The sequence below is a fragment of the Micrasema longulum genome, unplaced genomic scaffold (genome assembly GCF_059751315.1).
Source record: "Micrasema longulum isolate JH-2025_06_02 unplaced genomic scaffold, ASM5975131v1 h1tg001457l, whole genome shotgun sequence".
Taxonomy (NCBI): Eukaryota; Metazoa; Arthropoda; class Insecta; order Trichoptera; family Brachycentridae; genus Micrasema; species Micrasema longulum.
In genome coordinates, this window is record NW_028278643.1 from 51707 (window position 1) to 174861 (window position 123155).

At 31.2% G+C, this 123155-nt stretch overlaps 2 protein-coding genes across 5 annotated transcripts; both read left to right on the forward strand.

Moving 5' to 3' along the window:
- Positions 1 to 20019: 20019 nt before the first annotated feature.
- On the forward strand, positions 20020 to 86943 carry LOC148275334 (putative inorganic phosphate cotransporter). 4 transcript variants are annotated; one of them, XM_088235836.1, is made up of 12 exons: positions 20020 to 20106; positions 20385 to 20549; positions 68754 to 68890; positions 70181 to 70360; positions 70453 to 70591; positions 73379 to 73599; positions 75768 to 75917; positions 76011 to 76143; positions 77708 to 77829; positions 78954 to 79073; positions 83681 to 83825; positions 86542 to 86943. In XM_088235836.1, exons 2-12 carry the CDS (start codon positions 20492 to 20494, stop codon positions 86595 to 86597), a joined length of 1461 nt encoding a protein of 486 aa, XP_088091962.1. In that variant the 5' UTR covers positions 20020 to 20106; positions 20385 to 20491; the 3' UTR covers positions 86598 to 86943. The 4 variants fall into 4 exon arrangements, with proteins under 4 accessions (XP_088091962.1, XP_088091964.1, XP_088091961.1 ...); XM_088235838.1 differs by having other exon boundaries at positions 20474 to 20549; XM_088235835.1 differs by having other exon boundaries at positions 20020 to 20079.
- Positions 86944 to 99811: 12868 nt separating this feature from the next.
- On the forward strand, positions 99812 to 122181 carry LOC148275335 (putative inorganic phosphate cotransporter; the record flags this gene model as incomplete). Its single annotated transcript, XM_088235840.1, has 9 exons — positions 99812 to 100221; positions 111883 to 112019; positions 114328 to 114507; positions 117083 to 117221; positions 118478 to 118698; positions 119610 to 119759; positions 120006 to 120138; positions 120414 to 120535; positions 122062 to 122181. Coding segments are annotated over exons 1-9 (1269 nt in total), but the record flags the coding sequence as incomplete, so codon positions are not given.
- Between the last annotated feature and the right edge of the window lie 974 nt (positions 122182 to 123155).

Consider the following 123155-nt stretch of genomic DNA (forward strand, 5'->3'; position numbering starts at 1 on the left):
AAGGTAGTATATTTTTTCATACACAGTAAACTAAGTAGTATTAAATAATAAAATATACAAAAACAGCGTCTTTTAATAAATTTTTACCATATTTTATACATGGAACCCAAAAAATGTCCCAACCTACCATTGTCTGATTATATTTAAAGTGAAATTATACATTATAAAGGCGAATAATTTATTGCCTGATTTTAAACAGTTTTATGACATTTTACATTGAAAATTTCAACAGACCATACGGTTAATAAAATATTTTGATTACTTAAACTTTAGTAATGTGTAGGAAAAACGTATGTAATTAATGATGTAATAACTTATATTTACATATATGTTATTAATTTAAAAACTACTTGGTACACTTCCACTTATTTATTTTGACCAATTAGCGCTTTCACCCTCTAATAGGCATCAAAGCAAAGCAAGCAAAAAACATAAAAATTTTACATGTAGGACATAAAGGTCAATAGTTAGATAGATTAGAAATTTTAGAAATAAATAGGATAAAAAATAATAGCGATAGAATTTTAATAAATCAGCAGATAGAATCTAAAAACTCACCTTTATTAGCCCCCTTAGTTAGACCCTGTACATTGTAATTTTTTTTTATTTTTTATAGTTAATAGAATATTTTCTTAAAGTACACCGCCGCCAACACATGTTTCAATAATTTGTCTCACTCTGTTCCATTGCAATATTGCGTATTGTATCTTTTTCAACTTATTTTAAAATGTACCTACACTTAAGATATTATTTAGTTTTATATAAATTATCCTTACACTGTATAATATTCACCAGTCTGAAGATGTCCTTTAGAGGGTGAAAGCGCTAATTGGTCAAAATATATAAGTGGAAGTGTACCAAGTATTTTTAAAATTAATAACTTATTTGTAAATATAAGTTATTACATCATTACAATGGAATTCCATCACGAATTGTCAATAAATAATTTAAATGTATGTAATTAATGTTGTTTGAGATCTCACTGAATTACACAATTATAAATTACTTTTTGAAAAGGCAACAGTTAAAGTACTTTTATTGCTTATTTATTACTACACGAATAATACGTGTACCAATGTATTTATGTGTTTTGAATCCAACGTTCATACGTTTCAATCATTGAATGTATTAACTTTATGCATAATAAGTTTTTGAGGTTAGCTTTTGTATTGTAAAGCATTTCACTAGCTATCTGTAAAATATTTTTAATAAAGCTAGTCTTTCATAATAAATTACAGGATTTTTATTTATTTCTACTCAACAAATATCTGTCCAAATTGTTTTATCATGTTTTGCTCCAACATACAAAGATAATATTTAAAAATTAAACTGAAAATATTTTGTAAAATTATTTATTAAGAGAATGCGTGGTGTCAGACAGTTGCCTAACGGAAATTCTAATATTTCCTCATTATCTGAAAAAAAAAAATATATTCATAGAAATTTATAGAAATTAATCATTTTTATTGTTTTGAATGTAATATTTTTAATACATAAATAGCCGAAACGCGAAAGTTTTTTCAGATAATAAGAAAAGATTCCTATTTCAGTCATGCGATTTTGTTTTTTTTTGAGAAAGAGTATGAGAATCAAAATTTCAGCGTCGGTATTTGTTTTTTTTTAAAAAATTCATTCATTATATTTGTAGACCATACGCCTGAAGATGGTAGATAAATTTAAGTGATTTTATAAGTTTTGGATGGTCGTAGTTTTCATGAGAAACAATTTATTAAAAAAGCGAAACTTTATTAATTTATTTAAAGCTTCAAGTTAAAAGAATAAATACTTTGGTGGACTTATTGCTAAAAACAATATCTTCTAGCCACCAAAAAAAAAATGGTCAAAAGAAGAGTTGGTCAAAAATTTGTACTAAAAAACTATAAATATAGATCAAAAGAAATATACATAAAAAAACCTAATTACTTAAAAATAACAGCTGGTTTTTTATTGGGAGATAATGCTTGCCCGTATTGACTTTTTTTTAAAGTACATTATGTTATACATATTAAATAATGAGGAATGTGGAATCAGATAATGAGTTTGGGAAAGAGAAAGAAAAAGGGGAAAAAAAATATTAAAAAAAAAAAAACAGTGAAATTCTGGGTTTTCAGGAGTTTGAGGATATATTGTGATGAAGTGTCAAGCGTTTCTTGAAGGTGACTAGAGAATGTGCATTTTTTAAATAAAGAGGTAGTTTATTCCAAAGTCTAGCAGTTTGCACGGAAAATGAAAGCTGAAAAAAGATGTGCTATGTCGAGGAGGAATGATTCACAATTATAGGAGCGAAAATTCATTTACCTTTTCTTGTATACCCACGAACAGGCCATGCCTTTCTAGGATTTTTTGTTTACTTTTTTTACTATTAATATGTATTTCATTGCTATGTTATTATCCTTTATTTTTTTAATACTCTGTTTAACCTCTTATGTATATATTGTAAAAAAAAAAAAACTAAAAATATTAACCTAAAAAAAAAGAAGTGTTCTCTCTTGAGAAGAGCGAAGCGAAAGACCATGATCAGAAAGGTAAATGAAATTCTCAGTGAGATATTTTGGAGCGGAAGGGTTGTGAAGAATATTATAAAGAAAAGAGATAGATTGAAAGTTTATGCGAGGATAAAAACGAAGCCACTTACATTCAGAGCGAAAGAGTGATATATGGTACTATTGAGATTAAAAATAAAGCGGATGCATTGGTTCTGCAAACGCTCCAGACAATATATGAGTTCCATATTGGCGTCAAAATACAAAATATTTGCATAGCATACAGAAGACAATACAATAGATTGGGATAGATTTTTTTTGGTTGTGGTTGGAAGAAAATTCTGCAGTATTTTTAGTGCGATAAAACTTTTTCCCAACCTCAGTAATTGGTTCTTGCCACGTTAAGTCTTGATCCATAATTATGTCAAGGTTTTTTACTGTTTTTGTGAAAGGAATCCTATTTTGGTCGATTACTAAGATATGAAAGGCTGAGAAATTTAGAAAGGAGATTTGTCTGAGGGGAGATTCTTAAGCCCACCATCCACCCGCAGCTGTTAAAGAGTCCCGGGGGACTCTTTGTCAGCTGCGCATAGAGGAAAGTTATTACAAATATTTTTAAGGAATACAAACTCTATGCAGATTAAGGAGGGGGGAGGAGGACGTATGGACAGAGGCCAACACGTCGTCCCCCCCCCTCAGGATCCCCTCAATGCCTCTGTTTTTTTTTATTAAAAAAATATGTTTTTACAAAAACCATTTACATTAATTAACGTATCCAAATATATAAAAACAATTTCTTAAAACTATAGTTACACAACATAACTTACACAACAAAGATAAGTAAAAACACGGCTTTGAATAAAAAAGGACTCCTTGGGTGGTCAGAGAATTTTAAAGAAGGTCAAAGGAGATTTGTCTATGGCTACCAATTATAATCCCCTGGGATTTTTTCGGATTGATCAGGAAGCCGTTATCTTTGGACCTTTGGATCTTTAGGGACACGCCAACAATAGTAAATATCTGTAAGGAAATCTCTTCCGAGTGGCAGAATCCAGGGAGAAAATATGGAATACGTTTGTATCAAGAAAGGTCAGATCGCGTTGCCCCTTAAAACGCAAAATGGATTTTTCCCGTTTTACAATTTATATAATGGCTCTAAGAATGAAATAGAGCGAACACCGTGGACGAGTTTTTTTTTTTTACTTTTGACTTCTCTCCTGTAAACAATATGAAAAATGAGATCCAGTCTATCATGATTGAAATACGGGTCAGATGACACTAAGTGACATTAAGTGACATTAAGTAGTATTATTTTAAAGCGTGGTTTTAAATGGTTAAATTTTACTGTCTCTATACTGGTACCTGAAGTACAATACTGATTTTCTTAAATTCATAAAACAAATAACCGAGATATTTTACAATTACCGAATGCTATACCTAATAGAGTGCCCTATGCACCTCTAGGTGCAAAAAAGTGAATGATGACGATGGTGATGGGTAAATTTGTACAATGTTCGTGTTAACGGAATTAATTATGTAGGAAACCCGCGCACAAGCTACACATTTGACCAGTTCAGTTCATATCTTAATGAAAGAGAATATGCAGTTGTGTTCCAGGGTAATAGCTCATCCAACTTTAAGGTGTCTACTAGAGTACCCCAAGGATCAGTACTCGGGCCACTCCTCTATCTCCTGTACACCAAAGATATAGATAATATTATCAAAGAATGTGGATTGTGGTCTCACTGCTATGCAGATGATACTCAGATTTATTTTTATTGTAAACCGAGCGAGAGAAATGTGCTAGTTGATTTGATTAATGGATGCATTGAGAAAATAGGAAACTGGATGGCTGAAAATAGACTAACACTAAATCCATCTAAAACGGAACAACTTTGGATGGCTTCAGCCAGACGACAGAATTTGATTCAGGATACGGCACTACCCGATGTAAGAAGTATCGTTTTACCCACCGTTAAACTACTGGGAGTCATCTTTAATTCTGACCTTTCTCTTGACGCTCAAATTAGTAGAACGATAAGTTCATGCTTTTACCAACTGAGACAGATTAAATGCATACGCAAAAATTTGTCAGTTGATGCCGCCCGTCAATTAATAAATGCCGCAGCGAGACTTATTTTTGGAATCTCTAAATTCAGTCATATCACTCTACTACTTCGGAAATTGCACTGGCTACGTTTTCCTCAGAGGGTGGAATACAAACTCTGTTGGCGCATGTATAAGTCACTGCACAACTCTACTCCAGAATATTTAAGGGAACTCTGCATTCCAGATGAACTAGCTGACAGACGTCTTACGCTTAGATCAGCTACATCTAAGTCGAAAGGAAAAGTTATTATACGTCTACGCAAACAGCGCACTAAATTCGGCGAACGTGCATTTGCGGTCGCAGGCCCTACGGCATGGAATGCTCTCCCAGCAGAAATCCGAAACTGTGAGAGTGAAGTGATGTTTCGGAAGAAACTTAAAACCCACTTGTTCTCTAAATCATTTGAATAGTGGAAAAGTAATATGAAAAAGTACATTATTGTTCTTAAATTAAAATGTTAAAATTAAATTTATATCTTTATATAATCACTTGTAAAGCACCCTTGGGGTATTATATTACGAAAATGGCACTATATAAGTTATCCATAATAATAATTATTATTATTAAATGTTTTTTTTTTCTTATTCTGATTCCTGTTTTTTTTCTTGTTTTATAATATTTATTACTTTAACCTATGTATGAGAAAAATGTTTCAATAAACAAAATACAGACATACGTACTTTAAGAGTAAATTATATTGGAAACTACAAAAACTCACTTTAATTTTGAAATTGGTACAAATGTGATGAAGTTTGTTAACCAACTACAGAATGTAATATTTGTAATAGTTTTTGAACAATTTTTAGAAGTTTAAGAACGTCCACTGTTAATGCCAATATTAACGTATTAATGCCCGTTGCAAAGAAGTTCATTGTCTCCGTTAACGGAGATCTTAAGATCAGATATTGCAAATATTATGCTAGAGTATGTTGCTTAAATTTGTTTTTGTCCAACATACCATTTTTAACGAAATTGAGTACAAAAGTTCTAAAAAAGTCTTTATGTATAAAATTAGAATGAAAATAAAATATTTTTAAATTGTTTAAGGGGATGGTTTTCAACGAATTTTGTCTTAAGTTATGGTCATTATTTATTATGTCATTATTTATTATGGCCTATTTGGTAAAAAAACTTTAATGTTATATTTCTGCAGATTTGTGTTTTGGTCTTTTGGACAAAAAATAACTGAAAAACGAGAAGGAAAACAGTCATTCTCTTTACGCATTTGGAAAGACTATAAATATAATTGATATCTATTTAAAAATTATATCAAATTATCTATCTACGTTTCAAACAAAAAAATATTTAATCTAATTTACGATTGATCAAATTATAAAGTGCAGAAGCACTAAAAAAATATGAATTTCTCAATCAGATTGATCAAACGATAAGAGAGAAAAATATTTGTGAAAATTATATTTGTCATGTTGCATCATATGACGTAATACCTGCCTTGTGATGGAGTGATTAACAGATTTGACAATCATTCCGGCTCGGAAACGAGTATGGAGAAACTTATATTTTTTGTTTTCCATTGTCGGTTTTTAAAGCAAAAATTTTTACGGCAATAAAATCGTAAAAAATTACATTATTTGAACGCTATAAAAATCTTTTTGACGTTTTCAAGTTTGCTTGCCTACACCTATAGTGGACTTATTTAATTATTTTTTTCAGAATAACGTCATTCGGTAAAAAAAATATTATAACCTAAGTATTAACTTTCTATGGGTACCGTAAAACTCCTTTATTTAGGTTTTATACTTCTCGTGCAAGAGCCCTCTGGGCGTATATAGATAATATATAAAATTATAAATATATATAAATATAAATGTATGTGTATTGTTAGGGTTTCAGGTTCGATTCATAAAGAGTTTTACATAACATTTAAAAAAAAAGTTCATTTACTTTTGTGTTCGTGTACTTTTGTGTGAGACTGGCGATGGCGTAGCAACATATTATGTATCTTATATCCAAGTTCTGCTAACAAGGAACTTCAGCCCCACGGGAAATTGTATAAAAAATGTTTTCTTGCGCACGGTAAAAATTAGAGCATTAAATTATAACGCAGTTTCTTGAAAATACACGAGAAAATCATAAAAACGCACTACTTTGAACGTCACTGGTTCATAAATACCAAACAATGATATGGGAGCTGTGAAGAATATCCTGTTTGTTTATCGTAAACGAACCAATCGGGAGAACTGACAGAGAAGAACCTCTGACGTCACACGCGAAGTAATTTCAGAAATACAAAACCTTAAAAAATCATAGCGCTGATAATACAATACATGAAAATTTTTTTTTTTGCCTTAGTTTAATAGTCTATTAACAAATAAAAAAACACTCAACTTCCTAATGAGGAATTACAATTGTACAAAAATTGATCTAATCGAAAGTTACAAAATGTTGTATTATAATAAATCATTATAATCCGTAAACTCTCTTTGGATTCAAGTTTACCTAAAACATAAATAAAAATAACTAATCTGGTGTAAAAAAAACAATTCCTACATTAAAAATATTCTCGTGTCCGGGCAGCATGAATAATACAGTTTTGATTGTTAAATAGGACCAAAACCCTGGAGGAGCGTTTTCGACTCGATGACTACTGCTTAAAAAGAAAAATAATAACAAGTAATAAAGCATTCTGCTCTCTTAAGTCTAGAAGTATCCATAGAAAGGCAAAAATCACCCGACCGACTACCAATTAAACTGTGGTTTCGTACGATAGCCGCTGACACTAACAGCATCGGACATCTTTATGAGGAGAGTGCTTATGAGGAGTCTTTATGAGGATCCCGCGAATGATGGAGAAACCTGGAGACGAGATGTAACGTTAAGCTATACAATATCTTTAAAGCCCCCAAGCTCTCTGTACACATCAGGGCCTCGATTATGATGGGAAAATAAAGACGTCATACCTTCACCTTGAAGGTATAGTTGAAGATAAATTCCCTCCAGCGATTATAAAGATATACCACCAACCCTTAAATTTTTGGGTAGGTACATCGATATGAATCAAGGGGAAGCGTACGTCACGGTACAAATATCTACGCTCTAAAATGACATAGCTTCAGTATGACGTCATAGTTGAAGATAAAAGTCTCCTGACCGACTACAAAAGTATAATGTCACCCCCACCACCAAGTTTTGATGTAAGTACATCATTTTATACCGACGAGTTTAGAACTCCTCGATACGTTTATCTACGCATAAAAAGTGTCAACATTTTTGTTCCGCCGAGCAATTTTTCCTTGAATTGTGATTTATTTAAATTTTTAATCGTTTTGAGGTTGGCACTTTTTTTCTTAACAGCCTATTAAAAATTTGAGATAGAAATAAGTAAGTTTTAAAGTCGAATTGAATTCCGACATAACTGTCACTTTAATAAAACGAACGCTTTGATGTGGAAATAATGCCGCTAGGTTCTCTTCTATTAACAAATTAGAGTGTCTGGGCATCAGCCACAGATTATATGCGTCAGAAAGTTACCACTCTAAAAAAATAATTTAGTTATTAATTTTTCTCCATCTGTTTTACTATCTTTCCGAGTGTATGCATCCAGACGTTATAAGAGCCGGCTTTGTAGTCGATCGGTACTCGGTACAGATCGGTAGATACATACAGACGATTTGAGAAGTGTACCGTTTAGGTAATTTCCAAAAGTCATGCAAAATTCATGTTCAAGAAAGCATTTTTTGCTTGAATTGGGATTTATTGGAGTTTATAATCGCTTTGAAGAGAGCATTTTTTATTACGGAAGCCTATTTAAAATAAAAATGAGAAATATTTTAAATGTTAATGACGTAAAGAACGCGGACTAATTGTTTGCAGTCATTCCATTGGCTTGTTTCGACCATATGATGTCAATATGACATACCGAGGTAAGATACAGATAGTACAGAAGTAAAGTATACCGTCTCGATGTATACAGATGAAGATAGCGTTCATAATCGAGGCACAGATTCAATGGACTTAGATCTGCTGGACATGTACAGGGAATGGCATCATCGCGGGTACAGTGCTCTAACAGATGGCAGAAGGAGTTGGAGGAGAAAGCTAATGGAGGCCGAGGCTTGACATGGGCTGTGGTGCCATTGAAGAAAAACAAGGCTACCCCCGGTAAAAATCTTACGGTATACTAGTTCGAACGTTAGTCAACCATATCCGAGGTGCAGGGCTCGATCCATGACAATTTCGACGTAAAAACGATATGCAGATAGGAATATGATGGTGACGATGACAAAATTAAGCAATGCCCCGTGAAGTAGCAGATTCAATAAGTATGTTGATCGCATTCAAAACATTTGTAAATATTACGTTTGAAAAAAATATAACGTGCGCGGCAGGATATGCAGTTAGACGTCGTTTAAAATACGAGTATTTATGCACGCTCTAATGACTGACATGAAAGAGTTTAATACAAGCCCCGCATTCTTTTATAGTATGTACCGATTCACACGCATACATTACAATGTCAGATTTACTACAAAAAGCGACCGTCAGTGACATTGACATTCATGGAATAAAGCTGTGCACTATTACTGCACTTAGAAGGTATTTCGTAAGAAAAATGCGGCTTTACCGCTGGGTTCACACGAGTGAAATACGATGCGAAGGACAATATTGTCCTGTCAACAGCATCTGCCGATTGTGGAGGACAAGACAATGGGATAATAAAAGTAGCATGGATGATTGGCCGCGAGAGGAGAGACTACACTTACGGAGAAACGGAGTCAATGTTAAAAATCTCAAGTCTACAAAAACGTAGTAATAACATTGACTCTGATATTTATGTTTAATTTGCTGAATGGCTTAATTGATGTACCATCGTTACTGGAACAGGTGGCATTCAATGTTCCGATCCGCCGGTTGCGAAATAATAATGTGCTGTTCCTCGATCAACACAGCACAAACTATGGCTTGCATGCACCAATGTCCCGATTGTGTCGTATTGTAAACTCGAGACAAGATCTGGACTTTTTTGGTGTAAGTCTTTATAGTTTTAAAAATTCACTAAGGTAAACCGGATCTTGTCTTGAGGTAGTAATTTTTTTTTGTCCTAGCTTTAATTTTATTTAGTTGTATTTTATTTTATTTGTGCCTGTATTAATTTTAAAAAAAGTATGTACCATCGTTAGAATGGACTGCATAAGTCCGTCAAATAAATAAATAAATAATACAAAAATGTTTGATTTTAGTACACACGCAAAGACCCGTGCTCGGGCAGACTAAAATATAAGCTTATTCATATATCTCCAAATACATACACACGCACGTGTTTTTACATATAAACATACATGCACGTACACACATATACATGCATATATACATAATACATATATATTATATTAGAATTGTTAAAGGATTAACTAAATAATATTTAAAAAATGAGTGAAACCCAGTATTTCTACAGCAGCTATAATAGCCTCTGCAGCGCACAGTGTTCGAGTTGCTGTTGTTAGGAGCGCACCAAAGCCAAAAACGCCATATCTTAGATTTCAAATAAAACAAGTGAATATGTAAGGTAGATAGTTGGTGAGACCAAACGCCAATTATGGGAAAATATCGTTTATGGATGAGGTACTAATCACTCTGATAAAGAGGAGCTATCAAGTATGGTAATTCTATTTCATTTATGTACCTTTATAGAGATATTATGCTGTAGTCGCAAAACTCAAAGAAAGTTTATATTTGAAGCACTAACTTTGTGGTTATGTTATTCGTTATAATAAAATAAATAAAACAACTTTGTTTTTAACCACTAATTTTTATTTTTCACCGACCGGTTTCAAAGCAAACAAGCTTCTTTGTCAAGATTTACGTAACTAATGAATTGATTCCTTTTTATTTTATTTCTATCATGTTCACTAAATACTACACGTGGACTTAATTAATCAAGTGGTTATTTCTTACACGGGTGGTAATTTGATATCATTATTTTCGAAGTAAGCCAGGAGAGGACTAAAAGAAATATTGTTTATTTGGTTATTAATTATTGTTTTCTTATTATGAATCGCTTTTTTAATTTCTAAGATTTATAAGTTGTCTAATTTTAATATTTTATTTTCAACATGAAGTACTTTTAATCCAGTGTCTTTATTGAAGTTATGATTATTTTCTATCAGATGATTTGCGAATTCAGAAAACTTATTATTATTTAAGCATCTTAAGTGTTCTTTTACTCTAATATTAAAGTTGCTTTTAGTTTTTCCAATGTAGATTGAATCGCAATCATTACAATTTAATTCTTATATTCCAGATTTATTATATTTATGGACTTTGTCTTTGTGATTTTTTAACGATGTTCCTATATTATTCGTTGTGTAGAAAGCCGGTTTAATGTTTGATGATACGGAATTTGATAATAGTTTTGAAAAAATGTCATTTATAAAAAGAATCCGCCTCCATTGTTTACGTGGGTTTGCTTTATTTACTGTGGGAGTCGAATATAAATATTTGTTTATAAGTTTGCGTTTTTGTTTTTGATTTGATATTTTATTCATCCTTTCAACTCATTGATATACTGAAAGATATGGAAGTTCCAAATAATACAAAACTAATATCATTCGACGTAGTTAACCTTTTCACTAATATTCCAATTACAGATACAAAAAAAATAATCTCGCAATTACTTAACAATTCAGATTTGGATAAAAAATTTATTTCGGATTTATGTAGATTTTGTAATATTTGTTGAGATTAAAACTATTGCAATGTGGCAGTGGTAATCTATCAGCAACACTACCAATAGTCCTACTCCTTAGCGACCAAAAGTGCCATTGCGGTTAGGGAAAGGATGAATGGCGTGTGTCCGGCCCCATGAAACTGGACCTCTGCAGCTAAGGGCAGGTAACCCCGATAGAAAATTTCATAAAATTGGAAACCACTTGGATTTTTTTTTAGGATATTACTAGAAGAACTTTCTTTCAAGTGTTTTTCAACGTTTGGGTGACCATAACAAGTGAAAAAGAAAACATAAGGCAAAAAATGAAATATGCTGCCAAATTGCGACTCTCAAATATCAAGACCTGGTCAGTAATATAAATATATTAAATGAAAAGACCAAAAAACATATTAACGCGTAGTCTGCATTCATTCAATTATAATTTGTAAATTAAAAATGTTTCTAATTTCAAAAGTATACAGGATGAATGTTTTTAACCCTAAATTAATTAAACAATAGTTTGAAAGACTACATTCTCCCGGTGGGCCTTGGTACCATTCGGCTCAGTACCTTTATAAGGTATCAAACTAGTATAATTTATGTATGTCACATAGTGCAGCAACGACAAAAGCCTTTGGAATGGAAAATGTTTGTGCCTTAGGCTTATTCCTCCACATACCATGGCTGCGGGAATGTTTTAATACTGTAACTTTGAGGACGGACATTTTTTCCTTCATTTTGGTGTAGGTCGTGTGACCTGTTTGTGGCGTGGGCTGCTCTGGGATGATGATGTCTAGCTGTCCTTTCATCTTTTTGGCGCCCTTTTTGGTAATACTTTGCTAATAGGGTGTTCAGTATTTGTAATTTTAGCAAGTTTCGTATCTCCTATGCGGTCACCGTGATCTCTCCAAACGGGACTTTCGCTTTTTCCCCACCTCACGAAGTCTTCACTCAATCTTTCACTTCTATCACTACAGACAGATCTTATCGTCTCATTTCAGATCCGATATCTAAAAGTTTTGTCTGCGATTGAGTAAAGGCTTCTCATTTCCACCACTCTGAGAAGGCTTTTTGTGCTGTTAATATCGGCCTTTACTTCTATCCCAAAATCAGATTTCAAAATTGAAATCCTTCCAATATAAATTTAAAGCACTTCGTCACCGCGAAACAATTCTGTCCATACCAAATCACAGGATGATCCATTGGTCGTGTAATTTTTGATTCTAAGTCATTTGAAGTGAATACACAGTTTCAGTTTGCAATGAAAGCAAATAATTACTTTTCAGGTAAATTTAACTACGTGGTGTCTAAATTATTTAATGTAAGACACGTTTTCACTAGTAAAAATGTTACATACAAAAATATTACAATTTCATTTCCTTAGTCTTTTAGATTAAGATAAACAAACTACAACAGGGATGGAGAATACCTTACAAAAGTGAATATGTAAGTCTAGGCATTTACAGGACTTATTACCGTAATTGGCTAGTTTAAGTGGCCAATTTATACACTGTGTAACATTCACCATTTTGCCTATGTTTAAACATCCATATTTCTTCATTTCTTCCATTTGTTGATTTTAGTGAAGTTAAAGAGCTGAAACTTTTATTCTTGTGAAAAGATCTATCTGACTGAATAATTTCACATACTAGGCAACGCCTGAAAACGATTTTCCACTTTTTAAACTTCCTCTTGGACCAGTTGGTTTTGTTACAATATTTGAGTTTGTCCAAATGTTTGTAGACAAAAGACTGGATTTCACCCCTTCGGGAGTCTATAGTTAATGACTCCCGTGGGGGTCAAATCCAGTCTTTCAGATTGAGGTTTGACAATACTCACTTGAAAATACGTTTAGTGATGTAGGGTTAATTAAGATTGAAATTAATTTCATATGCTTTAATAATCATCATTATTAGTGGTGCTACAGCCCGTTGTGGACGCAGTCCTCCATCAGAAATTCTTTCTTGAACCCCGTGGCTCTTCTCCAGTTTGTCAGACCAATCGCTTTAATGCCACTTTCCACATCATCCAGGCATCTTAATTTTAATCTGCCTCTGTTTCGTAAGCCTTCCGGAGAAAGCAAGAGTTTTTTTGGGAGTGCGATCATTATTGATTATGTGGACATGGCCCAACCACTCTAATTGCTTCTAATTTCTGATTAAATTGTCTTCTTCACACTCTATTTTGGTTGACAGCACCAAATATCTTCCTTAATGCGATGTTTTGCAAAATCTGGCTTGTGTTCATACTTGCCTATAAGGTATTGCTTTTGTGAATACAAAAAATAATATTTGTACTTAAGTATGTAACTAACTAACTAACTAACCATCACGCCATTTCCCCAGAGGGGTAGGCAGAGAGGATAGAACGCCACACCACTCTGTCCTGGCACACTTCCTTTGCTTCCTTCACATTCATACATCTTCTCATGCACGCACGTCGATTATTCCGACTTTTCACATGACCACTTTCAAGAATTTGTTGTACTTGATCATGCCATGTCTTTCTCGGCCTTCCTCGACTTCTACAACCAGACACATTCGCATCATAAATCTTTTTAGCCGTTCTTTCATCATTCATTCGCTCCACATGACCGAACCATTGCAAAAGACCTTTCTTAATTTTGTCGATAATGCTTAACTCAGCCTTGCATTCTGCTCTAATTTCGACATTAGGGCACCTATCATACATTGTTTTTCCGCACATTCGCCTGAGGGATCGCATTTCAACAGCATTCAGTCTACTTTCGTCCCTTTTTTTCCAACTCCATGCTTCGCTTCCATACATTAGGGTTGGTACCAGAACTCCATTATGAACTGCTAATTTAGCCTCTTGCGATAGACACTTATTTGCTACGACAGACTTTAAGGCACCATTAACTCTGTTACCGGCACTAACCCTCCTTTCAATATCCTTGTCCATATTTCCATCTCTAGTAAACATACTACCCAGATATACAAATTCTTCGACCTGTTTCAAACTATCTCCATTTACTACAATCTTACATTCAGTCATAGTTACATTTCTTTCAAAGACCATGACGTTCGACTTTTGCACATTCATTAGCAAATCACTCTCCTTGCACACTTCGTAAACCTTAAGTATATACATATAATTATTATAAATATAAGTTATCCGTTTTCTATAAATGAATTACAAATAATTAATAGATCGTAAAAAGTAAAATGTAACACAGCTTCAATTAGCATATTATGAAGAACATGACCAAAATAGGTACGCCATTAAAATATTATATTGAATTTGTCAACCTTCATTATCAGAGGGCCATTTTTTGATCTGTTGTTTAACAAACTGATTCACAATAAACGCAAAAAGTTTTCCTTGACTTTCGGTGATCTGAATAGAAATAAGATATACCCAAATGTTTTTCTGAGAAATAATTATTACATGCACGATGGCCACAAGAAAAACAAAAACATATTCAATTGGTTTTTATAATGGTTTTTGTATTATTAGATAATTAATGTTCATTCAATTGAATATCAACTTTAGTTCTCAATTTTGCTGCCGGTAAAAAAACATAAGTTCATACTTATTTCATATTAATAAATTAAGTTTTTCTACTGACATTTCTTGGTGGAACTGCATTAGTAATTATAATAATAAAAATACGTATATACTTTTATTCCACTTTTATTTATACATTTTTACCAGTGACTAGGTTTCGTCGTAACCGACATCGTCAGCCTGGTGGGAGACTAAACTAATTTCTATGTTATATACAAGTGCAGCAGGAGTCGTAAATTATGATTTCGATACTTTCGATGGAACTACCAATCAGCGGCCCCTGTTATAGTTTGAATAAAATTTAAATACATATAATTCAAACACATTTTAATTATGTTATATACAAGTGAAAGCAGGGGCTATAAATCATGATTTTATATAATTATGGAAATAAATATAAGTAAGGTATGAGGTAATAAAAATTATATAATTATAAGTTTTGTTTGAATGTATATAATAAAAATTTGTGTAAATTTTATAATTTTATGAAGTTTTATTGTGAAAATGTATTTGAATTATATGTTTTTAAATTTAAATAAAACTGTGGTAAACTGCCTGCCCCTGATATAGTTATAATTAAATTAAAATACATATAATTAAAATATATTTTCATTATAAAACTTCATAAAGTTTTATAATGTTTACTTTTCCTTTACTCTCTGCGTAATATCCACCACTCTTCTTATGTTTGAACATCTACATTTCCTTAACTCTTCCGTCTGTTAACTTTTTATTTTTCTCGTTATAAATATCAATCTTGATAACTTCCTAGGGGGTGGAATCCAATCTTGCCTAGAGTTGGACAGGAGGCTCAAGTACAGCTGTGAATTACAGGACAGAACACCCGCGCATCTACATGAGGAAAATCATATTTGATTTTAGCGTTCTCAGCGGAAATTGAATCTCGATTCCTCCGTGCATAAGGAAAGGGTCATATTTTTTTTCGTTAATAAAAAAATTATCTCCAATTATAATCGCGGGGTTATTACTGCGCTTAGGGAACGTAAAAATCAGGATTTTCGAGTTAACCACTATAACACATACCTACTTGTTTTTACTCCTTGAATGCTACAAATAAACAAGTCGCGATGCATTAAAATAATATTGTCTAAATTTATTGCAACGCAGAAGGAAAACACTTTTTTTTATTTTTTAAAAGGAATAACCCGCTGAGCCTCTATTTCGAGGCTTGTCATTAGGTGGGATAGAAGGGATATGGAAGGAGGCAATGAAAAATACACCACAACACCCAGACTAATTGAGAAAAAAATATTTCTTGCATTTTTTAAGCAACTGGCGGGAATCGAACCCGCGACGCCAGATTCACAGTTGGCCGTCTAATAGAGGCTTAGCGGGCAATTCCTTTAAAAAAAAGAAAAAAAAAGTAAAATACTTCAATAATATCAACTGACATTTAAAACATTTTTTAAAAATATAATTCATGTCATGTAATAATGTGCACCCATGTTCGCGAAAAGAGCCGAGTTTGACATTTGAAAAAATAATTCTTATTTGTAAATGAATTATTTCATGTTTTGGAATTCAACCATAAACAAGTACCTAAGTATCTACTTAAATTCAATATTTTAATAGTAATAATTTTTAACTTTGGAATTCATTTCATAAACAAGTACCTAGGTACCTGATTATCAATGAAAAGTAATTTTCCCATGTAAAAGCAGGCAATAAAACGTTTGGGCAGAACATCGTCTATCGGGTCCGCTAGTTTATAATATAATTGTATCTTATAAATTTAAAAATGTCTGTTGACTCTGCAATGAAATAAAGTTTAAAAAAAAAATATCTCTCGAAAAAAGCTTAGATTAATAGTCCGTTAACAAATGAAAAAACTTTTAAAAATCACTGAACTTCTTCATTATTAGTCTAAGGTCCGGTTGTTCGATTGTTCGCAAAATTAGAGTTTACTATAGTTTAATTTACCATCGATTTCGATTTTACTATCTTTTTACTACCAGTGAGTTGTTTCACCCGCGTTTTTACTTTAGTAAAATGTAACCACCGATTTTTCGATTCCAAAGCTCAAAAATGGAATTTTTTATTTTTTACACATGGTTACACTGTGGAATGTGACTTTGCAAACGTCAAAACAACAAATAAAACCACGTGACAACATGGCATTGGTAAATGCAAAAAAATAACATCTAAAAATAATAATATAAAAAAAACATATTAATTTAATAAAAACCGAGTTACAATAACAATATTATAATATCTTATTTGAAAACAAGAATGATAAAAAAAAAAATGACAACTAAAATATTGTCAATCCCGCAAGTTACCAAATTTTAGCTCTGGACTATTATAATTTAGACATAGAATTAAGAATAGTCCAGAAGGAGCTTAGAATCATATTTGAATACATCGGACTGTGTCCAATAATTTCCCCACTATGCCTCACCGTCGTCGCGGGCATTCGTAATGGCGCCGCGTAATGTTGCACGATGGGAATAAAGATAATTATAACACAAATGTAAGGTTAAAAAAAAGCAATCTGTTAATTTCTCTAAAATTTTATTGTGAACGCGGAAATATTGATTGACACAACAGAGTAGATAAGTTAAGGGTCATTTAATAAGAGTAATTGAATTAATGAACTTTAAACTTAAAATATAAAACAAGTTTTATTTTACATAAAACGGATATTTTATATCATGTTAAGTAATATTTGATGTTTTAAAGATAATGTCGGTCAAATGTCCACCACAGAGTTGTTTAATCCAAGGTCCAATTTTCATTAGTTCTCTCATTAGATGAGCTAAGTAGGGTAAAAAATTTACTACCCTGGCAACACTAACGAAATTTTTATTTTGTTTCTTTGACAATCTGACAGACGGAAAAATAATTTAAGTAATGCATTTGTTATATACATATTCATTTGCTAATTACACATAAATTCCTAGCAGTATTTCTACAATTACAAAGGACACAACACGGCATAGTTGAATTCAAATCATGAGTTGTGTACTGAGCGACGTCTACGACGAAACTAATGGGTCAAAACGTAAACCTACTCATTTATGAGTAGTTTAGTCGCCTTCTGTTTGATGTGCGTATGCGATTTCTGGACTATTATTAATTCTATGAATGTAGATATATAATAATATAATATTTATTATATTCTTTGTTTATGCCATTATGTATATTTCATATTAATATCCAAAATATGATTTAAAACTTTAACCGAATTATTTTGAAAAAGAAGAACAGATTAGACTGCCACGAAATTGTCCGTTAGAGGTTTGGTGGAATAATTCTGCAAAATCGTTTTCAAAATGTCTTTGTTTTCTTGACATTTAAAAAATGTCATCATTGAAAGAACCCTCTGATTTATTTAGATAAAAATAAGCGGAATCCATTCCGTATTCGTAAATAAAAGCAACACTAAGAGCCGTTAGTAATTAACGACCACCGGTAAATGTCAAAAAATTAAACAATGTTTTGAGTATGTCCAAATGCTTGCAGACTGGCTAGATTTTCTCCCTAGGGAGTTGTTCATATTTTTTGCAACAGAGAGGGAAAACATTTTTGAGAAGGGAATATGAGAGTCTAGGCATTTACAGGACTTATGACCTGTTATCGGCTGGTTTAAGTTCACTTTTACTTCACAAAAGTCAACAGATGGAATAGTTGACTAAATGTGGATGTTCAAACATAGGCAGAATGGTGAACGTTACACAGTGTGTAAAGTGGCCACTGAAACCAGCCGTTGACAGGTCATAAGCTCTGTAAATGTCTAGACTCTCATATCCCCTTCTCAAAAATGTTTTCCCTCTCTGTTGCAACAAATTTAAATATGAACAACTCCCTAGGGAGAAAATCCAGCCAGTCTGTAAGCATTTGGACATGCTCAAAACATTGTTGAATTAACTACCCGGTAAAATAAGAAGTATACAAATTTGGAAAATGGTTTTCAGGCGTTGCCTTGTAGGTGAATTGGTTGAGCCGGGTGAATTTCACCCGTATGATAAAGGTTTTAGCTCTTACTTCACAAAAGTCATCATTGAGGGGAGGTCCTTAAGCCCACCATCCACCCGCAGCTGTTATAAAGTCCTGGGGGACTCTCTGTCAGCCGCGCATAGAGAAAAGTTATTATAAATATTCCTAAGGAATACAATATCTATGCAGATTAAGGAGGGGGAAGGAGGACGTATGGACAGAGGCTAACACGTCATCCCCACCTTTCAGGATCCCCTCAATGCCTCTGTTTTTTTTTCAAAAAGTATGTATGTACACAAACAATTTACATAAATAAACGTATCCAAATATACAAAAACAATTTCTTAAAACTATAGTAACACAACGAACATAAGTAAAAACACGGATATTTACAATAAAAGACCGGCTTTGAATAAAGAAGGACTCCCCGGGTGGTCAGAGGCAGAGGATCCGAATACCACCCCCGTAAGGGGAGGACAGGAAAATTCAACAGATGGAAGAGTTGAGGAAATGTGGATGTTCAAACATAGGCAGAATGGAAAATGTTACACAGTGTGTAAAGTGGCCACTTAAACCAGCCAATGACAGGTCATGAGCACTGTAAATAAATGCCTAGACTCCCATATTCCGTTCTCGAAAATATTTTCCCTCTCTGTTGCAACAAATTTAAATAAGTCAAAAAATGACGCCATCTTTATTATTCTACTTGGCGAGTTAAATTTTATCATCATCATAATCGTTCACTTTCCGCACCTAAAGGTGCATAGGGCACTGCATTGGTACTCCAATCGCAGCGTATCTTGATCATTTTTGTTACATGAAGGTAAGATGATCAGTCTTACACTTTAGGTACCAGTCCAGGGACTATGAAATATTCTAGTGTAAAAACACCAATTTAAATAAATATTTTACATCATCTATGTCGGGAATCGAACCCGAGACCTCTTGCATGACAGGCTAACGCGCTGACCATTACACCACGAGGCCGACATTATTATTTTTTTTTACTAAAGGTTAAATATTTAACTATTACTACAGATTTTTTACTACTACTAACGATCAAACAACCAAGAGTTATATATATTTCGTACGCATAGTAAAACGGCGTTTATCGGACAAGTATATTTTTAAATCTGATAAGTTGACAATGTGCACTTTCTGATTGGTGGGTCGTGGGTCCAATTATTTTTAGGCCCGCGATGTTCTAGGAACAACCTGTATTGTATACAATATGTAGCCAAGAACGGTGCATTACTCTTCAGCGTTCAGTATTCAGTATTCGACAGACTGCCAAACCGGGCGCACCGGCATTATGATTTGTCACGGCGGAACAGGTGTCAATAAATAAAACAATTGATATCGTAAACAAATGGTTTCATATACAAATGCAACAATCGCTTATTTATAAAAGAATGAGCAGTGAAAAATATCACAGAATACAATCTTATCGCGTTCCATATATTATTTACTTACATTTAATTTTTTTTCACATTTCTCAATATTTTTTTTTTTAAGAAACATATTCACTAATATTTCGGATTTGCAATATCGAAAAAAAATCAAATAAATAAACTTGCTTCATACGCAGTCATTGCTTATTTTGTTTTGTTTACTTTTTGTGATAATAATGGGATTCTAGCGACTCCATGATACTTTGTTTACTGTTGTTTTTGAAAACGTTTTTTTGTGAATAACTTGCAATTGAAATCATCAATTTTGTTATACAAGTGAGCAATATTTATCACGATGAAAATTGAAGAACCCGTCACGGAAGAAAAGGTGCCGGACCTTCCTCCGAAACCAGGTGAGTGAATCCACTAAAACCCTTTTTATTATTCGGATAAAATTATAAACAGCATCGTTATTTAAAAAAAAAAAACATCCGCGCTATTGAGTTGAACCAATATTTATTTAATTATTTTAGCATTTTATAAAATACATCATTTTGTGAAAAAACTTTTTCCATATACCCGAAATCGTTTTAAAGACCGTGGGTCTTCCTATCACTCGTTAAAAAAAGGAAGGTTTTTATGTGAATAAATGAGTTACTATTTTAAATTGATTAATTTCATACATAGTGATTTGAATTTAATTTAACGTCTAAAAACTTTTCGGTGGGCCACATTTTTTTTTATGACAGGTTTATTTAACATTATTTTATTTATATTATACAGATTTATTTATAAACAGGCACTATAAAGTATTAAGAAGATATTTCTTCAGTTCTTTATTTATTTATTTATTTTTATTTGTTTTTTTTATTTTAAAAGCCAATCAACAGGCTTAAGTAAGCCCTAATAAATTGGTATTAATGAGTCATACTTAATCGAAACATTCTTAAGATCTACTTAAATTAACAAAGTGTATAATTAACAAAAGGTATACACTCGTATATAGCATAATCTCTGTGGAAATGGCAAGTGTGACATCGCGAGTCAGGAGAGACAACACCGCTTGCTTCTTAAATGCCTGCCGTTGCTGTAGAAACACATCGACATTACCGTTTAGTGAGATTTCGTTCACTGTTCTGAGGATCCTTGGTAGAGGGGAAAATAATCCGATGTTGGTTTTATAATTTCCTACTGCAAAGACATGATTGGTACGCAAGTCACGGCGAGGTACATTAAGGTTTATCTGAGCAAGGATATCATGGGCATTTATACAGTTAGATACTAATTTGTGCAAGATTATCAAACCAGCCAAAATCCTTCTGAATTCTAAACTAAAGATATAAAAGTACTCTAGACGATCGAAATAGTTGATTATGAAAGTATTTGATCCGATTCTAAATATTAACGATTTTAAAAATTTATGTTGCACCGATTCAATCCGGGTTATATGAATATTATATTTATGTCCTATAATTATTTGAAGATCTTTTGTGTTATTATTGTTTTGCGGGAGACCATTGAACAACCTTGGAATAACGCAATTTAATGTTCGCTGTCCGAAGTAATTTGTAACTCGGGGAACGATCAGGGAGTCCTTAGTTTTTAATCTCGTGTTGTGAGTGTGGGAAACTCTTTTTTATATTCCAAATCAACAAAGTAATCTTCTATCAATTTGTGATCACAAAGTTGTTTTACCGGCAGGACATTACAGAATTTAAACTTGTTAAAGAGGTGAGATGCGGTACAAGCTTTTTATGCCCTCTTCGAAGAACGCTCCCAAGAGCGCTTTGGTGGCTAAGGCTGTGTGAGAACGGGCTCATTTGGTAAGGATGTTTTGAACCACCCCCCGTGTTTCCCGACTTGGCGCCTTCAGATTATTATCTTTTCACTTCCCTAAAGTTGACTTTCGCACATGGGTGGAATTAAATTTTCAACTGACGTGCAGATGCAGAAAGAGGTTCTGCAGTGGAGGATGGAGCTGGGGGGAAAGTCCTTCGAGGAGGGCATAAAAAAGTCACAACAATCACAAAGCAAAATATCTAAAACAAAAAATGTGCTTTCAAATGTAAATCAATTCTTCTATATGAGAACTGTTGATAGGTAAAATACACTTTTAACACGACGATATATTTGCAAAGTTATATAAAAGGACTATCATTTAAACGAAAAATAAACAAACAAACCATCACGCCGCTTCGCCATAAGAGTAGGCAGAGAGAATATAACGCCAGATCACTATATCTTTGCATACAGATCTCGCTTCCTCTACATTCATACATCTTCTCATGAACGCGCGCTGACTATTCCGACTTTTAACATGTCCATCTTCAAGTATTTGTTGGATTTGGTCATGCTTTGTCTTTCTCGGTCTTCTTCTGTTTCTACATCCATTAACATTCGCATCGTAAATATTTTTTGCCGTTCTTTCGCTGTCCATTCGCTCTACATGTCCAAACCAACGCAGAGTTTATTTCTTAATTTTGTCGATAAACGGATCTCAACATTTGTGCATCAATCGTACATAGTTTTACCACACATACGCTTGAGAAATCGCATTTCGAGAGCATTCAGCCTACTTTCATCCCGGTTTTTCCAAGCCCATACTTCGCTCCCATACATCTGGGTTGGGAACTGCTAATTTGAAAAATAAAAATAAATAATTGTATAATACATAAAAATATTTCAGAAAGAACATAATCTATACATGTAAAATATTTCAAAAAAATACATTTAACTTCTCGCAAAAGTAAACTCACATGTTATATACTTAATACAAATATTTTTTTCTATATATTCCTGTCACAGAATATAGATCGTTTTTGTGGAAATTCGGAAAGTTTGGATTTATATAATGAATAATTCTACTTATAACATGAAAAATATCTATAAACCCGTATTATTGTTTTTGTTAAAATCTTAGTATTATTTTTTCACACATAAAAATATTTTTTCCCGAAAGTTTGACTTTTTGTAGATATTTTGCTTTGTGAAAACGGTCCTAATTTCGGTATCTATATGACAAACAGACCTGTATTATTTATCCGCCTGCACAAGATATATAATAATATCGTAATAATGATAATTTAAGAGCTAGTTGGGCCATAAAAAGTAAATTAAAAAAGCTTGCGTTTTCGTCTAAATAGGCAAAAAAAAGTTTTTTTTAATATAAACTTGGTCGGGGGTGATCTGACATCACCCCCGCCCAGAGTGTCACAAGAGTAAATGCGACCAATTGAGAAAAACGGCTTTGAAGACATTAGCATTTTTCGATCACGGATAAAAATGTTTGTTTATTGTGATTATTTTGTAGGATAACAATAACAACAATTACTTTGATTGGTAATTTGACACTTTATAAGTATGTTATTAATTTATTTATTATAAATGAGGCTTAAGTCAATTACAACAGTTACATGAAGAAACATATACAAAAACTGAAAAAAAAAACTATCTAGCAAAGACAAACAGGGGAAATAAAATAATGGTAAACAATATATTCATAAACACGATGAACATATATGACTTTGAGCTAAACCAAGCCAATCCATTTTTATTCAACACTTTTTTAGTGGCGAAGATATCACCATATCTTTACTCTTGACTAATTATAAAATTTTATAGATATATATCTGGTTATAGCGCCCCATAATACTTTTTATTCACTCCGTGGGCGTTAATAATGAACTTTTTAGTTATGGCGATTTGGCACATTCCACTATTTTCAAAATTCAATTAAATATTAATTTGATTTAAAACATCTCTCCATCTCCGCTCCCTAGTTCGAGCATATGGTGTCCACGAAGATGCTCCAGGCACCTCCGTCGGCTGCCAGCTCCTATAAATCATCATTAGCCAGGTTCGCGTCCCGTAGTTCTGACATGAACTGCCGACGAACAGTCAGCAGTGGACGTCCAGGACGTCAAAAACCTGATGTCTTGTAAAGTAGGCGTGCGTGGTTAAGGTTTTCAGGAGGCATGCGCGGTACATGGCCAAGCCAACCGTATTGCCTCCGCTTGATGATAGTTGTCACCGGAGTTTGCTGCGTCCGTTCTCTTATTACTTCATTTCACACAAGTCAAACCACCGCACACCCAAGATTCCTCTGAAACACCTATTGTCAAAATTCAGTATTTTTTTTATTGTTTTGGATAACCAACAGCTATGATTATCTTATATATATAACAAAACAAATAACAAAAAGTATATTACAGGTTTTCACAAGTAGCATCACAGTAAGTTAAAAAAGATTCTTGAACATAAAATGAATAGTAATTTAATGTAAATCCAAAAGAAAAGAAAAATACTACGAATTATTTCGAAACTTCTTAACACTAAATGCCAAGAAATGCAATATAATACATTTCGAAACACAAAAGAAGAACCATAACATGAACATAAAAATAAACAACAAAACTCTTAAAGAACTAGAACATTTGACTTACCTAGGACTCACAATGGACAGACAATTAAAATGGACAAAACACATATACGGACTCACTAAAGTAATGGCATCACTACATAGCCTCTTCTACAAAATTAAAGATTTTATACCAAGAAAGGAAAAAGTTATGATGTACGAAGCCTATGTCAAAAGTAAATTGAGTTACATGATCGCCTTCTGGGGAACTGGTAACAAGACAGACATAACAATAATACAAAGACAACAAAATAAAATTCTTAAACTAACATACAACCTACCTTACCTGACCTCTACGACTGAACTGTACAAAAAAACACACCAGTTTGACATAAACTACTTGACTAAAATTGAGACCTTAAAAATTGTGCACAAAATAACACTGGGAAACATACAAGACGACGACATAATATTAGTCAAAAATGCTGACATACACAAATATAACACCAGACAACAACAACACTATCATATTATAAAAGCAAAGACAAACACATGACAGTCAAAAATACTACATAATGGACTTAAACACTTCAACGACTTACCTTTTTTTTTTTTTTTTCAAAAAAGAAATATTTGCGTTCTTATGATTTACCCAAATATTTAATTTTGAGGGCCATTTTTAACGAGTTGTAAATAACTCACTATTAGAAAATGGAATCGAGTTGGGGTAGAGTGGGATTCGAACCATGGACCTTTGGTCCGTGAGTCCGAGACACTAGCCACAAGACCACAACCCGATTAGCACAAGACCTTACTAATTGAAAACTTTTACTGGAGACAAATTTAAAATCAATCTGAAATAGCACATGATGGCTGAACTAACTAGACTAGAAGAGAAATAAAATGACTAGACAATATAAAATTTCTAATGTAACCCTAACGGGTTTTTTAAAATTGTAAATAAATAATTTTAAAAAAAAGCAATCGCCGTACGTCATTAAGATTATTTGCAAATAAATCTATGTTTAATGATTTATTTATTACATTAAAATTATAAAAAGTTCTCCATAAATATGAATTTTGCCTATAATTAGATGAAACAAGAGGTGTTTTAAGAAGAAGGTTATTTCCTAGAACTTTGGAAGGAACATGGATAGAATAGAAAGTTTGCATAGTTCAGGACAGTCGATTGAACCAGAGGCAATTTTTAGTAAATAAATAAAAAAACTGTTTTCGGCCCAAGTGAGGTGCAAAAATTTGCACCCGTAAACACGTGTTATTATGGCGTTATATAGGTGGCATTTAGTTTTCACTGAGTAAATATTCGATCACCAGACACCCTTAGTACTGTTGAATGTGGCGCCTGCCAGTTCTATTTTGAAGCTCTATTCTTATTATTGCGCGATTTTTATAAAAATGGCAAAATCGTACGATTTACTCATTTTCGTGCATTTTACCGTTTTGCCTTAAGAATAATTCAATGAATGTACAAAAAATAAGCGTTGCGCGGAGTAGTAAGTTCGTCAAGATTTTAATGTTCACGATAAGAATATAATACGTAAAAGTAATTTCCTTTATTTCTTTGGAGATATTTTCATCACATTTAAATCAGATGAACTGACTTTGCACTTTCATTGTAAAAGATTACAATTATTTTATGAAATCATTTTGTTTTAATAAATTTAATCTGTAATGATTATGAATTACGCAATTCCAATATTGGCTCTTTATTTGGATGATTAAAGCTAAGCCGATAATGTACAATGAGGATAATAAATAACAATATCTAATTTTTTAATTTTTTTTTTCATAAGAAAATTTTATTATTAACCCTTAAAAATTTTACAAAAGGAATAATTTTTTTTTATTGTTTTTTTTTGTTTTATTGTTGATAATAATATTTTTTACTTCTTTTGAAAAGTTTGTATCAGTCTTTTGTTTAGTTGTGTCTGGTAGTTTATTGTATAATTTCAGCCCCTGGTTTATTAGTCTCGACTGTCCTTGTCTATATTATATTTTATTTATGTTTTTTAAAGATTAAGTTCCTCGTCTACAATTATATCAGTGGGTAATTTATGAATAGATCTTAAGAATTCTATTTTAAAAAGTTCAGTTTGATTTAATTGCTTAGTTCGTTTAAATATTTTTTTTATGTGCTATGAGATAAAGAAGGTCATATACTAACTTTAATATTTTATTTTGCTATCTTAGTAGTTTGTTTATATCAATTTGATTTCTTGTTTTTCGTGGTAGTTGCATTGAAACTGGTAACTGGATATTCCAAATTTGTGGATTAAAGTATCACTCATCTTTTATTTCTATAATAAATAAGATTCTCTTTTAATAAATACATAATATGTCATGAAGCGCGACCGTTACTTACTGTTACAACTAGATTTAATTACTATTTAATCAATTTAATTACTAAATTGTGAAAATTATTGAACTATTCGACTGGCAAAACTGGTTATAATATATAGCAATACTTGCTATTTTACTCTTGTAAATTTCATAAATATATTATTTATTTTCATAACTCAAGATAAATAGTATACTTGCATATCAAGTAACGTGACGCGAGACTATAATTAAAAAAAAAAAAAAATAATGCATTTAAATTTTTTGTTTGACATTGACCTATTTTTTTTTGTTGGAAGACCGTGTATCGTCGTTATAGCCATTGTCTAACTGTCATAAGTAAAAAAATTCATGACGCTCACTTAAACGGTTAGTTTTTAAATAAACCCAGTTATGAAGTACGACGACAATTTTTTTTTTTTAAACTTTAAAACACCATTTTGGTACGTTCAAAATAAACAAAAAGCGTTTTTGCTCATCCGGTTATTTACTATTTTATCACAATTTTCTTATTTTTCATTTAAATTATTTTTTCCTTATTGCGTTTTTTACTGCTTTATAAGATTTATTATTTACTGATTATTTATTGGTAAAAAAAATAATAAAATCCATTTTTTTGCTATTTTATTACCGTTTTTTAAACAATTATTGCTAATGCTGTTTTTTGCTATTTTTTGTGTACTGTATTTTATAAACTATTTTCATTCTGTTATGCACGTACTTTAAAATATTTTTTTATCCGTTTAGTGATTAAATATATTAACATATTACAAAAGAGATGAAGAACATTTTAAAGAAGATAATATGAAAATAATTTTGAAAATCATATGAAAATCACAAATATAAAATAAAAAAAGTCCAAAATAAATTAATTAAATGTATGTCATACATAAATACCAGTTTAATAATTATAATGAAGCGAGAGTTCATTTTAAAAAAAAATGGATAATAGACGACAGATTGCTGACTTAATGTTTCTATTTAAGGTTTTAAATGGTATTGCTGACTGCCCCAATTAACTAAGTTTAATAAATTTCCATGTACCTTTTAAACGTACCCGTAAATTATTTTACTGCGCCGATGTAAACACTAATGCAGCAAAAAATTCGTGCATTTATAGAATATGCAACTTATTTAATAATATTATTGGAGCCAATGCGAGTGACATCTTCAACTTGAATAATAATAAATTCAAAAGGGAAATCAGCGACAGCATACAGGCATTGTCAACGTAGGCGTGGGTGAGTAGTGTCGAGTAAATGCAAAATTATTTTTCCATTATATTATATATTTACAATGGTAAATATGTACAAACATTTTATTTATGGTTTTCCAAATTAAATTCTTGTGTAATATGAATTTATTTATGCCACATTACGTATATTGATAATTATAAGTTTGAGATCAATTTTAGTCTAGTTTTAAGTACCTATTATATTAAAACCTTATCATTGTATATGGCTGCACGTTTCAATTAATAAATAACAACAAAATATATTTTTTTAAATTAAGAAGGGAATAATAATAAGTTTTGAGTGGCCACTTTCCCCACTGTGTAACATTCACCATTTTGCCCATATTTGAACATCTACATTCCTTCGGCTCTTATGTCTATTGACAAGTTGAAGAGCTGAAACCTTTATTGTTGCAAATCAGATTCATTAGAATATCTTGTACCCGACATAACAAGACCTCGAACCACATTCAATATTTGCCAATACCCAAAACAAATTCGAGAACTAATGTTTTTTTTCTAAAGAGCATGTCATTATTGTTAATATAATATTTTTTTTAGTTTCTTCAGATAAAAAATAAAAGTATTAAATATTATAACTAATTACCTTTTTACATGAATTTAATACATGCATTTACAATAACTTTTCCCATGACGTAAAGGAAAAAAAACATGATTCTGTAAATAATGGGGAGTGACATCTTACAATAGTTTGCTTATTTTAAAAACAAACAAACGCCATATAACGCGATAGAACGCCACATCACTCTGTCTTTGCCTACAGACCTCGCTTTCACTACATTCATACATCTTCTCATGCACGCACTCCGATTATTCCTACTCCTGATATGTCCATCTGCAAGTAATTGATGGACTTGATCGTGCCATGTCTTTCTCCGTCTTTCTCGTTTTCTGCATTCGTCAACATTCGCGTCGTACATCATTTTAGCGTTCTTTCGTTGTCCATTTGCTCTACATGTCCTAACCTACGCAAAGCTCATTTCTTGATTCTGTCGATAATGCACGTCTCAGCCTTACACAGTTCACAAATCTCAGAATTTGTGCACCTATCATGCATCGTTTTACCACACATTCACCCGAGAGATCGCATCTCGACAGCATTTAACCTCATTCATCATTATTTTTCCAATTCTATACTTTGCTTCCATACATTAGAGTTGGCACTATTACTCCATTGTAAACTCCTAGTTTTACCTCCTGCGATAAACATTTGTTTGCCAAAGTAGATTTCAGTGCACCGTTCACCCTGTTCCCGGCACTTACCTTCCATTCCATCCCTAATAAACATACTTCCCAGATACACAAATTCTACTACCTGATACAGAATATTCTCACAGGAACAGAAGAATTAAATATATAAAGATGAGTGAGTTAACACAGTTTTTTTTATTAATAAATTTCATAAAAGTACATGTTTTTGTAAAATTCTAAACATATCGACTTTTACACACATAGTAAATGTTATCACCGTAACTCTCCATAAAAAGAGACTAACTCTTGTGCTTGGAGAGTGACTGTTTTAGTTGTTTATTTATAAGAGTTTACATAGTTTTAAATACGAGTACATGAGAAAGAAAAATAAAAACAAAGGATATATAAAGAAAAAACATAAAACAATAATAAATTCATACTAATTTAAATTCAATGTTGTTTTTACACGTGTTCAAAAATTTTTTTTGGATTTACTTTAAATTTATTTATTGATATATTATTTTAAATAGTTTTTAGTTCATAGGGAAGATTATTAATTTTTTTTACACCTTTGGAGACAAAGCTATTTTGACCATAACTTGTATGGAATTTATTAACAATATTTTGAGTTTGGATAAATTCAACTTGTAACTGAAACCCCAAAACTTTAATCCTAAAGTAATACAAGGGAGTTATTAATATTAACACATTACAACAGAGATTTACAGAGCCACATGCTTTGGTCATATCAGTTCCGCGTCTTCCTCTCCTTTTAGATTTTTTGTCGAGATGCATTCACAAATACAGCAGTCCACGTTTTATAACACCAACTCATATGCAGAAGACTTGGCACGTGGCCAAAACAGTTTTAGTCCTATGACATCTAACCAGATTAGTGCGTCTATTTTTATTTCTGAACCCCTTCAAATAGCCTACTGAATATCATTGCAAATGTTGCTACAGAAATACAATTGAAAACAACATTTTGATTAGAATTTATTTATCTATTTATTTTCTAATAAACACGGCACGCAATGCCTTTTACCTTACAAAAAATACGTAACTGAGGGAAAAATAATTTAAATACTAAGTAAATTGATAAAAAAATTAACACGTACATATGTTTTACCACAGCAGTTTCTAAACCGATAAGTGTTTATAAAAAAGAAAAAGTTAGAACAATAAAATATAAAAAAACAAACCAGAAGCATATTATTAAACATGCATTTAAGTAGATTAAACTAAAAATGTACCAAATATAATGAAACCAATTTTTTTTTTCAAACACAAAAAAAGGTGAAAGGTAAACATTAAACGCAATATAAAATTCATGTTCACAAAAATTACCTGAAAAATCATAAATAATTCGACATGCTTCCAAGAAAAATATAAAATATATAATTTTTTACAAATTTCCCATACGAAAAACTAAAAATAAATGGTTGTGAATTAATAAAAAAGCAATGAGGCTAAATTTTCCAATATAAATATATTTACGAAGAAATAAAAATGTATGAAGTTTATGAAAACCTGAAGTTATAAAAAACGAAATAAAATGTTGATATTTTTGAAATGTTATGTAAAAAAAAATCAATATTAGGTTTGAATTTTGTAAATTCATTCACAAGTTAAAGCTAGTAAAATAATAGTGTTAAGATAGGAGACGGTTTATGTAACATAAAATATAATAAATGCGATGTAAATGTAAGTTTATGTTTGTAAAGTATAATACAAAAAAATAATATTATGGTTAAAAAAAGATTTAAGGTATGCTTAATCATTATATAGTATACAAATAGTGGATTAAACCATACAGGGCTGCTTTTCTAAACGCTTTTATAGCGCGTATTATTTACGTACTAAATACGCGCTCTACCGCGTTGTAAAAGCGTTCAGAATAGCAGCTCTGGGAGATAATTTAATTTACTTTCACCATCATCATCATCATCATATTCCCCATCCACACCCAGTTGTGCATTGAATTGGTTCTTCAATTACAGCGCATCCTGATTATTTTTGTTACATGTTAGGTAAGGTAATCAGTCATACGCTTCAGGTGTCAGTCCGGTAATGATGAAATTTTTTAATTAAAAAACACCTCAAAAACTATAGATTTTTCTGACGAAGGTTTTTTCCTGAGAGTTGCCATCGAGTCGAAAATACTCGTTCAGGGTTCCGGTTTTATTTCACGCACAGAATAGTTTTCTTCATCCCCCCGGATAAGGAGAATTATAAAATTACGGATTATGTAATAATCTTCAATGCAGTTAAAGGCAGATTTGTTTGACCTAAGACATCTCAGTCTGCTTTTTGTTTTATTATTAATGTCAAACGCGATAACATCGTTAATAATTATCCTTAACATAATACTCTTTAGTAAAATATTGCGAAACATGTTTACATATAAGCACTATTGAATTATCTCCATTATATCAAATAATATATATTGTAATGTTTATTATTACAACATTATTTGAGATGCCATTTCGCTTTATTGCATACTGCATAGAACCAAAGCATTGTAAATTTTTAGTTTAATTTTTGGTTATACAACAGACGAGTTACAGACAGTTTTGTCACTGCGCTTACTATTTTTTTTAAATTTACTATTTTTTTTTTTACATTTAAATTAATTTTTTTTAATTCCACTGTAAATTTACTTTTTTTTTGCACCACAACAGACCCAAAACACCCACGCTTGAGAAAAATCGCATTAATCGAATCGAACCCGGAACCTTCCGTGTGTGAGTCAAGCGTCGTGACCACTGCACCACGGAGGTCTTACAATTCTCGACCTGAGTACCTACGCCCCATTATTTTGCTTTAAACTATTAACTGCGTGATTGATTATCCTAGAATATTTTTTGTCCGCATGGGCGGCTCTATGGCGGTAGCGGGTTATTTCTGAGATTGTACTCGTAATTTCACCATAATCTAGATAGGTGATAGGTGCGGTGCGGTGCATCTTCACAAATTTTGTTACTTTGAAGGTTAGGTGATCAGTCTTACGCTTCATTATACTTACATATAAAAGGCGTATTAAACAAAAATACCCATAACATTTTACGTGATGGGGTAAGGAACGCTCAGGAATAGAGACAGGAAGAGTATTTAGATAAAACAGAAATAAAGTTATTCGAAATTAGCGTTCAAAGTCATACGGTTCTAAGAAATCGGGATTAAAAAATATTTGGCTTCCATGAAATAAGAGTTCCAAGAAATAATATTTCCCAAAAACTAGGGTTCTAAAAATTAGGGAAATTTCGCTAGCGAATGTTTAAAAAGTAATGAAAAGGATTTTGGAAGTAGCCGGAAGTAACGTAAAATTGCTTCATTCGTGCATACTAGTTCTGATTTCCGTATTCCTACACCACTTTTTGTTAGATGGTTTCCTATTGTTTTTGGTAGGTCAAATTTTTTATAAAATAAAATGTAAAGTTTTACAAGCTGTGTCCTCGATTGGGATATCCCAGTAAGGACACATTATTCATTATTGGTTTATACGTATATTTAAAAATAAAATGTAAAATGATAATATCATACAGTTTTTCATTAGATTTTTTCAAATATTTTTTTTGTATGTAGTTCTTCCTATACTAGATAACTTTTCTTTATATCCTTAACGCCTGTAAGTTAAGATCTGACCCAGTTGCACAAAAAAATAAATGATAAATAATTTTTAATGCTAAGTAATTTTTTCGTTTTTATCAAACTGAACAAAATTGATGGCATAAAAAAATAAAGCTAGAACAATTCTCCTTTCCCGTTTTTTATATTTTTATTTATTTATTGAAATCTACAGTCATGTACAATATTAAGATGATAATATAATAGGTACTTAAAACTTTACTAAAATTGATCTCAAACTTATAATTATCAATATACGTAATGTGACAAAAATACATTTATATTACACAAGAGTAGAATTTGGAAAACCATAAATAAAATGTTTGTGCAACCATTGTAAATTTAAAATGAAATGAAAAAATAATATTGAATCTATTCATCACTACTCACCCACGGTGACAATGCCTGCATGCTGTCGCTGAATTCCCTTTTGAATTTATTATTATTCAAATTACGGGTACGTTTAAAAGGTACATGGAAATTAATTAAACTTAGGAATTTGGGGCAGTCAGTAATGCCATTTAAAAGCTTAAATAGAAACATTAAGTCAGCAATCTGTCGTCTATTATCCAAAGAGTTTATTTTGAAATAAACTCTTCATTATAATTATTGAATTAGTAATTATTTATGTATGATAGACATTAAATTAATTTATTTTTGACTTTTTCTTATTAGTATTTTCTTGTAATTTATTATTATTCAAGTTGAAGATATCACTCGCATTGGGCCCAATAATAATATCATACAAGTTGCATATTCTATAAATGCACGTTTTTTTTGCTGCATTAGTGTTTACATCGGTGTAGTAAAATAATTTTAACGAAAACAAAAATATTGTTTAGCTTTTTGTAGTACAACTGGCATTTACTCGTTGAAATGTGGACGCCACGTCGCGTCGTCATCGTCAGTAGCGACATTGAAAATGAACCACAAAATTTTGGGTCTTTTCTTAATTTTTGCTTTTATACTTTTTTTAAAAAGTGCATCTAAAAATTTGTTTTCACTTGATTTTTGAAATTGACAATAAGCTTTATTTTAGTTTAAAAAAAACATGAATTGTAAATTTCATGATTTTTAAGTTATAGCTCTTCAAAGAAGAGTAATATTTTTTGAAAAAGAGAAAAGTCAGATCTTTTGTCTAATTACTTCCCATGAGTTTCTTAATTTACGGTTCTTTGGTAACAATAAACATCACGTTTGAAAGTATATTAAATTTTCCTTAATTTGATCACAGTTACGTTTTGCTACACTGAACAGATCACAAGAAATACCTTTGACACTTCGTGTTATGTCTAGTGCCTCTTATTAACAAATATTTTGGTTGGTTGAAAGCCATATTGGTTGAAAGATATTTAAAGTGAGGCGTCCATAAAGGTTTATGCATATTTGTACAGCGGTGTATAAAATAAATAAAATTCAACCAATCTGACTTTTTGTTCCAAATTTTTCATGGAGTTTATGAATACACTGTTTGATAGTCAACAATATTTTGAGTTTGTCCAGATTTTTGTAGACAAGAACTGGATTTGACTTCCTGGGGAGCTATTATCATATTACAACAGAGATTAAGAACATTTTAGAGAATGTCATTGTAGATGCCTAGCCTTCTATATTCATCATCTATATTGTCTTCTTAAAAATGTTCTACATCTTTGTTGTAATATGTTAATATTAACAGCACCTTAAGGAATTGAATCCAGTCCTTGTCTACAATATTTTTTAACAAACTCAAAATATTGTTGATAAATCCACCTGGTCTATGAATAAGTATAGAAATTTAAAAAAAAACATTTTTCAGGCGTTGCCTAGTATATTTCAATTAGATGAATCTCACCCGCATAAATAAATGTTTCAACTCTTAAGCTTCACAAACATCAACGATGAAAAAAATGAAGGAATATAGATGTTTAAATATGGGCAGAATGATGAATGTTACACAGTGTGTAAAGTGGCCACTTAAACAGGCCAATGACATGTCATAAGCCCTGTAGATGCTTAGACTTCTATTTTACCTTCTCTAAAATGTTCGTCATCTCTGTTGTAATATGTTACTGTTAAATAACACATTTAACATGAGATCTACGATTATTATCGGCGTACAATACGACACATCAAAATTAGAAAATACGTATGAGTTTAATATTAATACAATATAAGATGCTACTGATAATTGATTTAATCTGATTAGTTAAATGTGATTTTATTTGATTTGATCGAAGGAAAATCTAATTAATCACTAGAAAACCCGTTGATTATAAATGGAAAAGTCCATTCTTGTACAATAAATACACTTATTGTATGTATGTGTGTGTGTGTGTGTGTGTGTGTGTGTGTTCTGAGTTAATGAGGGCTTCCATTCGAGATTTGAGACTCTCGAAATTTCGAGTCTCGAGACATTTTCAATATCAAGACTCTCGGAATGATGATTTCGAAACTAGCTGTATAGTTCGAAACGCCCTCTAGGGAGTAAAAACCACGTAAGCACGTAATTTACATACTAATTTAAAAATATAACAATGGCAATACCATATTAAAATTAAAATAAAGGTGGAATTTTACAATTTTACTGCTAGCGTAAGCAACACTATGAATCCAAAGCAAAAAAAACACTCCCCAGGTAAAACCTCCCTTTTTTATTTATTTATCCGACGAACTTATGCAGTCCATTCTAACGAAGGTAAATACAATTTCCTATAATAAATACAGTCACAAAAAAAAAAATACAACTAAATAAAATTAAAGCTAACAAAAAAATAAAAATTACTACCTCAAGACAAGATCCGGTCTGTTTTAGTGATTTTTTAAATCTATAAAGACTTACACCAAAAAAAGTCTAGATCTTGTCTCGCAATCGGCGGATCGGAACATTGAATGCCACTTGTTCCCGTAACAATGGTGCATCAATTAAGTCATTCAGTAAATTAAACATTAAAATGGAGTCAATGTTATTTTTACGTTTTTGTAGACTTGAGATTTTAACATTGACTCCATTTCTCCGTAAGTGTAGTCTCCCTTATCGGGGCCAATCATCCATGCTACTTTTCTTAGCAAACGATGTTGCACCGATTTAATATTATTTATCCGGCCTACATAGAAGGGAGATCAGATCACGGATGCCTATTCTAAAAGAGGAGGAACAAATAAGCAATATGGTGTTTTAACCGTGAACATATAAGTAAAGTCACTAGATGTCCTGCTAACAAAACCCAAGAGTTTCAGTGACTTGTTAATCATAGTTTCAATGTGTTCATTAAAGGCTAGTTTAAAGTCCATGATAACTCCGAGGTCCTTAATAGACTTGATTACATCTAAATTAATATTTTCTGTTTTGTAATCAAAGAAGATAGGTTTTTCATTCTTTAAAAATATATTATTTTACATTTTTTAATATTCAATTCTAGGTAGCTGGCTTTGCACCACATATTAAAAAATCGATATCTGACTGAAGCAGCAAACAGTCATTTGTATTTTGAATTAGATTTTTAAAATTGTATTGAGGATGAATCATTGTGAAACTGCTAGAATGTATGCTAAAGCTGCTCATATTTTCTCTAAGCTCTGTCTGGAGCATCGTGGCTGCTTATTGCTAGCTGACTCCACCCCTTGTTTACTTAAGACATTTGTTATGTTTTAGTTAGTTGGAATGTTTTGTCTTAATTTAGGTTTAGAGAAGGTAATATGGTCGAGGACACAAGTTTGAGTCTCGAGACTAAAATGAGAGTCGAAAACCACGTCTTGAATCCGTGACTTTGAGGCTATTCGATACAATCGACAATTCATATAAAAAAATATCATCATCATCATTATTCGATGTCTGCTCCCTAGTTGGAGCACATGGTGTCCAAAAAGATCCTCAAATCATCTCCGTCTGCTGCCAGCTAGAAACATATACACAAAAAAACTCTACAAAAATAATATTAAACTATCTAGCAAAAACAAACAAGGGCAATAAAATAATGGTATACAATATATTCATAAACACGATGAACATATAAGACTTCGAGCTAAACCTAGCCAATCCATTTTTATCCAACACTGTTTTAGTGACGAATATATCACCATATCTTCACCTTTCTTATGAGGGAAGTCTTTATTCTTGACGAATTGTAAAATAGTATAGATAAATATCTGGTTAAAGCGCCATAATATCCATTAATAATTAACTTTTTAGTTATGGCAATTTGGCACATTCATCGGTAGTCAGTAAGTGGGAGCAAGTTCCATAGGCATGAGTATTCCTTATGCGTCACTGTCCCCATGTAACTGGAACATCTGTGTGTTGCAAATTTTAGATGTTCGTATTTCTTTATTGATTTTGTAAAGAAATATTTGCGTTCATCGGATTAATCTAAATATTTGTATTTTGCGGGCATTTTCAACTAGTCATAAGCAACTGATAGAATATGGGAAGATGTTTTTAAATTGACTTAAATTTATTTTCTAATTTAAAGATTTTTTAAAGAATCGTCTCATTGTTTCTTTGAATCCCTTAAAATATGTTTGCGTTTATTTATGTTATTCGTTTTTAAAAAAAATATTGTTATTATTTTATTTTATTTTTACATCTGAGCATGTTTTTCATTCTTTATTTTAATTCTTAACTTTTTAATTACTTTTACAAATTCGACATCTGAGCATGTTTTTCATTCTTTATTTTAATTCTTAACTTTTCAATTACTTTTACAAATTTTCTTCATTTTTTTTACTTTAATTTTAATTTTTAAACAACTTCTATTTATGTTTTTTTTTCCATCTCTTTTTGTACTTTTATTAATAACCTTACATATAATTACTTTATAATATGGAAACTTCACTGGTCCATTAGATTTAAGTCTAACTGTATAAAATATAAAACTTTGTAACTGTACTGTATGTTTCCTAAATAAAAGAAAACAAAAAATAAAAAAAATAAAATAAAAGTTCGAATATCGAACCCCTAATTTGTGCGTCAGTGAAACTACCACAATACTATAACTCCGTTTACCTGTATACTTTTTTAATCATCCGGAGCCATTATTTGCGTAATTAATATATTTGTCTAGTGAAAAGTTCGGCACTCTTCACATGTATATTTATATACATACATAGTTCTTTAAAATATCATCCTAAAATGTTTTAACAACGACTTTCCAATAATGTATATACTGCTCAAAACGTCACCTGACCAGATACAAAGAAAGTTTAGTCAAAAAAAGTATCAACAATATTTTGAGTTTGTCCAAATTTTTGTACATAAGGACTCGATTCAAATCCCTGAGGAGCTGTTTATATAAACATATTACAACAGAGATGAAGAACATTTAAAAGAAGGTAATATAAAAGTCTAGTCCACCTGGTCCATGAAGAAGTATAGAAATTGAAAAAATAATATTTTCAGACGTTGCCTAGTATGTAGGTGAAATAATTCAATCAAATGAATCTCACCCACAGAAATAAAGGTTTCAGCTCTTTAACTTCACAAACGTCGACGAATGAAAGAAATGAAGGAATCCAGATGTTCAAATATGGCAAAATGGTGAATGTTACACAGTATGTAAAGTGGCCACTTGAACCAGCCATTGACATGTCATAAGCCCTGTAGATGCCTAGACTTTTATATTACCTTCTCTTAAATGTTCTTCATCTCTGTTGTAATATATTAAAAGCAGCATCATTTATGGGCTAAAAATTACCCAATTGAATAACGTTATCGAATCTGATGATCAACAAATTACAACAGCGATGGAGAACACCTTAAAGAAGGAAATATGGTAGTTAAAGCATTTACAGGGCTTATGACCTGTCAATGGCTGGTTTGAGTGGCCACTTTACGCACTGTGTAACATTCACCATTTTGCCCATGTTTGAACATCCATATTTCTTAAATTCGTCCATGTGTTGATTTTAGTGAAGTTAAAGAGCTGAAACTTCTATTGTTGTGAAGAGATTCATCTGACTGAAATATTTCACTTACTAGGCAACGCCTGAAAACAATTTCCCAATTTTTAAACATCTTTTTGGACCAGTTGTTTTATTACAATATTTCTGAAGATGTTATTTTTTGTAACTCATAATTGATTTATAAATAGAAACATTGAATGCATTAAAATTTATTGAACTATTATTTGCCAAACCAGTTTTATTAATACCAATCGAAATAAGGAAAAATTTGGTTCAATATCACAACTTTAAATATCATTGGAAAAAAAAAATATTGATTTGATATTTTTATAATTACATTGGAATAATATTAAAAGTGTATTTTGTATTATCTATAATTCGTTTATTAATTAAATTAATTATCTTTTTTTTTTACTCCGCAGTACAAATATTTATTTGTTTTATATGTATAAAACCACTATGGTGAAATAGTCACCCTCGTAGTATAGTGGAAATCGCTTTTTCCTACCAAACAAGAGGTGTCGAGTCCGATTCCCGACATGGTTGAGATGAAATTTTTATTTAAAGAGGTGTTTTTACACTAGAATATTTCAAAGTCCCTGGACTGGCACCTGAACCATAAGACTGATCATCGTACCTTCATGAAACAAAAATGATCAAGATTGCTACGATTGATGTACCAATGCAGTGCCCTATGCACCACTAGGTGCGGAAAGAGAATGATGATAATGATGATGATGCGGAAATAGTATAGAGAGATTCTAATGTTAGTGTAATATTGATGTCCTGAAAAAGAAAAGGGTATGGTTTCGAAACCGGTAGATATTGGAAAGTCGGTAAAGTGGTTACAATAAATGTTTATTATTTTTTTATAAATCATTAAAGTCTCGCAATTTATTTTTATGATTTTTTTTTAATTAAATGGAGAAAAATGCTCGTGTTTAAGTACAAACATTTTTGTAAAAAAATAATTTAAAGAACATTTACCAAATTATCTATGAGTACTCGTATAATCAATTTGAAAAATCGATCAATACAGTATGGAAATAAGAATGGAGTGGGTTTTACATGATTCTTTACTAATAATAAAAAAAATAAAGATCATTAAATTAACGCTATCAATATTATTATATCTGTAACATAATCGTACGTCAGACATATTAAATAGGTTATCAGTTAATATATTAAATGAGTAGTATTGTGTAACGTTATATTAAAACTAGAAATAATGGGTTATGCATTTATAATATTAACACCAAATATGGCACATAATTTATTTACTAGTTTATCATTTTGAAGCTTGTTTATATTTTGTCTGATAGTAATAATTTGGATTTGGATAATTTTCTCGAGGTCACAAGTTCAACTCCCAGTAAGGTCGGCATGATTCGTAATAATTGTAATACATTATATTTGAACTGATATTTCATGGCAGTATTTGAAATTATTTAATACACATTAATGGTCAGCGCATTAGCCTACCATGCAAGACGGATTGATTCCCGAGAGAAATGTTTTTTTTTTTTTTAAGTGTGTTTTTACACTAGAATATTTCATAGTCACTGGATTGGAACCTGAAGCGTAAGACTAATCATCTCAACCTCATGTTACTAAAATGATCAATATACGTTGCTGTTGGTTTATTAATGCAGTGCCCCAAGCAACATTACATACGGAAAGTCAATAATGAGTTTATGAATTTTAGGTTCTTTTATAGGTTTCCGGTTAAAAAGCTTTAACGATTTTTAAAAACAAAAGATATTCTTAATGTTTAGTTTGTCTAAATTTTTGTAGACAATAATTATACCTCTCTAGGGGGGGTAAATATTAATAACTCAGGGAGTTTACAACGGAGATAGAGAATAAAAAAAAACTCAATATTAAATTCCGTGCATTTATAGAAGTTCTGACCGGTCATCAGATGGTTTAAGTGGCCATTTTACACATCGTGTAACACTGTCCATTCTGCCTATATTCGAACATCCAAATTTCTTCAATACTTCCTTCTATAGATTTATTTGAAGTCAAAAAGCACCTTTATTGATACGGTGGTACTGACTGAATTATTTTACCTTTATACTAGACAACGCTTAAATGGTTTAGTAGTTATTTCGCCTGAATGATTAATTTATTTTCGTTTACTTTTAAATCTTTAAATAGGGCACATTTAAACATATTTTAAATAATATCAACACACATAAACATATCCGATCTAAACTTCTTAGATTTTCACGGCCGTTAAGATGCACAATAAGTTTTTCTGGGTTATTATGCCGTGTGTCGTTCGTACTCTCTACCGACGTTTCGGATCGCGTTACAGCGTCCATCATCAGGGTTGATGTTATTTGTGTATGAATATGTGTTACGTTAGGTACTTAGAATTTTTACCGTGTCGTAGTCGTTTTTTGTGTGATGTTATGTATTTGGGACTTGTACCGTGTCGTAGTCGTTTAGATTAATGTGTACCATTATGTACTTAGGATCTATACCGTATCACAAATCTGTGTTACATTGCAATCTTTATGCGATTTCTTTATGACTGGGTACCAGGATGTTTTTAATCGCAATCTGCACCGTAATATGCAGCGATCGGTCTGAAGAGGTACTGGTCTTAGATTTTCTACATAGCAATTTGGATCCCAGATTAATTCTCACAGAGGACTGTATTTTATTTGTTCTCTCGGATACAGAGGAGCTCGTTTATAAAACAATCAAATTGTTTTTCAAATTTTTGAACAGTAGCATTAATAATTATTATTCTTGATAACGCCGACAAGTGCACTTGAAAATTGATACCTTGACATTATTTAAGAACGATACCATATCAAATATGGAGTACAGGGCTTTCCATACTAATTGGAGAAGTACTATGGAAGGTCATTGTCACTTGTTACACCGTGCTCCTTGCATACTAAGTATAAATGTCACATAATTCATAAATAACCTTGGTTAGTTCTGAACTCAATAATTTTCTCAGTAAATACAGTAAAATATACTGTCCTAATATAATATCTATTTATGAGTGTTTTATGTATCGTAACTTTTAAACAGATAATAGAATAGAATGTTTTTTTGTAAATTTAAGTACACAAATGGTGGATAAACAAAATATGTGTATAACATTCATTATAGAAATACTTAGCAATATTTTTAGTAAAGAATAAAATTAACATCAGATTATACATTTTACAAAATACATTTTCAAAAATTATTGAAAAAGTTATCAAACTTCAATTATCTACATATCTAGAAAATAATAACATTTTGTCAGAAAATCAATTCGGTTTTCGAGAAAAAAAAGGAACAACAGATGCAATAGCAAAAATGATCTAGTTTATAACTACCCATTTGGATAGAGGTGATAAATGTAATGGTATCTTTCTCGATCTATCTAAAGCATTTGATACTATAAATCATGTTACACTTTTCCAAAAACTTAGAGGAATAGGCATCGACAATAAAGAACTAAAATTATTTCAAAGTTATATGCACGACAGAAAACAAGTTGTCAAAATAAATAATAAAATAAGTGAACAAACCAATATTACCTACGGAGTTCCTCAAGGTAGTATTCTAGGACCAATCTTATTCTTAATATACATAAATGATCTGTGCCATTTAAACATTGATGGTTCTGTTATAAGTTTTGCTGATGACACCGTTCTATTATTCAAAGATAAGACATGGAAGGAAACATATGAAAAATCCGAAAGATATCTGAATATAGTAAAGGCATGGCTAGATACTAATTACTTAACTCTTAATAAATCTAAAACTAACTTCATTCCATTTCAAATCAGTTCTAGAACCTATTCACAAAATGCTTATTTTAACATCAAACTACATAATAATAATTGTCTTCAAAGTGCTCATTGTAATTGCCCAATACTGGATAGGACAGACAATGTCAAATACTTAGGAGTTATTATTGATATAAATAAAAGTGGAAACAGCAGATTGAAAATGTTACTAATAAACTTAAGAAATTAACGTATTTATTCAAAACAATTCGAAATATAATTAATGTACAGAAACTTTTAAAGATTTATTTTACATTGTGCCAATCAATTTTGGAGTACGGTATAATCGGTTGGGGTGGTGCGAGTGACACAGTTTTAAATAGTGTATTGGTTGCACAAAAATTCATCATTAAAATAATACTCAGAGTCCCGATACAGACATCTACTGAAGAAATATTCCATAAATCACAACTTATGACACCAAAACAATTATACGCTAAAACAATACTCACTTATAGATTCAAACACTACTCTTACTCAAATGAAAGATATAACCCCCACAATACATCACATACAAATAATATAATCACTAGATCCTCAACACATAAACAACTTAAACAAATACAAACTAATACCACTTTCAGACAAAGGGATTTTGAGTATTATTCAATTAAAATCTATAACCTACTTCCACTATCTATTAAAGCAATTAGTAATGAGAAAATGTTTAAAAAGGCTATAAAAAAATGGATAGTGGAGCTAGGTAGAAGTAAAATGGATTGTCTCATTCGCCCATACCAATGCTGAATCAACTGCTCCACAACTGTATGGCTTATGTTAGGTTTTTGTTGTTTTCATTGTGTGTTTTGTAATATAAATAATATAGATGTATATAAATACCTTGTTTTTAAAACTGTCTGAATATTTGTTAATTATGTTTGTTTTTTAAGTGAGTCTTCTTTGTTTATTCTCAAATGTAATTGTAAAAAAAAACTAAATTGTTAAGTGTCCTCGGCACGGGAAACCCCAGTGAGGTCACATTATTTTTATTATTAATTTATAGTTTGTAAGCGAAAAATATGAATAAATAAAAAATAAATAAATACTACCTAGAATTATGTGGAATCGACTCAAATATATTTTATCCAAATCGACAAATGAATAATGGAAATTGGTGCCTCAATTTATCATAATATTGTTATAGTACAATATTATTTTATAGCTTACAATTATTGTATTATGTTGAAAAAATACCAATAATATTAAATTAAATTTAAAAAACACAAATATTTTTTGTAATAATTGTACAGTAAGGTACTAATTTATAATATTTTTCAACATTTTAATTAAATTTTTTATTTAATTTAGTTATAATTAAAATAACATAAAACTCGCGGTTAAAGAATAAGATGAGGGCTTCTAGTACACCTTAATGCAAAATATTACAGAAACTCTTCTGCAGCACGTCAGGTGCAGTGGTCAAGAGGCTTAAATCGCGCACGGAAGTTCCGGGTTCGATTCCGGATGAGAACACAAAAATTAAATGCGATTTTCCTTAAACCTGGGTGTTTTGTGCTGTGATTCTTGGCCTGTTATAGTGCAAAAAAATATGTCCAAAGTCTGACTTCACACATTTGATATTTATCAGAAATGTAGATTTTACAAAAAAAAACTTTAAAACAGTATGTTCAACATTTACGTGGTAAAACTGACATTTAGTGATAAAAACATTATTACGCACTGTACTTGATTTTTATGATAGTTTTCCAAGTTGAGAATTACACAAATATTGATACATGTGAAATTGAAGAGAAATTATAGAGAATTAGATATTATTATTTGTTCAACACATTATAATATGTTATTTGAATCAGCGCATATTCTAAGTTTACATTAACATTTTGGTTATTTAATATTTATTGCTCTTAGACAGATGATTATATTCTCATACAAGATGAATACTAAAATACGAATATTTACACAGGTGAATTACAATGCTACGCTGAGATAAAAATTCATATTGAGTATTAGCACAAGTGAAAATTGTGAATAAGAAATTAAATCATCTTAAAACACAAAATGTTTAGTAAATAATAATTTCGATAATTGATTATGAATTAATCGGTAACCAGCAACATAATTTGAATAACAATTATGGGATTATGTTGAAATATATTACCTAAGCTTTGCTCTAATATTTTATACAATATATCAATCGTCAAAACCTTTACTTTTATGATCAGTTATTGATTTTTCGTTTTCTTACTACTAAGCACATAGCCAGGACATTTATTATGGAGGACATTTATATATGTTAAAAAAAAAAAAACTTATTTTTTATTTTATTACTCACCGGTTTCGAAGCTAAACAAGCTTTCTTTTCAGGGTAAAATTATGTTACATTTTATATTTTATTGACCTAATAAAAAAAGAATCTTGTGTGGCTTTGAAACCTATCTGGTGGTTAAAAAACAAAATCATTTTATTTCAAAAATATATAATAAAATAACCACAAAGTAAGAGATGTAAATATAAATTTTAAAACATTTGTGTGATTTTAAGCAGAGCTAACAAAACTCACCATCAAGGAATAGAACATTTAAAATATTAAAAAAGTTACATCTAATCATGAATTTATGATTCATAAAATTTGATGTGACCGAATAATTTAAATAAACAGAGAATTTGCCTTCACATGTTTAAGGGATTATAATTATCATTAAACATAAGAAAACACAAGCTTTTATGTTTTCAGCAAAATCAAAGTTTTCGTGACGCTGCACATAAATAATTTTACGATTATTGCATAATTTGTTGTTAAAAATTGAACTGGAAATCATTAAAAAGATCATAAAACTGTTTTGTTCAATTACAGGCTCAGTGGAAAACCCCGAGCGCTCTAAAATTATGACACTCAACTCATGTCCAACACGAACTTTGTCATTTTTAAACCGCCAGCCGGGTTTTGATGCGAATTTGACATTTAACTCGAAACCAAAAGAAATGAAAAGCAAAATTCCTGATTGTGTCGTGAAAGCTTTCAAAAACTGATCGGATTAAAGGAAAAGACTTTTCATTGATAAGTAGGTACCTTGATACTTGTGTATGATTAAATTCCAAAACTTGAAATTATTAATATTCAAATATTGAATTAAATAAGGTACCTAGGTACTTGTTTATGGTTGAATTCCAAAACATAAAATGATAAATTTTCACATATGGAATTTTCTTTGCAAATGTCAAACTCTGTCTTTCTTACAGGGGCGCACTTTATTTATGAATGCGATTTCCAAAAAAGTATTAAAAGTCAGTAAATGTTGTTTTTGTTTTGCCCAAAAATCCATTAAAAATAAATAAATGGGAAGAAATTATAAGGAATTTAAAGAAAGAATCTGATTGGGATCTACATCACAGGAACGCACGTTCCTCTCCTCTTGAGAGAGCTTAGCAGCAACTTAGCAGCATGCGTCCTGCAAGATACACTATGAACCAACAGTGACGCTCGGCGGGCACAAATATAAAATAAATAAAGAAAAATAAATGCAGACTAAAGGAGAGTAAAAAAAATAATAACGGATTCTAGACTTTAGTTCAGAAATATGTCAAGCATACTTAATAGAAGGCAACAGAAAATGTTACTAGAGGTACTGAAAATTCGAAAACACATTTCAACTCTTGTATGGCTGTCACACTAGTCTACATATGATACAAGACTTGATATATCTTTATTATTTTTTTTAATTAGGAAGTTTTTTTTGTAATCTTCAAATGGACATTTCCACGCCGGATTTGGAAAGTAAAATTTGCACAACTATGCTGGATTTATATACAAAAAATATTCGTCATTGCTACGAAGAATGAATGTGACGCCAATACAGCAATAAATTACATATATGTAATAGAGAGCACGAATTCATAACAAGAAAGACTACTACGCTGTTATGTGGCCGGTGTTTGCGAAAAAAGAAATTCAATCGGTACTTTACAGTGATGGGGGATAAACGCATGCAAGTACATACGGATCAATTGAAATATTGAAAGGTAGGTAAATTTCGGTCCTAAAACCATGTCACTCACTGCAAGGAGTGTTCACAAAATTAAGTGCACTCAGCGGTCTATGGAAAGAAAAATGTCGGGCGTCTCCTTAAGAGACTGAATAAGAAATGAGGTGATAAGACGCCGTACACAGGAGACTGATATCGCAGAAAGAGTAAGAAGATAAAAATAGCAGTGGGCGGGTCAAGTGGCGAGAAAAGAAGTCGATAGGTGGACCTCCAGAATACTAAACTGGAAACCCTAAGGTAGTAAAAGAAAAGTAGGGAAACCACAAAGCAGATTTCATTTATTTCATTTATTTCATTTATTTATTCAGATATTTAGAACATTACAGAAAAAGACCCAATTCATTCTAAATACAATAATAAATCACAAATTACAGTAGATAATTATGTTATTAAAATAATATAACAAAATGTAAAAAGAAAAATTAAATGTTAGAAAGTGCTTTCCTAAGGGAAGGCCCACTGTCGTGAAATATGTCGACATCCGAGGCGATGCGATTAAGTAGCAAGATTGCCCTACCAACCGGCATAACCATTGGCAGGTTGGTTCTGCATCGCGGTAGGTAAAACAATCGATGCTGTCTTTGTCGAAGATAGTTATCAGGTACGAACAGACCTACATCCATCAGAATTTCTGAGTTATGTATGCGACCACCGATCACCTGGAAAAAGTGAACACCCAAATGAACGTCCCTCCTCCTCCATAATGACTGATAGCCTAGCATTCCCAGTAAAAAGTCAGTTGGGAAGAGCCAAGGATAATATCCACACTCTTTAAGGTACAGATAGCGCAGAAATTTTTTCTGCACTCTCTCCACCATCAAAGAGTATCGAGTCTCATGTGGCGACCAAATAATGGAACTAAACTCCAAACGACTTCTTACCAAGGAATTATACAATGTCCTCAAAATCTGAGTGTTAGAAAAGATCTTGGCATTTCTAAGAACAAAACCAAGCATTTTAAGGGAGTCATTACATAGATTAACAATATGAAGATTAAAAGATAACTGAGCATCAAACAACACCCCGAGATCTCTGGACGTTGAAACCCTTTCAAGTCTTACTCCGTCCATGAGATAACGATAGTATATTGTTTTGGATGCTCTTGTGTATGCCATTACAAAACATTTGGAAACATTGAAGAACAATTTGTTTTGTTTGCTCCATTGAATTATATTTTGAATGTCACACTGAAGTTTAATACAATCAGAAGAAGTCAGTATTTCACAAAAAATTTTTAGGTCGTCAGCAAATAAGAGAAAATTACAAAATTTTATGACTTTACCAATATCATTTATAAAGATTAAAAATAACAATGGTCCCAAATTAGATCCTTGAGGAACCCCTGAAGAGGTATTAAATGTTTCAGATTGATACAGTCCATATGACACATATTGCTTACGATCTGTAAGATAATTTGTGAATAGCTTCAGAAGAATGTCGCTAAAGCCAATCCTCTGAAGTTTCAGAAGCAAAAGTTGGTGATCTACCTTATCAAACGCTTTGGAAAAATCGTTGTACGAACAGTCTACTTGAGCACCTTTGTCGAGTGACTTAGTGACAAAATTCGTAAACACCATCAAATTTGTATTGGTTGAACGCCCAGGCCGAAATCCATGTTGTTCGTTTGATATGAATGGTTCTAATTGGGGATAGACAAAATGATATATCAACCATTCAAATGCCTTTGCAGGAGCAGATAAAATTGCCACCGGCCTATAGTTTTCGATACATGTTTTATTCCCTTTTTTAAACACTGGAGAAATTTTGGAGATCTTCCATAACTCCGGAAAGACACCTGTTTTTAAGGACAGATTGAAAATAACAGTTAGTGGTTTTTTGAAAATGTGTACACAACTCTTCAGCACAGCGGTTGGAACAAAATCGGGACCAAGTGAACAAGTGTTCTTTAAAGAACTAATAGATTTGAAGACATCAGTTTCGCTGAAATAATCTATTGAAATATTTTGCGAGCCTTGAGACGAACTTTGTTTATTTAGATGCACCTCTTTATTCGGAGTAGAACAGTAAACAGATTTAAAATTACTAGCAAAAGCATTCACAATATCCACATTTCGAACGTCTTGACATTTCCAGGTCATGGAGTCCATGATCCCTCCATCCCGGCGCTTAGAGCCAATATATCTCCAAAAGTCACTGGGATTTCGCAAGATATTTGATTCGATATCGGAAATATAAAAGTCAAAGGCTGCATTTCTTTTCTGTTTTACCTCGGTTCGAAGATTACTAAAAAGAGAGTAGTAGTATGGATCACCAGAAGACTTCCACTTTTTGTGGTATCCGTGTTTTTTTCTGATGTCACTGATAATATCACGAGAGAACCACCTCGGATATCTCCTGTTACTCACAGCCGGGTGTTTCCTCGGAAAGCACATATCTAAACAATTGTAAACAGTGTTATAAAAATAATGAACAGCCTCATTAACATCAGTTAAATCTATTATGCCGTCCCAATCAGCATTAAAAAAGGAGTCGTAAAGGGAACGGAAATCACCTTTAGTAAAATCCCATCCCCTTTCCGATGTTATATGCGTTATGGGAACGGCGGTGCGTGTGTTTAGAGATTTAACTTTGTACTGAAAAAGCAATGCAGGATGATAAGCATCCTCCTTAGTGAGAGGAGACTCGCTTCGAAAAATGGATATCGGAACTGTTGAGAAAATTAAATCTAGCGTTCGTTCCTTATTGTTAAGAATGCCATTGTATTGAGTGAGTTTCAGCACAGAGCAGAGGAAATAAAGGTCAGTATCCACCTCCCCCCCTCGTGCAGAGTACAAATTAAAATCACCCAACACAATGACACGCTTATCAACAAGTAAATGTAAATTACATAACAATTTATCAAAAAATAATTTAAAAGATTCTACAGTACTTTGTGGTGGAAAATAAACCACACAGATAAAAATAATCGTGTCATTGTAGGTTAGCTTAAGCCACAAGTCTTCATTGGTTGTTTCCAACTCAGAAAACCGCTGAATATTCATCGCTTCTCTGTGTCTCACGGCCAACAAACACCCCCCACCCTGCCTGTGAGCACTACTAGAAGTGACACGATCTCTCCGAAACACTACAAAGTCAGGAGTAAAAAGTTCCGAGCTTAAAACGCTGGCACTGAGCCATGTCTCTGTCAAACATATTATATCAAATTCACACCCGACCACTTCATTGTAGAAATCTATACATTTAGAATTAAGGCCGCGTGTATTTTGATATAAAAATGTTAAATTGAAGGTGCGAGAAGCAGAAGTGGCGCCACCTATGGACTGACGACGTCGACTCGCGGGCCATGGTTGGAAACATAGTGCCGAGGACAGAAAAACATGAAAATATTTGGAAGAGGCATATCTACAGCAGTGGAGAGAAACGAGCTGATAAGAAGAAGAATAATAATAAGAAGACGGGAAATTTTTAATCACACCAAAATAAAACTAATTCGCACTGTGATATTTACAATATTTCTCTACGCCGCTGAAACCTAAACCATAAAATCCCGTTAAATTGGCGTCTTGTGTTAAAGTTTCCACGGGCAGCAGGAAGAACAAACGATTCCATTCTTATATTTCTGAAAAGTTATCTACGGTATGGAGTCAGCGGGTTTGGAGTTTCTCTGGTCGTATTGCCAGAAGAGCTGTGCGACCCGAAAAAAGCATTATGACAGGAAATGTTCCCGGCAAAAGAAGCAGAGGAAGATCGTCTACCCGTTGGTGTGACCAAGCTACGGATGGAACCTTAACTTGGCGGAGCCCGCTGCGGAGAACATGCCAGAGATATTTTGTGTTTACCGTAGGTCCAACTATTAACAAGATCTTGAAGATACTTTGAGGAAATGAAGGAGATAAAGATACGGTAAAAGGAATATTAAAAATATAAGCTGAATTACAACAGAGATGGAGAACATTTTAGAGAAGGGAATATAGACTTACTCTTGGTTCTAGTAACGAGAAAACCCTTTTAATCCCCTTTCACCGCTCTAATTGTCTTGCCTCCTCTTTTACAGTGGTAGCTGCTCGGTTGTAAAATAATCTACCCACTAATGTTAACTTAAATCAAGATTGAAATGTCACTAACTAAATATTTGAGTTGTTCCTTTCTCGTTCTTCTTTCCTTCCCAACATATCATATTTGAATACATCGGACTGTGTCGAATAATTCCCCCACTATGCTCCACTTTTGCCGGGCGCGTTCGTAATGCCGCCGCGTAATGTTGTACGATGGGAAAAAATATAATTATTTCACAAATGTAATTTCTCTAAAATTTTATTGGTCACGCGGAAATACTGATTGGCACAACAGAGTAGATAAGTAAAGGGTCATTATATACGAGTAATTGAGTTAATGAACTTTAAACTTAAAATATAAAACAAGTTTTATTTTACATAAAACGGATATTTCATATCATGTTAAATAATATTTGATGTTTTGAAGATAATGTAGGTCAAATGTTCACGATAGAGTTGTTTAATCCGAGATCCAATTTTCATTAGCTCTCTCTATAGATGAGCAAAGTAGGGTAAAAGAATTTACTACCCTGGCAACACTAACGAAATTTCTATTTTGTTTCTTCGACAATCTGACAGACGGAAAAATAATTTAAGTAATGTATTTGTTATATACATATTCATTTGCTAATTACACATGAAAGGTGACAGGATCCTTTTTCTTTAAGATCCTAACAGTATTTCTACACTTTAAAATGACACAACACGGCATACATAGTTGAATTCAAATCAGGAGTTGCGTACTGAGCGACGTCTACAAAGAAACTAATGGGTCAAAACGTAAACCTACTAATTCATGAGTAGTTTAGTCGCCTTTTGTTTGATGTGCGTTTGCGGTTTCTGGACTATTCTTAATTCTATGATACTAATACATGTTGTGTTTTATCAGATTATTCACGATGTTTTATAAATATTTTTTAATTTAAGTTCATTGAAACCGACAAAAACAAAACATGATCAGATAAGCATGAAATCATTTATTTCTGTTATGAATTAATGAAATATGGCGTAAAATGCCCGTTACAAATTTGTACAAAAATGTGCTGGAAAAACAAAGCTAGCTATTAGATTGACTGATTTTTTAAATCAAAATTGATTTTCGCGTTACAATTTTTGCGCGTAGACTTCCTGTAATTGCTAAGTAAGTACTGATTTAAAAAAAAAATTGACAAAGACAAATACTTGAGTTCTTATTATTTACTTAAATATTTTAATTTTCAGACCATTTCCTAAAAGTTGTTAATAACTTGTGTTGGAAAGAAGCATTTGAAACAATAGATTGAATACAATTACTACGAAAACTATAAATAATAGGACTTTCAAATGATGTTCTTAATTTATTTGACGAAAATTGTCAAGCAATAAAACAAGAAACTTAAATAGACAACGAAATATCTGAACCAATAGAAAATAATTAAAGAGTTCCCCAAGGATCAATTATAGGACCAATTTTATTTATCATATACATTATTGACATAATCCAAATAATAAAACACTGCAAAGTGCAACTATTTACCGATGACACATTAATTGAAACAAAAGAAAAAGAATTCATACTGCAAATAAATCATATTTTCTTAATTTCTGCATATGTTAATTTCGTTTTTCTTTCATTATGCTTTTCTTTTCTTTTAGTTTTCGTTTCTTTTTTTTCATGGTTATTTCATACAAAATATATGTGTCATAAACTATTTAATAATTAAAAAAAGAATGACCCACGCTCAGACACTGTAGTCTTTGTGAGCATTTTTTTCAATTCATGTTAAAGCTTAATTTTAAAATATATTTTTGTAATTATATCTCTATGTAAATAATATAGGTACTTATGGAAAAAAAATAAAATAATAATAATAATAAAAAATCTATTATGCAGAAACCATTAACAAATTATATGACGACTTAAGAACCATATCAAAATGGCTTAAAATTAACAAACTGAATGTTGGAAAACCGAAATATGTACATGGAAATAAAGAGCTTAAAACCAAGCTTTATGATAAATGTATATAGAGATGGTGAAGCTATTGATAAAGTAGATGAAATCCAATATTTGGGTATAATATTAGACTCGGTAAGCTTTGAGCATGTTTTTAAAAAAATGTCTTTAAAAAAAAAATCTCAGTAGATTGAGAAATAAATTGGATAGAAATACTGCAAAACTCGTATATAAAACTATAATCTTTAACACCACTATTATAGATTACTGCAAAACAATATTATTTTTAGACTGTGACGGAAATTTAAATAAATTGAAAATACTTTAAAATAGAAAAAATGCGAAATTTTTTTATTGGATAGCAATGAAAAAAAGACTGATATATAATATTCTTGTTTTTATATTTAAATTTTTAAACAATCAAATGCCGAATAGTTCATTAATAAAACAGTGCTAGATATTTTTTTTTATAATTATATTACTAGAAATGAGGATAGAATAAGGCTGCAGTTTAAAAAAACAACAAAATCTCAAAATTGTATTATGTATAAAGGTTTGAAAATGTATGTAGAGATGCCTGAATGTATGAAGAATAAAAAAAGTTTGAATGAATTTAAAAATAAATGTTATGTGTACTGTAAAAATGTAATAGATATTTTTTCTTTCTTAAAAAAAAATGTAGCTTCTTTTGTTTAACTGAATTTTATTTTTTTAACTCTATTTTTATTCTTATCTATCACTAAACTTAATCTTTATTATTACTTAAATTGATTTTACACACTTATTTTATATAATTTATGAAAAAAGGTGTAGATCTATTATTGAGGATATATATAAAGAATGTTAGTAATGCTTACTTAAAAAATGTGTGTATTTTATGTATTCTTGTTAAACTTCCAAATAAAAAAAAATACATAAAAAAATATATGTCAGTAAAATAAGTGTAAATATTAGTTTATATACTATGTATTTCGATATAAGCCAACTATTTTTTTTTTTTTAATTGCCTTTCAGGAACAAGCCCGCTAATGTTTAAATATGAATTGGAATTTAAAAAGTTTGATAAATTTATTTTGCCATAGCAGTTTATCAGGATAAAACGCTACTGTCCTTTTTTTTAAATAATAATGTATCTATTTATTTACGAGTAAGTTTCCACTTTTGAATAAAACATTACTTCTATAAACCATTGCAGTACCTATTGTTTAATTTTTTCAATAAAGGTAGGATACATTGTGTGTTGTGGAGTGGTGTGTTGGGGGGCCACCTGGCGCATATAGCTTATATTGATATTGTATGGGCAGAATTACATATTTTTAAAAGATATATTCGCGTTTTTATAATTTACCCAAATATTTCCATGATAGTGGCCATTTTCAACGATTTGTTAAAAAAATACTATTGGAAAATGGAAATCAAGAGGGGGGTAGAGTGAAATTTGAACCTCTGACCTCTTATCCGTAAGATTGCCACACCAGCCGCGGGACCACAACCCGAATCAAATTTTACGCATTGCTTCGTGTATTGTGTCGAGGCGCCTTGACGCAACAATATCCAAATAAGCGACCTATCTTACCAAAATTATTGTCTGGTTTGCATTCTGCGCGGATCTCGTCTAAGCACCTATCATACATTCTTTTACCGTCTAAGTTATTCATTATCCGGCATTAAATTACTATAACAATCAATTATTAAGACTGTATAGCAAACAATAAAACGATTGACATTTGGTTTTATTAATAATTAAATTTAAAGGAGAGTTAGTCACAGTTCTTCAATGATCGTTTTTACTAAGCACTGAAGGCTACCGTATTTGGTAAAGGCCGCGACTACGTGCCACAGACGTTAATTACAGAGTTGTGTCAACAAAATTATATTACAATATCTAATACATTTGGATGAATCTCGCCAACATTAACTACATTTTTTTTTCACAGATATTTTTATAAATTCAACAATCCAACAATAATAATACGTTTGCCTACCATGTTTAATATCTTGTGTTCGATTTCCAGCAATTTCGATGCAAAATTCACTGCAAAATGTATTCCAGGGGGGCAATTATAAAGGCTTCGAGACGGTATACTTAATTTCTGCATTATCTCTATCTTCCTCCGTATGTTCTACCGACTTATAACATGATCGAATCCAACCAAAAAATGACGCCAAAAATTTACTCCGCGTTCCTTTCTTAATTAAAATTAAAAATATTTTTTATCCATATTTTAAATAGGTTTCTGTGATAAAAAACCACTTCAAAGCTATTATAAACTCAAATAAATCCCAATTCAAACAAAAACTGCTCGCACGAACATGATTTTTGACAATTATCAAGACGGTATGCTTATCTTTTGTATGTATTTATCTACCAAAGTATAACAAAGCCGGCTGTTTTGACATCTCGATACGCACACTTAGGGAGATAGTAAAACAAATGGAAAAATAAAATGACTTTTTTTTAAATAGTGGCGATGTTTTTACGGCTAGATGATCTTACATGTTCATAGGGTAGCATTGAGCCGTTTGAAAGCAAAACTGAAAGTTTTGTTAGAATCTAAAAGGACTTAAAATTTTACTTATTTCTCTCTCGTATTTAAAATAGGCCTATAAGAATAAAACTGGCCTTCTCAGAATGATTGAAAAGGTAAATAAATTTTAAATAATGCAAAAATTGCTCGTTGGAACAAATTTTTTTAATGTTATTTTGAGTATATATGTGTACCGTGGGATACTAGACCCGTCAGTACTGATGTGCTGAATTCAAAATATGAATATCTTCTATAGATCGACCATCGGTAGTGCATCTTCAAGATCGCTTGGGAGAATTTATCATCAACTGTGAAGTCATAAACTAACTGTATTACAAAATAAAGCCTTTGGAATCATTTTGAAAAAAAAACAGATACACGAGGGTAAAGTCGATGGTAAATGAAATGAAATTATTAACATATAAACAAAGAATATTTTACAATACAATGATATTTGTTCATAAAATTATAAACTCTAATAAAAAAACAGAATTTTGGAAAAAAATTGATCGGAACCAGCATGAACACGATCACAATACTAGAGAAAATAACAAAATTAGACTTCCACTTAGGAAAAAGGCAAAGTCACAAAATTCAATTTTATTTAAAGCCATTAAAAAGTATTACGAAATGGAAAAAAATATTTATGAAGAAAAAAATATATCAAAATTTTAAAAAATGGTCAAGACATATGTGATAAACAATTTATAAATTAAATATATTTGCAATGTTATTATTAGAACACACATAACAATATGTATGATATGTGTGCCCTATTTTAAGATTTAAATAAATAAAAAATAAAAAAATAATGCAAGTATGTCATTTTGTTGCGTTGATCTGTGTACCATAGCATACGCGTCCCCTTGGTACATATCGATGTATCTACCCAAAACTTGAAAGTAGTGGGTCGGTAGTGTATCTTCGTAATCAGTGGGGAGAATTTATCTTCAACGATGCCGTCATGATGAAAGGGGTATGACGTCCTTAACTTCCAGTTTTAATCGTGGCCCAGAGTTATGGAAGGGGGTGTATTACAAGAGATCGCTTATGCCCTGTGATTTGAGGACAAATACAGTGCCCTGTGCAATTTAGAGCTGATTAAAAAATACGACGATGATAAATATATTGAAAAATATAATATTAATATTATAATAGTATAATTTAAATAATTTATGATAAACCAAAATCTTAAGTCTGGTCATGCCAAAAGCAGACAAAACAGAAAGGCATGTATGACAAGATGTATGAGGGTGGAAGAAACTAGGAATGTATGCCAGGATAGACGTGTGTGGTGGTCCATTCTCTATGCCTACCCCTACGGGGAAATGGCGTGATGGTAGTAGTTGTAGTAGTAGAAGATAAGTTTTTTAGATTTGAGATTTAATGCAGATTATTTAATCTGCATCTTTTAAATACTCGATTGTTTATTCGGTGCTCCTGTTTTTATTTATTATTTATCCTAGATTATTCTTCAACAAATACCTCTTAATTAACAAATTACAATGAAGAAGGAAAACATTTACAAGAAGGAAAAGTTCTCACACGTAAACTTGTAAATAATGATATACTTTTTTATTATATAAATAAAACACGAGTGATACTTTAATCCACAAATTTGGAATATCCAGTGACCGGTTTCATCGCTTTCGCGACATCTTCGAGACTGGTATATTTATTAAAAAGTTAAATGTATTTATACAGAACAGAGGTAAGGATACATAATTCAAAGTTATATGTAAGTAAATTAAATAAAGTTATTTTTATCTTAAGGATCATTATCGACAAATTTTCTATAGGTTAACAAATGAATGGATATAATGTTATTTTAATGAGTTTAAGTATTTTATTTTATTGTTGGTGTCCCATCCTTCGTGAGTGTGGTTTTGTAATGATTTCTGAAAAACAAGGGGTAAGAAGTCATTAGTAAAATTATATTACAATGGGTAAAGTAATGGAGAATGCACATGTGTTATCTGTTCATTAAGTAATTCTACGTCGGGTTTATTTTTTATATCGGGATATTCCAAATTTGTGGATTAAAGTATCACTCGTGTTTTATTTATATAATAAATTACAATGAACTTCCATCAAGAATTTTCACTTACAAACTTAAAAGTTTTTAATGATATACTATTATTAATATTTAAAGCATTACCTTTGTGGTCAAACATTTTATTAAATGGTCAAACATTAACTTACGGTAGCAGCACATTATTTTTTTACATAACAAAAAAATTTAAACAAACAAACCATTTACAAACCTACAATACATCACATACAAATAATATAATCTCTAGATCCTCAACACAAAGACAACTTAAACAAATACCACTTTTGGACAAAGGGATTTTGAGTATTATTTAATTCAAATCTTTAACCTACTTCCACTATCTATTAAAACAATTAGTTACGAGAAAACGCTCAAAAAGGCTATAAAAAAATTAACAGTGGAGGTAGGTAGAAGTTAAATGAATTATCTCATTCGCCCAAACCAATTAACTGCTTCACAAGCATATAGCTTATGTTAGGTTTTTTTTTCATTATGCGTTTTGTAATTGAAATAATAAAGATGTACATAAATAAATTATAAACATAAATACGTAGTGTTTAAAACTGTCTGAACATTTTGTTAATTATCTATGTTTATTAAGTTAGTCTTCTTTGTTTATTCTCAAATATAAAAATAATGATAAAAGTGAATTGTTAAGTGTCCTCGTCACGGGTAACCCCAGTAAAGATACATTATTATTAATTATAGTTTGTATGAGAAAAAATATAAATAAATAAATATTACAAACAAAGCTTTAATAATCATTCTGAAAAAAAAACCAAAACGCTAGTATAAATTAAATGTTAAATGAATTTAATTTACTAAATTTAAGCCAATAATATATTTTAATACGATGAAATATGTGTAAATTATTATTTATTCAAAAACAAAAAGAATTTCGGAAAAAAATGATCAAAGCCAACATGATCACATGATCCAGTTGACCAGAGAAAAGGTAAAAATCAGACTCGCTCACTCGAAAAAACTTCTCGCTCTGATTATAATAATATTGACTAATTCAGAGTCATTTTTAGATATGGGAACATTTTTGTAAGTCAGTATATTAAAATAAAATATTTACTCAATACGAAAAATCCATTTTAATCATTATGTCATTGAATATTGTCGAAAAAACAATTGGTTCTTGATGAAGTCTTAAAAACATAAAAATATCTGTCTTCATTGCCGTAATCCGACTTTTATTATTGACCTCAAATTGTATGTAGCAATTATGAGACTAAAAAGTTATGTAAATTGTTGAATAAGACACTTTAAGATTTATATGATTGTTTAAATTATAATGATGTTTTGTATTTTAAATTTTGTTTTATTCATTATCCTTGACAGTTTAAAAATGCCTAGATAATTAAAATCCAATTATAAAGTGAACATGCATTTAAGCCAGAGTATTATCAAATAGAGTGAGTGGGGCTTAAAAAGACAAGTACATAAATCGTGCACATTGCCGGTAACAACATACGGACTAGAAATTATGTTTGTAACGCAAAAAAGTAGCCAGAAATTAAAATGCAGTCAACGATCCATGAAAAAATAAATGCTCGGTGTATGTCTAAGAGACAAAATAAGAAATGAAGAAATAAGGCGCCGAACCGGAGTCGTGGATATCATGGATCGTGCAGTGAAATTGAAATGGAAGGGGGCAGGACACTAGGCGAGGCAAAATGATGGATAAAGTGTAGACCATGAGCAAACAAAGAAGTGTTGGAAGGCCACGGATCAGATGGGTCGATGACATCGCCTCTATTGTCGGTAAAACATGGATGATGAAAGCGGGTGATAGAAAGAAATGGAGACGTTTGGAAGAGGCCTTTATCCAGCAGTGGAGAGATTAAGGCTGAAGAAGAATATAATTAACAAATAACAGTAGACATGGAGAATGTTCTAGAGAAGGAAATATGGAAGTCTGGGATTACAGGGCTTACGACCAATGACAATTGGCTGGTTTAAGAAGGTTTTTCCACACCACCTAACGTACACTATTTTGTCTTAGTTTTAACATCCATGTTTCTTTATTTTTTTTAATGTTTTATTCACATTTAAGTACATTTTTTTATTAACATCACCATATTTATTAAAACGAAAAATCCCACACAGGCATTCGTGCGCGGATATACCTAATCTAGAAAACATCTACTAGTCCAGACTGGGTTCAACCACCTCAACCTGCAGAAAAGGGACAGCAAAACGTCGATTTCGTCCATTTCAATTAGGCAAAATAAGACCGACGAGCAGCTGTCTGTTTCATAAAGTATCGGGGTGGCATTTTCGTGTGAAATAGAATTTTTTTTTCTGGCATCGCATTTCCTTTTAAGTCATTATTGTGTTTGTGCCGCCTATATTTACGTGTAAAAATAAAATGTTCAATGCCAATGATAATTTGAAATTAAGCTGTTATTTTTTGTCACAATGAGTTTCACTCGGTAAACGTTTTATTTGTTTGTTGAAATTCACATTTTCACACCATCAATTTACTAAGTACAGGATGGCATCCAAAAAGTACCTTGGCAAACAAATTATTATTCAATGTCAATATCATTGAGATATTATATAAAGAGATAACACTCCATACAAATCCGAGCTAAAAAGTCGTCTCCAAAGGAAAGGAATGATCAGCGGAGGGAGCATGTATCGTCACGTCATATTTCGTCGACAAGCAAAACAAGTAGTACAGTAAAAATCATGGGTTTACATCGGTCTTCTGTAAGTTCTATTCAGTATGTCGCTCCCTTCCGCATACGCGTTACCTTTGTTTATCGTTTCACTATACGCCCGACCAACTGAGCAGGACATTGACAGGATATAGCTGGTACCATATTAATAAAATGTTTATTTACATTAAAATGGCTATTTTAAACAAGTATTTTGTCACTTTCGTCTGCTTATACGGGGCGCATTGCTATCTTCATTATTTAACCTCGTTACTCTAGAGTCTAGCCGTCTGGAAATATCATGCATTTAGCCATCGTGACATCGGAATGTAAAAGCGTGCAAATAATTAATCTGTATTTTCACTCAACTATTGTGAAGATAATTTTGACAACTAAACAAGTGACTTCAAATATATAAATGATAAAGATTTGGATTATTTTTGCGCTGGCATCTGTTAATTGATTAAACCATTAAAAAAAAATATTTGTGATATCTCAGCGTATACAATTTTGTTGAAATCAAATAAACTTAAATATAAATTTTAAGCAACATTAATTTTAAATTATTTCTATTATTTTAAAAAAACTTATGGATAACGACCCATTTTTATAATATTATCCCCCAAAGCTTAACAAATATACGGATATTGATAGTAATTTCTGTAATGGATAACTTATAATAGCGTATCCGAGATCCAAATGAACCTTAAAATCGATCAACTTAGACCCGTAGGTTTCATAAATCGAAGCCCGTAGGGCCGATAACATGATGCCGAATTTTCTGGCATGTAAAAATCGGCGTCAACTAACTGTTGCTTGCTGGTAGTACAGTAATATCCTAAGAGAGTCAAAGCATTGCGATCGTTTTATCTTGCAATTCAGACGATAACAAACAATTGATTGCTACTTTCTTGCCCTAATTCCGACTATCAGTAGGAATTTTTAAAAACGTAAGTAATTTGTTCTCATTAATTGTGGCACGTGTTTTTTTATTAATTTTTAAAAACGTAAGTAATTTGTTCTCATTAATTGTGGCACGTGTTTTTTTATTTAGTGATAATATTCAGTGAAGTGAAATTTTAATACTTTTTTAATACCAGTATCCGGACGGATAAGTTACATTACATAATTCTGTGTGTGTAATAGAAGCAGAATTATGAACGAATTTTATCGACTCAATGGCTTCTCTAAGTAAAAACCTTTAACTCTTAAAATACTGCGGTAAATAATTTCTTTGCGCGCGGTGATGTAACATCGTACAGACACGAGCCAAAGCCGGAGTATTCTAATTAAAAAATAAAACACACTGTTCAATAATAATTCCTTATCCATAATTTACAAAAACAAACATATAATTTAGTTCTGATATAGCAAAAAAAAAATCAAATACGCCAGTCATTTTACTTACGTGCAGTCCCGCTCACTGCCAATAACCGACTGAATCTCTTTCACACAAACACTGGCCACAGAACAGCGTTATGAACTTGTTTTGAATTCTCCATGCTCTCTGTTATTCAGATTTATTGATGTCTTGGCGGACGTTATTCTTCGCGTAGCAATGATAAATATTTTTTGTTATCAAATCCATCATAGCTATAAAATGTTTACTTTCCAAATCCGGTGTGAAAATGTCCATTGGAAGATTACAAATAATACAACTTCATCATTTGAAAAGTCAAGTCTTGTATTGTATGTAGACTAGTGTGACATCATAGCCAGACAAGAGTTAAAAGGAAATCGAGTGAAATAAGTCCACCTCAAAGAGTTGTGATTGGCGCATTTGCCTACCATGTTTGAGGTCTCGAGTTCGATTCAGTGTGACCACTCTTATACCGCCGGTGAAGGGGGTAGTGTCGATCGCAGATGGGAGGTCAGAGGCCTTTGATTACGACGCTTACCTCGAGCACGGGGTATCAGGTTCGACTTCAAGTGAGATCACAATAGCAATACGTATATATTTTAATCAGAAAACGAAAAATTTGTTCATCTGCATTCTGAACACCTTTATAAATAAAAATGATAGCTGATAAATACAAAGCACGTTTCTATGATAAACATATTTAACCCTTTTTCCATGATTTCGTTAATCTTCGAAATTTAATAAACGATAAAAATAAAAAAGCACTTTTTACTAATTTTAAATAAAGATAACCATCATCATCATCATTACCAATCGCCTCTCCTTACCTAATGGTGCATAGGGCGTTGCATTGGTACTCCAATTGCAGTGTGTCATTTTATTAGAAAATAAAATAATCGGTCTCCGCTTCGGGTGCCAGTCAGGGATTAAAACATATGAATAAATACTTGACTTCAACCATGTCAGGAATCAAACCCGAAATCTCTTACATTCTAGGCAAACGCGGTAACCACTTGACCACGAAGCGGACTAAAGAGAAATAGTTTCAAAATCCAGCAAAAGAAATAAATGGGTAGAAATTATAAGGAAATAATCTTATTGGGATGCAAAAAAAACGAATATTGTTTGCAAACAATCTTTTTTCATACACAAAAAAATAACATCCTTCCAATTTTCAAATTTCGACGAATGCAGCCGCCGCTGGTAACTATGAAAAAAACATTTACGCTTTTAACGTTTTTTTCTACTTATCAAATTGAAAATAAGAATATAAATATGCCTATGATAATATGCTTTTAATATGCTCATGACAAAGATCTACATTTCACTGAAAACTGCACGTAAATCGGTTCATTAGTTATTCAGTTTATCGGGGATACACAAACGAACGATGCCTTTTATATATATAGATAGATACATTACAAATTAAAACATCAGTAATGCAAAAAAACTTTTTTCCATTAGCCATAATTTGGGCATACGTCTCACTCCTATATTTAACTCCCAATTCTTAATAATGTTTGGTAACATTTTAGTTGAGGAAATATGGATATTTAAACATAGACAGGAAACTGAACAATATACTGTTTGGAAAGCATTGTAAAATGAGGACATTAGTCCTGTGAATGCCTGATTTGAACTAACATTACTTTCCAGATTATCGCCAAGCGTGCGTTTTTCATAATATTCAAACTCTCGCTGATAGACGAACCACGGCTGATATAGTGTTACTCACCAACATAATATCTGATAAAATAGATTCCCCCGAATCGGTTACCCGCATTCATCTTATGGTACCACAGAGACAAACGCGTTATACACAACTTTTCCACATACCTAAATGCAGAACAAATTCGTCAAAAAACGCTACGATTAACCGTTTTATGGATACGTAACAGGAAATTTAACGAAATAGATATATTTACCAAAAATATTAAATTTATCAAAACTGCCATAGGTAATAAATTGTCTTTGTCCGCATCCTCCTCTCCGTTGCTCTCTATCCCTGAACAAATATAAGTTTTATAGTGAGAAGATCTATTAATATAATTATGTATCCCCGTACTGCGGGCCAACTGTTTGTGACACCTGATTTTTATAATCCGAATCATTTCTATTAAACTTATATGCTATTCTTATTTGTATATTATGTAGGTGCAAATAATATGCATTTGTGTGCTCGTTTTGAATCAACGTTCGCGTATTGTCCAACCTTATTTTATTGTTGTCATAATTTCGTATTTACTGCATTTTGTGGTTACCTACTGTATTGTATAGGACTCGTCGCACATTATTCATTCGATGTGTATCAGTTAAATTTTAAAATAAAATGCTTTTTTTTTTCAGAATACGGTTTTGAAATTTAAAATACTTAAAAAAAAAAAAAATACAATTTATATCATTTCGTCATTTGAATTTTAACAAAAAGGTTTCTTACTTTTTACTATGCTTTTTATTGTACCATTTTTAATAAAATTTACAAGTTTTAAACAATTATATTTTTCATACTTACGCACCCACAAACACGCACCCTCTCCCTCATTCATTCCCACACGCTCATGTATCCTCTCCCTCATTCATTCACGCATATACACATTCACATACACATGAATACAAACGTCACACAAATACAATTACTAAACTTATTTTCTTATTTATTATGTGTCATTATATTTACAGTGGATTTTTTTAATTGGCTTTAGTATTGTTAAGATTTTTCTAATTATTTTGTTTATGTAATAGCTGCAAAAATCCCAAATAAAATAAAATAAATAAATAAATAAATTACTTTAAATTCAAACGTGCTCCAGTACTTTTTAAAAATTGTACTGGAACGTCTGTTTCTGTAAATGTCATATTAATGAAGAATAAATTATGGAGGAGCCATGTGGCCATGTGGCCATGCGGAGCGGTGCGGTGAAAAGGAACTAAGGAGACGGGTTTGGATCCCAGTAGAAAGTTACAAGAATCTCCTACCTTCCGGATCTATCTTGTTGGTGACTGGAGGCTGGAGATGGCTCTGGGACACTTCACCCTTCTCACTTAGTTTTGTGGTGGTTTTGCGATGTGCGGCAGCGGGGCGGTTACGCGGTGCGAAGCGGTTAACGGCGGCGAGGTAGACCACTCGGTGGTCAATTCTTAACTAAATTACTACTGGGCGGTGAGGGACATGGACGCGGGCGGGTGAGAATTAATTAAATGTGGATATAATAAAATATATATAAAAAAAACAAAAAATTATAAATGAAAATATATAGGTATTTAATATCGGGGCAACCAAATTACAATATTCATTGTATTTTAATTACAGTTAAATATTTCACAACAGAGATAAAGAACGTTTTAGAGACGAGAATATAGAAGTTAAGGCATTTACAGGGCTTATAATATGCCATTGGCTGGTTTATGTGGCCACTTTACACACCGCGTTAAATGCATTATTTTACGTATGTATGAACATCTATATTTCTTTCATTCTTTTATCTGTTGATGTTTATAAAACCTCAGAGCTGAAACTTTTATGAACGCGGGTGAGATTCATCTGACTGAATTGAACCTAGTTATACAGAAAACAGCCAGCCATAGAAAAGTGAAACTGAGATAATAGCCATTTTGTGAAAAGAGTGAATTATAAAATCTACACAAAAGTTTGAAAGTTTTTGACTTTGACAAACGATAAACAATGAATACATAAGTTTTTTATTTATCACAAACAAGAATTTTATTGCGTATTTGACCAGTTTAAAAGATTTTTAAAGTACTATGAGATTTTTTTAGTTTTGTGGGTGTTTTCTGCAAATTGATAAATGCCGTTTTTGTGATCGATACCTTTTCCAGAGGTGATTAGTACAGTTTTTTTTATATGAAAGCAGTCTGGCTGTTTTTAGCAGAATATAGAATCGACCTTACTGCACCCGATAACATCAATATCTTATTTTTCCAAAATTGTGGACTGGCTGCTTTCTGCATAACTACGTTCAATTATTTCACATATGTACTAGGCAACGCTTAAAAAATATTTGTAACTTTTTATACTTCTTCTTGGACCGGGTGGATCCATCAACAATGTTCAAAAATGTTCAAGGTTTAAAACCCCTAGGGAGCAGTTAACATAAACATATCACAACAGAGATAGAAAACCCCTTGTCTAAAAAAAAAAATGTCAAGCTCAATACATTGTTGAATTACAGTTTTTTATGCCGCAATGGGTTAAACATTCTGAAAATAATAAAGTTGTTGAATTCTAGTGCATACTTCAATACTTTTAACGATACCATTTTCTAAACAATTACACGTAATTAATAACTGATAATTTCTAGTTTTCTTTTGCTTCTGAAGTCGCAAAGTCATACATCGGGCTTAAAAAATACATTATGAAAATCGCGATGAAGATCCCAGCGCAAATAATAAACGTGAACATTTGTTAGTATTTACTTTATAATATTTTATTGATATTTTTTAATCCTTAAAATTAGTAGTTATGTTGTTTAATGTAAAAGTGTTATAACAAGGAGGTTTTAAGTTAAGAAAAGAACCAGGTTGTGGTCCCGTGGTAGCATTGTGGACTCACGAGCCAAAGGTCCAAAGTTCAAATCCCACTCTACCACAACTCGATATTCATGTTTCCAACACAAGTCAATTATTGGAACTCGAGTATTTCTCTTTCTCTTATTTTTTTTATTTTATAACTCTTGATTGTGATAATTCGTTTACTAAGTACAAAATAAAGCAAAATATCACTTATCACTTTTTTAAGAACGCCATGTCAAAACGATCGATGATCTTAGTATAAAACATTGTGTTCCAATATATAAATATTATATTACAGTGCGTTTGAATGTTTAATTCGCCCATGTTCATGTGTTATTGCCTGTCGGTGAACCAAGTAATAGTGTCAATGGGCTTACTAGAACATTTTATTTGAAAACGTTTCGTCCCGCAAACATAAGCAAATCGTCATCATCATCATTCCATTTCATTACCAGCCCCTGTGCGTCCTCCCAAGTAAGTTCGCGTCCCGTTGTGCTGACATTATCTGCTGACGAACAGTCAGCGGCGGACGTTCAGGACGTCGAGAACCTGATGCCCATTGTATTGCCTCTACTTGATGGCATTTGTCACCGGAGTTTGCTGGGTCCGATCTCTTAATACTTATTTCCTTACAAATTAAAAGTTGAACCATAATCAAAAGTGGTTTAATTTTTGAATGGACTGTATTTATGTATTAAGCTGCGCGGTTCTACATCTCAAACGTATGACTTTTTTTGAATGATAAAAATATGCAAAGCAATACAGGTCTCGCTGTTGCCTGCCCGTTGAATTAACAAGATAAGAAAAATTGATACGTATACAGTGATAAATCACGTCAATAAGGTTCAAATTGCTTTTAGTACAGACACACTATCTTCTGAATATAGAGCACTTGTGTAGAAATAATATTATAGATTTAATTTTTCTTTCATGTAAACAATAAATGTTGTAATAATGAAGGAGAATTGAGGTTAACACATCACAAAAATGTATCGTTTTCAACCATAGAACTATATTATTATGGGTAACTTAAATAGCACCATTTTCGTAGTAAAATACCTCAAGGGCGCTTCACAAAGTGATTAAAAAGACAACTTAAACAAATACAATCTGATACCACTTCGGACAAAGGGATTTTGAGTAGTATTAAATTAAAATATATAACCTACCTCCACTATCTGTTAAAACAATTAGTAACGAGAAAATGTTCAAAAAAGAGATATAAAAAATGGAGAGTGGAGCTACATAGAAATAAAATGCATTGTCTCATTCGCCCAAACCAATATTGAATCAACTGCTCCACAAATGTATAGCTTATGTTAGGTTTTTGTTATTTTATTGTACGTTTTATAATATTAATAAAATAGGTGTCCATCAATTAAATGTACACTGAAATACGTAGTGTTTAAAAGATTTTGTTATAATTAACAAACTCTTTTGATAGAGAGAGATAATTCTCTGTTTATTAAGTTAATGTTCTTCGTTTATTCTCAAATGTAAAAATTATAATAAAATTATATTGTTAGGTGTCTTAAGCACGGGTAACCCCACTGAGGTCACATCATTTTTATTATTAGTTATGGTTTATGATGAAAAAAAAAAGAAGTAACAAATAAAAATAAAGAAATAAATTTCACTTTAACTTTTTTAATTTGTAATTTAAGAAAAACGATTGACCTTTTTATCACATACTAAAAACGGTTTCAAAATAATACGGTCAAATAATTAAATTTAAATATTTTTTAAACATACAGTTAACAATGCGTAATAGTTGTATTTAAATAAATTAAATTATTAACTCTTATATTTATATACCTACATAAAGTTACACATTTATACAAAGTTCTTTGACTGTCTAACGACTCTAAAACCCGTTCTAAGACAGTCAAAATATAAAAAAACAGTAATGAATACATAGAAAAATAAGTAAAAAATAATTTTTAAAAAAAAATAATTAAAAACGTAGTAAAAAAACACCATAAACGTAGAAAAAAAAAGGTTAACTGACCACAAGTTAGGTTCCTACAATACTATTCCTTACAATACTATTCACCCTTCTCGGTCAATGTCGGCGTTACTGTTCTATACAATACTAGTATCAATAATATACAGCTATAAATATCGTAAATACATAACTCTTTGTACATAAATAACGACAATCACGTTGTTCATTTACGATGTGTGTTATTATATTTTTATTGAAATTTACAGTACATTTGTGTATTTTAAATTATGTCAATTATATTCAAGGCTCAGTGAATTTACTAAACCTAGTTGTTGCTATTGCCTTTAATTGAATTTGTGTTAATAAAAAATTATAAAAATACAAAATGAACTATAACGTTAACAAAAAAATCCCGCAATGGCATGACCTGGTATGAAAGATATAAAAATAAAAATAAAGAAATTATATTAAAATATATTATTAGTAGAATATATAATTAAATAATCAAATGACGAATTGACTTTTTTGGAACTATAATACGTATTTCTAGGTCTCAATCAAAGTATATAATTGTTTCCGTATCTTTATTGAGTTATTTCGGGTAAAACCTGATGTGAATTTTTTTTTAACTTTCCGTTAGTACATTATTCCTCGAAAATATGTACAATGATCCATACCATGTAAGTTTATCTCGAAAGTGTCAACATAATTGCTTTGGTTTTTAGATGGTACTAACCACACCAACCTTATATTACATTAAGTAATACATTTACATGTGGTCCTTTATACTGCATAATGAAGATATTTTAAAGATAAACTATTTTAAAGGATTTTTAGCAAACTCCTAAACTCAAAACACAGAAACGTAATTTCATTCCGCCATTCCAAAACAAAAAAAAGGTCAAGTCATTTCGATCGAAGACCTTAACAACTTGTGAACTTTTATGCTTCGTGTTTTTGTATTACTATCCTCCTCGTAAGCTGCAGTGTAAATAAATGAAAGCAAATACTGAAAGAAATACAAAAAATGAGATTTTCATACGTTCAACATGGCCTCCATCGAATATAACAATAATAGTAAAGATTAAATTTTTGTTTTTTTTTTCAGACAAGATCTTCGGCGTCCGGCATCTTCAGATGTTTCTCCTCTTTCTTGGTTTGGTTGTGGCCTATGGCATCCGAGTCAGTATGAGTGTGGGAATCGTGGCCATGACAGATGCCTCTGCATCTTCAGCTAATGTTACAGTAATAATTTATACTTTACTTTATTAACACACATGAAAACATTATAACTTCTATCATATTATATCACTCTGAGTTTTTACCAATTTATCCTATGAAGCAACTCTTGCCTCAAATCATGGCCTTCGGTTTTATATTGTATAACTACAGGGCTCCGATTACAATGAAAAGTTAACAAATTTATCATCGACTGTCTATAAAGAAAAACCGATATTTGTGTACGAAAATGAGTATATTTGCATAAACACTTAAAGTAGCTTAGCCGGTAACCCAAAATCAAACATGTTTAGAAGAAAAAATGGTATGCATATTCTGCTTTCCATACAGAAAACTTAAGTTTACTTTGTAGATAAAATTGAAGATATATTTTAGCTTCCCATTGTAATAGGGGCCCAGGTTTATAACGTGCTGTGAATCATAACTATAATAGAGTATTTTCGTAATATAAGAGTAAGTCAAGAATATCGTTTAAAATATAATGTATTTATTTACAGCAGATTTTTACGATTCTAATAATATAATTATCAATGTATTCAAAGCAAGTTTTCATTTATAATTTTCGAGTTTCATTTATAAATTTCAACCGCCAACTGCGCTCCTAATAAACATTGCGTACAAGTTTGGCGCGAATACGTCTTGCTTACCGCTTGTCCCACCGGACGCGAAACGTCTTGATTTCGGGTAATTAAAAATATTTTTATTTTAAACCTTTGTAGAAAATATATCCGACGTCACACGAAATAAAACCGTTACCATCGAAATATTTTGTTTATTTAAAAATAAAAAGAATAATAAAACGTGAGAAGACATTAGACCTCCTGGCCTCCTGTGGTGCAAAAAAAAGTTTGATTAAGAGACGCTTATTTTAAATACGAAAGTTCTGCGTCAATTATGACCAGCACCAGTTTTTTTTAATTTTTATAATGAAAAAAAAAAGCTTTCTTATTATTTACCCCAATCCTTCAATTTTGGTAGCCATTTTAAACGAGTTGTAAATAACTCACTATTAGAAAATGGAAATCAAGTTGGGGGTAGCGTGAGGTTCGAACCTCGGACTGATCCGTGAGTCCGCAACACTAGCCACGGGACCACAACCTTGGACATTTAGGAAATATTCATGAAATTTAAATATTTTGGTAATAATATTTTTTTTTTCTGATAGCCGAAAATAAATATCTTAGAAAATGCATATACGCTAAACCGCGGGGTTCAAGAGTTCATGACACTACCACAGGGACCGTCAGCCGTCTTAATTCTTTTTAAATACGAGTAAAATATATTTTTTTGTTTCAGACATTTCCCTGGCCAAGAAAAACTCAAGATTTGATTCTCAGCTCGTTCTTTTGGGGGTACATCGTATCGCAGATTCCTGCTGGTATTATTGCCGAACGGTATGGGGGTAAAATACCCATACTGGTTTCACTAACTGCCAACGGAGTTATCTGCCTACTCATTCCTGTACTCGCTGAATCTGTAGGTTCATAACTTTTAAAAATAATGGTAAGGTTTTTATTCTGCCATTCTCGTATCTTTATCTATACTTGTATTGTTTTTGTTGTTTTAAGGGTGGGTGGGGAGCCTTGTGCGCCTGCCGCGTATTGCAAGGACTTTTCCAAGGATTTTTCTACCCATCCTGCCACGCTTTGTTAGGCAAATGGGCGCCCCCCGCAGAAAGAGGACGATTAAGTACATATGTTTATGCAGGTAATTGACTTTTTTATTTATTTTATTGAATATTAACAGAGATATCTCTGGAGCGAAATATATTGTCAAAGGTTTGATTTTGAATTCAGTGATGTCTTGCCGGTAAAATGAATTTGCGAGTTAATTTGATCATATGTAGATCATTTTTTTTATTATCTAGTTAAGTGCTGGCGCGTTCGCAAAACTTACACAAACACATTTTTAATGTACGCAATGTTGATTTAAAATACTTTAATATTGAATTTAGTCAAATGTGCTAAGTTTTGAAAAATCTTTTTTAGATTAGAGAGTTGCGTATAAAAAAAAAACATCAGTTAAAAAAATGATATAAATTTATTTATTTTTAGTCAAGTACATTTTTTATCAAATATTTTATGTTCATTATAATAATAAGTAATACAGAGTAAATTATATGCAAAGTACAAGTTAAATTGGAATTATATATTCAAACACTTATTAACAAACAGTAAATCTCATTATTTTTACACTTAAAACTATATTAAATTTTAACCAAATATGCTAGGTATTTTTTTAAAAATATTTGTTGGATTAGAGGGTGGTGTATATGAAAAAAAAAACAAAGGGCTAAAAAAATTAAATAGATGTATTAATTTATTTTTACACGAGTAGAATTTTTCTTTAATATTTTATGTTCATCATATTATAATAAAAATTATTACAAAGAATGATTTTTAAAGTATGTTTAATATCTCATTAACATTACACAACTTTGTTTCAACAAAATAAACTTAAGTATTTGTTCGTAATAATATCACTTATTTTTCCTTTTGTTATGATTTTTTATTATTTTTTTTTATCAGAAGGTTTATTGAATAAATTTTATTTTTTTAATGCCACTTAACGGACAATGCTGGCACAACGACGTTATTTTATATGGATTCCCAATTTCAAAAAATGCCTTAGCTCATTTTTGTAGTTCTGAGATATTTCAAGTTTAAGCAATTATTTTGTTCTTGAAATGTTAAATGAAAGAATTTCGAAAAATTTAAAATACGAATTGCAAAGTTTTTTTTCTTTATTTTAAGATAAAAAATTACAAAATTAGATTAGTTTAGATACAAAATTATTACTTCTAAAAAAGTGGACTTTTTCTCAGGGAAAAAACTCTTGGACAAAGAGATTTTTACGACCTAGGGATTTTTCGAAATTGAAATAATATTTTTCAAATACGAAATTCGATATGGGTATTATTTATTGAAAAACTAATTAAGGAAATGTATAGTTTTTCAAAATACTCTACACGGCAGTGTTGCCAACTCAAAACCGAAAAAAATTTGACGTAGGCATTTTTTGAAATTGGGAATCCAAATGTATATTTACTTATAAATAAATATTTGCGTTCTTATAATCATTGACCTGAATATTTTTTTTTGCGGGCCATTTTCAATGTGTTGTAGATAACTCGGTATAAGAAAATGGGAATCAAGTTTGGGCAGAGTGGGATTTCAGTTTAGAACCCCTGATCTGTAAGTCCGCGATACTTGCCATGGAACCACAACCCTTTTAATTTAAAATGCAAATGTGAAATATTATAACAAAACAGTCCTCTTAGAAGCAGGTTACCCTAGCAAGTAAGACTCTTGAGCTAATTTTGTTTCAATAAAATTTTCAATGGTATATTAATTAAAACTTATGGTTTTTTGAATATGTCACTTCAAACAAATATACAAAGACTACATACTTTAGCTGATAAAAGATAATCTAGCATGCTTCAATAGCATTTAAATCATATAAAATCCTTAGTCGAGTGACACTGATTCAGAAGTTAAGTGATTTGTTTACTAAAAACATTTTCTTAAGCACTTAATTGTAATTTCAATATCTTTTAACAAAAGTATGCATTAGAAAATATGAAGTTATTAGTAGAAATATTTAAACGACTTTTTGTTTAAATAAAATAAGAATCAATTTTACTAACAAACATTTATGCAAAAACAAATAGAAACAATGCTTAAAAACCTTAAATCTCATTTTAAAAAATTAATGTGGGTTTGATCGAGTAATATAGCAGATTCAAATTTTAAATACATGACATAACTCTACCCCTTTTCTAGTCGTATCTACAAGCATTTAGACATACTCAAAATATTGTTGATCCAATTTGCTGGTACAAGAGGAAGGGTAAACATTTTACTTTTAGGCGTTGCCCTGTAGGTGAAATATCTCAGCCAGGTGAATCACGCCCACATCTATAAAGATTTTGACTTTTTGAATTTACAAGAGTCAGCAAATGGAGCTGAGTTGAGAAAAAACGGATGTTTAACTATAGGCAAAATGGTAAATGTTACACTGCATGTGAAGTGATCACATAAAATTCAGTTAACTGATAACAAACAATATTTCAAAAGAGAAATAAAAATCTGGGTGAAGAAAATTGAGATATAAATAGCTAAATAGAAATGAAAACAATATTTTAAAGACATATGTAATTCGTATATTTTTTTTTAACACTGTACAGTTCTCCTTAAAAAATGTTCCCTCGTGAGGAGGACTCTAAAACTAATTTAATGGAAAAAAAAACTGGCTAGTGACAAATAACCCTATAAGCGCCTAATCAATTTTCTTCTAAAAATGCTTACATGCTTACATACAATGCTTACGAGTACAATTCAATACATTCCTGTCTCGAGAACTTCTCGGGGGTAGGAAATGTTCTGAAAAACATAAACATTTTGACATACTTGAAATATTGTTGAAGTTCTTATGCTTAGGCACTATTTACTAATCTGTAAAAATACATCGATAAATGTTTTTTTATTATTTTAGGGGCGCAGTTTGGAACTGTTCTCTTCCTACCCCTAGTGGGTCAACTATGTGGAAGTAGTTGGGGCTGGCCATCAACGTTTTATACCATGGGAATCTGCTGCATAATCTGGGTAGTATTCTACTTCTTCTTTGGAGCCAACAGTCCGAGGGACTCTAAGTTTATTTCAGGCGAAGAGAAGGACTATATTGAAGCGTCACTAGGACAGGCCGGAGAAAAAGTGGTAAGTATTTAAATAATAATTAACAAATTACTACACGTTACTGAATACGTTGTATATAAGCACTAACCGACTTTTATACATTTATTTATTTATTTAACTTTTTGTACATAATGTTATTTGTACATTGGCGGGCTTATTGCCAAATGGCATTTTTTTCCAACCAACAAATAAAATAAAAGTTTTATTTTTATGATTCAAATCACAGAACATATTCAATAGAGAAAAAAAAAGCAGAAGATATATGAAAATAGAAATAAACGTATTTGTTTATAAATTACCTGAAATCGAAACTATTTGTCAATGGGAAGAAGGAAAAAACAGGAAAGAGGAAAAAAGAAAGGAGGAGAGATTAAGGAAGAGAAAGGAGATGTTTCTTCAGACGTGATTTAAACAGAGATAATGTAGTAACATCTTTGATGGTGGATGGAAGATGATTCCACAGTGGAGCCTTTTCGAACGTTTACCGGCGCGGTGTTAGAAGTATCCGTCTCTTTGTCAGGATACAAATTAAACTAATATACAAATCACACTTAAATAAACTCGTGCTCTTCCGTCTCTCCCCTCCCCTTTTTTAAAACTTAAAAATTTCTACCACAACACCAAACATATTCACAAATTATAATCAGTACACGTTAGTAACAGCTACTAATAGCATATTATGACGTATCAGCTGGATGGTTTATATATTTTTGTGCAGAAACTATGGTGAAAGTGTATAGTGGGATTTGTTCGTTAGTTTGATTAGTGTCCTGACGAATAGACGGGTACGTATCGAAACCAGTAGACAATTTTAATGAGTTGAAAATAACTCACTATTAAAAATAAAAACACTTATCTTACATTTTGTGTGGTGTTTCTTGCGGAAGAAATATTTGGTTTAACTTTTTGAGTAGTTTTGTTGCCCTTTACGTATCTATAGAACTCAGTGCCAGTCATCTTAAAATTGATTCTGCAGACCCTGGCATCAGACGATTTCTTTTATTGGTCTATTGGGCCGACATCTCTTCCCACTGTGGCGTTATGGGCAGCAATTGAAAATAAATACTAGCATAATTTCAACAATTGACAAAAACAAATTCACTTTTCTTCTACATAATCTATCGACCTCCACCCCATCGAGTCTAGTTCAGCCTCTATGAAGTTCTTTATATGCTTTTATAATTGCTGAAAGCATTTGCACGTTTTAGGTTTTGTCGGGACAGCCACATCGGGACAGATGGCAACCATACTGCACAATACGGAAAAATAATATACAAATTTCTCAAATATTTCAAATATTAATTAAGGCCAAAAGTCTAAATAAAAATTATTAATAAACACATATTACACGTTCATCATTTTAATTAATATTGTTATCGGCATCCCTCAAAATCTTATGTAATGCATACTTTCGCAGCCATCTTGAGTTTGCATCTGCTGTTTGAAATCTTCGATACACAATTTATATATCATAACTAGATAAAATACAGAATAGATTCCTTAAACTTCTGGATCGTAAATCTCTTACATATTTTGACTCGTATGTAGACTCTATTTCCTTTCATAGTTTAACTTCCCTTACTAAATGTAGAAGCATTTCTGATCTGTCTTTCCTCTTAAAAATTTTAAACAATTTTATCGATAGTCCATATCTCTTGGATCGTATTTCAATCAATTGTCCCGTAAAGTCAACATGACAAGTTCATTTTTTTTTACAATTCATTGCACAAAAAAAAATATGTTCAAAACTCGTTTATTAATCGTAGCTGCTCCAAATTTAATTTACTTTGTCCCCATTTAGATATTTTTAATATAAAATTTTGTGACTTCAAAAAAAAACTTTTCAAAACATCTGTCAGTGTGTAATAAGTTTATGTTCCTTTTAATTATGTTTATTTTATTATAATATCAACAATTTTGAATTGGTCAACTATATTATGAAAATCCCTCTCCTCCACTCCTTCACTCTATTTCTTCATCCCTTAACCTTCTTACGAGCTCTTTTTTTTCTCTTATTATTTTTCTCTTATTATTTTTCTCTTATTATTTTTCTCTTTACTATTTTGTGTTCTTATATAACAACTGTTGTTTTTCCTTAATAAATAAACATAAAAATATTGAGTTGTCTTTATTGTATTTATTTTTTTCAACGTGTAAGTTAAATAAGTGTTATTTACAAATATTTTCAGCATATTCCTACTCCATGGAAAGCCATCTTGACATCTCTACCATTTTGGGCCCTTCTTATTTGTCATTGTGGCCAAAATTGGGGATTCTGGATGTTACTAACTGAGATGCCTTCCTACATGAAATTGGTTCTTGGTGTCGACATTAAAAAGGTACCGTTTATAAGTTTAATTTATTATTATGACACTGCGTAATTATTGGTTTTCGTTTAAGTGTTATGAATCAACCCTTGTTTTATATTTCAGAACGGATTGCTTTCGGCTCTTCCATATCTTGTTATGTGGATTTTGAGTTTCGTCTTCAGTTTCACCTCTGACTATGTGATAAACAAAAAGATTGTATCAGTAACTGTCGCAAGAAAAGTTTCAAACACCATCGGTAAGACAATGCTTGATATTTATAAACACTTTTGTTTTTATCATAGGAAGCCCTGACACCATTCCTGTTGATTCTCATGTAAATTGAATTCCTTGATCCAAATATAACCCCCGTTTTCCCCAACACCCACCGTTTTTAGGGGAGCCTCCAACTATTTTCATTAATTTTCGATGATAATTTTATTACCATGAATTTGATTTTGATTAGTGAAAATGATTATTTTAGCATCATGTTTTAGAACTTTTTACCTCTCTCTACTCAAAAGAAATGTAAAGGATAAAATAATTCTCTTCATCCCTCCAAATAATCATTAAAAAATCAAAATAAGTGGGGAGCCACCGCTCCATCGAAAAGAGTTGGTTATGAAGGAAAACGGATGTCATATTCGGATTCTGCAGATCATTTTACATAAGAATCGACCGGAGTGGTGTCAGGGCTGATTTTTATGCAGCCTAGTGTTATGTTGTAAAGATTTAGCTTCACTTTCACTGCGTAAAACGTTATCAGATTTTCTCAACTATATTTTCGAACAAATATATGTATTATGATAGTTTATGATACTCCAGTCCATTTAGGGGTTGCTTATTTAGAAACAATGATTTAATTCATTCTTAAATTCGAATGAGATTTGAAATAAAAAACAAATCCTTACTTGATAGATTTAAAATAAAAAGAGTGGATACCAAATGCTAGTAACATTTAATTACTTTAAACTAGGGTTTCAATTTACATTATTAAAAAAAAATTGTCAAATAATATCACGGAACAATTGTTAAAATAATAATAATAACTTAAGTTTTGTCCCTTTATTTCATATATTAAGGAAGTGCAATCACTCAACCAATTGTTTTATTTTTATTTTCTTCCTTACTTCCTTAACCCATCCGGGCCTCAGGAGAGGTACCTAGAGTCCCCCAGGTAGCATATTAAAAAAAAACAAAAACGTGGATTTTATTTTTAACAAATATGTAATACTAAGAATATATTTAAATTTTAAAAATATTTTTCTGTTTATCAATTGTTCATATCTCTTAGAGCGAATTTCAATCAATTGTCCCGTAAAGACAACACGACTAGCATTTTTTTATATAATCCATTGCCCAACAAAAAATATGTTCAAGACTCGTTTATCATAGCTGTTCCAAATTAAACTTACTTTGTCTCCATTTAAATATTTTTAATACAAAATTTTGGGACATCAAAAAAAAACTTTTTGAAACACAGGAAAATGAAACATTTGTCAGTGTGTAATAAGTTTATGTTATTTTAATTATATAAGTATTATTATCATATCAACATTTTGAATCGGTCAAGTATATTTTGAAAATCCCTCTTCTCCACTTTTCCACTCTATTTTCTCATCCCTTAACCTTCTATGTGCTCTTTTTTCAAAAAAAAATATCTTTACTGTGTAACATGTTCTCTCATAATATTTGTGAAATACTTTGACTGGATGTATGTGATATTTTTTATATTCTTATGTAACAACAGTTGTTTTTCCAAAATATATATTTTTTTAAATTGGTTTAAAATTACAAAAGAAATATTAACATTATTTCGGCAGGTCATTGGGGTCCAGCATTGGCTTTAATTGGATTATCATATGCACCTGCTGACGTCACAATTGCTGTAGCTCTGCTTTGTGTAACAGTTGGTATGAATGCCGGACATTACGTCGGATTCCAGGTAACTATAACTCATGACTGTATTGTCTATATTAATCATGCGAAGTACTTTTGATAATTAGTTATTCAAATATGTTTATCGTACTCCTCGAGTTTATTATTGATTGCGCATCGTGTTACAATACATTTGGATATAATGACAGTAGTAGGCAGTTTAGAGCTGATATCTGTAATTAGAAATAATTGTTCTCGGAGTTGGTATTCAGGCTTCAAATATTTCATTTTACATGTCTCTGATGATGAAAACCTAACGTCTTCATGCACTTTGAATATAAGTATAGAAAGTAGGAGTGAAGTATTTTACAAAATGCAATTATCCCCGTATAACAGTATGTAATTACTAGAGTTTCTCAATTCCCAGGTAGTTTATGATCCCGGAGGATTCAAATATTTCATTTTACATGTCACTGAAGATTATTACTTCCCGTCTATATGCACTTTAAATAAAAATATAGTAAGTAGGAGTGAAGTATTCGACAAAATGCAATTATTCCCATATTACAATCTGTAATTATTAGAATTTCTTAATTACCGGGTTTTTTACGATCCCGGAGACTTCAAATATTTCATTTTACATGTCCCTGAAGATGATTACTTACCGTTTATATGCACTTTGAATATAATAATAGAAAGTAGGAGTGAAATATTTTTGTGTTTTTTCAAATATTTTTTTTCCTTTTTTAATTACTATAAAAAAAAATACCAAATTATCTTTTACAGAATATTTTTTTATTTTTTCTTTCTTACGTTATACAAAAATATTATAACTGTCCATTATTTATTATAGGAGCAAAAATTCATTAACATTTTCTTGTATACCCACGAACAGGCCATGCCTTTGCGGGATTTTTTGTTTACTATTTTTCTATTAATATGTATTTCATTGATATGTAATTATGCTTTAATTTTTTAATTCTCTGTTTTATTATTATGTTTATTGGAAAAAAACAAAAAGAAATAAAAAATTACAAAATGAAATTATTCCCACATTACTAGGGTTTCTCAATTCCATGTTTTTTTACGATCCCGGGACCCGGGTGTAAAAAAAACAGATTTCCACAGGAATCTACGAAAAATGTACTTAGTGCATTATTTCAAAATAAATCTTTTTTTTTATAATTTCAGGTGAATCACATAGATTTAGCACCTAACTTCGCGGGGGTGTTACTCGGATTGACCAACGCAGCGGCAAATGTGCTCTCTATTATAGCTCCTCTTTCTGTGGGACTTATGCTGACAGAAGATGTAAGCAATGTTTAAATACTGATGAAAAATGATAACTATGCGTTTCAGGTGAACCAGCCAAAGATATCGTACACTTTGATTAGCTACATCTAAAGTCTGTTCATCATTACAAGAATTGCCAAATGAACAAACCAGCCACGTATAATACCCGACGGAGAAAAGTCTATTTCACACATATCATCTTAATCGAAACAGCACGGTAAAATTACAGTGGATTGACATTTATTAGGTCCGTTAGTACCTATTTAAATTTGATAATACAGTAAAACTTGGTTATAACGATTACGTAAATAGCAAGATTTCGAATTTAATGAGAAAACACTAGTTGTTGTTTTAGTTTGTGGTTTCTTCTATACATTTATTCACTTTTATAACGAGCCTGTTTTTTTTTGGACATAAAGAACAAAAATATTGTCAACGGTTGATCAAAAGCTCTTTAATCGTTTGAAAACATAATTTTTAAATAAAGAACCTGAGTAATAAAATGTAAACAGGTGGCATGAATATTTTTCGTTTTTTTTTATTATTCAAAACTCCATAGTTAATGACATTACTAAAAATATTAATAAAAACGTCTCTTTTGATAAAAAAAACAAAAATTCTTAACTCAAACTTACTATTAGAAAATGGAAATCAAGTTAAGGTAGAGTGGGGTTCAAACCTCGGGCCTCTTATCCGTTAGTCCGCAACACTAGCCACGGGACCACAACCTTGGACATTTATGAAATGCTCATAAAATTTCAATATTTTGGTAAATCTTTTTTTTTACAATTGCCGAAAATAAATATCTTAGAAAATGCATATACGCCAAGACGGATCACAACTCCATTAAAATAATGTAGTTAAATTGAACAAAATAAATTTTAATGATAATCTTATCAAAATTATTATTTAAATTTAGCGAGTACTCTCAGGTAAAAATCTTGCAAAACCAAATCGACTGGATTTTAGTCGGTCTCACGGTGTAATGGTTATTTTTTCAATGTTTTTTTTAATATATTTTATACATTTCTTGGCTTAAGAACTTGTGCGACTGGTTCCATTGCAGCACTCAGTCTTTGTTCAGGGCAGCTGCCAATAAAGTAAGAATCGCAACAATGATTGCCAACCTCCATCGGGGAGAGAAACCATAAGAAGAAGAAGATATATATTAGGACTTCTGTATTTAGTGGCCTTACATGTCATGTACAAGGCTAAGGTACTCGGAAAAAATCGTTTTTATTTGTTTTGGAAATGGGATGTTCGATCACTGATTTTGGTTTATATAATGATCCTCCCAACGCTGCTGCGTATTTTGTTTTATACAGCGTTTAGCAAAGTTAAGGGGAAATTCTGAGAAAAAGGTGTCGTTCTTTTACAAGTTGCTGCTTTTGCTCGTTCATCTGCTCTCTTATTTCCTACGATACCAGCATGTACTCTTATCCAGCATATTTGAATAATCATCCCTCTGATTTTTAGATGCTTAATTTTACTCTGAATATCTACAATTAATGGATTTACCGACCGAGTGCCAGTTATAGCTTGATCGCCCGAACAACCATCTGATAATATTTTTGCTATAACCCATCTCTCTGGTGGTTTTTTAAAATAATCATTCGAGAACTTCGCGTATTGCGATTAGTTCAGCCTGAAAAACTGGTGTACTGGTTATTGCGTTTGTTAGGCAATTAATATATTAATAATTGTAAAACAATAAATATCGATAAACCGTATTGTATTTTATTATGCCGTGCAGATTTTTGACACTCCTTATTACACCTGTAAGCAACCAATACACTTAAAACGGTCGCAGGCCTCGTACCCTGTGGAAAAAAATAATCTCGCGGCACAAATGAAATACTGTACCAGTGAAGGGATGTTTTGGGAAAACTTGAAAAACTCACATGTTTTCAAAATCGTTAAAACCTTTTTTAAGCGCGCGATGCCAAAATAAAAGCAGTTTTTCTTAATTCTTGTTCACTGAACATAGATTTAGTAGTGCGTTGGATCTTTTTATTTTCGAAACATGGTCTTTATAGCTTAAAAACTATGACATGTATTTTTCTTGTTTTTTTTAACTTTTGGTAAATAAAAAATATATTTAAACAAGTTTTTGCCAACAGGAAATTGCAATATAAAAAGTATTTCGTTTCCCATTTCCGCAATAAGATGTATTTACAAAAATTAATAAAAAACCTCCATTTTAATCAAACTACAAAAATATTAGAAAAAAAAACTTACTTGCAATTATAACTTTTCGGCCTCGTGATGTAACAGTCTTGCTGCAAATATATACAAGTAGGTACGGTACAACTTAAATTAAAATTTAATTTAATGCTGCTTTCAATCCCGTGTAGCGCACTACTCAAATAGCAGTATTTAAGTTGACTGTACTTACATAGGCTTCTAAAGAAAAACGTGCTTCGTCTTAATGTGGATTACATGGGGTTAAAGAGATATTTACTAAAATTATCTATCAGAAATTTGTTTTTTTTCCAACATTATTAACAGTTTCCTTTGCCAGCGTTGGTTACATAGTACTTGGCATTTTACCCACGTAATTTTATGCAAATATATTTTTTAAATGACTTGAAACTTGATTTTACAATAATAGATACTAAAAAAAAAAACACATCCGCTATTTAAATACCTGTTTACCTTCAGGGCTAAATTTGGCCTCATCTTATATTTTGTTTTAAATTTTGGTATTCCGGTTTTGTATTTATTTTTTTATCTTATAATTGCGATATAATAAACTTATTTATGCTTTTTTCTAAATATTATTTGAAAACATAAATTGTGCATTTTTTTTTCGCTCCTTATATTTAGGTTAGTAGTAATTATTATTATTATTATACAACCACGTAGTGTTATCATATGTTTTCATGTAAAGGATCTTTACCGACAAGCCATATTAATTAGCTTGGTGAGTACTTTATTTTTTTTTATTTTAAAATGAATTGAAAAATAATAAAAATGTGATATTGTATGTTAAAATTAAATAAATAAAAAAAATAAAAAAAATCTTATGCAATACAATCGTGAAAAAAAACATTAAATGTTTATTTTTAATGTGAAAGACAAAAGAGATAACGGTCTTTTTTTAAACTTTTAATGATGCAAAATGTTTTTAAAATCAGAAGACAATAAAAATATTTAGATTGTTATCACATTTTATTATAAGGAACGATAATTGATGGATAACATAAATCACAATAAAATCAAAATACGTCCTATTGTGATGAGTGATACATTTATCAGATGATAGTCATAATCATTGATTAAGACGTCAATGAATTTTGAAAGAATTTTTATATTCGTCGATGATTCAATATCAAATAATATTTCTTCATTATTATATATTGAAAATACCATCTAAATATGTTAAATGATTAGAATGTCCTTCAATCTAATATCTATTACTTTTCTAAGAATCCGTAGTCTAGACGTATAACACCTAATACGGCGTGTTAGCCGTAGTTAATAATGCAATTTCATTTATTTTAACACTTTATATATATACACAGTTTACACACATATTCAGTAAAATTCGGGAATTTTAATTCCTTTAACTCTTAAAGAACTGTGGTAAATAATCCCTTTGCGCGCGGTGTTGTAACATCGTGTTACCACTAGTAAAAGATGGAAGATTCTAAAGTTTATACATTTGAAAAAAAAAAAACATAAAGACATACTTTTTAATAAATCTTTATCCATAATTTATGCAAAAAACATATAATTTAGCCCTGTTATTGCAAAATAAATTAAAAATCACAAATACGCCGCTCATATTACGCGCGTGCGCCCCCCATAACTGTCATCAACCGGCTGAAGACTGAATCTGTTTTAAACAACACCCGCCATAGAATAGCGTCTCTGTCTTCCTTGTTATGATTTTTATCTTCGTGCTCTTTCTTGTATAAGGTATCTGAATAGATGTGTTGCTAAATTAGCGGACTCATTCTTCGCGTAGCATGGATAAAAAATTTTCTTATTAACATTTAGCATAGTTATACAAATTATACTTTGCAAATCGGGTGTGAAAATATCAATTTTAAGATTACAGAAAATACGAATTCATTATTCAAAAAAATAAGAGAGATATATCAAATCTTGTATCCCATGTCGACTAATGTGACATCACAAGAGTTAAGGCGGTCTTCCAGTAATGAATTTTACAAGTCCGCGCATGCTCAAATTGAGATCTGTAGTATCTCTGGAATCAATTATAATATACCAATCCAGGATTATTTTCCATATATTGCGATGGTTGTATGATAAATTAATCACAAAAAGGTTGACATAATGGTTCTAAAGTACTAAAGTAATATTAAATTATAAATATGTTAATTTTTGCTTTTTACTGTAATTTTAGGACCATAAGACGAACTTTTTTACTCTGAAACTTCAATAAAAAATTGGGGAGCGTTTTATAGTCTGATGAGTCTTATTGTCCGTAAAATACGGTAATTAGAATTTCTGTGTTAGAAGTAGATAGACCGTCTTATTATTGTATGTTCTCAGTACCAAGTGACTGCTTTTCTTATCAAAAACCTCACAGCACGCTCCTACTATGTACGCGTATTATGTATCTACTCGTAATTACATAAATATTTATCTGATTTTAGAACGAAACAGAAGCTGAGGCTTGGAGACCAATATTCTTCCTATCTTCTGCAATTTATTTCCTTTTCAATCTGTTTTGGCTTCTCTTCGGAACAAGCGAACTACAGCCGTGGAATGATCCCGATTATAAGAAGCAAAAAGACGTTGGTAAGAAAAAAAGCTTAATTATTAAACGCAATATAATAAATTGAAACGAGAGTCAATATCAATAGTCAGTTAGTATGTTTTGAGTTTTGAGTATGCCTATATGTTAGCAAAAAGGCTGGATTTCCTCCCTAGGGAGTTATTTAGATCTAAATTTGTTGCAACATAGTGGAAAAACCTTATTGAGAAAGATATTAATAAAATTCTAGGCATTTCACTATCTTTTATTGGCTGGTTTATGTGCATTCTTGATTAAACCAACTGAAATAAGAAGCATAAAAATTAAAAAATAGTTTTCAGGCGTTGCCTAGTAGGTAAATTGGTTCAGCCGGATGAATCTCACCCACATGATAAAGGGTTTCAGATTTTTACTTCACAAAAGTAAACAGACGAACGAGTTGAAGAAATGTGGATGTTTGAACATGCACAGAATGATAAATGTTACACAGTGAGTACAGTAGCCACTTAAACCAGCCAATGACAGGTCATAAGCCTTCCATGTTCCCTACGTTAAAAGGTTATTCCTCTCTTTCGCAACAAATTTATATTAACAAATTACAACAGAGTTGGAGAACACTTTAGAGAAGGAATATGGAAGTCCAGGTATTTACAGGGCTTATGACCTATCATTGGCTGGTTTAAGTGGCCACTTTACACACCGAGTAACATTCATCATTTTGCCTATGTTTGAACATCCATATTTCTTCGATTCTTCCATCTGTTGATTTTAGTGAAGTTAAAGAGCTGAAACCTTGTATGTAAACGTTGTATTGTAATTTGTAAATTTTAATGACTTCTAAGGAGGGTGAAATCCATTCTTTTGTTTACAAACATTTAGGCAAACTCAAAATATTATAATATATTTTTATAGTCAATTTGTTTGTTATAAATGGCTATTATACCAATATTTTTGTTCTGCGATTATTTAGTGGAGTTAGCCGTTTAAATTATTTTGAAAGATTTACCTAAATAAAAATAATCCATTTATTTAAAAATCATTTTAATTATGCGCTATTAACCCTTCACGACCACTAAATAAATATACCACTAATATAGAGGTATTTATTGTCCATTGTTTCTTATTTATAATATGTTACAATAGTATCAAAATAACGACCTCTGATAGATCAGTCTTTAACTCAGATTTTTCAAATGTAATAGCTTAATTATCTTTTTAAAAAATCATGTTTAATTAGGTTTGCAAGACTTAAATCAACAAAAAATACGTGTACTATAAAGGGTACAGCGCAAGGTGGTGGATTTTATTGATATAAAAGCTCTTTAATAAGTTTTTCTTACGAATTTTTAACACATTTGATTTATATAACATAGTTATCTGCAGAAATAATATTAAATTTTTAGAGTTTCTTTCTTGAATACACATGAAAAATTTCGTGTTGTACTTAAACCTCGTATTACATAGGTCAGAAAATAGTGCACATTTTTGGGCAAGATTTGATTCAATGAATGTTGTGGTCTCATTTAGAAAAATTAGTACGTGTCTTATTTTTCCATTACGTTATATTTAAACCAAAATTTGCGACCGTGTAAAAAATGTGCATAGTTATCCCCCCACGCCTGTGTACCATTAGCTGTCAATTTCAACACAGGACTTTTAATCTCATGGAGTTGGGACTTATGTCTCAAATAATGTACAGTAAACTTCTGTATGTAAATAAATAAATAAATTTCAACTGTCAACGCGTACTCGTTACTGTTTGCTTCACTTCACATTGGCCTTTCTTTTCCGGAAATACTGATTATCATGGTTCAAAATCCATTTAATTTTAGAAATCTGATATTGATTGTCGGTCGGCCTCGTGGCGTAGTGGTCAGTGCGTTAGCTTACCATGCAAGAGGTCTCAGGTTTGATTTCCGCCATGGTTGACATGAAATATTTATTTAAAAAGGTGTTTTAACAATATATTATATCATTGTTCCTGCAAAAACGTAACACTGATCGTTTTGCCTTCATAAAATAAAAATAATCAAAATACACTGCGATTGGTGTACGAGTACGGTGCGGAAAGAAAATGATGATGATGTTGCTTGTTGATTTCATGATAATATATTATAAATTGTTGTCTCGTTTTCTCAACCGTTATCTGTCATGGCACCGAAAGTATCTACGTATTGTGCACGCTTACATGTTATTTTCAATCATGGAAATAGTTCAATGTCAAATAGCAAATAAAATGGCACAATATTTATTATATAAGAAACTGCATAAGATATTGTACCTTTTTCTGACTCATGTAATACAATCTTAAGGCCCTAAAAAGAGCTTACCTTGTACCTTTCCTCACCTCTTTGGGACTCTCTTTATTCCGATAGAAAAATTAATTAGTCAAACCAAAATATTTTCATACGACTTTTACAAGTCTAAGAGTTTTATTAAATACGAGTACATATCATTTCATAATTAATTTACTACTTTAAAATAAGAATTGAAACGGGTTGTGTTACGGACTCACGGACCAGCGGTCCGAGGTTTGAACCCTACTCTACCGCAAATTGATTCCCATTTTCTATTTTCTAAGTTATTTAATGCTCATTAAAAAAGTCTTCAAAAAATAAAACATTTGGGTAGATTAGGCCTCAAACCAAGATGTTTTATATTTCTTTTTTATTTAAAAATAAAAGTTTTTGGAAAATGTACAAAAACACTTACCTTTTTTGTCGTCACGATGTAAATAATAATCATATTTTAATTTTTCAGAAAAAAGAACTACAAACATCAGTAAACAAGAAGAGAGTGAAAATAAGAAGTATTAAACTAGATTACGTTTAAATTTATGAATATTTATTTTAATACTTAAGTAATGTTTTGAGGCTTGTGATAAAATTAATATAAATATTTTGTAAATGGGGTATGGACCAGAATTAGAACTGTGAAGGAGCGGTTTCGCACTGCTCAGGATAGGGAAGCTTTCTCCCGAATGATCGTCAACGTCTGGAGGACTCGACATGACACGTGAAGAAGAAGATATTGTAAATATACTGTAAATACCATTTTGAAAATAACATAAAAATAAGTGCCTTTTTGTATGATAATATTCTACTACTTGTATATATTTTAAAGATAAAATTAATTAAAAAGACGACGACGACGACGAAAAAAGTGATTTATTATTTTTGTACCATATATCTTTACAATTATTACTCCAGAATTACACAAAAGGCGACTAAACTACTCCTTAAGGATTTTACGTTTTGACTATTAGTTTCTTTGTAGACGTCGCGCCGCTCAGTAAATAACTCCCTATTTGAATTCAACAATGCCATGATGTAGTGTCGTTTTAAAATGTAGAAATACTGCTGGGATCAAATTGAAACAGAATGAAATCACATTTCAAGTGTAAGTAGCAAATGCATTACTGAAAATTTTAATTATTTTTCCATCTGTCAGATTGTCAAAGAAAACAAAATGGACATTTTGTTAGTGTTGCCAGGGTAGTCCAATTTTTTATGCTACTTTGCTTATCTAATCAGAAAACTAACGAAATTGAACCTCTCGGATCAAACAACGCCGTGGTGGAAATTTTACCGACATTATCATAAAAACATAATGGCATCAAATATTATTTAAAATGACATAAAAATATCCGCTTTATGTAAAATAAAATGTGTTTAATTTTTTATGTTCCAAGTTAAAATATTCAATTACTCTTATTAAATGACCCTTTCATTATCTACTATGTTGTGTCTATCAATGTTTCCGCGTGTACAATAAAATTCTAGAGAAATGAACAAATTGCTTTAATTTAAATATTATATTTAAATTTTGATTATTTTTTTCGCGATCTGGCAACATTTCGCAGCGACTTCACGCATGCGCGCGGCGAAAATAGGGGAAAGTGGGGTTTTTTTTGGACACAGTCCGATGCATTTAAATATGATTCTACGCTGGACTATTTTTAATTCTTCGCTTTCAACATTTAAATTCAAAACATTAAATAGTGTTTCACAATTTACTGAAGACACAATATGGCTGTCAAGTGTACGGTCAGGAATATGAAGCCACATAATATTTTAAAAAGGTCTTTTTTATATTTTTCTTTTATAAATTGTTTTAAATTTAATATTTGCACTTCACATTTTAAATTAGTTGTTTACCTACCCATTTGTATATTAGCATGATTATATATTTTTTTTACATTTAAAAAAAAAAGTCAATTTACTGAATTGTATAAAAAATAACATGTTTTTATTGTTTTTACTCTTATGGATATCTTAAATAGCTCAATTTTTCTAATATGAAAATTCAAATTGACATTTAAAGAAATACCGATGTTTAAACATAGGAAAAATGGTAAATGTTACACAGTGTATCAAGTGGCCACCTAAACCAGCCAATGACAGTTCATATGTCCTGTAAATGTTTAGGCTTCTTTATTTATTGGCCTTAAATTTCTCCATCTCTTTTGTAATGTAATGATGTTAACTGTCAATAACGCAAAATGTATAAATTTATGAAGAAAAAAAATCGAATTAAAACAGAAGGTTAGAAAATTTGTGTTAAAAATATTATAAATGAAATATACGTAAATTGTTATTATTAGAGCATACATAAAAATATGTTTGTTTGCCCCAAGACTCAAAATAAAATTAAAAATATGTGTGTGTGTCTAGCCATTCAGGTGAATGTCGGTATTTAATATACAGTCTAGACGCTCAGTTGAGCGGCTGATTTAACTATTTGGCGGTGACACATCATTTAATGAAAATACACAGCACAAAGATTGAAGCAAAAAAAACTTTAAATAACATACGAAGAATCCGTGTTTCCCAAATTAGTCTCTCTAAGAAATTCTTAAATATTCAATAATAAAGACTTTAAAGTGAGTGAGAGAGACAAACATCAACAGATAAAAGAATTGAAGGAATACAGATGTTCAACTATACGCAGAGTGGTAAATGTTACACAGTGTGTAAAGTGGTCACTTAAACCAGCCAATGACAGGTCATAAGCCCTGTAGATGCCTAGACCTTTCAAAATTACCTTCTCTAAAACGTTATTCATCTCTGTTGCAATATGTTAATGTTAACCGCTCCCCAGGGAGTTGAATCCAGTCCTTGTCTACAAAAAAATGTACAAACTCAAAATATTATGATGCAATACAAAAATATAAAAAAAAACAATCCAAATTTATAAAATAACATTAAATACTTTAATAATAGTAATTACGTATGATACAATATTAAAAATTACACTCTTTGGAGTAATAAAATTAAAAACTTATAAAAGTCATACCTATGAAGTAGCAAACGTAAACCAGTATACTTAACAACAATATCATTCAAATTAATAAATAGTATAAAGCACAAAAACGTTATTGTTATAATAATTTTAAAAGGGTGCATGAAGTAAAAATTAAAGTAATTAATAATGCAAAAAATACGTTAATCCTAGTGTAACTTTTAATATTTAAATGAATTAAACTTAATGATTTTTTACAGGCAAGATGTTTATTTGTCGTCCATTAAATATAAGTTAAGATATTCAATAGTTTCGCAAATTAATTAATCCATCTTGAAATCGAGGCTAAGAATTATCAGTTAATGTTTCTTTTTTATTATTAACATAAAACATTGTTATAATTAATATTTTATTACCTACTTACTTATTGTAAATAAAAACTTGATTAATATTTTTTTTATTATTTGCAATTGTATGTACTAACACAGTCTGAATGTCTGACGTCATTTGTTAAGAATTGGAGGTCATTGACCAAACGAATTATAGAATGCTCGTATTAGCATATGATCATGAAAGGAAAATTCAAATCACATGTGAATATGACGTCATCATCTGACAATGGTAATACAATTAAAAATATTTCAAATTGAGAATTATCCAGACCTGCATTTAGTAAATCGCATGCATATTGCATTAAAAAAATTATGCAAGTTTGCGTTCTTATGTTTTTGTAAACTGTTTAAAATGTTGAAGACATTTTTGTTAATACTATTTTGTATATATTTTACTTTTTGTACATAATGTTAATTATACATTGGCGAGCTGATTGCCAAATGGAAATTTCTTCCAACCAACCAATAAAATAAAAGTTAAAACTTTGAATAAATTCAACAATATTTTGAGTATGTCCAAATGCCTGTAGACTGGCTGGATTTACTCCCTAGGGAGTTATTCATATTTCAATTTGTTCCAACAGAAAGGTCAAACATGTTTGAGGAATAAATATGTAAGTCCAGGCATTTACAGAGTTTATCTGTCATTGGCTGGTTTAAGTAGTCAAAAGTCCTATACATGCCTACACTTCCATATTTCCTTCTCAAAAAGGTTTTCCTGTTCTGTTGAAACAAATTAAGAAATAAAAGTTGAAATTTCTCAGGCAAATGTGTGGTAAAACTATGTACGATAGATGCACAAACGTAGAGATCCGTATATTATGTAAGGCTAAGATAAGTTGTTAAGTTTTTTGTTTAATAGTTCTTAATTTAAATTCTTATTGATTTTTGTGAGTGCCACGCCAGATTATTGTTGCTTTGGTAGGTACTAATAGCATAGTATATAAAGATAGCACAAGGGTTAAAATTTATCTTTATTTCTATAAATATATAATATTAAAGTAAAAGAACACTTGAGATGCTTTAGTAATAATAATTTTTCTGAATTCGCAAATCATCTGACAGAAAATAATCATAACTTCAATAAAGACACTGGATTAAAAGCACTTCATGTTGAAAATAAAATATTAAAATTAGACAACTTGGAAATCTTAGAAATTAAAAAAGCGATTCATAATAAGAAAACAATAATAAATAAACAGTATTTCTTTTAGTCTTCTCCTGTCTTACTTCGAAAATAATGATATAAAATTACCACCCGTGTAAGGAAAAAACGACTTGATTTATTGGGTCCACGTGTAGTATTTAGTGAACATGATAAAAATAAAAAAAGGAATCAATTCATTAGTTTCGTAAACCTTGACGAAGAAGCTTGTTTGCTTTGAAACCGGTCGGTGAAAAATAATAATTAGTAGTGAAAAACAAAGTTGTTTTTTTTTTTTTTTTTTCTCTCTATTTCGTTTTTTCCCGAAGTCTTCGGTCGTCACGGAGCGCACTGTGCTTTGAAATAAATATTGTATACAGTCCACTATTATAAAGATCTTTTATTTAGTAGAGATCGCCGCCATATGTATTGAATTGGCACATTTACACATTTTTCCATAAGTATTATCGACAAAATCAAGAAGCTCTGCGTAGGTTTGGACACGTAGAGAGAATGGACGGTGAAAGACACCGCACGCACCACTAAAACATGACCAGACCCGGTTCCACATTTCACGAACTTTGAAAATATTTTTTTCAAATTGGAAAATCGAATTCGGCACTGCATTACATAATACACCACGTGTTTCAAAAGACCTTTCAAGCCTTTCGCATCATAGAACTCGCGATCTCACGCGAAGTAGCCGGACATATTATATATAATATGATAAGATTACCAATGAGGAGAAAAACAGAATCTCAAAACTCATTGTACAAGGGATTAAAGCTGTACAATGGCTTGCACAGAGACATGTATATTTTATAGGCCCAAATTTTTTAAATTATTTTTTTACTGATAATATTTCATTGATTCCAAACATTAAAAATTTCCCTTCTTTTAAAAAACACGCACCTGGATTCAAACTAAAGATATGAACTCTTTTTTTCTATGATATATTTTGTTGCCCTTTAATAATAAGGAATATTTTAATGTTTTTTTAAGATTTTTTATTTTCTTTTTTAATAACTACAAAAAAAATATCATATAATCTTTTACAGAATATTTTAGTTTCTCTTTCTTATGTTACAAAAAAATATTATAACTTATTATAGGAGCAAACATTCATTAACATTTTCTTGTATATCCACGAACAGGCCATGCCTTTGTGGGATTTTTTTGTTTACTATTTTTACTGTTTACATGTATTTCATTGCTATGTAATTATACTTTATTTTTTTACTACTCTGTTTTACCTCTTATGTATATCGTAAAAAACAAAAACAAAAATAAATAAATAATAATAAAAAAATTGTAATAAAAAAATTAGTTACCTGAAGAAATAAAGGAGATAGAAAAAATCCAAATATTATCAATCAATTTGAAAAACTGGGTTATTAAGAAATTTTGATAAAAAAGTTGTAATATTATTAAAAGTTTATATAAGTTCTTAAGATGTTATGAACTAACTTAATAAAGGATAAATTAATAAAATAAATATTTATCACTACATCAAGACCATAAAACCTCACACCAAAAAATAGCGTTTTCTTTATTATACTCGATAGCAAGGTAAGAATGTACCAGAAATATGTGAGACGGACGTGTATCATGACGTATGCAGTGGAAGCGGTAAAAAGCTTCTCAGAGCTGCTGAAATTAAGGTTTTGAGGTCCATTACTGGAAGAACGCTCTGAGACCGAGTTCTTTATATTGTAATTAGAGACGTGTGAAATAAAGGACATCGTACCATGGAGCAGATTCAGATGAAGACTCTGAAGGAACCACGTGGGTAGGATGAGCAGTGACAGTCTGGTGTACGCTGCAGTGAATGAAATTCCCACCCACCTGGACGACGTGAGCCTAGAAAACCAGCCAAGAGATGAAGGAACAGTTGGACCTCATCGCCTTGGGAAACCAATGATTAGATTTTTGTAACACAGATCAGAAAAAATATTTATATTTATTTTTTAATTTGTTTATTTTTCCATACATATATTTACATAGAACTTTAATTACCAAAATAAACTTTAGAAAAATGCATCTTATAATTAGGTAATCATAAGCCTTGTCCTCATACTAATTGCCATATCTGTGGAGTCTAGGGATAGGCGAGTGCATGTGATAGTTGTTCCTAGAACTTGCAGAACAAAAAGGAGATCTGTGGCGGGTATGTCGACCAGGTACACGAAAACACATCAACTCCAGCAAATCAGAACAGTCAATTGATGAATTGATCACTTTGTAAAGTAATATTAGGTCAGTTAGGATTCTTCTATCAGAAAGTCTTAAAAGATTTGCTGAAGACAACAATTGATTATAATTAAATAAAGCAGCTGGAATATGAAGTTTAAAATTAATTTATTTTAGAAATTTCTTCTGAACGCGCTCGAGTGAATCAGAATGTACACGATAGTGATATTCTTTTCTTGATTTTGTCGATAATGCTTGTCTCAGCCTTTCATAACGTCTACACAAATCTCGACATTTGTGCACGTATCTTGCATAGTTTTATCACACACTAGCCCGAAAAATTAAATTTCAACAGCATCCAGCCATCTTTCAACCTCATTTTTCCAATGCTATACTTCGCTCCCGTGCATAAGGGTCGCCAACAGAACGCCATTGATTGCGGACTGCTATTTTTGCTTGCGGTAAAAAAGTATTTGCGTATGGTTTAATAAAATTAGTTTATTAACTTGTCAATCGTCATCATAATTGTACGCTCGCGCGTAGAACATCATATGACTACAAACAAAAGGCTCCAGGCCTCTTTCAACTCCAATGCAAGCGTCCCGTTCATGGACAGACGACGACAAATCGTGTAGGTATTTATTTGTTTGTACAAAATGTAAAATAAAACATAAGAATTTTCCGTTTAATTTATTTTATAAATTATCACCACCATCATTCTTTTTCCATAGGGCACTGCATTGGTACATCAATAGCAGCGTATTTTGATAAATAGTTTTGTTTTATTTTTTATTTATTTATTGATTAAGATTTCCACCCACGCATACAAATTTATACACATTAAAGAGAAGGGCACAGTTAACAATTCACATATATACAGGGTGAGCTTCAACTGTGTTCGCGGTTTGTTTCGTTATTTTTTATTAATACGTAGGGTGGGCTCGGTGCGGGGGATAGCGTTAGACGCGTTATTTTGTAGAATTTTTAGTCGCCATGGAGCCATTTACGGAATAGCAGCGCGGGTTTTGTGTTCGCGCATAACTATACCGTGACGATTTCGAGACAAATGTACCGTGCTTACTTCGGTTTACGAGACATTAGTCAAGCACCAAGCGCAAAGCCTATTCGGAAACGGATCAAACAGTTCGAAACAACCGGCTCAACAGTAAGAGTAATGAATGAATGCCACCCGAAGTCAGCAAAGATGTTAAAAGTTACTCAGCGTGTTAGTAAATCAGTAAGGAAAAATCATTGACAATTAACTAGCAAGAGAAGTCAAGCCTTAAACAACAAAGGGGCCACTTTACGAAGAATTGTACGCCACGATTTACATCTAAAAGCCTTTAAAACTCAACTGACGCAAGAGTTGAAGCCGAATGATATCGATCGTCGACCGTTTGATGAATACGTTCCCCGGGACACTCATTTCACGAGGAGGAGACATTGAGTGGTCCCCGCGGAGCCCGGATCTCAGTACGTGTGATTATTTTTTGTGGGAATACTTAGTCTCAAGAGTCTATGAAGACAATCCAACAACAATAAATACAGTTAAAATAAAACACTTTACGAGAAATTAACGCCATACCATGGGCAACTTGTCAACGTGTTTTTGAGAATTTGCGAATCCGCCTTAAACAATATCATCAAGCTGATGGAACTCACTTGGCCGATATAATTTATAAAACTTAGATAATATTAAAATTTTCAATTATTGTAGTTTCTGAAAATAAAAATAAAAACATTTCTAAGTGCTACATTTATTTATTTTTGTTAATTGAAACTAGGTATAAAGTTAAGTCCCACCCTGTATTTACAGATAAAAGAAACTTAATTACTAGCGTAAAAAAACACTTAAAATTTTCTGAATTCGCAAACCATGTAATGGAAAATAATCAAAACTTCAATAGACACTGGATTAAAAGTACTTCATGTTGAAAATAATATATTTTAATTAGAAATCTTAGAAATTAAAAAAGCGATTTATAATAAGGACAAATTAATTTATAACTAAATAAACAATATTTCTTTTAGTACACTCTTGTAAAGCTTCGAAAATATTTATATCAAATTACCAGCTTTTTAGGGAAAAAAAGACTTGATTTATTGGCTCTACGTGTAGTTTTTAGTAAACATGAAAAAAAATTGGAAATAATTGATTAGTTACGTAAACCTTGACGAAGAAGCTTGTTTGCTTTGAAACCGGTCAGTAAAAAAAATGTGAAAATCGGTGGTTCAAAACAAAGTTGTTCAAATTATTTTATTTAATTTAATTTTTACAAAATAAAAACAAAAAAGTTATGACAATTGTTTCGTCTTGTTAAGGCATTTACAAACGAATGTGGCATGTTTTTTTTTTTTTTTTTAATGAATAAACGCCTCTATTTGGCACAGAACTTCCTCTTACAAATAACATCACTTCCGACAGTGTTCGGCAAACTCATTAGTCGAAAAAACCGAACATCAGCAGACAAACAATTTGGATTTCTTTTGATAGCCAATTTCTTTTTACAAGAACCTTGCTTTTCGAGGTCGGCTAAAACTCGGTACGTTGAATAAAACAATACATTCATAATAATCTTGTTTTAATATAAAAACCGGTTCGCGAAGTGTAAGACTGATCGCCTTACTTCATGTAATACATGATCGAGATACACTGCATATACTTTACCAATGCAGTGCCCTATGCACCATCAGATGCGGATTACAATTTAACAATAATGATCATGTCAGTATGTAAATTCGAAATACTATCCAGGGCCGCGATTACAAACCATATCGTCATAGGAATATATCGAGACGGTATAAAATAAAATCGATATATTTACGAACGCGAGTATATTTGTATGAAAATTTAAAGTACCTTGTTGGTAATCTGTAATTGCCCAGTTTATAAAAAAAAAATATTTTTTTTTTTAATAAAAGAAATATTTGCGTTCTTATGATTTACACAAATATTTAATTTTGAGGGCCATTTTCAACGAATTGTAAATAACTCACTATTAGAAAATGGAATCAAGTTGGGGTAAAGTGGGATTCGAACCACAGACCTTTGGTCCGTGAGTCCGAGACACTAGCCACAGGACCACAACCCAATCTTAAAATTCACACTCTATTTTTCACACAGAAAACATAATTTTAGTTTGTAAATAAAATTTAAGATACATGTTATCTTTCCATACGGGCACTAATGTTAAAAATCATCAAATATTCGTTCTCCAGGTTTTTCAAAGCAGACCACTTGTGTTGTGAATTAAGTTCATATTTGTTTTCTCGATATTTTACTACATGTTAACTGATTAAAAATAGTTTTTTAATACCGTTTCACTAAAATTAAACAATAAAAAAAAAAATGCATATTTTCATTCAACACCATTAATTCTCTTAGCCCAAATATTATATTTCAGGATAATTTGAACGTAGTTATGCAAAAAGCAGCCAGTCGAAAATATAAAAAAAATATATATTTATGTTATCGGGTGCAGTAAGATCAATTCTATGTTCTGCCAAAAACAGCCAGACTGCTCTAATAGAAGAAATTGTAAAAGTCACCTTCTAAAAATATCGTCAATCTCAAAAACAGCGTTTCTTTATTTGCAGAAAACACCCGCGTACTTTAAAACTTCAACAAAAACAGGTCAAATACGTAATTAGATCGTTGTTTTAATTATATATAAAAACATATGTATTAATTACGTACGACTTTTGCTCAGAGACATCTCTCATTTATCGCACCGAGAGTGTTCAATATTTTGAAAGAACGTATTAAGCTCTCTAGGACAAAAATTATTTTCAAGAAAGGAGTTAAGGACTGGATTTTCCTTAGAGGGATTTGAGTGGGAAACTCCTTGATGATTTTCCAAATGCTTGAGTTTACTGTTTACCATATTCATGTGCCATATATATGTTTAAAATTATTTTTTTTATAATTATTTTTTATGTTTCTAATCGTATATTTGTGGTGGTCCTATACTCTTGACTTTTAGTCCCATGGAGTTGGGACTTATTGTCTCAAAAAATGTACAATAACCTTATGTATGTAAATATATAAAATAAAATTGTTAATTATGTGTCAAAGTCAAAAACATTCCAACTGTTGTGTAGATTTGATTGTTCACTCTTTTCACAAACGTGCTTAATAGCATGAAATAATTCTCAGTTTCACTTTTCTATAGCTGGCTGCTTCCTGCTTAACTACTATCATTTTTTGTTGCAAATTCTCCTTGCTGTTTGCGAAAAGAACAACCTCAACAATTCTACACATGATGATGTTCGACTTTTGCGTCCAATATCCACTTTTTTTATTCAAAGTACTCACTAAGACAGCTGATGTTTCTTTAACGTGTAAACTTGACAGATACGCCATGAAAAATTGGTTTCATTTCTGCGTAGTTGTTTACAGCTCTATTTTGACTGATGGCACAACTTTTTGTGTCATTATTCAGGATTGTAAAAACAATTATTTTTCAAAACAACATTATTGCTGTGTCGTCTTCGACAGCTTTTTAAATAAACATAAAAAATGGTCAACGAACATGTGGCTTTATGTGTATCTATGTATATCTATAATCATGTTTTATTTAAAATATTAGGCATTTTAAACGACCACGTATGACGTGGAATGATCAGATAAGCCAAAATTTTAAGTCGGGTCATTTTAAAAGAAGACACAATCGAAGGGTTTGTTTGACTGCATGAATGTGGAAGAAGCTAGGAATGTACGTCAGGATAGGCGCGTGTGGCGGTCCATTCTCTCTGCTTACCCCTACGGGAAAATGGCGAGATGGTATTAGTAGTGGTAGTAGTAAATGATAAGCAATTATAATTTGCTTTTTACCTTTGTTTTTATATTTTTCATTTTTTTATATTTTTAATTTGACTTTGTAAGGAATGAAGTAATAATAGAACGGACTCAGCTCCGGTTACAGTTGTCATTAAGCGAAGGCGATACAATTGACTTAGCCATGTTTTGCGGATTCCTTCTGAGAGCCTGAACTACGCTTGCCTACTTTACAAGTCATCAGGTTCACGACGTCCTGGACGTCCACTGTTGAACGTTCGTCGGCAGTTCGTGTCAGAACTACGGGGCGCAAACCTGACTTGAGAGGATGCTGATGGCTGATAGCTCGAAGTCTGACGTTGACTGGCCATGAGAGGCGCACTGGGGCGTTCTGGTGCTCCAGAGAGTAGATACTAACATCACATAAAAAGGAGTATAAGCTGGGTGATTGATTTATTGATTTATTTTATTTATACTACCCCTCTTCCCTACCATGTAGACTATGGGGGAGTTTAGAGCGACAATAAAAGGAAAGTTGAAAGTTTAAAATGAAAATATTTGTTCGTGATTTTCCTTACTGAATTTGGTTAGTACAGGAAAAAATATAATCAATTTACGAATTTACTAATTACGATGAACAAAAAAAATGCTTGCTTGGATGTTAGAATCCGAAGAAAGACATTTAATATTTAAAACGGATTCGGGTAGGTATGTAGTGGATGATTACAATGTAATGTTTAATTCGAAGTAAGGAAACATTAAAATAATCATACTAATAATCTAATTTGATGTTATTAAATTCAAAAATTACTATATCGGACATAGGATGTTGTGATACAAGTAAAAATAGTTTTTACTATCATCACAGTGTTTGAAATATGGTCAGTCATGAACACGAATTACAATATCCGACAAAGGCCCTCCATATAATTTGTAGAACTCACAATGAAAGGGGCAGTGAAAGTAAAATAGTTAAATTCAATTTAAGTCTCGATATTTGAAAGAGTAACTTGCTTACCGGCAAGAAAACATGGCTTTTTTGTATGAGTGAAACCAATTTGAAGACCCTCGGTTTTTCAAACGGTGTCGGGTATGTCAAAGAATGTACTTTCAATCTAGTATTTCATTCTTACTAAACTGGCACTTGAAGCTGAAACCTGAAAGTCTTACCTTTCAGTAACTTGATCGAGATACGCTGCATTTTATTCAACAATGCAGTGCCTTGCCAATGCAATTATTTAAGTAAAGCCAGTAATTTTATTTATTTATTCTTTTATAACTCATTAAAAAAACCCATTTTTTTAAATATCATATATTTATTGTAAATAAACAAAATATCTGTACCTCAAAGGCAGATGGATGCAAAACCAGAATTTGATGAAATGGCATTCAGATTTTCGTGTCCAGTTTATGATCTTGTCCATTGATTTTGAAGAAATGTAAGTCTTATAATAAATGAAATGATGTATTGAGATACTGAAAATACAAATTGATGGTATAAATAACTAGAAACAACTTAGAGAAAGAAGATTCATTAGGCATGTTTTCAATATTTTACTTTTGGATTTGCATCCGTCTGCCTCTGAGGTACAAATATATATTTACATTAAAAACCAGTCATTCCGAATTCAGGAAGCTAACAGAAATGATTCAAATGAAGTATCTTTAGTATTAAAAAATAATTTGTTTTATTAAATAAAGGTAGGTATTTTAATAAACCTTCCAAAAATAAACTTTTTTTTAATGCTACATATTAAAATTTAAAATAGTTTATACTATGAATTTCGGGAGATTTCATGCTTTCAAAAAATTTAAATAAAAAAATACTTTTAATTTGTAATGACCTAATTTTCCTCTTAAAATTTACTATTTTTGATTACTAAAACAGCTCGATTTAACGACAAAAACACAATAAATAATTTGTCAAATCAAAAATACGACGGGAAAAATGTCTGATGTCTTTTGCATATTAGGTCCAGTTAAACTAATTATATTAAACAAAACACTGTGCTGATTTTGTTGTCTGGTCAGGAATAAATTATATAATTATTCACAGCGATTCTTCAACGTATCGTAATCTTCTCATCTCAGTTTATACACATGCCATAATGCAAATGCCAGATTATGGCAATTATTTACAATCACACACGTTGTAAATGCTGGATTGTGAATTGTACTTATAGTACGTGTTATGTATTGATATGTTGATGTCGATGGCTATGTGGTATAATTGCTATATCTCTCCGGGATATTTTGACAAACTCCTGGTCGTTAGTTGCAGGCTGACTGCCAAGTGTTTCGTACATCGAAGAGCAGTTGATTGCCTCAGCCCATGAGAATCAATCAGTATTTAAAACACAGTTAAATGATAAGAAACTCAACATCCAATTTGGTAACATTACTAAAACGCCATCTTTGTGATAATGTATACAAACCACTGTAAATTCCAGATGTCAGTATTATTGATATCTAAATAAAAAATCGTATAAAATTAATGCTAGACATAATTGTATTTAGGCATAAATAATCGAATATATTGGTTGAATTGTGATTCTATGATTACGTTTTGAATAGCAACATTTCAATTAGGTATATTTTATTGAATCATTTTAAAAAAGCGCTAGTGAAAATGAAGACTTTAGAAGCAGATGCTGTGGCATTGGAGAAGAAAGAATTTGAATTACCAGCAAAACCTGGTAAGTCTGTACATAATTATAATGAAATAACACATAATTATATTTTCAAATTGATCAATAAGGAAATGCAATAATTATTTTTTAATTAGTTCCTTACACAAAAAACGTAATAATTTTTTTCTGTAAAATTCATTTTTATTATAATTATAAATTAACTAACCACAAAACGATGTATCATTTATAATGACAATAAAAGTCGGGTTTATTATCTTTATTTGGGATTAATTTTATTTGTTGAAAAGCTCCGTTCATTTCATTGTATTTTTAGTTAATCACTTATACAGAAACAGTTCTTTAATTTTTAAACTGTCAGCTTTTTCCTTGATTTTCTAAGAGCCTATGTACAGTGTATAGTACAAACGTGTTTTTAAAAAGGTATTACACTCACAGAATCATCACGTTTGCCAGACGATAGAAGCTAGTTACCAAATTATCAATTTAAATTGTATGTTTTAAAGCTTTTAGATTGTATTAGTGTCAATAATAATTAACTACGATTGAAATGTAATTTACGAATAAGAGTGAGTTTAGATATATTATCTAGGAAAGCAAAAAGTATCTGATGACATCATTAGATTTGTTAAACAAAAAATTTGTTATTACACCTGTGTAACATGGAAGGAATTTTGTGTTCCGAAACTACGTAGTAGAGCTTTATATGGAAAAGAATATTAAGGAAGCCGAGAAATGTCTCATTCATCACAGTACGAAAGCATTGCAATTCTTAAATTTTTCAATATTTAAAAAAAAAACGTTTTTTTTAGGTAACTTTTAAAATATTTTTTTATTTTTTATTGATATGATAAAAAAACACATAAATTTAACTACCCGAAAATTGCCTGAAGTTAGCGGCTTTGCCATTAAAAAATGAATATTTGTGTGAATTGTAAAACTCTTAACAACAAAAAAAAACATAATATTATGAAAATTGAGTATAATTTTTGGGGCTTATGTCCTGTCCTTTCATTTCGCACTGCAAAATATTATTTTTGATGCTACACATATCAATTTTTCTATCTGTTGTTTTGCAAAATAAATTGATTAAACCTTAATTAATAGTAAATTCAAATTAACCTCTACATACCTGTCGTGTGTATGTGTATTACGAAGAAATTATTAGAGAAAAAACAGATTTAATTTATTTTATATTCTCACAGCTGTAGTTTTGATATATACAAACATCGAATATCTATATATATCTACTATACATGAGTCTGTTCTAAATACATATCTTCGTAAGTTTTTTAATAGGTCATCGAAAAATGATCTCGTTTTCCGAAAATGTCTGTAAGTAGGTTAATGTTTTATTAAGTTTTTGTTTTTCTGGTGAAGGTTAAGTGACAATACCGTTTGTTTTAAAGCATGTCATATTTATTTTTGTAGTTTTGTAATTTTGTTTTGGTATTTTTTCCATCGCATCGTAAGAAACGGGTTGAGGAAGACATTTGTTAGGGTTCACCCAAACATTACAATTTTTCAGTCATTTTTGGTTAGCCGCAAAAAATTGTGTAAGAAACTGAAAAACGCCGAAATAAAACGGGATTTAACCGTCGTATCTCCTGAATTAAATTCCGGTTTACTACCACGAGACCACTACCCGTATTTCAATCAACAAACTCAGTTCAAATGTACCTTATGTAAGTCTGTTATGTTTGTAAAAAAATACATCTCACATACGTCAAAATAAAAAAAAACTAATTTTATGGTATTTATGTAAAAAAAAGTACATAAAAAAATAATACATGTATTATTTTTTATGTTTCTAACAATGTAAAATTATGTGTAAGTATATTTGTTAACTGGGAAAAGTGAACAAAAAAAATGTTTTTATGATAAAATGTATAAATAAATAAATAAAATAAAATTAATTGGTTTTAAATTTTTCAATATATATATAAATATTGAAATTACAGATTTCGTTTTTCTTTAACAAACCGCGTTAAATAAAAAGAAGATCGTTTTTGAGAAGAGATTGCAGAAATTTAGGCATTTACTGGCCTTGTGACGCGTCATAGGCAGGTAATTATTTATTATTTTGGTTTACAACCGATGAAAAAAACAAAGTTTTTTTTTAAATATTCAAATAAAAAAAGACACCACGTATTTTTCATCAATTACATGTAAAAGCTAGTAAAATTCAAATTTAAATCAAATTTACCATATAAATTATTTAAATTTAAATTAAATTATCATAAAAAATACCTGTTTACATAATATGTAACATCCATGATTTTCCCTATGTAAAAATATTTTTCAACTGTCATACTTCTTCTTGGACTAGGCGGATTTATCAACAATGTTTTAGTTTGTCCAAATTTTTTTAGACAAGGACTGGGTTCAACCCCCTAGGGAGCTCTTAATATTTAAATTTATTTCAACAGAGAGGGAAAATGTTTTTGAGATGGGAATATGGAAGTCTAGGCATTTACAGGGTTTATGACCTGTCATTGGCTGGTTTAAGTGGCCACTTTACACACTGTGTAACATTCACCATTCTGCCCATGTTTGAACATCCACATTTCCTCAACTCTTCCATCTGTTGACTTTTGTGAAGCTGAAACCATTATCACGTGAGTGAGATTTATCCGGCTGAACCAAATCACCTACTAGGCAACGCTTAAAAACAATTTTCCAATTTTTATTATTATTTTACCAGGTAGTTAATTCAACAATGTTTGAGTATGTCCAAATGCTTGCAGACTGGCTGGATTTCCTCCCACGGGAGTTATCCATATTTGAATTTATTTCAAAAGATGTTTATTTATTTACATATGAATAACTCTCTAGGGAGGAAATCCAGCCAGTCTGCAAGCATTTGTACATACTCAAACATAGCTGTTAATATTTTCAGGCGTTGCCTAGTATGCAGGTTAAATAATTCAATCAAATGAATCTTACTGGCAACAAAAAAGATTTAAGCTCTTTTACTTCACAATCGTCAACAGATAGAAGACCCGAAGGAATGTAGATGTTCAAATATAGGCAGAATAGTGAATATTACACGGTGTGCAAAGTGGTCACTTAAACTAGCCAATGGTCATAAACGCTGTGGAAGTCTAGACATTGAATATTTCCTTCTTTAAAATGTTCTTCATGTCTGTGGTAATGTTAACTATTAAGAAATGTTTAAAAATCGGTAGAATTTCAGTCGAATTCAACAGATCGGTAGATGCACGGTAGGCAGAATGGTGAATGTTATACAGTGTGTAATGTGGCAATTAAAACCAGCCAATGACAGGTCATAAGCCTTGTAAATGCCTAGATTTTCATGTTTATTATTTATTTCCGTGATTTTCAGATTTAAAATTTACAGAGTTTCTTTTTTTCAGGTCCCGACTAGCTAGGAAATTCATGTGTTTAAGAAGGACCTTCTTTTTTACATGTGTTTTTTATTTTATTTTATTAAATGATGCAAAGAAAATTCAAATAATAAAAATCACATCAACAAATTCAAAATAAATATAAATTAGAAAACACGCAGGTAATAATAGAAATCGAATCATAAATATAAATTAGAAAATATACCATTATTAATTAGAAAATAAAACGTTTATGTAAATTTGAAAACACACCGATAACAATAAAAATTGAAGCGTTAATATAAATTTTTTAAAAATCCCTGAATAGTCAAGAAACGAGACTAAATTATTAAAAATTAAAAAACATACCGATAATAATAAAAATTAAAGCATAAGTACAAATTAGAAAATATAGGTACAATTTATAATTAAAAAATGAAACATAAGTGTAGATACTAGTAATAAGAAAATTAAAACAAATGTACATGACTACACATAAAAAGTAAAAATAACATATAAAATAAAAACAATAAATGTATCTACCTATATTATATCATATATAAATTTAGGACGATTCCTATAATGCACTATATTTTTGTGGTAACAGATTTCTCTGTTTTGTGCGTAGTCTGCCAGACTAAATACAACTTGTTTTAAGGCCGCCATTTTTATGATGGATTATTTGATTTTTCTCCCTTATTTTTAAAAGGTTGTTTATTGTTTTTTTGTCTTACAACTTCTTAGTGAGAAATAAAAACTGGGTTATTATTTCATGCATTTAATCTCCAGGCATAACAAAATATCCCAGACGGCTTTTATTACGCTCGATTAATTTACATGACGTAGCACTTTTCACTAAAAATCGTTGTTTTGTTTGGTATTTCCAAAAGCTCGGACCCATTGTTTTGGGTTGCAAGGCTTAAATCAGATGGTAAAATCCAATGACTATAAACAACCAAAAATATCGATTCGTGATATGTTCTCTTCCGCAAATCATTTTATTTTCACAAATCGGGAATAACTTTGAAAATATATTTAATTAAATATCAAAGTGGATTTTAAATAGTCTAATGGTATAACTATCAATGCGTCAAAAACAAGTTTGCATTCATAATTTTCGGGTTTAAAATCGACCACAGTTGGCGTGTCATTTATTCGACGTCACACGTGATACCCGCCGAGTGCTCTTCTAACAAACATTGCGGACAAGTATGTTCGGTAACATAATATGTGCCGTTTGTCCCATAGGGCGTGAAACGTCTTGTTCTCACATAATTCCAAATAAAATATGTGAAGTTTTAAGCACTGTAAAAAATTTATCCGATGTCGAATAGAAAAAATAACATCGCAATTTTTCACATATAATTTTTATTTTATTTTAAAAAATCTGAAATAAGCTAATTATTTGAACTAGAGTAGACAATATTAAGAGAATGACACGTATTTATAATAAATTGCAAGAACGAAAAAAATATACTTGCATTATTCAAAATTATACTTTCTACGATTTTTTATAGAAATTACAAACATTTTCATAATACGTAATTATTAATGTTTGTTTCTTGGTGTAGTTTAGTTAAAAGCGTGTGTGCTTACCACGCACGAGGCCTTGGGTTCAATTCTCAGCAACGAAGAAATAAAATATTGATTTAAAAAGGAATTTTTCACAGAAATTCGTATCATTATGGTCTCTAAATAGAGATATAGAAGGTATACAAATGCATTGTTCTGAGCACCATTTTACGGTAAGAAAATTATGATGATATGTCGATTTATCAAAAAATGCATGGCTCCCGCTTTTAATTGCGAAAAAAATAGAATTTGACCACTAAAGGCCAGTCGCACTATAAAAAGTTGAGTTTGTTAAAGTTCAATGTTAAATAATTATGGCAAATAACAATGGCAAAACAAGTCGTTTTATATAACTTTTTTCAAATAACCCGTTTTTTTCCATTTTGACGAAAACACATCAATTATTTAACATTCAACTTATTTGACCTAATTATTTTTTATGCAACTGGCACGTGGTAAAACAAAATTATTGATGGATGAATTTATAAAAATCTTGTATCTGATATTATTTTTATTTTGCCTGGCGCTCTGGCAGAACATATCAATATTTATTTGACTATTGCGCCTTATCCTACCTGATTTATTTAAATAACTTGAATTAATACGATTTGATCTTGATTGAGGAACAAATAATGGCAAATTCATTTGTAAATATAATTCTAAGACACTCGAATAATTATAGAATAAAGATAAATGATCACATTATTTAATAATAGTGTAATTTATTAATGAATAAAAAACGTTACAAGCGATTGTGCAATCGACGCATTACTTAGATAATTACAGTGATTCATAATAATAACTGGGTTACTTCCCAATGTTTTCACTTAAACAAATGATAATCAATTAATTTAATAATCTGTAATCAAGTATTCCGCTAATTCAGTTACACTTGAATATCTTTTAAGACAATTGGATTAATTTAAACAATGACCAATACATGGACTATTTTTTTTGTTGTTAAAATTATGATTGAATACAACGCACTGTGAGTGTAAAACTGAAGTGAGTGCATTTTTAAAATTCATTTTTGAGATTCGTAATCAACATTAAAAGTGTATCCAACTCTTTTTTCACTACGACAATTAAAAGGTTGTAAATTAAATATCTACCCAGATTTTTGCCCATGAATTATTTAAATACTAACTACGATTCGATTTTTTTTAAATGTAAATGGCATTATTATTTTGAATATTTTTATATGTAAGAATAAAACTATGTGGTTTAAAAAAAATACTTCATTTGATAAATATATTATTAATGTATTAATTCAAATTGTTTATACTCAAAATAAGTATCTGCTATTAGTTTACCCCAAAAACCAACTAAAACTCAGTATATTTTATAAAATACTGCATTTCAGGGTTCAATAATTTTTATTTTTTTATTTATTTATTTAAACGCCTTGTAGGTTTTTACATGTTTTACATATATTTATATATAAAGAACAGACATATTTTACACAAAAGTAGCAAAAAATTGAAAATGAAGTAATAAGAAAAAGAAAATAATAATATATAAAACTAATCATACATATAGTACATACATACATATATTCCAGTAGAGAGAACAGAAGTTCACTTTTTAAACAAAGAATCTTAAAATTAGAAGAATGTAGAAAAATAATAATATAGAATACAGATATAAGTTAACATAAGGTATAAAATATAAAACAACATAGTATTATTTGATATTTTAATTTGGAGATAATAAATTGATACACTGCCTTTTAAAATTCAAAAGTGTTGTATTAAATATATCTATATCATTTGCATATTCGTTTGCAAACACATGAATTCTCCTCATAGGCGAGTGTGCACTGTAGTTAGTTGTAGATACATTTATATAGAAGAGTTTATTAAATCGAGTAATCCGGCCTGGCACTCGCAAGTTAATTCGGAACAGTCAAATATTTAATTTAATATTTTAAATAAAAATAACAAATCATTTAATTTTCTTCTAGTTTCTAATGTGTGTAAATTTAAATATTTATTTAAGTTTGTATAATTAATATGTTCAACTAAAATTCCTAATTTAAAATTAACGAAACGTAAAAATTTATGTTGAATTCTTTCGATATTATTTAAATGCACTTTATAACATGGTGACCATATAACCGAGTTGTATTCAAGTTGGCTACGTACTAAAGCAACACATAAAATTTTCAATACATAAAAACAACTAAAAGATTTTTTTTTCAGTATTAATTTTTAATACTACATTGAACTAGTTTTGGGCCAACTTTTTGTCATCAGTTACTGCTGAGAATTTGAAAAAACTTTTTTTAAATTATGTAACACGCTTTTTCCTCAAAATGGATCATCATCGTCAATCTTTAGGATGAAATTTAAAAAAAAAGTTTTTAATCGATATCACTGAGATGTACTTGTTTAAAAAGCTTTGTGCGTTTTTCTAGAAAGTGGATTTTTCGAGTTACGGCAGTTAGGAATTTTGCGGCAGTATTTGTTAAATTACTTGTTAACAATTTACGCTACCAGTGTATTACATAGGTACAAAGCGTAACAAATTATATTTAGAATAACGTTCATTAAGTAACAATGGAATTAAATAATCTATCACTGACAGTAAATAATATAATACTCGTACATAGCTACTAGCTTCATATAGTATTCACTTTACAAATACTTGATTTGATGAAAAAAGGGATTCCGCTTTGAAATTCTGATTCTCATACTTGTGTACCTAATAATACAAAATAGCCACTCAAAAAAAAATAACTGTTAAAAGACTGTGGTAAATAATTCCTTTGTGAGCGGTGATATAACATCGTGTTAACACAAGCAAAAGACGGAATATTCTAAACTTCAGGCATATGAAAAACAACATGGATACATGCTGTTTAATAACACCTTTTCCATAATTTGTGCAAATAAACATAATTTAGCCCTGTTATAGCCAAATAAATTAAAAATCATAAACACGCCGCTCATATTACGCGCGTGCGTCCCCCGTCACTGTTTTTAACCGGATGAATCTGTTTGACATAACACCCACCACAGAACAGCATATTTGTCTTTCTTGTTATTGTTATTATACAGATGTGTTGCTGAATAAGCGGACATTCATTCTTCGCGTAGCAAGGATAAATATTTTTTGTATTAACATCCAGCATAGTTGTACAAATTTTGCTTTCCGAATCCGGTGTGAAAATGTCCATTTGAAGATTGCAAAAAATACGACCACATCAAAATATTAATTTGAAAATTACAAAAATTACAACCTCATCATTTAAAAAAATTATGGAATAATTTATTTCAAGTCATGTAGCGTATGTAGATTAGTGTGACATCACAGCCACACAAGAGTTAAGAGAACTCAGGTAAAGACAATGAAGTCATAAAATTTTACTATCAAAATATTTTGATTATTTCATGATAAGTAAAATAAATATTTTTAAATTCGTTTTTATAATGACATGTGACATCAAATATTTTTGATACTGGTTACTTTTGTTACAATCATTCAATTTCGTTGTGTAAAGGTAGGATTGTTGGGAAGTTATTTGGTGTTTATCTCTTCTATGCATATTGCGTAGACAGAATTTCTGACGATTTATAATATATAGAAGCAATATGCGCCAGATATTTCCCCAAAACGCTACTACACAACATTAACATAACGATGTAATTCTACCTTTTGGCAGTATTTTAACGTTTAATGCTGTACTTATTATTTATTTATTTATTAAGATTTTATAAATACCGGACTTTGGCTTCTGGTGACATGGTTGGGAACATGAAAAGATTTTGATTGCAACAGAGATGGGACATCACTTATGGCATTAAGTATTTTGAAAATGCATATAAGGTCCATCTCAGTTCTACGTCTCTCCAATGAAGACAGATTAAGAGATTACTCTATTTCAAAATAGGAATAATTACCCCTTTGTAATCCGAGCAACCATGACACTTTTCTTAGAAAACGGTGTTGTACAGGCTCAATATGGTCAATATGAGTCCTGTTGAATGGAGACCAAAAAGGAAAAGCGTATTCTAGATGGGGTCGAACTAGTGAGCAATAAAGAGTTTTGATGGTATTAATATTTTTGAAGTCCGTCGTCACTCTATTGATAAAACCGAGAAGTTTGAGAGATTTGTTTACAATATTATCAATGTGTTCACGATAGGAGAGACTATCTGAAGTAATGCCAAGATCTTTTATTGACGAAACCATTGAAAGGGAAGGATTTTTTAGTTTGTAGTTAAATTTTATAGGTTTTTTTCGTCGCGAGAAAGATATTATTTTACATTTGTCAATGTTAAGTTAAAGACAATTTATGTCGCACTATTCATTAAAACAATTAATATCATGTTGAAAAAGAAGACAATCATTGGGAGATTCAATAAGTTTAAGTAAATTGTTATCATCAGCAAAAAGCCAGAACTTTGGATTTTGAAAAACATAGATAATATCATTTATAAAAATATTAAATAATAATGAAGCAAGCTCCTTGAGGTACACCAGAAGTAACAGTTATTGGAAAAGACAAGGAATTATTAATTGGTTAATTGATTAATCAATTAGTTATTAATTATTATAAATGTGTTAGGCTTATTTCACACATACGACAAGTGAAATTTGGGAGAATTAATTTTTATTAGTTTAATTTATTATTTATTTAGTAATATATCATGTCCTGTAGAAGGAAGCGTATGGATGTTCGTCAGTCTCGTGGTGTACTAATTATAGCAAGACCACAACAAAATACCGTTTTATAATGTCATCCCGAACGAAGGGCGGCGCGGGTGGGGAGTGTCAGTGAAAATTACCCCGGTATTTTTCACGAAATACCCATATCGAAATATTGTATTTTTGAGCTATTTAAGCAGTTTTTAACGTATTTAGTAATTGATTGAATAATTTATAAAAGGTTCAACAACTATTGATTTAAATACCAAAAATTATCATTTGTTCAATACAATATAAAAATAAGATGGTTTTCCTTTTATTTATGTAATGTCTTTAAGAGTAACAAAATAAATATCTGTACCCTAACCTTGGCGGACCCAAGGGGGGGATTCGAATCCCCCATAGACCGATTTGGTCGATTTCACTTTATGTACGTTATATTTTGTTAGTTTGCCTAATGCAAACTAGGCAAACTAAATAAGGCAAACTAAATAAGGCAAACTAACAAAAATGAGTAAAAAACACGAATGAGTAAAATATGTGTAGGTACGCGAAAACATGAATAAATTATGGCACGGTCATAAACACTTCCAACGTTTTATTCTCCTGATGCCATGTACATGTAGGCGCTGGGGTCGTTTGGTCCCAGCGCCTAAGAAAACATTAAAGGATAAAACACTGAGGTCGGCTTTTTGCCGTTTTGAAGTTAAAAATGCAAAAATTATCACAAAAAGCAATTTTATACGTGAATAAAACGCTGAAATCCACTTTTGACGTAAAAATGCTTCTTTGAGATGCAATAAAAATTTGAAATCCAGATTGTTTTAATGCAAAAAACATCACTTATCCTAGACACACTATTTTAATATTATGTAATATTATCAAAAAAAAAAAAAATAATTATCATAAATTCAATCTCAATCTCATTTGGTTCAAAAGTTAAGATGTTTTGGAAATCGCAAAACCACAAAATCTTGTTTCTTGATCATTGACTTCAATGTATCTCCCGTGATTTATCCTTTAAGCTACAGATATATATGTAGGAATATGCTTCTACTATGTATATATTTATTATTTGTTACAAAATAGTCGAGGATGTTTGCTTATCTAGTGTTTTACTGTTGTTAATCATGATTACTCTGTAATACCTAGGTTTTACATGTGTGTTATGATTCCATCGTAAATATTTGACGGAATACATGTCGAACAATAATACCTTCACCATTTCACTTGAGATTTTATAATCCGAATAAAAATTTAATAAATTAACATATGTGTGATTTATTGTTGCGTAAACATTATTATATTAGGCTTTTTGGACGGAACTTAACTAAATAATGACTAAACAGCTTAGAACAAACTATGGCCTTAATTCTCCGATGACCCGTCTTTGTCGTATTGTTAACTCAAGACAAGATCTAAACTTCTTTGGTTTAAGTTTACAGTGATTTAAACGAGCACTAAATAAATAGTCCAGATCTTGTCTTGATGTCCCTTATGTTTGTCAATTATTCTTTTTGTTTTTTAACACTTTGAGTACCGGCCGAATACACATAGAATTTACCCTGTGCCCGTCCCATTTTTGAGAAATTTCATGCTTTGTTAGGGGTTTCTTAAAAGTGTCATAAGTATGAAAATACTATGTTAAATCAATTAAAACTTTCGATGTATATTTGAAATAATTAAATAAGTAATGTTTGTATGATAGTTTTGCCAACATTGGCCTTTATGGAAAGCCACATTGCGCATTGCAATGTTCGCACATATACAGGGCCTCACTCCTTTTTTTGTTCTTTTTTGTATCCCGGATCCGTGTAAACACGTGATTATAATAACTTTGCGTTGTGTCCCGGTCCCGTGTTTTCACGTGCTTTACCAGCAGCAAAAAAGTACTAATAAAAGTCACTAGATGTCAATAAAATGCACTTTTTTAGACAGCTGGTAAACCACGTGAAAACACGGGACCGGGACACAACGCATGGTTATATAATCACGTGTATACACGGCTCCGGGATACAAAGTGTTAAAAATGTTTTAAACTATTCTTTTATATTGTATAAATGGACATTGTCCGTTAATGAATAAATAAATAAATAGAAAAAGACGATTTCAATTTATCGTTTTGATGTTTTTGTTTTAGATAAACTCTTTGGGATAAGACATCTACAGGTGTTTTTGATTTTCTTGGGCCTGGTGATGGCATATGGCATACGGGTTAGCATGAGCGTTGGTATAGTAGCCATGACCGATCCGACTTCTACCTCAGCCAATGTCACAGTGAGTAATATACTTTCACACTTTTACGTCATCTTTATAATAGAGAGTTCATCATCATAATCGTCATCATTATAATCATCGTCATCATCGTCGTCATCTTCATCATCGTCGTCATCGTCATCATCGTCATTGTCGTCGTCGTCATTATCGCCATTGTCATCATCGTCACCATCGTCGTCGTTGTCGTCATCGTCATTGTCATCATCGTCATCATCATGATCGTCACCATTATTGTCGTCATCATCGTCATCGTCATCATCGTCATGTAAATGAATTGGTAAGGTAAGGTGATCATTCTTATGCTTAGGGAGATAATTACGATTAAAATATTTCAACGCTTTCCTGAACGCGGTCTAGTGGTTAGCACGTTTGCATACCACGCAAGAAGTCTCCGGTTTGAGCTTCCGATAGGTTGACCGAAAATATTGATTTAAAACGTATTTTTACACCGCATTACTTTGTAGTCTCCGTACCTGAAGAGCAAAAATGCCGTGTCGATAGTTTGAATGATGTTTATAATTAAACATCCTTGTTCATTCTCAATTATTATGAATCTGCACAACACGCTGATTTTTGTTTATCACAATAATTTCAATGGGGAACTATCGGGTTTTTTTTCAGTTTTAAATTAATAAGGGTCTTTAAAATATATAAATTTACATTATTTCTTGTACTTATTAGTAGCGTATATTTTTTTTATTTTCCGCGAAAACGGTTTATTCCTAGGAAACCACACTCTAGTCACCGTTACGACGGTTATCCACTAGCTAGGAAAACGGTGTTATCAACACCATTTAACACCGTTTCACTAGGAAACCACTCTCTAGTCGACGTTACGACGGCTGTCTACCGCATCACCGTTCACTACGGCCGTTTAAATACGGGCACCGCTATCCTAGGAAACCCTAGCTTTAGATACTCAATCGAGGAAGTTCAGTGCTACGGGATATTGGATATGAAAAATGTTGTTTTTAATCGTTTTAATATTTAAAATCTTGAAATAGGGCATACATAAACATATTCTTAGGTGTGCTCTAATAATAAAAACGTACATTTATTTCATTTACAAGTTATTGACACATAATTTTTAACCTTCTGCTTGAATATTGTTTTTTTTTTTTTTCATAAATCGCGGTAAAAAAATAGAGCATTTAATCGAGAAGTTCCTTTCGTGTTTTACGCGAAGAAAATTTATGAAAAAAATTATAAAAATGGTTTTAACAAAAACGAACTACTTCGAATAATTTCACTAGTAGAGACTTCAGTCCCGCGATCTTGAATCCCGGCTGTTTTCAAGCCCAGAAAAACCCGGGATTGTACTTGGTGATCTCGGGATTTTCGGGATTTCCAAAATAGTCTTATTTGCACTCCGTAGCACCTTAACGATGACCTTATCTAGATTGTATTAAGGGCACTTTATTAAGACAAAAATCAACCGAATCAACCTTAGGTATGATAAAAAAACTATACAGGCCCTAATTAGCTTTCGGAATTTTATTATATTCGCAAAAAACAATATTTTTTGTTTATTGTACAGAAATTGCCTAATTTTGTTCTTTTTTAAGTGAATTTCACGCAATGTTCTTCTACTACCTAAAAAAGAGTAAACGTTTTTTCAAAATTACTTAAGTTTTTTTTTTAATTTGAGTTTAATGTTAACCACTTGGTCATATTCCGGGATAATCCCAAGATCCTGAGATTACGCATTAAAAATACTGAAACCCCAGGATTAATAAAGATTCTAGGGATTGTTTTCCATGGTCACAAGTTCTTGTGAATAAACCAATCAATTACAGCGTACTATTGACACGTGTTTCGATAGATGTCCGGTTTCCGGGAAGCCATTTATTTCAACGCTTAGTATAATTTTAAAGCTACGGGAGTCTTCTTTTAAATGTCACGACAGTTCACCGAGGAGAACTAGTGACGTCACGGGTGGAGTAAATTCAAAGTTACAAAATTTAAAAAAAATCATAGAGATGAGCAATACGATACGTAAAAACAAAAATAATATTTTTTGACTCAGTTTAAGAGTCAATTAACAAATATAAAAAATACCATCGAGCTTCCAATTGTACGTTAAAAAAAATTAACTATTAAAAAACAATAGTGGCTTGTACCTTTACCTAAATGCCACAGATTTGTTTATATTAACGTTTCTACTATCTTTATTTATTTATTCATACAAATACATTTTACAAAATAAATTATAGTATCTCTTACTTCATAAGACCAAGAGGAAGCATGTACATTATTAAATAATAGCAAAAACAAAATGAAAAATTATTGCATAAATGTTTGATTTTAGACATTCAGCTGGCCGAGACAAACACAGGACATAATTCTTAGCTCCTTTTTTTGGGGCTATATTGTGTCCCAAATACCGGCAGGAGTTGTCGCGGAGAGATTCGGGGGAAAATTTCCTTTAGTGATTTCACTGGCAGCTAATGGAATCATTTGCTTTATAATTCCATTTGCTGCGAAATGTGTAAGTATTTTCAGTAACTTTTATTATATTTAAAAAAAACAAGATGCGCCGCGGTTGGTGTACCAATGCAGTGCCCTATGCACCATTAGGTGCGGAAAGGGAATAATGCAATTAATTATTTTTGTAGAGGACCGAGATTATTCTAGTATTCACTTTTTTGCATATAAGAGCATTCCTTCAAACAAGAAAAATGTTTATTTTGCTCACAAAAATACATATTCTGGCTAAATAACTATAAAAAAAACACTTCATATAATTAGTTTTGATGACATGCATCTGCATGTGTGGCTATCTATTGTGGTTTCAATTACAATTTGAATTAGTATTATTAAGTTAAATAATATTTTGCAGGTATGCAAACTAATTTTTGGTAAAAAACCATTAAATTTTAAATGAAAAAATGTGAAGTACTCGTACAAAAACAACAAACCATTACGCCGTTTCCCCGTAGGCAGAGATAATAAAAAGCCACATCACTCTGTCTTTGCATACAGATTTCGTTTCCTCTACATTTATACATCTTCTCATCGTAGATCCTTTTAGCCGTCCTTTTGCTAACCATTCGCTCTACATTTCCAAACCAACGCAGCACCCTTTCTTGATTTTGTTTATAATGTATGTCTCAGCCTTGCGCCTACAAAGTTCACGGATCTCGACATTTGTGCACCTATCATACATCGTTTTACCACTCATTCGTTTGAGGGATCAGTGAAGTACGAGTGGTGAAGTGACAGGTGAATTTGACTACCATTAAAAAATAAAATAATAGTTTAAGTACTTGAATAGAATATTATTTTTATGAATTTATTTTCACTTATTTGCTTATTTTTATTTTTCATTTAATGTTAACATTTTTTACAGAAACGTTTTTTATTTACTAAACATATATTTCAAAATATTTTTTACATTTCTCTATTGAAACTTTATTTACCAATGTAGTTGTGTCAAAATAAACTATTTAAAACATAAGCTTCTTAATTAAAAAAAGTATACACATACAGTTAAAAAAAAAAATATTTGCATTGAGATTTACATTTTTACGCTTTCAACATTTTTTATTTATTTTTACAGTAACTAAAATTCCATCAAGTCACCCACAGAAAGTGACTTGATGACATTGTAATAGTGAATTATTATACTTCGAGACTTGTGCAAGTTTTATAATATTTACTGTTTGTTTATTTTCAAATCTTGGATTACAACCTACTTACCTAAGCATGCAGAATATCTTCTTGCAATGTTGTTTACATTTCATTTGATTAATAAACACTAGATAACATTTAAAACTCACGGTATAACCACAAAGTACGATGGGATTATTCTTCTTACTTTTACTAATCTCAGCAGTTTATAAGTTTCTTGGGTACGGTAAAAACAATTCACTTATAACTTGCAATAATTGGTGGTTTGGAAAAAATACTTCCAAGCCATTTGTCAGAAAATCGACTAATATCAAGTAAATAAATAATTTAAAATATCATTCCTTAAATAAAACCTGAAAAGTACACCAAAGAGGAAAATTAAATAAAATTCAATTTGCAAGTATCAAGACAATGGAATTGGGGAAGGTTGTGAATAAAACGAAGATTGTATTGTGCATCTTCTTCTTCTTCACGTGTCAAGTCGGGTCCCCCCGACGTTGACAATCACTTGGGAGAACGCTTCCCTATCCTGAGCAGTGCGAAACAGCTCCTCCACAGTTCTAATCCTGGTCTATGCACGGATGTTTCGAAGCCTGGAAAGGTGTTTTCTTCCAACCCCTCTACGTCCCTCGATCTTTCCCTTAAATGACATGCGGAAGTTTGGCATATTTATCACCTCTCAACACATGGCCAAAATATGAAATCTTACGGAACTTAACAGTAGTGAAGAGTTCTCTATAAGTATTGGCCTACGTACCTAATACTTCTTATCATATCAGTCTAAGATATTCTTAACATTCTACGGTGGATCCACATTTCAAATGCTTCAAGGCGGTTTATAATAGTCCATGCCTCTACATCGTACAGTAAGACAGACCTTTTATAACATTTGACCATTCGTTGTCTCAGCTTAAGGTTTATATTATCGTCACGAAGAAGATTTTTCATTTTGATACATACTGTTTGGGCTGCTTTTATTCTGCATTTTATCTCAATGTCAGGGTTTAGATTTTCAGTGATGATACTGCTCAAGTACCTGAACTGTTTCACTCTCTTAATATTGACACCTTTAAGTAAGAGATTTACATTTAGATGATTCTCTCGGCTTAAAACCATAAGTTTAGTTTTGTTTCCATTAATATTTAAACCAAAGCGTTCACAGATGGAGTTAATCTTATCAAGCAGTTCTTAAAGGTCTTGTATATTGTCTGCGATTAAAACAAGGTCATCTGCATATCTAATATTATTGATGGCTACACCGTTATACCTTCACACCGAGATTTGTACCAATCAGTGCTTCTTGTGTTCTTGCTAATTGTGCATAGACATGTCTAATCAGGGACTTTTTTTACTACAGGAATATACAATTAAATCAAAAAATTCCTGACCCTTAATACCTTTTAAGGTGATCAAAAAAATTGTTTATTTTACAGGGTGGATGGGGTGCATTGTGCGCTTGCCGTGTATTGCAAGGTTTATTTCAGGGATTGTTCTACCCCTCCTGTCATGCTCTATTAGGGAAATGGGCTCCCATCTCAGAAAGGGGAAGACTCAGCACCTACGTATATGCAGGTAAAAACAAATTAATACTACTTACAATCTTCAATAATTTAATCAACAGTCTTTATCTCCTGGAACTTATAAATTTCCAAAGAAGTATAGAAATTGAAAAAATTAAATTTTCAGGCGTTGCCTAGTATGCATGTGAAATAATTCAATTAGATGAATCTCACCCGCATAAATAAAGGTTTTAGCTCTTGAACTTCACAAACATCAACAGATGAAAGAATATAGATGTTCAAATATGGGCAGAATGGTGAATGTTACACATTGTGTAAAGTGGTTACTTAAACTAGCCAATGACAGGTCATAAGCCCTGTAGATACCTAGACTTCTATTTTACCTTTTCTAAAATGTTCTTCATCTCTGTTATGTTATAAATTAATAATATGTTATAAATTTCCATTGGATTATTAGACAGGATAAAAAAAAACATTTTTTATATAAAACGCATTGACTTCAAAAAACATTTCTGCCAAGTATCGCAACCCCGTCCCCCATCTCTTTCATTCCCTGAGAGGGAAATAAATTTGGGGATTTTTTTTTTAATGTAATATACTTTACTTCATACATCGCTACACTGATGATTAAACTTCAAATGATAAAACGAATACAGGTTTTTCAATTCAACCTAATTATGTATTTTGGGTAATGCTTACGGTCCCCATAATGTTCTAAATGTAAATCATCATCAATTTTTTGAGTATGTCGGAATGTTTGCAGACTGGCTCGATTTCCTCCCTTGGGAGTTGTTTAAATCTAAATTGGTTGCAACAGAGAGGGAAAACATTTTAAGAGAAGGGAATATGGAAGTCTAGGGATTTGCAGGGCTTGTGACCTGACATTGGCTAGTTTAAGTAACCACTTTACACACTGTGTAACATGCACCACTCTGCCTATCTTTAAACCTCCACATTTCGTCAACTCTTCCATCTGTTGACTTTTGTGAAATAAAAGATCTAAAACCTTTATCATGCGAGTGAGGTTCATCCGGCTAAACCAACAATACAAAAATATACACAAAATACCTTCTCGGCAATGCCTGAAAACAATTTTCCAATTTTGTTCCAAGTACCAGGCATGCACAAAACTGCCATCAAAAAATACAAACGGAACGTACTTTCTGGATATACCTCGTATACGTTCATTATGCTATAGATTTTGATTTTGATATAATATTATATGATATAACAGAGTTTTTTATATTAAAATTTAAAAACTTAACATGAGTTTGTTTTTAATCGCATCATATATTTAATAAATTTTAGGCGCACAGTTTGGAACTGTGGTGTTCCTTCCATTAGTGGGCCAGTTATGTGGTAGCAGTTGGGGATGGCCTTCCACATTCTACACAATGGGAATTGGATCCATCGTGTGGATGATAGTCTACTTCATCTTTGGTGCTGACAGTCCAAGATCCTCCAAGTTCATTTCTACCGAGGAAAAGGACTATATTGAAGGATCACTGGGACAAGCTGGAGAGAAAACGGTGAGACATATAAACATGTAGAATGGGTTGAATAAACATTCTTATATTTGTATAATTTCAAACCTAATTCATTCAGTTAATAATTATGACCATACTTGGGTATTTACTTAACTACTCTGGAGAAGAGTTATAGAACAGTAGAAAATTGTTTATCTTATAATTTTTAAAAGACATATTACCAATTGTTGTAAGCTTCAAAAAAACTTGTAGGTATCCGGTCACTCGGAAAAATACTTTATTTTATGACAGTAATTTCCCGATGAATCATTATCATCTGCCAATATGACAATGTTCTGTGTACGGGCGGATAAAGAATATAGTTTTTAGTGTGTAAAATAACTACAACCCTGGACAAGTCTTTTGGACTCGATGGCTACTCTCAGGTAACAATTCTGATAAAGGAAATCGAGTGGGGATAAGTCCATCTCGTTGTATACTGGTTGGCATGTCCGCCTACCATTTTTGAGGTTCTGCATTCGATTCCTGGCAGAGAAAATGTGAAATAATGGTTTTAAAGGTCGATCTACACCGCAATATTTCAGTGTTCCTGAACTGGCACCTAAAGCGTAAGACTAATCACCTTACCTTACCATGTAACAAAAATGTAAGAAATGTAAAAAAAAGGTGCCCTATGCACCTCCAGGTGCAGATAGGAAAATTATTATGGTAACAATATGAAAAATGCAAGTATTTATTTGCAGAGTCAAAGGGAAAAAATAGTCAAATTTGGTTTTTTAAATTATTATAACCATGACTTATTTTTGGGGTAGATAGTGTTTGTTTGATACAAAGAAATAGTATTTAGAGGTATAAACAAAATGAATAATCGAAAATAAATAGCTGCAAATTATCCGACATGTTATTAGTTTGTAAAATAAAAAATATAAATATCTAAAATGTTTTTTTTATAGCACATCCCTACTCCATGGAGAGCAATCCTGACATCTCTTCCATTCTGGTCTCTCTTAGTGTGTCAGTGTGGTCACAATTGGGGATTCTGGATGTTGCTAACAGAGATGCCTTCATACATGAAGCTGGTACTTGGGGTTGACATTAAGAATGTAGGTACCTTCACTAAATTTTTGTGTTTTTATCGAATGATGTGCAATACTGACAACCAAAATATGAGGATCTAAGTTGGTCATGCTGAAGTGCATTCACTTGCCCCGCAGATATCACCATTTGTGGATTGCTAAGTTGTCACTTTGAACTGTGTTTACTATTCTACTTTGCTCTGCCACTATGTTATTATGTTATTATTGACAAAACTGATTATTACAATTCTTATTATTTTTATTTTTTTACAGAATGGACTGCTTACAGCCCTTCCATATTTTGTAATGTGGATGCTTAGTTTTGTATTCAGTTATACATCAGATTATGCAATAAATAAGAAGATTGTATCTATCACTGTTGCCAGAAAAGTTTCTAATACAATTGGTAAGAAGAATTGTGTTTTATAAAACATAAAACACAAAAAGTAGACTAAAATATTTAAGTGTTTTTTTTCTCTGTTATGTTGATGAATTGAACGAGTTGGTTTTAACTCACAGCAAAAAAGTATTACAATGTATCAAAACGTTAATAGTCATAGACGACAGAAATAACGAGCTATGTACAGACTTTTCTTTCACAAATTTTTTGCATTATTAATTTACCTTCTTAAAACTACTAACTTGTAACAGTAATGTTATTTATGAGTATTTTATTTTAAGGTTTTTGGGGACCAGCTCTGGCATTAATTGGCTTATCCTATGCTCCATCTGATATAACAGTAGCAGTAACCTTACTGACTGTAACAGTTGGTATAAATGCCGGACATTATGTTGGTTACCAGGTAATATAAATACCTAGTTGATTTATTCATAATAAATATTATTATTAAGCACCTTGAAAATACTTTCAAGGTGATTATTAATATCAGCATACTTTCAGCAAACTTGATTTAATATCCCTAAGTGGCAGGGGCGTGCGGTAAGGTTTTCGATTAGAACAGCAATCACTTGGTTCTAGGCACATAGGTAAAATAAGAACCTACTACCAACACAGTGATTCGAGTTTAGTGCTTTGAAATAAACTAAAATATTTTTTTAAATTCTAACAAAGGTTAATTTCAGCATAAAAGAGATATATTTCAAAGTGTAATATTATAATACCACCGTGTCAACTGATTTAAGTGCTAAATTGGTTATCAAACAGTCACAATATATTAACATGGATTGGTTTGTTAAAATTGCTTCCACACACCTTGTAACAATCTAAATGTATGCGTGCGCGAAATTGTGAATTCAGTATTGAGTGCCCACGTCAAAGGAATCAACAGACTTACACAGATCCTTAGTACAGATTTAGATGAAATGCAGTGATTTTTACTTCAGTTCGCGCCAAACTACAAAGGCGAAAGGTTGTGTTTGTGTGTGGGCTGGTTGCAATTCTTAATCTTCTCTATCCCCTAGAGAGTGATAAATTTGAAGATTTTTATTTTTTGCATGCACCTAACCTTTGCTTCATTTATGGCCACACTGGTGATTAAATGTCAAATAAATACAGACACGTGAAACTGTATACGAAGATTTTTATTCAAAACATTATTGTGACTTTAAGCACTACCCAAAACACTGAATTAGGTTAAATTGACCAAACCGCCTTAGTTTAAAAAAAAATATTAAACAGTTTTGTAAAACATTTAACGTTTAATCATCAGTGTGGTCATTATGTGAAGCAAAGTGTCGTTGCATTAAAAAAAAAATCCCTAAATTAACCACTCTCTAGGGGGTAGAGAAGATTCAGAATACTCAGAATACACCACCCCTGTAGTGCTATTCTGAACCGCTATTACGGCCGTAAAAAAATAATTTATCTCTTGTATTTACATATGTAAAATATAAAGTGTTTTCTACGACCGCGAGAGCGTTTGGAATACCAGCCATGGTTCCATCCAATCTATGGACGAACCGCGCATGCTAGGTAACCTGGGCCCCTATTGCAGTGGGAAGTTAACATTTATCTTCAATTTCATCTACAAAGTAAAATTAAGTTTTTCGTATGAAAAGCAGAACATGCATTAATTTTTTCTTCTATACATGTTCAATTATAGGTTACCGACAAAGATACTTTAAATGTTCATGCAAATATACTCATTTTCGTACAAAAATATCGGTTTTTCTTTATAGGCAGTCAAAGATAACTCTGTTAAACTTCTCACTGTATTTTGATTATTAGATATTAAACATTATATTTTTCTGTTGCTATTTCATAATAATATTTCATATTTACCATAAATTGTTAAAGATTTTCAACTACCCAGACTACTGGAGGTTTGCACATAAAATATGCATTTTAACATACTGTTATCAATTTCAGGTTAATCATATTGATCTAGCACCAAACTTTGCTGGGGTTTTACTCGGCATTACAAATGCAGCAGCCAACACTCTGTCCATAGTCGCTCCATTGTCTGTGGGCCTAATGCTGAGCAAAGAAGTAAGTATTTAAATATACTATCAAATCAAGTCAGGTGGGCTTTGAAATATTTGAGTCTACATTGACGTAATTTTAGCTTAAATAATGTTATCAATGTTCATAAAACATAACTTGAACTAAGAAAACTCTGTAATATACATAGATTGAAATACATATCCACATACTTCAGCCTATTTTAAAAAAGTTATCATAATTTCATGTTTCTTATACATTTTGCTGTGAGGGAAAGAGCGAACAAAGCAAAGTGATAGATCTATCTCCTCCTTGTTAGTACTATATAATAACTAAGACATATAGATTTGTTCAATTTGTTATACTAAATGTACTAAGGATGTGTAACCACTCCACTTCCGAAACTAGGACGAAAGCTTCTAGTGCGAAGTCCATATGGCTCTATGGGATAATGAGATATTTATATTTACCCTTGATATGCAGGATAAAGAAGTAAAGAGGTTTAATTAATATTTTAAATGCTTTTTTGTACGTACGTCCCTTTTTCTCTTATATCACTCAAATAACATACATTAATATTATTATTATAAATAAAATTTCTCTTTTGAAAGTTTGTATTACTACTAAAATCGCTTTAATGAAATTTTATCAACTTCTCTTGGTTTAAAATCTTCTCCTTATGTTGCTTTTTCAAATTTTAAAGATTACTTGCTATACTTGTTATTCCTTCTTTATTTTTTCTTCTTTCTCTGCTGCATTGGCATGTTTTTATACTTTTAAACTACTTTTAATTACTTATATTATTTATGTTAATAAAATCAATATATTGCTGCTCTTACTATAATGTGTCATTAATTTTGAAGATGTTTTTTAAATTGACCTAAATTTATCGTCTCATATTTCACTTAAAGATTCTTCTCATCGTTTCTTTGAATCCCTTAAAATAAATATGTGTATATTTATGTTTTTCCTTTTTTAAAAAACTATTATTACTATTTTATTTTATTTTTACATCTGAGCAA

Bases quoted from the DNA above. Each gene is read 5' to 3' on its own strand.
- LOC148275334 (XM_088235836.1), top strand. From the start codon at position 20,492: ATGAAAATTGAAGAACCCGTCACGGAAGAAAAGGTGCCGGACCTTCCT. The intron at 20,550-68,753 runs GTGAGTGAATCC...TTTTTTTTTCAG, and splicing joins GGACCTTCCTCCGAAACCAG to ACAAGATCTTCGGCGTCCGG. The intron at 70,361-70,452 runs GTAGGTTCATAA...TGTTGTTTTAAG, and splicing joins TTCCTGTACTCGCTGAATCT to GGTGGGTGGGGAGCCTTGTG.